Source organism: Arvicanthis niloticus, chromosome 15, assembly GCF_011762505.2.
Source record: "Arvicanthis niloticus isolate mArvNil1 chromosome 15, mArvNil1.pat.X, whole genome shotgun sequence".
NCBI lineage: Eukaryota > Metazoa > Chordata > Mammalia > Rodentia > Muridae > Arvicanthis > Arvicanthis niloticus.
This window is the reverse complement of record NC_047672.1, coordinates 8,847,943-8,991,468: the sequence shown is the minus strand read 5'-3', so window position 1 is coordinate 8,991,468 and position 143,526 is coordinate 8,847,943. Positions and strand designations below refer to the sequence as shown.

General features: G+C 46.4%; 1 protein-coding gene and 1 long non-coding RNA gene across 6 annotated transcripts; one reads left to right on the top strand and one right to left on the bottom strand.

Annotated features, from left to right (window-relative positions):
- Positions 1-48,641: 48,641 nt before the first annotated feature.
- Positions 48,642-51,009, bottom strand: LOC143434506 (uncharacterized). Its single transcript, XR_013104003.1, has 5 exons — positions 50,934-51,009; positions 50,032-50,199; positions 49,618-49,835; positions 49,195-49,275; positions 48,642-49,030 (listed from the first exon to the last, which is right to left on the bottom strand). It is a non-coding gene; the product is annotated as an uncharacterized LOC143434506 (long non-coding RNA).
- A 96-nt stretch (positions 51,010-51,105) lies between these two features.
- Positions 51,106-100,914, top strand: Adcyap1r1 (ADCYAP receptor type I). 5 transcript variants are annotated; one of them, XM_076913307.1, is made up of 18 exons: positions 51,151-51,461; positions 57,901-57,980; positions 59,250-59,379; positions 60,657-60,762; positions 72,130-72,237; positions 74,318-74,338; positions 75,242-75,283; positions 77,899-78,008; positions 78,491-78,588; positions 78,992-79,124; positions 79,783-79,936; positions 80,262-80,322; positions 80,928-80,997; positions 84,508-84,599; positions 90,907-90,990; positions 93,703-93,832; positions 95,141-95,182; positions 96,592-100,914. In XM_076913307.1, the coding sequence occupies exons 3-18, from the start codon at positions 59,329-59,331 to the stop codon at positions 96,778-96,780; spliced, it is 1,491 nt and encodes a 496-aa protein (XP_076769422.1). In that variant the 5' UTR covers positions 51,151-51,461; positions 57,901-57,980; positions 59,250-59,328; the 3' UTR covers positions 96,781-100,914. The 5 variants fall into 5 exon arrangements, with proteins under 5 accessions (XP_034375407.1, XP_034375406.1, XP_034375405.1 ...); XM_034519515.2 differs by lacking the exon at positions 57,901-57,980 and having other exon boundaries at positions 51,115-51,461; positions 90,910-90,990; XM_034519514.2 differs by lacking the exon at positions 57,901-57,980 and having other exon boundaries at positions 51,119-51,461.
- Positions 100,915-143,526: the final 42,612 nt, after the last annotated feature.

Genomic DNA, 143,526 nt, shown 5'->3' with positions numbered 1-143,526 from the left:
CAATGTAGAAACTCATTCTGTATAGCCCCTGAAGACGCTCAGCAGAAAGAAAGCTCCCTTTTCAGAGGTTCTGAAGCAACACCCTAAGTTGAGTTCTCATGCTGGACACATGCTACCTGGGTCTGCTTGCTTCGTCCCATAATGCCCCTTTGAAGACTTGGAAAAAAAACCAGTCGCAAGGCTATGCATGTATACTCCCAATAGTTGTGAGCTGCCATGTGGGTGTTGGGAACTAAACCTGCTCCCTTTCAAGGGTAGCAAGTGCTCTTAACCACCAAGCTATTTCTAGGACCCCTTGTTTCACTTTTTAAGCTTCATAAAGTTTGGAAATATTCAGCCCATTTCACTGATGAGAAGTTGAGATTCGGAGAACTTAATCTGCTGTTCTGTAGCTCTGAACTCTGGATACCCTGAGGACAAACAGGTATGGGCCTGTCTTTTACCACCTTACTTCATTGGTCATAGCCCTGTTTTTTCTGAACTCTCTATGGCTCCTGCCAAGTTCCCTTGGGATGCCCTCCTGGAAGCACTGAAGGATTCTGTTGGTCTGGATAGAAGCAATAGTTGCCTTTGGTGATCCGGAGGCTTGTTAGAAGTAGACCAGGCTAGGCGAGGCCTGCCTGTCTCCAGTGTGGTCTGCTGAGAAATCTATGGGTCCAGACTCACCCATCCCTAGGACTTTTCTAGTCTCCTCTTTTGCCCTCAATCCACAGTGAACAGCTGCAGGTGAATAGACACTGTACTTCTGGGAGCTGATGTAGTCTAGGACCCCATACTTCCTCAGAGTGGATCAGACCCCAGCAGTAACTGCTCCTTAGGCCTGACTCCTTTTCCCACTGGCTCAAGTCCCTGGCTCAGGGCTCACTTTTAGGGATAATGGGGTCTGAACTCTTGGCTTCTTCTTCCTCATTGGGGTCCAAGTGAGGGGTGGAGTCACTAAGTAATGGAACAGCTCGTCAACTCCCAACCTATGACCTGCCCCTCCTATTGCTTATAGCACTCACTCTATATTATTATATTATTTGCCAAGGTTTCCTGGGGTTCCTTACTTCACTCAGAGCAAAACACTGAGCACCCAGAAGGCCTGTGCGCCTTGCCTTTCAGGACCATCTTTTGCTTTTCATCGACTTCATTGACTTAAGTTCAAGCATACCATCTATTTACTGTTCCCGATCCAGTGTCCTTGCACCAGCCATTTTCTCAGATGTCTGCGTGGGTTATTCCTTCGCCTCAGTGGGCTCTCCTGAGCAGACGGCTCCTTCCATCCGGAATCACGCCACTTCCTCTCTCTGAAGTTTCCCGTGGTCCCCTCCTATTGAAATGCAACTTAGCCCCCTTACTTAGCTTTTTATTGTTTTGCTGCATTGGAATCTGTGTTCCACTAAGGTCTTTGTTTAGTGTGTCCAATAGCACCTGCGCCAGGGCAAGCATTAGAGAAACAAGACTGTAACCAGTCAGAGACACGGGCCAGTTATGTGTGCTCTACAGGCAACACTCCAGGTGAGATCTCACCTACTGGCTGTGGTGATATTAATTAATTTGCACCATATCTTACACATTATAAATGCCAACTAAATTATTAGGCAGAAATGGCATTTTGTGATATGAAAAAAAAAAGGAAAGAAAATGCTTAAAACTAAAATCAGATAAGACTAGGCCTAAAGAAGACTAGAACTCTGATTTTTCCCATAACTCCCTAAACCTTCTTTTCTGAACTCCTTGAGCCCAAGATCTCCTGTCCATCTGTTTCTGATGCTCTTTTTTGCCTGTGGCCTTTCCCTTTGTGGAATCCTGCTTTGGTACTGAAAGATAGAAAAATCATAAGTTGATCCCCTGAACCCTACTCTTAAAAGCAAAGACATAAAAACCTGTAAGTCAAACACTGTGTTGCCTCAGTCCCAGGAAATTAGCTGAGCATTTGAACAGATGGCCCTAACTAAACAAACCTTAAGATTCATGGTGTCAGGATGCTATGGGCCCGAGATTAGCCTGGCCACACTTTGAACTAACAGCCCTGAGACAATTGGTGCCAGGATGCTAAAAGTTCGAGATTAGCTTGACCCCCTTGAACTGGAGCTCATGATATATAGTGTGAAACTAGTTTGAAATAGCCAATTATAAAGTGACACACCATCCATCTTAAGAATTTGAGATCAAATGTATTGATGACCTAGTGACCTGTTCCCCCTCCTTCCCCATTCCCTAACTCCACTCTCAGCCTTCCCCCTTCCCTAACTCCACCCCCCCGCCTGGTTTGTAGATTCCCCCTTAAAAGCTGTAAACTTCTTTTGTTCTGGGCTGCTGAATTCCTCTGCCCCTGCGTGGGCTTTTGGGAAGACAGCCTTGGCTAGCCAGTAAACCTCATGCGATTGCATCAAGTTGTGTTTCTCGTGAGTGATTTGGGGTGCGTCTGCAGTTCTCCACGGATCGGTGAGGTCCTTTTCATTTGGGTTTTACAGTACAAGACCTGGCTCCATACTGCTTGCTGCAAACCTACATGAAGCACCCTGGGCCAGACTTTGTAAGGAAGACTGCTCACACAGATGTGCCAGGCAGAGGGTGTCTGCCCAGGGAGGCCTAGGGCATAGGTTGCAGTGATATGTGCCTGACTGGGATGCCCTTCCTCTGGACACCACAGAGACAGCTTTGGTTCTTCAGGACTCAGAAACTGTGCCAGTGACTAGGCAGAGAGAACAGTTTGATTGTGGCCACACAGGGAATCTGCATCCAGGCAGGGGCTGAGAGCAGATCTCTTGCCTCCCAGCCTGAGGTCCTCCAACTGCTTTACATGTGATCTTTAGAGCTCCTGCAGGCAGCCTGGGTCCCCCTAGAGAATGCCATGGCCTTGACCCTGTGAAGCCTACAGGGCTGCTTCAGCACCCCTGGGGCCACAGAACTCAGGGTTGCTGAGGCCTGCAGGGCTGGCTGGAGGCGTGGGAGTCAGGGCAAAGCTAGTTCTCACTGCAGCTCTGACTAGATCTGAACTCCCTTCTCTCTTGCAACCTTTCCAGTATCTGAACTCCCATGCTCCCCCTTGCCCTTTGAGATGGTCAGTCCTTTCTGGATGTCTCTGGGGAGAACACTGCTTACCTTCTTGGGACAAAATTTCCCAAGGCTCAAGAGAAACCTGCTCATCAGAGCTAGAGGGGCTGTTGATACCTTCGTGCCATATTGAAGACTAGAAGCTAAGAGCATCACAGGCAAGGGCTCAGTTAAGATCCAGGGCAACCAGGGGCCCAGAGTCAAGACAGGCGTGCCTCAGACTCCAAGATTATTTGCTTTCTTTGGCTGGTGTCTGGGCATCTACCTCACGTGCTTGGTAATAGTACACTCACTGGGTCAGTTCACTATTTAGAACTTCCTGTCTGCCCTTGATCTCCTGACCCAGGTTCAAGGATCAAGCCCACAGCCATAGACCCCTTCCTGTTTCCTCAGTTGGTGCCTTGAGGGACCCCTACTAGCTGGGTTGGGGGGAGGGTGGGGAGGGCTCTCAATCTCCACAGCACACAAAAGGTCAGAGACAATGCTTGCTAATCCTTCTCTCTCATGTATTCAGATTTTTTCTGTTGAGCCTCTGTTATGCTGTGTGCCAGAAACTGCTCCAGTGACCAAAACACACTGTGAAAACAAATAATACTGGACCCCAAGGATTTCATTGGCCCTGCCTTTGACTCGTTCTCGCCCACAGCATAGTCTTTCACAGCTGTGAGGCCTGCAGCCAAAAGAGCAACCGGTCCAGGCAATAAGGAGACAGCAGGGATCGGAAGCACAAGTTGGTGTGAGGATGGGTTAAATTATAGCCATGTTTTCTCCACCCAGAAATTACAGGGGTTGCCTTTGAGCCTCTCAGGACTGGAGGCAGAGGAGTCCGTGGGGGACATCTAGAACATCTGGTACCCAGGCCAGGGCAGGGAGCAAGAAGGACAAATAGACCCAGGTATCTTCCTGCTCCCAAGTCCCTGCCTTCAGGTCCCGCTGGTCTGGTCTCCCCAAGCCCCCCAAACCCCACATTGGCCATTCTGCCCAGCAGAACACAAGACCTTGATCCCATCTCCCTCTTGTCAGGACCCTGCTCCTCCACATTGCAGGGCCCATTTGGGAGATTAGCTCTCCACAGAAACCCAGGCTAAGAGGCAAGGGTCTGAGATGAGATGTTCAGATGTGGGAGGCGGATGTGGCTGGGGTGGGGTGATGACTTTTTGCAGGAGAGGAGCTTAGCTTTGGAGAGATGCAGGAGGAGCTGGGCAGAGGTGAGACAACAGAACAGTGAGCTCACAGTACACGACAGGAAATGAAGTGGCTGTAACCTGAGGACCCAAGGTACCTCAGGCTCCTCAGTTCTCCCCCCAAATCCCCATCTTGAACTTTCAAACCCTACTGCTTAGAATATGCTAGTTTGGATATAGAAACTTTTCACTTGTATTTTCGGCAGTGCTCAGTGGGGGTGGAACCTGAGAGCTCACACACGCTAGGCACATGTTCTAGCTGAGGTATACCTGAAGCCTAACCAGGACTTTAAAGATGTCACTGAGGTAAAATGATATCCCCGGGGAGGCTCTAAGCCAATACGCTGGTGTAGTGATGAGAAGAGGTGATTGAGGCAGAGACAAAAAAGAAGAAAAGTCATATATAAAAGGAAATACACCCACAAGCCAAGGAGTGAGGTCTCAGTACACAGCCTGCCAAGGTAATGATTTTGGGCTCCTAGCCACCTAGATCTATGAGGAAACAAATCTCTGTTGTGAAAGTATCCTAAACACGGTGTTTGTTACAGTGGCCCCAGCTAAGTCATCTAGGAGTCAGACTATTTGATTATGATCGCATGCCTATGGACCACGTGGAGAGCCCATTGTTCAAGGACTCCGCTGGGAAAGACAAATACTAGGGCCGGAGGCCTGGTTTATTATTTCCATGTGCTTGAGTCAAATGGAGCCTCTTGTATCTATGAGGCACACCCAGAAGAAGAGAAGGTGACATTCTCTATATGAAAACCAGGTTGGCCTTTCAAGGGAATTGGCGAGTTATCTTTGCTTTCAATAATGCAGGGGAAAAGCAGATGTGCCAGTGGCAGTGCCAGTACAAGAAGATGGGTCAGCCATGGCCCAGCCACTGTCTTCGTCATGGACATTTCAAGGAGGGAGGTGCCTGTTTTACTCCTTGAGCCATCAGTGTATACAGTGTTCATATTTGGTATCTTTTTAAAAAGAATTTTTAAAATTATTCTACTTATTCACTTTACATCCTGCTCTCTGCCTCTTCCCAGTCATTCCCTCCCATAATTCTCTCCCCCATGACCCCTGTCTTTCTCATCTGAGTGGGTGGGGTACCCCTAGATATCCCTTTACCCTGAAACATCAAGTCTCTATGAGGCTAGGCACATTCTTTCCCACTGAGGCCAGACAAGACAGCCTCGCTAGAATATTTTCCATGTGCAGGCAACAGCATGTTTGGTTTCTTATTTTGGTTCCTTTATAGAGTACAGATAGTGGAAAGAACCATGGGCTATTGTTGGTTGTCTTTCTGTGCACAATGTGACTTGCTGTGTCACCCACGAAGCAAGGCAATTACTTCTAGGATACCATGAGGCAACATGAATGAATACAGTGGTCCCTGTGATGCCCACAAAGAGATTTTAGTATAGTGGTTTTGATAACACCCCGGAAGTCATTAGAGCATAGTGGGCCCATGTGGGTGGTGAGTATTCAGAAAAATGTTATTCTTTCTGGTCATGCACAGATTTGTTTTTCTGGTAAGTACAATAATTACTTGCTTGGCACTTATTTTATATTGGGTAATATAAGAATTCCAGAGATGTTTTAAATATATTAAACGTGCATGGGTTATACATGAACACCATGCTGTTTGTGTTAGGAACTTGACAGTCTCAGGATGTTGATACCCACTGGGTATCTCAGAAGTAAGCCCACATGGGTGCTGAGGGATGAATGACTTCATGGCTTTTCTGTAATCTCTCAGAAGTGTCTACATCTATTTCTCTAGTATTTTAGAATGCTTTCATCCAGATGTCTGTAAAAATTATTTTTGCTTCCTAGCTTTTGGTATTTAATACCCAGAAATATCCCTTTATTCACCATGTTGTTCTTGTGATAAAAAGTGCAACCCCAATGTGACACCCACTTCGTTTCTTTGGCTCTTTGCTAACTGATCTGGGAATCAGAGAGTATAGGTCAGTCTTAAATAATACTATTTCTTTTTCTTTCTTTCTTTCTTTCTTTCTTTCTTTCTTTCTTTCTTTCTTTCTTTCTTTCTTTCTTTCTTTTTTGAAGGCAATTTTACTTCCTAAACTTTTTCCTCCTTTACTTGGGATGGTAATTCAGGATCTCCAGTTGATTCTTGGGCATTCCAGATGTGGGGGTTGAGGGGTAATGACTAATGTTTTCTGATTCTCCAGATGACTCCTGTTAGCTTGAGCAAACTTGGACTATTTCTGGAAGACTTGGGTAAGAGGAGGACTTGGTGTCATTAAGTGAGTGAATGGATAAGACCCAGTTGTCTGTGGAGTTTTCCGTCTGGAGACTTGGAGAGATAGGGTGAGAATGAGTGTGTCTTCATAGGGTGAAGCAAGCTAGGATGCTTTCCAGAGCTGATGGGGGAGGTGGGGGGGCTGACACCTACGCTTCCACAGCTGTGGGAAGGATCTGCTCTAGTTTCTAGCCAAGGCCCTGCATTTGCAATAGGGCCTGGAACAGTGGCCATAGAAAAGGCAATCAGAAGCAGTGAGCTGTGTGCCTCCCTTTTTTTTTTTTTTTTCTGGATGAACACTCCGTTTAATAAGCTCAAGGAAAACAACCTGGAAATTGGAAAGATAAAGCCATGAGTTGTCTGTGCTCGCCACGAAATGTGATGTCTTTGCTGTGATCACAGGAACTGTCACTTGAGAACCTATGTTTCTGTCTCCTGATGCATCCTCCAGGGAGGAAGGCTGGTTCAAGGAGACATATCATGTAGTTACAGGGTGAGCACAAGAGAGATGAGACAGAGGATAGAGGGTGAGAGCAGCAGTGGTCCTGGGGGAAAGATGGCGACAGCCTAGGGAGGAGGGATGGATGTTAGGACCCTGTGGAGGTCTAGCTCTCAGCTGGGGATGTGCCAGCTGATGGTAAGAGGTATCAGAGTGACATCCATGATCACAATTATACCCCCTCATCTGTTCAACTACAGAGGATTTTGGGAATGGTTGCCTCTTCTGGCCTCTCATGCCTAGGGGTAGAAACTGGGCCAGCTTCAGGATTTCAGCCCAACTCCTCCCATCCCAGACCGTCCTTACCCCCCTTCCCCCGCCAAGGAAGAGGCTGCCACAGGAGAAGGATAACACTCGCATGTCCAAGTCTTCATTTCACTTGCAGCTTGGCACTAATCCAATTGCTGTCTCTAACCTAATTCTCCATTGTTGCTAGAGTCCTTTGCTTTGCTGATATTAAAACTCTTTTCATTTAATTGTGCAGAAGATAGATCCTCCTTGGCCATCAGGTGGTAAATATAGAATAGCTGATGTGTAGCTCTAATTTCTTCCCTGGCAGGCCTCCTGCAGCTCTGAGTAATTGGGGACCACAATATTCTGAAAGGAAGGAGACAGGAAGGGAGAACAGGGACAGGCTTTCTGTCTAACATTATCAGGAGGTCAAAGGTAAAAGGTGTCTGCCTACATTCATAGGGTCAGCAGCTTCTTCCTGACTTTTATATGTCACATGATGACTAGAACCCTGAGATACACACGAATCTAGCATTTCTGAACCATAGGTGATTAAGGGATGCTGTTCCATTGTAAAGAACGTGAGGAGCCATATTATCCCCAAGAGTTGGATAATAAGCCTCTCACTCTCATTTAAGGGTAGAAAGCTCAGGTCTCTGTGCAAGGTCACCAAAGGGCCACACAATATCATAGCTCTTTTTATTCTCCAAGGCCCCAAGTGATGATAAACTGTAATCTTGTTTGGTGACCACAAGGTTTCCCAGTAAGTCAGGGAAGGGGGAGATATCAGTGTAGGTGTCCTGATTTCCAGGTGGGGGAGAAATAGCATGTGGAAGGTGGGGCCACTGTGTTTTACCATAGGTGGGGAGGCACAGTGCAGTATAATAGGTTCCAGGTGCCCTTAGCATGCTCTGAGTTCTTTCCCATTCACTCAGAAGGGTGGGGTTTCAGTGTCAATCACTGATCTAGTCTACAATCACATTCAGCTATGGAAGAAGAGGGAAGCATCCTTGGATGAACCACTGGTCAACAGGCAGGGACCTACTTGGCTATGACTGCAGCTTCCTAGATAGTCATGCTTTCATGATTCCCCTAGCTCTGGAAAACACAGCAACCCCCTCCATTTCCCCAAGGAGAGTAGCAACTTCCTCTGGGCCATTTGCTAACTCCCTGAGCTTCTAGGGTCATCACACAAGACCATGGGTGAACCTGGGTTTCTAGACTGGTCCAGTTTCCCATCAGGGACTCCCCTGCACTACAGTTCTCTGGCTTCTCCTATCACCTCTGCTCTTTAAAAGCTGATAAGAACATTTCTCCCAGGCTGGGTCCTAGGCTACCTTTTTTCTCTCGAGTCTTACAGTGAGACATGGATCTAGCATGGATCTAGGTTTCTTTCTCCTGAACATGTAGGAATCCTTGAGGGTCCATTCCTTCCAGGCTGTTACCTTAAAATCCTCAAGCAGGTTGACACACCCAGACTCCAGCATAGCCTGTCTCCACAAGACCTGCCTCTCCACTTCACCTGTTGCTGACCCAGGATCCTCAGAGTAAAGTGTTCAGGTAGCCAAGGAACCCTCTCAACGATGGTCCTGAAGACACAAGGGTGCTTTCCAAAACTGTATCCTGGATTTGTCCCCACTGACACATAGCTCAGATTCTAGGACCAAGTTTCTTAGCCTGCAGGTGAATCATCCTCCTTGACTTTACATTTTCAGAACTAGGAACAGCAGGGCATGTGATGGCTGGAAATACTGGCCCAGATGGTCTCTTCATGGGTGTATCGGTGCCAGAATCATCCTAGCTCTTGGATCCTTTTGGTTCAGACAAGGAAACTGAGGCCCAGAGACCGAGTCTAGAAAGCATACTCACTTAGGTTCCTGCATGACATCCTAAGGACCTTAAAATTTCAGATTCTGATCTAAGATCAACATTTCTGTTACTGCCATAGAACACTGACAGACAGCTCACAAGAACAATGGTCAGAACCACAGGAATCTAACTCCATCTCCACCCTCTACCAGCTGGGCGACCTCTCACAAGTTGCCTGACCTCTCTGGTTATCAGCTTCCTATATCTATGAGATGAGGATTACAGTGGTATCTGTCTCCTGAGGTGGCCTGAGATGATAGAGATAGCCTTTCCAAAGCCCAGCATAGCATCTGGCAAGAGGCACATGATAATTAATTACCTCATCCTTCCCCTCAAACCAGTGCAAACCATAATGAGCACAGGCGATTCCAGCAACCACCAAGCAAGCACTTAATTTACTGCCTTGGAAAACGGAAGGGTTCTGTATCAAGGGACCATTTGGATGGCGTTTTCAGAAAGAAGGCATGCACAGATGTTCTTTTCTCCTCCTTAGAAATTTCCTAGCACTAGGAAAGGGGTGCAGACTTACTCTGTCCCCCTTCAAACTGCCTACAGGAAGCGGGGAAGGGGGGAGGGGGTGAGCACAAAGTCAGACCACTGCTGGCTTCTCCCTGAGGGCTTCCACGAGTTAGGGATGCCTTGACTTCTGCATGCTTTTCTTGGTTTTTTTTTTTCCCTACTGACTTCTGCTGCATGGAGGGAGCTTCTCGGGAAGCCTCGGCAGAGTGCTAAGCAAAGATGTGAGTTCTCCCTAGAGATGTGATGGGAATAGAGGAACCTCACTTGCCCAGCACAAAACACTAAAGGAACACCACAAGGTCAGGACAGTAGTTCCCCTTGTTCGTGGATCATCGTACAGTTCAAAATAAACTTAGGATTGGGCATAGCATAGTAAGAGAGAGACGAACAACTATTAATGAAGGAAGAGTGGCCATAGCATACTGCAATAAAAGTTGCAAGGCCACAGTCACTTTCTCTCTCAGAATAGCTTAATGTACTGAACCCACATATTATGTGATGCTGCGGGTGACTTGATGTCCAGGTGCCAAGATGAAAAAAAAGGGAATGGTACTGGAGAGCCCATTAGTCTATGAGGAGAGAGGGTTCTGGAAGACAACCCATGTGGTGCTGTGAGAGTGGATCTGTTAGCCAGTACGGCTGTGCAGTGGCTAGTGAGCCAGTGGGAATACACACACAGTGGACACAACAGACCAAGGGATAATTCCCGGTCCCTCCTGGTGGGAGTGTATGTCATCACATTCCCCAGAATAAGTTGTTTAGTTCTGGAATTTTCCACTTAATATTTTAGGCTGTGGTTGAATAGAAGTAACTGAAATCAAAGAAGGCTCAAGGGAGGGCTATTGTAATGTTTTATCAACATCGTGTATTTAAAAATTAAAAAATTAGTTTTAAAAATCCACGAAAACCAAAATCTCAAACTTTTAAGCAGAAAGACATCGATCGTTCACCTGTGGCCCCCGAAAGCAGCTGCCTCCCGCCTAACATGCCTGATCTGGAGGACTGACTCTTCTGGAGCCAGTGCTGTCTGTGGCTCTTAGAATCCAGACTTCTGAATGCTCCACAGTAGCTCAGCTGTGAGAGGCTGGGATGCACCTATGCCCTCTGCTTTGAAGGATGAAAGGAAGGAAGGGCATTCAGCTGCAGAGAAGGCTGGGATGCAATCTGGAACAAAATTACCTGCAAGTGGACAAGTGAGACTCTTCCAAGAAGCTCCAACATTCTGCTATCCTGCATCTATCTATATGAGGCTCTTACTGTGGCTAACTTTTGTATAGAACTATGGATTGATGCCATAAATGAACCCATGCTGTCGTTGAGGACACTGTGAGCTAGTGTTTCCCACTCCAGATATCGGGAGTCCTCTCTGCTGGGTTACCCCCTCTGCAACTTCCAGGCCCAGCCCAGTCTTCCCAGTCATCTTCGCAACCATCCAGTTCCAGGGGTTTTTCCCTCAAGCACACATTTGAGACCTGACTGTGTCCTGAGCTGTGATGTAGCCACACAGTCTTGAATTGTAAACTAGCATCAGCACACAGTCAAAGTTAAATTGTACTGAAAGGCACAGAATGAAGTGGAAGACGTTGCAAACAGGTCCACTCTCTCCATGTCCAGTCTCACCTCTTTGCTGCAGTCACCCTTAATTCTTTTGGCCATTTACTCTCTTACTTAGCTCTGCTTTCTTTAGTAGGTGTAAGAATGGTTTTATTCATTCATTCATTCGTTCATTCATTAGTTCTTTCATTCATTTACCTTTTTATGACAAATACGACTTAACTTCCTCATGTCCTTTCTGCCCCCTTTTTCTCCCTCTTCTCAACCAGCTCTTTTGTTGTTGAATAAAAGCAATTATTGAGTTCAATTGTACCTCGGAGTTCATTCTCCTTTATCCAATGCTCACTTTGCCTCAAATTAAACGTCCCCTTTCTTGTTGCCTGATGTCTTTTGTCTAGGACTCTTTCTTCCAAACCTGGCTGGTTAGTGCCTGTCTCCTTTTATTCACACGTGCTTGCCTCATTCACTTCCTTTATTCTGGTTTGAAGCTGCAGTTTGTTGGGGTTGGCATCCAGGTGTGTCTTAGGGCACTGAGCCTTCTCATGCCACAGTCCCCTTTCTGCTTCCCTCCATTAAGTTCCTCACACCCTGGACCTCTTTTCTCCCCATTTCCTTGTTTTGGGCCCTTGTTTCAGTGGCACACTGCCTTCCAGAGCAACTGAGGACAAGCCCCCTGTCAGCAGCACTTGTAGATCCTGTCTTACACTTGATGCTCCAGAGCAGAGACATGTGGGGTAGAAACATTCATCTCCAAATCTTCTTTTGTTGGAACTTTAGACACAGGGTATCCCATGAGGGTCTTATCTTCTTCCTGATCCTCCTGCTGAGTGCTGGGAGTGCAGGGGCCATCATGGCTGGCTTCAAAGTACTAGCATAGCTCTCTGTTAAGCCCAGAGCCATCTTGCTTTTGTGATTCCTGGGCCTGGACAGCTGTAAGGAGTCAGAAGATCCTAAAATCTGATTATGCAGATTTGTGTTTGCAGTCTTTTCCACTGACTGTTCTGGATGCTGGGTGAGTTCTGTGCATCCAGAAACTGTGTCCTAGTGTAATGTTCTCGGTGAAGCTATACATTGTGTTGTATTTATTTTTTTCTTTATGCCCTACGTTGGATTTAAAACACCTTTTTCCCCCTCATAACTTCCATTTGCTTTGTCTTTTACTCTTCCATTTGATGCTATTCTTTCCTATTTGTTTGGATTTCTAATGGTTCATTTCTATTGTATTTACCTTTTTCAAATTTCCTTGTGTCTAGATGCAACACATACAAACACTCCTGCGTGCATGCACATGCATGTGCACACACACACACACACACACACACACACACACACACACACACAAGGGAGGGAAAGAGTGATAGGGAGAGAAGGAGTTAGAAGTGGGAAGTTAGTTACATTCCCACCATCAGTGGGAATGTAAACTGGCTCAGATAGTATGGAAATCAATGTGGAGAGTCCTCAAAAAGCTTGAAATATTTAATAAATATATCTTATATGTGGTGGTTTGACTAGATATGGCCCCCATAGACTCATGAGTTTGAGTGCTTGGCCCATGGGGAGTGTCGTTATTAGGAGGTGTGGTATTGTTGGAGGAAGTGTCTCACTGTGGGGTTAGGCTTTGAGGTCTCCTATGCTCAAGCTCTGCCCAGTGTGAAACACAGGTAACTTCTGCTGCCTGGAGATCAAGATGTAGAACTCTCGGCCCCTCCAACACCTTGTTGTGCTTCCTGTCATGATGATAATGGACTGAACCTCTGAAATTGTAAGTCAGCCCCAATGAAATGTTTTCCTTTATAAGTGTTGTCTTGATCATGGTGTCAGTTCATAGCAATAAAACCCTAACTAAGACAATAACCATACCTGGACATATATCCCAAAGGACTCTAACCTATCACAGAGATATGCGCTCATCCATGCTCTACTCTATTCACAATACCTAGGAAATGCAACAGTCCATCGAATGTTGAGCAGATAATGAAATATGACACCTATGCATAATGGAATTTTATTCAATTGTAAAGAAAATTGAAGTTTGCAGGCAAATGGGTAGAACAACAACAACAACAACAACAACAACAACAACAACAACAACAACGTGGATGGGCAATCCCAGACCCAGAAAGACAAAACCCAAATATTCTATCTCATATGTGGATCGTAGTGTTGAATTTCTAGATTTCTGTGTTTGGCTTGGAGTACCTATAGAATCCAGGAAACCAGAAAGGGGCTCTTGGTAATGGTAGGACATCTTGATGGAGTGGGGTAGTAGGACATAGGTGGTATGAAGGGTAGAGGATGATAATGTGGAGGGTGGTTTAAGAGGGGAGGAGGAGGTCAGCAGGGGAAGGATAATTAAGACTAAGGATGTTTGGAAAAGGTATATGGAAACCCACTGTTTTATAAGATTTCCAAATATACATGCACACAGACATATACAGGTTGAGTTTAATTGGTGTTATCCTGTATGCAGAATAACGCTCCTTTCAGAAGGCAAATGTTTTCAAATAAAAATTCTAGTGCCAGGTTTGGGATACCTCCTTTCAAGTTGTTAGGGAGGTCCTGGGGAAATCCCAAAATAATATAAGCTACTGCCATTTGTGATGGCTATTCTGGGAACATCTGTGAGGAATTTTTAATTAAATCATTTGAGGTTGGAAGACCCATCTTTAAACTGGTTCACACTTTCTGTTGCAGCCTATATAAAGCATGGTGTGATGGGGTATGCCTCTAAGTTTGTGAGTTTGAGGCTAGCCTTGTCTACAGAGCAAGTTCCAGGACAGTGAGGGTCATTACACAGATAAACCCTGTCTTGGGAAAAAAAACCAAAAAAAGGAGTTTTGGCTCTTACTCTGCTTGCTCTCATTCTTTCTGGCAACTTCATTCATTCATTGGTACTAGAGCTTACTTCTTCAGGATTCTGAAGTATACTAAAGACTACTTGAGACATAGAATCATGGAGTGAACAACTATTGGATTCTTGGGCTTTCCATTGGTAGACAATCATTACTGAGCTAACTGGACCATAGCCTATAAGCTGTTTTAATAAACTCCCCTTATACCACTCCCCCCCAAGTCATTCATTCTATCAGTTCTGTTTGTAGAGAACCCTCTCTGATGCTCCATTGATCTTGGTTACCGTCTAGAAATTGATGGTAAGACTCTATTGCTGAAGATATCACATAGTTTGGTCACTGGACATGGAGGATTCAACTGACACTGATGGGAAAGCTTCCTCCCTACTGGCTAGGTATCATAGCACTGGAAAACGCTTCCAAGAGAGAGAAGCCATCAACAATGTTATCCAGTTATGAACACTACAGGCTACAACAATGACCAGCCTGGCAAGATCTGCCCAAGGGCACAGTAGTGGCACTCATGATGTAGGAGTAGCCAACGGCCTTTTGATTGGATTTAAGGTTTGCTCCACAAGAGAAAGTACCTTTCTGGTCATAAATATGGCCAAGAACACATGTCTGGAGGAGTTTATAGACCTTATGTGTGCACCTACTACTATTAGTTTGATAAATGGACATGATATCAAAGTGTCCTCTAAATCTCTACTAGTGCTGTTCTCACTCCTCGTCAGAGAAGGTTCTTTGTGCACTAACTGGTGGTTAACACAGAAATTTACAGATGTTCAACACAGCACGTGTGTCTGTGTTGTGTTCTCATCCATAAATGGGACATCAGTATCCTTTACCCCTTAAGCTCAGGGAACAGCACAGAAGAAAAGATGTGATGCTTGTAAGAGCCAGTGGCTGGGGAGAACCAGGGCAAAGCAGTATCTTCTAAAAATGACTAAACCACTGTAATGAACCCATTAAAACTATGGTTACCTGCATAACACTTGTTCTAGATCAAACCAATGAACATTCCAACCTGGATGGGCCAGGAGGCCATGAGCCCCCACACCTACGTAAGGAGATATTGATACTTCCTGGATACTAGGGGAGAAGTGTCGGTTTTCTTTAATGATGTGGTCCCTGGTAGGCTGGCCACATTCCAGTGGGTGTCCCTACATCAGTGTATATAGTACAACACAAATTAGACTCTGAAGGTTATTACTATTTTAAGAGGGCCTAAAATTGGGAGATGAGCTCTGATGGGATGAGATAGAGTAGATCCAGTAGGAGTTAAGGGAGGTGTGTGTGTGTGTGTGTGTGTGTGTGTGTGTGTGTAGGATATGATAAGAATGCTTTGTATTCATGTATTCATAAAATTTTAAAAGAATTAATAAAACTATTGTACTAAAAATGGGAGGCAAGCTAGAACAGGTCTTGCGACACAAATCTGTAACACAGCCACTTGAAAGAACAGGGCGGGAAGGTCAAATGTCAAAGGCCAGCTTTCTCTAGAGAGTTCAAGACCAGCTTAGATGAGGGAAGGCTTACTTTGGTTCATGGTTTCAGAGGGGCTAGTACATGTTCGCTTGGCTCCATTGCTTCTGGACTGTGGGGAGGGCCTGGAGCAGAGCAAAACTTCTTACCTCTCGATGGCCATGAAGGAGAGAGTGTGCAAAAGAGGAAGAAGATGATGGCAATGTACAGTCCCCAAGGGCATGCGCCTAAAACCCCATTGCCTTCCACTAGGTAGGCACTGCCTTATTGTCAGCACTTCCTCACCATGCCATTTAATTATGAATCTATCTTGGGATCTATTGATGGGAGCAGAGCCCTTGTGTTCTAATCACTTCTGTAGAGCCCCTCTTCTGACTGCTGCTGCATTAGTTCACATCTACACCTGAGCTTACGGAGGGACATTCACACTCAACCACCGAGAATCAGTTTCTACTACTGTACTTGCATGTGTGCGTGTGTGTTCATGTGTGTGTGTGTGCATGTGTGTGTGTGTGCGTGCATGTGTGTGTGTGTGTGCGTGTGTGTGTGTGTGCGCGTGTGTGTGTGCATGCATGCGTGTGCATGTGCTCCCAGCATTATTTTAATCTCCTGTTTGTTTAGTTTGCTCTTCTTTTGTTTATTTCACAGTGTGTCTGGGCCTCAGTCAGATGTTGCAGGATCTCCTCAGATGTCTGATGGCCCTTGGTTTTAGAATCTTTCATCATCTTCTTGAGAATTTTGCTTCCTCTCTTTTCAGCTGACTCCTCTATGTCCTGAATCACAGACTTCCTAGTTCTTGGTTAATTTCTTTCTTTGGAATAGCATTTGCCAGGAAATTTCTAAGAAACACAGAGGAGGCGATTTTGTGAGCTCTTAATGTCTGACTACATATATTTTCCCTCTTTTATTCATTGTTTTACTTATAGGATGAGTGGCTTGATTACAGACGGAATTCTAGGTTGCAAATGAGCTTCTCTGGAGCCTGCGAATGTTTCACTTAATCACGCTCAGGTTTCCAGTGTTGCTGTGGAAACATCTGATGCCATTTTAAGCCTTGTCCTGTGTACACGATCAATCAGTTCTCCTCTTGTTTAAAATTTTTTCTGTCCCTGATGTTCTGAATTTCATGCCTTCCCATGTCTTCAGTGATTTGTTCCATAATTCATGGGTGCTTTCAAAGCAGAAACTCACACCCATGAATTCTAGAAAATCTTCTCTCTTCTCTTTGAAGGTATTGCTCCTTCTGTCTTCTCGCTGCTGTCCCAGTCTGAAACTCCTGCTAATGAGATATTATACTTTAAGCTCTGAAGCCCCCATTTTATATCACTTCTTACTTGTCATCATGTACTACTTTCCAAAAATATATTTCACATAACCTTTTTGCTTTTTAACTGAAGGTTTACTTCGAGATGTGATAATTCTCTATTTATTTTCTAAGAATTTTGCTTATTCTCTGGATATTCAGTTAAAAATAACATCCTGTTTTTAAAGAATGTTTCTCCAATATTTTTTATTAACTTTTTCAAGACATTAGCTTCATCTTCAGCTTTTGTACCTGTTTCTGTGTCTTCTAACTTGAGTCCTCTATCTGGATCCTTCTTTGCTTCTCTCCTTGTCTCAGACCTTTCATATTGGAGCCATCTCTAAGGTGTGAAGGATTCCATAAAGGTCTGTATCCCAGACAGAGGTACTGATCATCTGAGAGAGTCTGTGCAGAGGCACAGCCTGCCACAATCTGGCTTCTCTGAACCCATTAAGGTGTTGTGGTGGTTTGAGTAAGAATGGATCTCACAGGCTCATGTATTTGAATGCTTGCTCTCCAGTTGATGGAACTATTTGGGAAGGATCAGGGGGTGTGGCCTTGTTGGAGGAGGTGTGCTACTGGAGTTTGAGGTCTCAAAAGCCCACACAATTCCTCTGTCTGTCTGTCTGTCTGTTGTCTGTCTCTCTGTCTCTCCCTCCCACCCCTAACCTCCTGACTTGTGCTTTTGTATCAAATGGAAGCTCTCAGCTACTGTTCTAGTGCCATGTATTCCTGCGGTCACTCTTCCCTCCATCACATAATGAACACTGATCCTCTGGAGCTTTGACCAACTCCAAAAACTAAATACTTTCTCTCATAAGTTATCTTGGTTGTGGTGTTTTATCTGGTAACAGAAAGAAGATAAGACAGGTAGCAAGCCTGAGTATCTCTTTCTTGAGGTCTTTCCTTTTGAACTGGCAAACCTTTCCTGAGGGAACTTTCCTCATACCCCATGAGGGTGTTGGGTAGAAGCTGGAGGCTCAAGTCCTACTTCTTGTTTGTAATCCTCTGTAACCTCTGGTGCCTTATGTCCAGTGCCTTCTTACCATCCCAGAGGCACAACACACAACATCCCTGGGCTGAGTTATCCTGAGAGTCACCCATGAAGTAACTCAGGTAGATCTAATGGGATCTAGGGGTTGGTGTGGGGCAGGTCTAATGCCTTTCTAAAGGATATGTGCACTACTGACTCTATGTTCAGCTCCACTCCTGCTTCAGGAAGCATCCAGAAGCTCTGCACCTTAAGCCTTCGAGCCATCTGAGCAGACTCTGGCTTGCTGCCTATGCCATCCTCTCTCCCCAGACATTTAGCTTACTTTTTGGGTTTCCCCTTCCAGTTGTCTTTGTCCTTTGTTGGCCTCTTAGTGGAGGTTTTGCAGGGCTGGGGAAAGGAATATTTAATCAGATGTGTTTATTCCATAGAAATCTTTTGAAGGCCATGTTGACATGACTATAGACTCCATGCTGACATCAGACACCTCTGAAGTCTGGTTCTTTGCCCAGTTTCACTCTGACCTTGGGGTTAGGTCTATCTCTTTGCCCAGCTCCTCCCCTGTCTTGTTTCCCTACCTTTTGCTATTCCTCTCATCCTCCATGTCTGGTCTCTCCTTTTTTACACTCTCCAGCTCTGTTCTTCCTTCTAGGAAGTCTTCCTTAACCCTGCCCTGACCCTGACTGGCCAAGATTGGGGAAAAAGACCTTGTTCTGTTGTCTTCAACTTGGTGCCAAAGCTTCCTTGACTACCAGTCTTTCTTGCAATGGAATTGTCAGCTTTGTGAAGGAGGGCTTTCTGCAGACCTGCAGAAGGTATGTGCTCCCATTCACCCTGTCTCCCCAGTGCTAGGGTAAAGTAGGTTATGATTTGTTGAATTCATAAATGAATGCATTAATTAAAGTATGATTACATATAAATTATATTCTTAATATATAATTATATAAGTTATAGATTGATGTTATAACTCATTTATTGAAACAATAGATACTTTATAACTTACGAGCCTGTAGTCATGAATGAAGGAAGTCCATATTGGTCTGGGCAGAGGGCAGAAAGGGGGGAACCACCCAGTAGTTATCAAAGAGGTCCCGATAAGTCACCCAGACCTGGCCTCCCTGAGATCCTAAAGAGAAAGCAGATGGGGATTGTGTTACAACAATTCATCTTCTTTAGCTGATTTGCTGCTGGAGAGGTGGAGCAGAAGATCCAGGGTTGGGGCACTGTGTGTGCCTCCTGCACCAGTTCCATCTGGTCTTCTGAATGAAGCCCAAGAGTCAGAGAGTCTCCATGGGGAACCAGAGAGTCTGGACAGTGCTTCCAGCGCTCTCCCTTGGCATTCTGATATTGCCTGCACTGCTACTTCATGACATCACAAAATTCTCTGACCATCTCAAATCCCCAACCCCTCTTTCCACTGTCCCCACTGCAGGGGCTAGTTGTAAGCCTGGCTAGCTCGGTCTTCTAGTGATCATGTTTTTGTTTCTACTATCTGACACATTGCCCATCTTGGGTGGACCTTGGCAGGAACACAGACAGGCACAGGGCCACGACTGGGGAGTGAATATCTGGGTGTGGTAGGAGAATCCATTACCACCCCTGCCCTGGTTTTCTTGTCTATAAAACGTGTGTGAAGACAAGAGGACTGTTGTGTGGGTTAGGCACAAATCACTGAGAACTCTGCCTTGTTCACACCAACTTTACAAAAGTGTTGCCCGTGATCACCAAGTGCGTGCTTAGGAAAGATTTGCTGAGTTGATTGAGTCAGGTGTTGACAGTGGGATTATCACTCTGCTCTGACAACCATGGCCTCCCTGTTGGACTCTCTGTCTTCCTCTGACCTTTTGTAGTCTACCCTCTGTTCTGGCTGCTCACAGCTTTGGGGAGGTCAAGTCCATTATGCTCAACACTGCCCCATTTCTCTGCCTTCCCCCAATCACACATGCACATGTGCACACAGATTGCTGAATGTGTTCACATACATGAGGGCATTCATTCTTCCCATGGTCTCTTAATGTTCTAGTCTGGTCCCATCCTTCCATATTTTTCTCTTCTGGATCTTACTGTCTGCAAGCTGCTGTCCAGTTTTTTTTGGTCCTAGAAGCCCTCATGATGGGGCTCTGTTTGGCTCCCTTTGGCTCTGTTATCTTCTTCCCTGGAAGGTAATCACGCTCAGCTATCTCTGGTGCTAGAGAGGTTCCCTGTTACACTCTCCCATTTTGTTACTCTCCTGAACTTCTTGAGGAGGCTCTCATCCCAACTCTTTAGCCCATAGGAGCCCCCACCCCTATTTGTCAATGAGCAATTTGAGCCCCACATGGACCTTAGGAAGACTGTTGACCACCCAGGGCACAGTGACTTGCTTCTGCTCACCTGGGGAACAGGATTCTGAGGGCTGAGGGCTAAGGCAGTTCTTTTGTTTGTCTTGGCTGGGTCTCAGAGTTCCACTGGGCTCAGGACTGGGTTTGCCTTTTCTGCTCACCACTTCTCCACTCTCCCATTCATCTCTCCCCTGTCTCTAGGCCATTCCTTCATTGCCTAACTTAGATTTAAAGGCCTAGGGCAGAGTTGAGGGCGAGCAGCCCTGTCCCATCAGCAGCCTCTCCTCCCCAACACACCATGCCTTCCATCTGCCTAGCTCCTGAGTTGTCGAGGAGACAATGGAGGCAAAGCAAGGGAAAGGACTTGCACAGAGGTAGAGAGTGCAAGTCCTTTCTGGATTGAGTTCTGTTTCCGTTGTGGGTATGAAGAGGCTTCCCTGGCCTCTCACCCTCCTGCAGAACCTCTCTTCTCCCATTGTTCATTGACATTTTAACTCTTCAGTATGCCACATGCTACTGGACCACTCGTGCCATCCTGAAGGCATGCGCCAAAAGGATAATGTGTTGAGGAGCTGTCCTGAGGCTGAAGTGCTGAGGAGTCAGGCACCAGTGCTTACTCAGGGCACCGTTCAGGGTGGGTCAGGGAGCCAGTGCTTACTCAAGTCTTCCTTTCAAGATGATCACCAGTTTGCTGCCTGGCTCTGTGGGACTTCAAGTCTCACCTCAAAGGCCTTTTCCTTGGCCACCTACAGCTTATCAGCCACGTTTACTTTAGTGTGAGATCATGCCTTTTTTAGGAGTGCAGTCTCTCATTATTGAGGGCCCGACGGTGGGAGATGGAAACGTATTTTCTGCATTCACGGCCTGCATCAGGTGATCTAGAAAGACTCCCCGAGCCTACATCTCACAGCCAAGGCTCCTCAGGGTCCCTGAGACACGCTTCTTGCCATTCTCTGCTTGTGATTCCTGAAAGGAGACACTGAGTGGACATAGAAAGCTGCAGGGTGGCTATTGGTATGAGGAAAAAGAAAGCAGCCCCAGGAAATATGAAGTCCCTTGAACATTAGCAAACCTCTACTTTCTGCCTTGGCCTAACAAGAATCCCCAAATTCCCAGGGTTGCCTTTCTTTGGGGAGGACTGTGGGAGGAAGGGATAGTCTTTGTTTTGGGCCCCAGCCTGGACTTGTGCCCTTTCCCTCTGAACTGAGGGTGATGTCTTCATTGTTGTTTTTGCAGTGTTTTTGGCATCTAGAGTGAACTCTGGTTGCCATGGCAACTCCAGCAAGGGAAGAAGGGAGAGGGATGAGGGTATTGAATATATTCCACTCTCAGCTCCTTTCCTATGTGGGGGTCTATGGAAGGCTGAGGCTAAAACTTTCCCCAGGAAGACGCCCCTCAGCACCACATATTTCTCCTGACTGGCTTGACTTCATGCTGGCTGCAATCTTGTTAGCAAGATTCCTCTTAGAGTGAAACATGGGCTTCCCTGCAACAAAAGGATGTGTTGGAATGGGGGAGGGGAGACCTTAAACAAACCATCCCCAGTTGGGGAACCACGCAGACCTCTAGTTCTTCTGGGTACAAGGGAACAGTAGGCAGGGCAGGACGCCATCTAAGTGCCTAGAGAGTCAAGAAGTCTTGCTTTTCCTTTAGGCCTCAGAGACAAAGGTATGGGAGTCATTCTAGGTTTCTCAGGATATCCAGAGAGTTCTCCGACACCTCAGGCTTCAGAGGCCTCTGCTGAAGCTCTTGTCTACCTTTTCTGTACTGAAAGGAAAGACCCAATGTACCAGGCTCTCCCTTTGCTGACTAGGGCTTGCCCATATCCTTTCTACTCTGTATCTCTAGCATGGGATCTGGCCCCAAACAGGTCTTTGTAAGGATGCCTGCTCGGTGAAGAAAGAGGTTCTTACAGGAAGAAGTGAGCAAGTCTGGGAGAGACTCAGGAGAGGGGAGCATTCGAGGAGAGTATGTCTCTGTGGAAGATGGTGCACTTTTGAAGATGCTCCAGGTAACAGAGACTGGCCTGCCACTTCAGAGCACCTTTGGCACCATTTTCTATAACTCTGCCACCAGTTGGTAGTGAGTGGTCTGCCCACACATTTCACCTCTTAACTGGATGATCCAATGGGGGAGGGACAGAGGCTTGGGGAAGCAAATGAAGAAGATAGCAGAGAAAACCAGAAGCAGAGCTAGTAAGAGGAAGGGGTGGAGGGAAGGAGGAGGAGAGGAGAGGGAAAAGGAATGATACAAAGAAGAGGAGTTGCAAGAGGGAGTACCCAGAAACATGATGAAGAGGCTCCACATCTCAATCTGCCCCGCCTTCTGCCTGACAAAGCAGAATCTGTATATTTGTTGTGAATATGTCCTTGGGGTGTCTTTATCTGCAGCTGGTGAGTTCAGATCCTTAGGCTGCAGATCACCCTGGGGCTCTAACCTAGTTCCTTGAGCAAGCTGACCAGACACTGGCTTCTTTCCTGGTTCTTAAATATACCATCCTTGGAATCAGAAGGCTTGTGATATCTAAAAGAATGTGGTACAGGGATTGTGTGGGATAAGTCTAGCCAGGCTCAGATGCCTCCCAGATGATCTCTAAGTGATTCAATGACAAATACTTTAAGTGCTTTCAGCTTCCATGTGATAATATCTAAATGGGACAATACCAACACTTTCCCTTGGAGGTGGTGTAAGGTTTAAATGAGCCAATCAGGTAGCGCATCAAGCCTGGGCCGTCATAAGAACTGTAGAAGTCTGTGCTGTTGTTCCTTGGGACCTTCTGTGCGGATGCGGAGGAAGCACACATTGAACTTCTGCACATGGTTTCTTGCTCACAGAGAGGGGTCAGTGATCCTGGCTCAGACAGCAGCCAAGGAGAGTAAAGAACTCATGCTGAGCTGGAGCAAGCAGCAAGTTTCCAATGTCTGACCACCCTCTGTGGCTTTTAAAACCATATATTTTCCCCCCCTTCTATCTTTGAGGAAGTATAAATGTCTACTGTACAGATGAAGAAACTGAGGCTGGAGGAAGCCAGGGGCTTGTTTGGGCCACATGGAAGATCCAAACAACTAAAGAAGTGGGGACTCACTGCCCAGGAGATTCCTTTCAATGTGAGCTCTGGCAAGGAGCAAGGAGCTTGGGGACTGTAGGAGGACAAGGGACAGGCTCAGTTCTTGCCAACAGCACTCATTACCTCCCACTTACTGTTCTTTGCTGATTCTGAACAGCAGGTACCAGGTCTTAATGCCACCATTGCCTCTCCACATCAGGAAGAGAAAATTGGACTGAAATGGCTTGGTGCTTTTACCTCACCATTTGGAAGGGGACAAAATGACAGCATAAGGGTAAGTAGGCAGGAAAAGGATGATTTCTGGATGGAATCAAGGCATGCCAGCCTGCAAGGGGCTCAAAAGTGGCTGTCTGTGATAAGCAGGTGCCTGAGAAGAGGCAAAGATAAGGGCTTAGCAGGACTCAGACCTCTCACTTATAAGATTTAGGTGTCTGAACCTCCTCCAGTGAGTTAATGGTCTTTTAACATACTGGAGGTCACATCCATGTAGAGCCTGGCAGAAGGACAAGGCTCACCAATGAATATAAGGTGCTTAAAACCACTGAAGAGAAGGCAAACTGGTACTCAACTGGATAAGTGCAGGGCACCAAGCAAAGATGTCAACTTTCCCTGGGGCTGGGAAAAGAAGGACCTCGGTTGCCTAGCATACTGTGTGCAAAGGACGCCATAAACTCAGGGCATTAGATTCTCTTATTCATGCATCATCCTGAGACCTGCAGCCTATGGCTTAGGATAAACTAACTATACAGTTCACTTCCTACAGAGACTGGGGTTTTTCCTCAGTGCAGGAGCAGCCTAAGTGCTACTAATAAGTTGATGCCTCATGGACCACTGTCATTGAGAGGCAATGAGGGGAGTACTCAGAGGCAGATGAGTAGTGACAAAAGGGCTGAGGGTCTTGTCATCATCATCCAGGGCTTCAGAGTCAAGTGTAGCAAAGTACAGGCCTGGTAGGAGCTTGTGGAACCCTTCATGTCACAGCATAAAGTCTGTAGATAGAAGAGTCCAGATCTCAGAAGCCATGACAGGACTACCATTTCTGCCCCTGAGAAGCTGTTTGGGGGCATCTAAAACATCCTGAAATGTCTTTGTTCCTTCTCCTACTACTGTGAACAAATACCTGAGTAAAAGAAACCTAAAGAGGGAAAGATTTTTTTTTTTTTTGGCTTGTGGTTTGGAGAATCACAGTCATGGCAGAGAAGATTACAGGGCAGCTGTGAGGCATTTTTTAAAATTAGAGATTGAGGGGGGAGGGTCTAGCCCACTGTCCATGCCATCCTTGCTCTGGTGGTCCTGGGTTTTATTAAAAAAGCAGGTTGAGTAGGCTATAATGAGCAAGCCAGCAAGCAGCATCCCTCCACAGCTTCTGGATCAGTTCCTGCCTCTAGGTTCCTGCCCTGATTGAGTTCCTGTCTCAACTTCCTTTGGATGAAGTGTAAGGCAGATAAACCCTTTCATCTCCAAGTTGCTTTGGTCATGGTGTTTCATCATATCAATAGTAAGCTTAACTAAGACAACCAAAGAATGTTAAATCTATTTGGAATGGGACTACTAAGAAGCATGTCTAGAAAAGAGAGAGAAAGGATAATGAGTCTTCAATGGGCTCCTTCCTCCTTTTCTGTGTGGGTATGGTGTATTCCTGTATGTGTACAGTGTGTGCAGGAATGTACATGCCTGTGAGTGTGGGGGTGGGGCGGCTAGATAGTGATGCCACTGTCTCTATTGCTCTCTACCTTATTTTTTGAGCTAAATAACTGGGATATCTCTTACAAATCGCTGATTTGGCTAGACTGATGGCCAGCAACCTTCCAGATCCACACCTCCGCCTCTCAGTAGTGGGATTACAGGTACACACCACCATTCTCAGCCTCTTATGGATGTTGGACCTCCAAATGCAGGTATTGGTGTTTATGAGACAGGCACTCACTTTTACACCACCATCTTCCTGGTACCCCTTCTGCTTTGGATTCAGTATGGAACTCCAACATTTTTGATGGTGTATCACTTACTTTTCTGTTGCTGTGACATAACACCATGATCAAAGCAACTTACGGAAGGGAGAATTTATTTGGGCTTACCGTTTTTAGAGGGGGAGTCTATAATGATGAGAGAGGCATGGAGCAGGAAGCTGAGAAACAACACCTTCAACCCCAAACATGAATCAGAGAGTCAACTGAAAGTAGGATGACGTTATGAACTCTCAAGGTCCATTCCCAATGATGTATCTCTCCAGCAAAGCTGTACTTTCTGAAGGTTCTATAACATCAACTATATAGAGCTATCAACTAGGCATCAGGTGTTCCACTACCTGAGCCTATAGGGACTTTTCTCATTCAAATCACTACAAATGGTGCCACCCACTTTCAGGTAAGCCTTCCCTCCTCGGTTAAGCCGCCCTGGAAACATCTCACAGATATGCCAAAGACCGCATCATTAATGTCCAAGGTGTTTATGAATCCTATCTAGTCCACACCTGAAATTCATGAGCCTTTTCCTTTTCAACTTGTTACTCAACCATCATAAACCATAATATTTAACCCATAACAGTCCAGCCAACATCCTTCTTAGGCTCATAGAAATGCAAAATCATTAAAGCATCAAAATTCATTAAAATTCATTAAAGCATCAAAAGTTCAGTTGTCATAGTCTTAAATACTAACACTCGTTCAAAAGCCCAAAGGTTCTTTGCAGACTCAAGACAATCTCTATACAAAAACAAGTTGATACATCTAAACCACAGTAGCACACAGTAAGTATCCCCTTACCCAAATGGAGCAAGGAAAGATTTGGCTAAAGCAAGGCCAAAACACAGGAGGGGAAACATTAAGTCTTTCAGCTTAATGTTCAGCTTCTGGGGATCTTAATGACATCATCTGGGCTTCAATAGCTATACCTCTATTGATGCTACATGAAGCATATATTGGTTCTCTTTCTCTTGGTCCAGATCCACTCCATACAGCAGCTTCTTTATACAGATTTCCCACAGTCTTGCATCTCCAGCAGCCATAGGTCTTTATTGGACCTTAGGCTTCACCTTTACATTTTTGCATAACTCAGAGCCACACATGGACTGGCCTTGGTTGCTTTCTGAAAACTTGGTACAACCTCCATGCCCTTAAGCTTGTATTGTGCAAACCTGCAAAGCAGTACTGTATGGATGAGACTACCAACCAGATTCTGCTCCCAGTTTGAGATGTAGCATGATACCCTTCTGCCACAGCTGTACTGGTCTCTGCCAGTTGGGGTTGCATCTCTTCCAGGCTGCTTAGCTGATCGCTGCTTCTTGCTCTGCTGTTCTACAGGGGTCTCTCAGCAGTCCTTATCTCTTATCAAAGTAGGGGAAGTAGGAACCTGGTGCATCTGATCAGTTTCAGGGATCAGAAAGATAACAAACAAACATGAATGAACCTGTAAAAACACCTTCCTTGATTTTTGTTTAGCAAAGGGACTTCTACACTCCCTTTAGTGAACAGGAAAGTCCTGAAGAATTTTCAGCTCACTCTCTATTGAAAAGAATTTTCATTCTTAAAATATTTTATTTTTCCTAATTTTAATTATGTGCAGGTGGTATGTGTATATGCATTTGGGTGTATGCAGGTGATAGTCAGTGCCCATGGTGTATTTAGATGTATTTAGTGACATCAGATTCCTCGGAATTGGAGTAACAGACAGTTGTGATCTGTTTGACTTGGTGCCAAGAACTGCACAAGGGTTCTCTAGAAGAGAAGTATGCATTCTTAGCCTTCGAGCCTTCTCTCCAGTCTTGAATATGCATTTTTATAAGGGGGAGCCTTCAACGGGTGGGGTCTTACCATTAAGGAGGGTGAATGTTCGGTTTCTCTGTAACTGTTCTAATTTCATTAACGGTTACGGTAGGTACAGCTTCACACCCCTTACTTACAACGTTTAAATTGCCTCATGCTATTTCCTTGTCAGACTGCACAATGGTTTTTCATTTGTTTGTGTGTTTATCATTCTGATCCCTGAGACTGATCAGATGCACCTGCTTTCAAACTTTTATGTGAGGTAAGGACTGCTGAGAGACCCCTGTAGAACAGCACGGCAAGAGGCAGAGACCAGCTAAGCTGCCCGGAAAAGACACTCCCCGATATTCTGAGCTGTTTGTAAGTTTTGAGTTTTCAGATTTTGTGAGCTGTCATCCCCGCTGGAATGGGATTTGGGTAATGCAACCACCTTCGAGTCATTCCTGCCCCTGTATGTAATCCATCATCTGTACTCCTGCCAGTAACCCAATAAAGCTCATTGGTTCATGAATTTGGACTCTGGTGGCATCACTACTTTGATCTGTTATCAAGTCCCTATCTCAGGTTAGTGGGATTTTATTCACATTTCCCCCAGAGATACTGTCACACAACAAGTTGACAATCAAAATTAGCCATTATATGGAAGTGATGTGGAGGCCAAGACTGTAAGGAGTCTATTCTTGTGTGTGTTCAAAATCCATTATTGATCTATATCTATATCTATATCTATATCTATATCTATATCTATATCTATATCTATATCTATATCTACCTATGTGTGTATGTATCTGTGTATGTATGTGTGTGTATGTATGTGTGTATGTGTGTATGTATGTATGTATATGTGTATGTATGTGTGTATGTGTTATGTGTGTATGTATGTGTGTATGTATGTATGTATGTGTGTATGTGTGTGTGATGCTCTTAGATATTTTGATCACATTCTTTCTTTTACCCAAGCTCCTCTCATAGACTTACCATCTCCCTACCTGTCCAATCTAATTTTTTTTCTCTTTTTCTCTTTTAAAAAATACCCACCTGGAAAAGTCAAAACAGAAACAGAAACTGAAAAATGAAAATCAAAACAGACAAACCTAAAACTGAGAAAATAAATAAAAACAAAACAATACCAAAACAGAACAAAACTAAAAAGTACAGGGAAAGAAGAAACCTGGGGCACATGGAGATCGTTTATGGTGGCCGACTCTTCCTCTGCATAGGGCCTGCCCTGGGTGTTTTTGATATGCCTAGTGATGCTCCATTGGGAAAAAATGAATTAATTACAAATAGTTTTATTGTTAGGAGCAGGACTTTGCGTCCACTTCCTCTTTTCGGGGCTGGTCGTTTGTCTGGTTTGAACCTGTTCAGGTCCTGTGCATGCTGTCACGGTCTGTGAGTTCATGTACGTTTCAGCGCTGTTGTTTCTAGAAGGTGCTTTGTTTTGGACTTGTTCACTGTCTCTGGCCCTTACAATCTGTCTGGCCTCTCTCCTGTAAAGATTCCTGAGCCTTGATGGAATGGATTTGATAAAATATCTCATAGGGCTGAGCGCTCCACAGTCTCTCACCCTCTGCGTGCTGCAGTCATGGCTCTGTTTGCTAGTTACTGTCTACTACGAGAAGGTGATTCTCTAACAGGTTCTGGGTGATGCTCTGATCTATAAGTAGAGCACTTAGGAGTCATTTTATCGCTGTGTTCTTTTAGAAAAATAATAGTAAGTTTTTTTTTTTTCATAGGCCCATGACCTATGTAAAAATCAGATTTTTGGCCTCTTTATTAATATCATGTATGGCCACAATCCAAGTTTTAAAAAACAGTCGCTTACTTCTGTAACATTTCTGCCTATATTCCAGCAGTGTATGTTACAGGTTGGGCTCTTGTAGGTTTCAGAATTTATAGCTTGGTGAAACTAATGATTACTTTTCTCCTTCTCTAGAGCACGAAGAACCTTCCAGCACCATAAATGCTGGTCAGTAGGTGTGAATCTTCTGGCACCAGCTTAAATTCTCCATGTTCAATGATATAAGTTGTTTCCTCAAAAATAAGGCCTAATCATGAGGCTTAGACAGCGATCAATAGCCTTGGTAATCGCACGCCATGTTTGGGGGGAATCTATAGTCAATGACTCAAGACTGTAACTCATTTCTGGCACTGAAGGCTTTACTTGGTAGAATAAGATGTCTAGTTTGGGCAGCGTCTACCCCATTACATGGTGGCTCTGTTTAAATTCCTTGTATATGTGATGCCTTTGCAATAGTAAGCTTCTATATAACTTTGCAGAAAGGCCTTTAGCGTTAGTTGTTCTTCCCCATATTTCCTCATTTACCCTGATCTCCTGTCTCCCTCCCAGTTTAATCCTAATTTGGTTTCCCCTTTATGTCTTTATAAAATGCTAATCTATTTCCCCTCCCTTGGAAGAACCCTGTCTACTCTCTAATTCCTTACTAGGTAACTAACCTATGGGGTTATATGGATTGAAACACATACATAAAAAAGCTTGAAAGAGAACATCCATATGTAAGAGACAATATACAACTTTTTTTTTAGGTTTTAGTTAAGGAGGTTATTCCTGTACTTGTGAGGTAAGACATGACAGTGCAACTGTGCAACTGCTCTGTCCTTTCAGAGATCATCTACTCTGCATCTTTCCTCTGCCCTCTTTCTTTCTTTTTTCTCCCCCTCACACTTTTAGAACAGACCTCACACTAGGAAGAATAGACCACATATGTCTGAGTATGTCAGCATCTGGTGGCCTGGACTTTCACCTCTCAGGGGTATAAGTATACACAAAGATGGTGTCTGCATTTTACACTTGCACACTGACAGCCTATAACTTGGCGTCCCTGGTAGGTATTCAGAAGAACTCTTAGGCTGGAACCAGATTTTGAAATGGCAAAGCCCTCCTGCATGTAGAACATTAAGGTAATGGCCTGGAATATTCAGATGCCCTGTGTAGTCCAGTGCAGTAGTCAAAGCCCTGTACTTGACATACCATGAATGATAGAGACTATTATCATCCTGCAGTGGGTGCTGATAGCACAGGCCCTTAGGTTTATACTTGGAGATCCTGGTGGTCTCTGTAGTAGCTGTATTATTCTCTTAGCTGATATGCCTGAACATTCAGTCCATACTAGTGAGTAGGGGGTTATTTAGACTGAAAACCTGAAGAAGGAGGACCAAGAGAGGTCCTCATGTCCTGAACTCTAGTGCTCTCTCCAGAGACTCCCTGGATTCTACTCTAGAACTCAAGCATTTTTCAATTATGGAGAATGCCAGGATTTGTCCAAACTGTGGCTTGCTTGAAAGTGGCTGACTAGCAACATAAAGGATCCCAGAGGGCTGTAAAATCATGGAAGGGCTTCAGGGAATGCTGTCCGGTATGGTTTCTCAGCATGTTGAACATCAGGGCTACAAGTCTAACCAGGGAGCTCAGTGACTAAGACAGATGACAGCAGAGTGAATCTGACTGCAGTATATGCTGGGCCAAGGCCTGCTGACTGATCTCATACTTCCTGCCCAGCCAGGCCAACCCTTGGAATGTCCTTGGTAATCCCCTTGGGATAACCCTTGGGAGTCCTAAACTGGATGTATTTAGTACTGTTTGAGATGCTGCCTTATATAGAATTCCTGTTGCTATAATGAAACATCACGACCAAAGGCAAGTTGTGGAGGAAAGAGTTTATTGGGTTTATACTTCCATATTATAGTCTATCATTGAAGAAAGCCAAGGAAGGAACCATGCAGAGGCTATGGAGGGGTGCTACTTACTGGCCTGCTCCTCCTAGCTTGCTCAGTCTGTTATAGAGCCTAGAGGTGATTCCACTCACAGTGGGCTGGGCCCTCCCACATTTCAATCACTAATTAAGAAACCGCCCCACAGACTCGCCTACAGCCTGATCTTATGGGGGCATTTTCTTAATTGAGGTTCCCTACTCTCAAATGACTTTAGCTTGTGTCAAGTGACATAAAACTAGCCAACACAGATACTGTCCATAGATTTCTACTTCTCACATTCTATATTAGCCTAAATGTTTTTCAGATAGGCTCACTGAGGTCAAGACAAAGGAGTAACTTACAAAAATGGCTTTGACATAGCCAGGGACACCAACGTAGGTTCCTACATCTTAGTCCGGCTTCTCCCAGCTGCCCCAGAGAACTCCATTTTCCTGCCCGATGATTGAATTCCAACAGCTCTGTTTTAGAAAATAATTTTATTGTCCTCATTATGCATTTCAATATTCTAAGCCACCTTCCATCTGCTTTGGAGGCAGGCAGAGGAAACATTATAAACCCATATATACAATCATTATGCTTCCTTTGGTCATTCAACTCTGGTATCTGTTACCTTGTGCAAAGGAACAAAGGAAGATGAATCTGATCCTGGGTCTCAATAAGGTCATATTCAGTGTGAGATTAGCAGCAGAGGTGCTAGACCCTGGGCTCACCCTCCAGGGAAGATAGGGTGCCATACCCTATATGCCCTGCAGGTGTTGTGATTGACTGCAGGCCAGTGGTGGTGGCTTACCATCCATGCTTTTAGTATGACTCCTGTAGGATCCACTGGCTGTAATCTTTGCCAAGTCTGCTAATTTTATGTGCCTCAGTTTCATCATTGACATTGTAATAATAAAATCAACCCTCTTGTCTGAGGCTTTGACCTTGGAGCCTTGGCTTGGACTGTGGCAGGCAGAGGCCTGTCCAAGAAAACAAGAGCCTATGGAGGAACCCAATTCTTCAGTCTGTTGTGGGATCTTGTAGGCCCATGTGTCATCTGAGACACTGTTTTGTCGAATCTGTGAGCGCTCGTTTGGGTAAATGTGTAACAGCTCTTTGCTTGCCACATTGGAAGAATTCAGGGAGTGTTAGTTTCCCTCTGCAATAAGACAGGCAGGCTACTCTGAGCATCATGAAGTGGTTAAAAAAATATTAGAGGTGATGGGAGCAGCTAGGGAGGCCAGGCTACACCAGAGGAAAATTCCATTTTTAACAATTCACCCATTTTCTGGATATGATCTGTTTCTGATCCCTGGTTGGTATCCTGGGGTAAGTAAGTATGTCTTTATAGTTCTTGTCCACAATAGCTATGCCAGGGAAAATGGTAGATATACAAAGGCTTGCCTGGTGTCTGGAGACACCAGAAGCTGGAGATTGAAGTACAGCTCTAATAACATGTAAATGCCAAATTGATTGAAAGGCATCCTGAGTGGAAGGAACACATGGACAAACAGGGGCAGGAGACCATCAGCTTGTAGCAAGTTGCCTCCTCACTGCTTCCCTTGGCCACCCCATTCAAAGAGCTCAGCACTCTTTCTGGGGGAGTTCTCCCTTCCTGGAGCAAAATCCAGAGCTGTAGTAAACTAGCAACTGATTGGTCTAGTTCTGAACCGGGGAGAGCGAACCCTAGCGCTGCACAGGTGAATAGTATATGCAAACTCAAACTCTCTCACCAGGACCTTGGAAGTTCAAAGAGGCCAGCGGGAAGACCGAGTGTGGCTAACAGAGACCCAAAGGCTTCTGGAAGCTGGGGATGCCAGAAGAGGAGAAAACCTCACTAAGAGAGCTGAGGTCGCTCATCCCTATCCTGTGGCAGATGCAAGCTGGGAGCATCTTCCTATTATGCCTCACTAAGGAGACAGGCCTCTTCTCAGGCACAAGGCTGACATGTTTTGTTTTCCCCAGATGGGGATAATCAGCCTGTTTGGGAGCAGGGATGACAGCTCCAGCAGCAGGCGGGGTCTGGGGGCGGGAGGCCCCAGGCTGCAGGCAGCTTCCAGCTCTCAAGGGAGCCCAGGCTGCCTGTGTGACAACCTCCAGCAGGTGGGGTTTCTGTTTGCACCACAGAGAGAACTGTGGAGCCATTTAGCTCAGTTACATGAACCCTGAGAATCAACCCAGATCTTCTTTTCCTTTAATTTACGCCCGAGTGTCAGATTGAAGAGCAGCAAGCCAGCCTTCCCCAGCCAGCCTTCCCCAGCTCCTCTGGAAAGGCTGATCAGCTGCCCTGCCTCAGGCTGAGCTGGGCATTTCCAGATCTTTGTGCAGAAATGTTGAGTCTTGTTGCCCTCTTCACTTCTTTGGGAAGATTGTCACACCTCCCTGTCCCTTACTGAGGTTCTACCCCTACCGGCTCTCCAGTCCTCAGCCTCTAGTCCCACATCCCACCCCTTCACTAGGGTCTGGGTAAGGTTCTTTCTTGGTTTGGGTTCTGATGGGGGTGGGAGCAGTGGTTCCTGCCACTGATGATGCCCAGGCAAGCCTGTTCTGAAGCTGGGCCAAGGAGGTCCTTGGCTCGCTGATAAGCGTTTCTGAGCACTAGGCTATGAGGACATTTGTATCTTATCCTGAGACACGGCAGAACCAATGTGATTTCAGCCATATTCACTCTGAGGATAATGGATTCCCTCCACGAGGGTCTCTAGAGGTCTCAGGAGACCCAGCATCTGCAGACAGCAATGGAATCCTTTTCTATTTTTTTTTCCTCACCCATCTGTCAGCTTCCATTATAGGAGATCAAGGGAAGGTTGACCTTTCTGAGGGGCTTCATCCCTGGCTGTGTCAATAAATCCTCCCAGTTCTAGGGCTGAGCCAGCTCAAGGTTTCCTAATCATAGCCCTTGGCCTCTCTCCCCAATCTTACCTCAGCACCCCTTTTCTGGGTCCCACCTAGGACGTAGTTTCCATCTCTGTGTTTACTCATTGGCTCTCTGCATATCAGAGTTGGAGTCACCCTCCATCTCCAGCTGTTCCCTTCTACCTGTTCCTGGGAGCAATTTTAATAAGGACCTTTAATAAAGTCTGGGGTCTTTGGGGGGAAAACCTGCACGTTTATACACAGGCCCATGTGTTCCCCTGTCTGTGTACCTGGCCGTCAGAGCCCAGGGTGAGCTCTTCAGCACTCACCTTCACTGAGCTGGTTATCCAGGATCTGCACCTCAGTTTCCTCATGTACTCAGTGGTTGCATCCCTGTGAGACCCTAGCAGTATGCATTTAAGGTTGTTGTCCCCAAGAAAAGCACCTCTGGGACCCCGGGCCATCTGGCCTTCTGCAGCCTCGTGGAACAGCTTTCCTCCTCTGTGGTCTCCCTGGCAACACAGAGCCACCTGCCAAGCCTGCTGCCGGGGCCTGGTGCCCGAGTCGATCTTTAGTGCCACATAGAGATGGCTGATGGCAGGAGCCAGGGTGAGGCTTAGCCGTCCCAGCTGTCGCAGTCAGCAAATCAGACAAAGGCTGATTGGTGGGGGTGGGGCGCTAGGGCCATGGGGCCTGGGAAAGTAGCTTTGAGGTCCTGGCTGTACTTCTCCCACCTGATTCTCCTGATAATGCCCTCACAGCAACCTTTGCTCTCCACAGCACTCTATGGAATTTCACGATTTGGACCTTGGCTTCCCTACCTACCAAAGGAAGAGGCAAATTATTTATCCCTCCAGTTTAATGACTCTAGACAAGAATGGAGCTTAGATACAGAATAGGCTTCAGGTAGCTAGTAGCCTTTAGACAGCTGCCCGAACTGCCCTACAGGTCTTTGTAGGCTGCATGTCTAGTGGGCACTTATTAGCAAACATCTCCAAGACCCACAAACTATTGTGATCCTGGCTTCACGCTGCTGGAACGCATTCTTTCTCAGTCTCTCCCAAGACCACCAGGTTCTGGTGACTGAGCATCTATCTTAGCGTCAGATCATAGGCACTCCATTGAGGATGGCACTGCTTCCTGTTTTGAGAGACTGGGATGCTAGAGCTGCCTCTGGGAAAGGAGTCTGAAGGAAGAGTAGGTGTCCAGGAGAGCCCTGGGGACTGCTACTTCTGACCATGGATAAGTAAGCTGATCAAGGACAGGACAGGAGATGCCGTTATCCTTCAGCAGACTTCCAGGTTCAGAGCAATGATTCAGGTAGCTTCATCTAGCTTGCGGCCCATGAGTTCCTAACCAGGCCTTGAATAGCAGTGGGAATGGCTAATTGTGGAGGGTTTCCTTTAGAATTAGGCAACTATTACCAAATAGCAAGTCCATAAGGGGTTGCCCTCAGCTGCCTTAGCCCCTTTATGTGAAAGAAAAAGATTCTCTCTTTCCCCAGACTTGGCTCTATGGTGAGTGGACTTCATTCACTTACACCTCCACAGGCTATAATTGAACCGGAATTGCTATCCATTGAAGGAAGACTGCCAAGCAGAAACTGAAGAGTAGCAACTCCTTGACCAAATACTGAAAAAAATCCAGGGGCAATTCCTGGCCAGTCTCACGGGAGGTTTTGTTGACATTGAACCTGAGACACGGAGGCCAGAACAAGGGTTTCAGTTCCTTCAACAAACACTAATTGAGATCACCTGCCTTTTCAAAGGAAGTGCTTGAATCAAGAGGGACAAGGTCCCTGTGGTTTTGGTGCTTGTGCTACATAGAGAAGAATCTAGAATAATACCATGGGAGGTGTTATCTCACCACGGAGAGATCTATACATTGGGATGATCTGGTATGAAGAAACAGACCTGGCAAGATATTTAGAACTCGAATCTGCAAAGAAGATGGATAAACAAAGTAAAGGTCAAAGAGAGAAGCAAAGCAAGTTGAGAGAACAGGTGGGGAGAATGAACGGGGCCTGTCCCATATCCAGTGAGGAGGCTGCAGGGACTGCAGCTAATGGCTGAGGAGGATGGAGGTGATGCCCTCTGTAAGCCAGGGCCGGATGTGGTGACACTGTCAGCTCCAGGGAAGGTCTGGGACTTTATCTTCTGCACGGCGGGAAGCCATGGCAGCAATTTACAGTGGCTGAGTGAGTCTGTGGAGGAACCATGAAGCAAGAGGACTATTTGCACACCCGCTGGCCAGTGCCTTCACCAGTAGGCACACATGGTACATGAATATTCTACACGTGGCTGGTTCAAATGCAGATGTGGTGGGAATGTAAAATAAATGCTGGCTTTCAGACTTGGCACATGAAAAAGAAGGCAAAATAGGGCATTCATATTTTATGCTGGTAGAATTTTGAAATAATATTTTGAATTTAGTGGGCTTAATAAAATATACCATTAAAGTAATTCCCCATGTTTCATTTTAAATACAGCTAGTAGATGTTTTGAAATTTTATATATGACTCCACTGTGGCTCCCATATTTTTCAGTGGGGCAGTGGCAAGTGGCCAGAGATAATCTTGATTAACCAGCTCCTATTTCTAAGCACCAGCCTGGATTCCATACACCACTTGATTTTCACAACTGCATAAGGGACATATCATTCTTATCTTTGATTTATACATGAGGAAGCTGTGTCCCGGAGAGGCTAATTAACTCACCCAAAGCTGCACAGACACTAAGCACATAGCTGGCTGCAGAGTCTGGGTGCTGAATCACTTCCTCTGGGGATGAGGCCTGCCTATGGTGGCAGTGGTGGGGAGGGGGAAGGAGGGGTGAGTCAGAACCTGCAGGAGCTCAGCAGGCATCAGTGGGGGATCAGCAGGTACAGGGAAGCCTAAGGAAGTTGAGGGATCCAAAAGACACAGGGGATCTAGGTGTGGACAGCAAGAAAGAGCGCTGCCATTCACAGAGATGGAGCGTGGGAAGAGAGGCTCAGGAGATCTGTGTGGGTCCTGTTGAGAGGTGGATAGATTGTCAGTGAGGTGTGGAGTGTAGCTAAGCATTGTGGGCAGAGAGCCTTAGAGGGCAACAGAATGACCTGGAGAGTTCAGATGTTGAGTGAAGTGTCTGAGCACAGCAAGAAGGAAAGGCAGGGGGCTAGGAGAGGATCTCAGAGGCAAGGAAAGGCAAGGGGTGAATGCATCAGGGTGGTGGTAGTGATGGGCACAGTTCACTTCCAGGCTCATTGGAGACCTATGGGAGTAAGACATCTTGAGAGATGCCCAAGGCAGAGCATCTGGGATACAGGGAATCCTCAAGCTAAGCCCTACAAGTACCAGGCTCATCCTTGATTCCTAAACGCTAGGTAGCCAGCCCTTCCCACAAAGGGCCATGTCAAGTAGTCTGAGATATGTAAGGGCTCTTCAGAATAGACAGTGACCACAGAAACTCATTCATTTGGGAGCTGAACACACGCTTTTTCTTGGAACACTACTTATACAACAAGACTGGATTCTGCTTTGACAAAGGATTTCTGCTCACTTGGTTCCTGGTGCAACCCCGTCTGACTTCTGCTCCTAGCTGGCCCATTCCTGTCTGTCTGGAGCTGGACTGGGCTCTCCCACCCCTTCATTAGAGCTACCACCCAGGCTCTCCAGGTCCTCTCTGTCCCCATTGCTAATCTCTCCATCCCTGGCTTCTCTTCAACCGAACTGCCTGTAGAAACAAGTGCTTTGTCGATGGAAAAGCCCTTTGGGGACAAACACAGGAAATTAAGGAGTATGCACAGTAAGAAAATCCATTCTTCATGGATTTCTGAAATCTGTATTATGGCTTCTGCTGAGTGAGTAGGATCTATGAGACATTGCTTATGCCCATGAGGTTGAGCATGAGGACACTAATAGGAGTGCCTCTGTTGAGATTCTGCCACATTTTGTGCTTCTGGGCCTGAAAGGCCAATGGCTGCAAAGATGTCCTCGGTAAAATGAGCCTTAAGGTTGTTGGCTAACACCCAGGGTGGATTTGCTGATGGCCAGCCGAGAAGGGGGTATTGTCACAGAGGAGACATAACGCACATGCAGCCAAGATGTATGACTCTGAGTGTGTTGTGCTAAGGGATAGCTTTCCACAGGGACGAGATGGAGCCAACCACTCTAGATTTCAGTTCATCAGGTTACTGTTAGGACTCTGGTTCTGACTACAAAATGAAGGTGTTGGATAGGTTTGGTTTACGGTCATTTCGTATTACCACCCACTCAGCAGCCTTAGCCGATCATATCTATGCTAAGACTTACAGGACCTCCAGTGAATAGTGTCCAGAGCCCTGAATATAAAGGCAGAAACTGCTTCCCTCTCACTTCCTAGGCCACTTGCTACTATGAAACCAGGCTGAGATGGCAGCTCGAAACTAGTGCATTGAAAGCCTCTGCCCAGCAAAGGGGGATCAGCTGTGTGAGTTCCAAGACCTCATGGAGGGCAGGGAAACATTATGGCTAAGCTATGAATGAAGAAATGGAAACATGGCTGCCACAATGGCAGGTGGCCCAGCAAGGGAGGTGATGGATCAGAGGAGGACAAGGTAGCCTTACCTGAAGGAGGAAAGGCAGAGCTTGGTGGTTGATGTAGAGACATCTTTAAGTTACTTGAGTTGTTTTAATATGTCCCAGTGGGGTAGTATTGTCACCTGTTAGGACTTCCGTGAGGATAGGGGACGCAGCCACCGCCCTGGCCTTGGTTTCTTTTTGCTGTCTCAGCAGGAGCCATCTCATTAGATCTAATGCCACATATGGCAGATCAGGACTCTTCCAGGAGTCACAGGAGCCTCATCAGGCAGGGCTTTCATTGGGACACGGTGACAACATCATGAGATACAATTGACCAAGGATTTATGGGTTTGAGATTGGCTCAAACACTCTATATAAGTGTATGTGCTGTACAATAAACTCAGATCTACACCCTGATTCCTGGGATTTGTCATGTGACTCTGTTGCCTCTCACCTCCCACATCCTTGGTCCTGTTCCCACATCTACCCTGGGGAACAATAACGCAGAGGATGGGGACAGAAGAACCATCAGGATGGGGTCTGTGAGGCTAGTTTCACTCTCAGTCTCTGTCTTGGTAGTGCTAACCACAGTTCTCTCCCATTGTGGATGGGATCAACAGAACCACATAGTTGGTTATAAGGGGGAGAACTGATAGATAGCTCAAATGCTTGTGAGCTTGTAGTATATGCCTGTGCTTGCAGACAGGACAGCAGCTGCAGTGTCAGAATTCACACACTAGTCCTTCAAGGGGCTCCTTCCTACGGAGTCTTGTGGAGCACACTCCCTGGTCGTCTCTGCCTAGGTCAGCTGCAATGCCTAGAGAAGTTCCTGATGTGCTGTGTGTGGGAGGGAAGTAGGCAAAGAAAAGAGGGTGATGGCACTCCAGAGCCCTTTATTGCTGAGAGGACAATGTGTCCAATCTCATTTCCCTGTCACATTGTCTATGGCCATTGCCATAGGCTGACTGGGCAGCAGCTAAGGGTGATCACTTTTTCTCATCACCAGGCAGGAACACGAGGTATGAGGGGCCCTGTAGGGGACAGGTGTTGAGTTCAGGTCTTCTCACTCTGTACCTCTTCCCTGAGTCATCTGTCTCTCCTGAGAGTCCAATGGAGGAGCTTTAAGAAATCCTAATGCCAGATCTTGTCTCAAATCCCTTCCATCAGAATTTGTACATTGTGTCTGGTTAGCAGAACTCTGGAATAGCCTTGTGCTGTCAGGGTGAAGAAGCCTTGAATTGTTCCTAACCTCATGCTTGCTCTTCCAACTCCAGTTCTTTCTGAGATCCCCATTTGCTCCATTCATATCCCTCCCCGAGCTTCCCTTAGGATGCCTCAAACTCACTTGGCCCAAATCCAGTTCCTAATCCATGGGAAGTCTGTCTCTCTCCCGAGGCTCCTGATCCTGTGAGTGTGTCCACCAGGTAGACAGTCATACAGCCTGGTGACAGCTTCCACCTCCAAACGCCTTGTGGCTAGTCCATCATTCTGAAGATTTGCAGTAGCAACAGTGAACAGCAGTGTCAGAATGAAAGAGAAGCAGCCTCCTTCCTTGCATACTAATCCAAAAGGGCAATTCACACACGAGCCAGATCCTTCTTGTGAAGAAGCAGCGTTCTCCTCTTCACGAGGTTACTCTGGTTTACACTACCACACTTCTGTTCCAGTCAACGGGAAGAAGAAAGCGAATGGTGCATCCACGATTCTCCCTTCAATAGAACATTCTGGATGTTTACATCCCAGTGTGCTGAATGCTCTCACATGCTCACACAACCTGCTCCTGAGTCCCACTATCTGTGCTTCTTAGATGGCCGCCTGTTTCTCCGTCTCTCTCGCTCCTTTCCACAGTCTTCTAGTCAGACTAAATCTTGGAGCTTGCCTGCTGCAGGCAGCCTTTAAGCTCTGTCCTCTGCACCCTCCAGCCTCCTTTCTTTTTTTGCATCTTGGGAAATAATTTCGAAATGCAGGTGAGGACTGATCCTCTCTTTAACCGCTTCCCATTGATCTGAAGGTTAAGACCCCTGACCATGTGATCTGGTTCTATGGTTCAAATTCAGTACATGCCTTTTGCTGACTTTCTCTAACCACATGATCTGGGTGCAGTGGGTCCCATGCATGCTGTCCCTTTTCTCTGTGGTCTGTGTTTTATGGTTTTTTTCTACTATAGTTCCCCTGATCCATGCTATTTCCTTAACTTGGCTTTCAAATCTAAGATTAGGCAACTTCTTTGGTACACCTCCTTGAAATCTGGCTGAGACTCAAATGACCTGCTTCCCAATGTCAACATTCTAGTTGTGTTCCACTACGAGCTTAGTCATTGCTTAAATTCTGTGCATCCTGTTTGATGCTCAGAGGACAGATCCCAGCAATTTCAGTGTGGCACTGTGGCCAGCCCTTGAAGATTCTCACTAACTCTGTTTGCCGCATGAATTATGAGCAGCACATGTGGGAGTAAAACTCGGGGTCCCTACTCCCCCAAGAACTCGAAGGAGATACATTTGTAGAGGAGAAGCAATTGGGAAGCATGGAGGTAGCAGGCTCTCGTGTTCAACATGGAAATGTAGGCCTAGAGGTGTCCCAGACATTGCTTGGCTCACATGGACTGCTACACATGTGGGTCTGGATCTCTGGAGGGATAGCCTGCTTGGATCAATGAACACTGGATTCTCTCTCTGGATTAAGGAACTGGAGAAGGTAGATGCTACCAATAAGTGTAGTGTGTTGGTTAGTCTTTATTGGCAATTTGATTAGACAGAGAGACAAGACCTAGAGAATTAGTCAAAAATGCCTACGGGTGTGTCCGTGAGGAAGGGTGCGTCCATAGGTACTTGACACACGGGATAGGAAGAGATGTGGGAGACTTGCCTTAACTGTGAGTGACATCATCTATTAGCCCGGGGACCTGGATAAAACGCAAGAAGGAAGAAGCCAGCTAGTGCAGTGTGCATAGTGCAGCCATGTTTCCCTCCCTTCTCCCTCCTCCTTATTCCCCTCTCCCCACTCCTGGCCAGCAGGAGGTCAGTGACTTCACTCCTCACACTCTGGCGTTCAGCCTTACCACAGCTTAGAAACAACGAAGCCAGCAGACATGAATGGGTACTCCTGAAACCATGAAAATATCTCTCTCTCTCTCTCTCTCTCTCTCTCTCTCTCTCTCTCTCTCTCAGATCAATGCATTTGACTAACATAGGCAGTCATTTGAAGGTTCCTTCCTTACCTCCAACTTTGAAGGGGAAAATTCCCACCTACCTACCTTCCTGTGGTGACCTCAAGGCTGTTCTGAGGTTTCCACTTTCTGAATCCTTACTTTTCCTAAGTTGCTTGGAGGTAGGTGGTAGGATTGTGCTGTGTAGATATGGCTGAGAACTTCCCCTTTGAAAGTCCTGCAGAGAGGCAGGCTACATTAAGCAGTGAATCTCGGGGGATGAGGCTGAGGTACAGTGGTTGACAGCATGAACTTAGTTTAGAAGGAAAGTCTCTATGTCACCATCCATGAAGCTTCTTCTGTGCACATCTCACTTGCCACCAGAGAAAGGGCTTTTTGCTCTGGAGAGGTTTAAGAAAGCTGCTGGGGTGATAAAAACTTTCCTTATGACCTGCATGTGGCCACATGTGCCAAGTGAGGCTGGCCAGGCTATTCCTTTGTGGTATAACTGGAACAGCCTACTCTTAGTTCTCTGCCTGGACAGTTGGAGCCCTGAGAGTCTTTGGGTCCTCTTCTCCTTTCTAGATAGGACCCCTTGAGCTTGTGGGATTGAGCACGTTAGTTAGCCAAGGGCCCAAGGAGGAGGTCTTGAGCCCTACACTGTAGGCATATCAAGAAGAGGACATATTGAAGAGACCACCCTCCACCCTGATGTTGGTAGAAGACTCAGAGTTTCTCCTAGACATTCTCTGGGCTCAAGAAAGAAGAGAAGGAAAGCTGAGGAACGTGCATGGGGCGTGTGAAGTGCATTCTCCGTTTAGGACGTTCATCCATGTGGACTCCATTTGCCAGAATTATTAAGGTTGGTATCCCCACTTCCAACACCAGGTGGTGCTGAGTTGAGTCAGCACATGGCTTCTAGGAATGGCCTTGGCTGGGGTGCTGAGGGAATGAAGAAAACACAAACACCCAGATACACAGAGAAGCTGGAATTGGGCGGACTCTCAAATGGAGAAACCTCGGTACCCCAGAAGCTCAGCATGCTTAGTACACAGAATTGACACAGAGAAGCAGAGTCATTGCAATCAGCTGAACAAGAGACAAGATCGTTAGATACGGATAAATAAGGAGGTAGGGTCTGTGGCAAAGAGCTGGGTCAACAAGGCGGGTTTAGCTAATCTCAGTATGAGCAGTCTCTGGAGGGGAGCGGTCTTCAGCAGGCTGTAAATGTCTATGGGAGAAAGCTATGGTGGAAATTTTCCGCACACTCTATCAACATCTCCTAATGAGCCAGAAGGGAAGGCTTTGCCATTTCTTCTCTTGCCCGGAGTCTGGCTGCCGGTGGGGAAAGAGGAATTTGCCATTTTCCAAAGAGTCTGAGACTAGGGTCCTGGATGTGGCTGTGCTCCCGTCAACAGCACACTTTCACTAAGGACTTTGGTCCCTACAGGGTGGTTACCTCCACGGTCACTCACCAATTCTGCATCTCCATCTCCAACAAGGTGACTCTGTCCCCATCATCTGTGTCTTGACTCTGGGTGGGATTAACATCTGCTCACTGACCTTTTAGACTCTTTCTCGACAGAGTCTGAAAGGACATTTGGCACAATGGTACTTCTGAAATTAAAGACCCCACACCAGGGCAGGATGCGTTCAGGGCACAGGCAGGGAGTATGGGCTGCTGTGAGTTGCTAGAAGCCAGTAGGTCTCAGGGAACAGGCAGTTCTGTAAGAAGAACCCTGTCTTCTGAGAGAGCCCTATGGAGCTGGAAGAAGTTCAGAGATGCCCACTGCTTGGAGACACTGAGTAGGGTCAGGACTCTGTCCTGAATGAAGATTACTGGTCATTTTGTGACCTGAACCAAGGAAGCTGGGATTAGAGGCCAGTCTGAGGAAGGGTAGGGGGCCAGGCCTTGCTCGGACGCCATAATGGCTGGCTTGATTCTATTGTGGAGTGTTAGCTCGGTGCTTCTTAGGTACTCCTGCCATCTATTCTGGGCTCAGTCTGTCTACTCTCCAGGCTCTGGGTGTCACCGCCCTTGCTTTACCTCCCTGCCATTCACCATTCATGGCACAGACACAGGGCTTGAGAATTCAGTGAGAGAGAAAACCTTCAGTATCTAAGGTTCTCTGCAGACTGAATCTGAGGACTGAACTGATCAGGGAGGGGAGGGAAGTGCTGGGGTCTGGGGTCCTGCCAGCATTGGCAGCTGGATGAGCAGCTGTAATGGGATTAGGACCCATCTCCCTCCCCCAGTAGCCTGATTAGGATGCAGTGTCAGCTCTGCTGACTGGGCCAGGCAGTTCTGTCCCCACCCCCAGCTCTGCCAGTGCCTAGCAACCCTCACAGGGGAGCCCTTTCCCACCGATCTGTCCACCAGCCCAGCCCCTAGGCTTAGAGCACACACAAGCACCACTTGGGGGGAAAAAAAACTGAAAGTGAGCCAGCTGGTCTCTCCAGATCTTCCCATGATCCAGTTCTGAGTTTCTTCGGAAAGTCTAGGCTTCCTTTCCAAGTGTCCTGCCTCCTGTCAGCGATGCTTGGATAGTTTTATTGTGGAATGTCTGAGTCATGTGGTCTATTCTAGAAAGCCAAAATCTTCAGGGTTTTGGGTCAGGGGTCTCAGACTTGGTGGGCTGGACTCTGGTACTTGGTGACTGTGTTGCAGAGCAGTGTGTGATCTAGAAATGGGGTCTACGGCTGTGGATCAGGGTGACACAGCCAGGAGATGCTGAGAAAACAGAAGCTTCCTTTTATTCTCTGGAAATTCAGTTTCTGAGGGTGCATAGGGAAGCTGGGATTCAGTCTCACGTTAACAACGGTGTCCAGCTACCCTAAGCTGAGGCTAGAGCAACAAGTGAAGAAAGACTTGGTCCTCATGCAGTTTGTGTTGGCTTAGGGGAGACAAGTCTTGAAGGAAGAGACAGTGGTGCATAGGGTGAGCACAGAGAAGGCTGTGGAAGAGAAGAGCAACACTGGGTGGCTGAGCATTAACCCTATCACTGCCAGGAAGGAAGGGGAATCTCTGGTCTAGCATGGGCTAAGTAGGAAGAGCCTGTCAAAAGCAAGTAAGCAAGCAAGCGAACAAAAGTAAAGCAAACAAATTGACAAAAACAATATGAAAACATGTAAATTAGCAAGCAAGGAAAACCTGACCTTTTTAGAAATGTGTTTACCCCATGCTAAGCATCATACATTTCTCTAACACACACACACACACACACACACACACACACACACACACACACACACACAGTTTCCCAACAACCTTATGTACTAATGCTATTATTTAGCTCTACTCTCTGAGTGAGGAAATCGAGGCACAGAAAGTTAAACAACTGTGTCAAAATGTCAGTTTGAACCCTGAAGGCTCGTTCTGAAGTCTCGGCCTTGCCAGCACTGTTTACTTGAGTAAACAGGAGTACAGGAGGAGATGATAGGGTTCATGGTGTCAGTGACTTGTGAATAAGACTGAGGAAGGTGATGCATGTGGAGATCTGAAAAAAGGGTTTTGATCAGATGGGTCCCTTAGGGAGTGGACTGGTGGCTCCTTCCAGCAATAAAGATGATGGAGGTCGTACCTATGCCTGGAGATGGAGAGAGGCTTCCCACTGGGAACCTAGTAGAAGCAGCAGGACTCTAAGAGGTACTGTGACTGGGTTCATATAAAGATACCTCGGCTCACCCCTGGCCAGCATCCTTCTGTGACCTTTCTCTCCAGGACACTGCAGATGGGTTTCCTTATTCTGTAGAAGTGTCCTCGAAACACAAAGAAGCAGCTAAAGAGACATCCTGGTGACAGAGATGGTCAGTCAGGCTAATTAAGAATAATTGCAAACACCCCTCTCTCTCTGTGAAACAGATCCAGGGCTGATTTCCCCAGGAACCTGAACATAAGGGCAGGGGTGGGGAGGTATCTGAGCATCTGTCCTCTGATACACAGAAGTAGCATCAGTGACATTAGGATTGAACTGAGAGGGCTGGCGGCATCTTTGGACAAACAACTTCATCTCTCCAAGACTCGGGTTCTTCACCTGCATTCATTTGATTACCATGGCCCTAACCAATAAAGCTTGACGAGGTCCTAAGATGACAGCCCAGAGCCTGTCATATTGTAAGGTCCTTGTGAATAGTGCTGCAGATGTTGTGTCAGCCTTACCATCTGTGGCATTGGACAGGATGATGTAGCTATCTCTGTCCTGGGCTTTGGACTTCTCACTGACGTATCATACACACAGGGGTTGGCTACTCAATTGTAACCAGCACAGAATGGATGCCAAATCCTGAGGGTGCAACCAGATAGGCACAGGCTCTAACTTCAGGGAGCTGCTGTAGTGTGGAGGCCCAGTCCAGTCCTCACACTCCAGACCCCAGAAGATGGGGACTGTGGTAGGTTAAAACTTAAGTACCTACAGTTCCTGCCTCTGGTGTGCAGTCCCACACTATCCCACCCTCTTGAGCATGGACAGGACCTATAATACAGTGTGATTTTGATTTCCTGATTGGAGCTCTTATGAGGCAAAGGGCAATAAATCTTGCTGATGTGACTGAGTATGTTCCCCAAGTTTAAGAACTGGGAACTTACTATGGAAGATCTTAAGCCAATCAGATGAGCCCTTTGAAAGAGATATCAAGGACAGAGAGGCAGCTCAATGCTGAGGGTTGCAGTGGCAAGATTGGGATCTCAGCAGCACCTCTAAAAGCTAAGGCCCAAGTTCTACAACCACAAGCAACTGAATACAGCCAACGCCTTGGGATATTACCCTGTGCCTGCGTGGAAACCCTGGGCTTGGTCTCTTTTTGATTGCTTCCTTTTAACATCCCGAGCACAACTCCCTGTCCAATCCCTGAAACCCTGGAACTTGTGACACACACGGTGTATATTACCTTAAGCCATTAAGTGTGCAATAACATTTCGCACAGCACTAGAGCATCCTAACCATACAGACTCTGCCTGGAGTATTTGCAAAGCCTTAAGTCAGTCCCTTCCCACCAGCTCAGGGTCTAGAGTCCAAGGTTCCTATGAATTTCTTGCAGATAGTTCTCTTATCAGCCACAGGAGAAAAAATTATTTTATCAGCTGCCAACATGTTCCCAAAGTTGGTCATCAAATAGCATTCTATTTGCTCTACTTTTAATATAATTATCAACATCATTTGTATGACACCAACTCAGGTCTCAGCCTATAATAGGCCCTACATTATTCTGAACTGCTTTTTCTGGGAATGGCTGCATTCATGCCTCACACAGGCTGCCTCCTCCCACACAAATTATCTGCAATTTCTACACCCCTGTGCCTGCAGAGGCCCTTTGTTAGAGCCAGGAATGGCGTGGAGCTGGGGCAGACTGTCATTTTTAGAGCAGTTAAAGCAGACTCCAGTAAACTGCAGGGGCAGCAAGTGGGAACTGGCTTTGACTGTGGTATCTACAAGGTGGGAGCAGAGAGAGGTGATGTAGGAATCTGTTGTGACAGGAGCTAGGGCAAGCTAGGGGTAGCAGACCTGCTCCTAGCTGAGGGTAGGTATGTGAAAAATGGCATTTGAATTCATGTGTCTGATTTGTGATATAGGTTGGAATGGTACTTTCTGCAACTGAAGAGGCGCTGAACAAATTCCAGGTGTGAAGAAGACAGAGCAAGGGATGTAGGGATATGAAAAGAATCCTCTGTGGGGTGGGGGGGGAAGAGAGAGAGAGAGGGAGAGAGGAAGAGAAAGGGAGAGAGAGAGAGAGAGAAAGAGAGAGAGAGAGAGAGAGAGAGAGAGAGAGAGAGAGAGAGAGAGCAAGGGGGGGAGGATGGTGTGAGAAAAGAAATATTTCATTCTCCATCAACTATGGGTTCTCAGAATGTCTGGCTCCCATGAGTAACCAGTTGAGTCCCTGGGGAAGGCACTACAGAAGGTGAATGGGAAATGTCACTCATTCTCTGACAAGAACTGCCTAAGAATGATGAAGCTATGCCTCTGCAGACAGGCCCTGCTGTCTGCTTGAGATCCCTCAGGACGGAAGATCTCTATCCCAGAGGAGAAGATGCATATTCAGAGCATGAATCTGTGTGTGGTCTCACCCACTGGCTCATCTGTGACCACACCTCTGGGGTGCAGGCTGCAAGGGAAGGTGCAGCGAGCATGCATATTTGCCTGTGCACTCATCTGGGCTGGACAGAGTATTTGCATATCTGTGTCAAAGAGATGTAGGTCTGCACACAGGTCTCTTGATTTTTCCTCTGGAATCCAAGGAATTATTTATCTCATCCAGTCTACCCTGACATCCATACGTTCCAAGTTCCCAGACACATAAGTTCTTATATAAGAGTTAGGGAGGCACAGGGCTGGTTGATCGAAGACATGCTCTTCAGGTAGCCGTAATGCCTTGTAAGTGGAACATCATTTCTGATCCTGAGCCTTATGAGTGATCGCCCTAACTCTTGCCTCTGTTACCCCCCTAGCCTCTCATTCCAAGTAGTCTTTGCCTCACTCATCTCTACCCACTGCTGGGCTGTGGAATGGCTAGAGAGAACTTAAGCCTAGTCTCTGAGGAATGCCTAGTCCTTCTGAAGATGCCGTTCTGTTCTCCTCAACTCCGTTATCATCATTTGTGTGCATCACTCTTGGACGACTTCAGGCACGCCTGGCTCCATGTGTCATGGTTTCCCATCCCCACTCTGGCTTGACAGCTCCCTTTAGGTTGGGTACAAGTAGCTTCCAGGGCATCTCAGGGGATTTCAAGTACACCAAGGCCACCGTCTGCACAGCATGGCTCTAGACAGAGAACTAACATGCATTTCCTTTTATCTCAGGGTGTCCCAAGGTCTGGGGACCAGATCCACCTGGTCCCTGTTCTGGTTGTATGAGCAGACCACCTTGGGAGGCTTGCACTGGAGGTACGGGGAGGGCTTCTCACAGTGTTCCGGAGCACTCCAGCTGTATGTTAAAACACCCTAGGGAGCTTTCAAAAAAACACTCCTACCCAAGCCTCTCCACAGACCAATTATCTAATTATCGGTGAGGCCTGGGCAGGGGTGGTTATTTTTTTTTTTTTTTCAAAGCTTGTGAAGAGATTCTGTGGAGAATAGTTAAGAAGGGTCCTTTCTCCAGCAGACAGTGTCCTGAATCCTGAGCAGCCTTGGCTCTACAGAGTAGGAGCCCGCCAGAAATGCTAGCTCTCCACCCCGAGGTACCTGGGTTCTGGAAGGTACTGCTTATGTCTGAGTGGCGCCAGGGCTGGGCTTGTGTCACGGAAGGAAGGGCTGTGTAGGAGAGATGAATGCTGGGTAGGGTGGCCTGGCATTCATCTCCCTCAATCCCTCATCTCAGGAAATTGAATTAAAACCCATATTTTTCAGCTGCTGCCTGCCCAGCTCGCTGGTTTGTGGAGAGGGATGAGGCAGTGAGCACCTCAGGGTAGGAACAGTGGTTTCTCTCATTCTTCTATTCTGGGAGGGAAGGTACCTCAAGAGGACACCATGTCCAGGGGGTTGTCCTTTAGCTCCCACCCCAATACTTTCCAGAGCTTAGCAGTGAAGGTGGGGATGATGAACTGCCCAGCACAGAGTCAAGGTTAGAATTTGACCTAAAGTTGGCTTTTTGGGTAAGTGACCATAGAGATACTGGGGAATCTTGGCTGTGTTCTTGGGGATGTTTGGTTTGGGGGACCAGAATTGATGTAGTTTTTATTCATGGGACCACATTTGTTAGGAAGGCCGGAGACAAATGCCTACTTCAGGCACAAGACACAGAAACCCATGCTGGGCCTACAGAATGATGGAGGGTGTAGCTCACAGCATCTTCTTCTGCTGGGGTCTGGTAAGTCACCTTTGTGCCCCTGTGAGGTGAATCAGCTAGAAAAAAAAAAAAAAGCATCACTCTTGGACGACATCAGGCACACCTGGCTCTGTGTGTCATTGTTTCCCATCCTCCTCTGCCTTGACAGCTCCTTTTTGGTTGGGTACAAGTGGGAGTGTAAGTCTGACTGCCCTCTATCTGGGGTCTGCTAGGGACTCACCTTCAGGCCATAGTCTGTGAGGCAAAGAGAAGACAAGTGGATTTGTATGAGTGTCTCACTTCTTTCTGCACAGCTGGCTGCCTGGATAGAGGAAGACACACATCATGACTACCTTTCTCATATACCACGATGTGCACCTGCTAACACAGAACAGAGCAGGGTTCTGGTTCCCAGACACAGACATGAAGAACCAACAGTATCTAATAAACCAGGAACTGGATGCGCAAGCTCAGAGTGTGAGGATTTCCGTAGTGGAGTCTGACTATCAACATTTCTGGAGTGATCTGGTCTACTGCATGTGATTCCACCTCCCCTTTCCTTGCACCCCTTAGTGCCAATGTCCTATGTTTCATGCCCCACTTCGTATGTGGAGGCTCTCAACAGACCTGCCTCCCCTTGAATGTCTCACAGTTTGCAGAGTACCTTCACAGGTGACATCTCATTTGATCTGTCCTACATCAGGGCTGGAGGCTGAGTAGAGAAGCTGACTTCCAGTTTGGGAAAAACAGACTAGAGAGAAATGCAGTATGTTCCAGAGCTGTTATTGACTGCTGACTTCTGGCTGTGCTCTCTCTAGAGGGGTCCCGACCACTCTTAGTAGAGAAGACATATTCTCCACTGCTCTTCCGTTGGAACATGGCCTGAAAGAACACAAGCAAGTGCCAGCTATCGGTGAGGTGACGAAGTAGGACCAGTGCTTCCTGGACTAAGGGGGGAATCATGGACTTGTTCTGTATATAGGGCACTCCATACATCTTTCTGGAGTGTTGGATCGCTCCCTATTCTTTTCCTTGCTGTTTTCATTGTGAAAGGAGATGTAAAATGGGCAGGTCTTACCAGTTAGGGTTCTGTATGGTTCCCATTCATGGTTCTTCTCCACCTCCTGGTCCTTTTGTCTTCAGCTAGACTGACCTTGTTAACAAAAGGCTCAAGTCCTTTCTCCTTCCCTCTTCCTCCTTGAGGATTCCTCAGAAGCATGCACGCCGCGGGTGGCTCAGAACTTGCCTGAATGAGCAATGACAGGAGCCAGTTGAGAGCTAAGTGATGGGGATGCCAAGAACTCAGGATGATGTGACTGGGGACAGTTGTGACAAACTGGAGGTGGCAGGACGTTGGCTATGTAACCTTAACTGACTGAGTTCTAGTCATTAAGCACGCACTTATAGAATTGTACCAGGAGAAGGGTGAGCACACCACATCACGAACAACAATAGTAATTTGTTTAGCATCAGTGAATATATGAGCCTAGTACAAGCTTACTACTGGCACACAGACTGTTCCTCTTCAATGTTGTTCTCATGACCCCAGAAATAGGAACGACGGACGACTACGGTGCAGGTGAAGAAGTGGAGGCTCAGAAGCATCAGGCCACACACCCAAACTCACGGAGCTGGCAGGACAGTCTCATTTATTTTTAACAGCCTTCCCGTAAGCACAACCACTCCTTTTCTGGCTATCGAGGTGTTCTCTGGGTGTCACATTTGAGGACATCTAGATAGGCACCTGCAATCCAACCCTTGCGGACCCCTGACTGTGAGCAGAGAAGGGCCCAAAGAGGGCCTGGGATTTGCTCAGGTGGCAGGTTGCCAGAGGAGATTTGGAACACAGAGAGGAAAGGAAGAGGGAGAGGGCTTTCTCTCGTGGATGTTTTGCGGTTGAACAGAAAGGTGGTGAGTCCTGAGGAAGGCACAACTCAGCCCGGAAGCTCTGCGACAGAACTGGGAAAGGGGGGCTGTTACCTCCGCCTCCGCGCCCTGGGTCTCTGCAGCAGCTCTGGCTTGTGTCAGCGTGGTGGTCCTCATCCAGCTCCCCATCTCTGCCCCGGACCTAACCCCGCCCCCGGGCGCTCATTGGTCTGCACCCCACCCCCCGCCTGCGAGGTCCGCCAGGGAGGCGGTGGTCTGTCGCCTTCCTCGCCCGGGCCTGGCTGCGCAGCAGAGGCGGCGCCTCTCCCGCAGGACAGAGCGGGCCGAGCGGCACTGGGTGGGCGACAGTAGACGAGGGGTGCCTCGCTCTGATTCCCGGCTGCGACTGGCGGTGGCTTTGGAGCAGCGCGGTCCCCGTGTGCAACACGCACACACCGCGGCGCAGGGACACACAGACCCAGCTGCCCGCGGCCACACTCACCGAGAGACCAGGCTCGGCGCGCGCTCCGCGGCGCACACACTCCAGCCAGTGCGGCTCTGTGCGCGGATTCTCGGGTTGCGCGTTCTCCTGAACCTTCAGTCCCGGCGCCCAGCAGCTCGGACCAGCCCCTAGGCCAGCAGGTAAGGACCACTCCTGGTCTGTCTCTCCGCCCCGCACTCGCCCAGGGCCAGACCCTTCTCCAGAGGGGCCATCGGACCCCTCCTTCAGCCCAGAGGTCTCCAGGAACCGCGTGCTCTGCCAAACCCCTAACCGGCGAGGGCCAACGCGGGGCACAGAGTCGGAGCCCATCCTCTCCTGCCGCCGCGGGCTGCCTACGCTTCTCTCTGCCCCATCCAAGTGTCGGACCCGTGGCTTGGGGCGCATTATTGTAGATCATTCAGTGAGTATCGGCCTAGCTGTCTCAGCCTTTTCTGGTGACAGAAAGAGGCATTCAGGGGCACGGATGACACTGCGGCCAGGGGGACCCCAAGAGATTGATCTCTCTGTCTCCAGGACAGACCAAAGCACCTACGTGAATTTGGAAGGAAATGCTGGAGGGTCTCTTGGGGACTCGGTTCTACAGTCTGCAGGGCCTTTGAGGGGTGGACAAGCTATGTGCTGCGGAGGTAGGATAGGGATCAGTTTAGTTTGTCCCACCCCCCAGTGGAGATAACCTTTAGCATTGTTTTATAAAGGATAGTCCTACGTTTCTTACACCCCCCACCCCACCCCCGTGGCGCGGGAGAGGTTGAGTAAGAGATGCTTGGGGTTTGGTGGTCTAACAAGGAAACGCCCTGCAGGGCCTGTGGGGAAAATCGCTGTGGGAGTGTGGTTGCTGAAGTGGGCCCACCCGAGACCCCTGATGATTGTTTTAAAGGCCCAGGCTCTGCAGTAGCTAGCTGGCTGCTGGGAGTAGGACCATATCTTCAGCAAAAGCATGGCTGGTTTGGGGGTCGGAGGGACCAGGCACTAGTGCGTAGAACTAGATCTTCAGGAGCAAGCACACAGGAAGGGGAAGGTGATGGCATTTCACTCGCTGCTAGGGAGCGGAGCCTCAGTCCTAGGAGCTCAGAGCCTTCTGGACCATCTCATTGAGCATGAGAATGGGTCTTGCTAATTCCTCTGTCCATTTGAGGGCCACTGTGGCTACTTTTCTTTACTTCAGACCATGTGTCTCACTCAGAATTCCCTTAGAAGAGAAGCAGGCATCTGTTTGGATTTTTTTCTATGGCAGCTCAGGTGCATTCCTGTGAGGGTATGTGGGAATTTAGAGCCCATACAGAGGATGTGGAAGTCAGTCTGCCCCGAGACTGCAGTTGGACTGAGGCAGGCCATTCTGAAGGTCAAGCTGGAGGCTGGAGGGTGGCTGTGGGTTTGGGACAAGGGTTAGGTACTGTGATTGACCCTTTTGGAGCCCAGGGATAGCAGGTAGCTCTAGGTTTGTTCAGAAGACCTTGAGATGCATCTGATGTGGTAGGCTGGTAAGGCTGGAGGAGCCCCCATTCCCAGGTGCAGGCCTAGGACTTCTGCTCCTCCCTGACCTTGGAAAGAACAGGCAAAAGCCCCAGTCTGGACACAAGCCAAAATCTGAACACACAAATTAAAGACAGGACACGCTGGAGCCAGCCTTGAGCCAGCTCTTCTGACCAATCCATCAACAAGTGTGTGTGGTGTGACTGGGAGTCAGATGCGGTCCCTCCTATTTTCTGCCATCAGAAGTGGTTCATGAGTGGCAGGGCATCTGTGCTGAGATCCCAATGGTCTGTCTGTCTCTGTGTAGTGAGGGAACATGTCTGTGGTGAGCCTAGAGGAGGATCTTTTCCTGTACTCCCAAGACTGAGCCAGGCTACAGCTCGCATTCACATCCTGTTTTGTGCGTGTTTCAGGCTCGCAGGGGGGCTGATTGGGAAAGCACGTCGGAGCTCTTGTTTTCTCACGTGGTTGCCTCTCTGTTCTGCTCCTACTTTCCATCTGTATTGAATGGTGACATGGACTCAGTGGATATTTATAGATCAGCACACAGGTGAGAGTCTAGAAAGGACAGTGGCCAGGGCCACTAGGTGGTTTTCTCACTGAGGAGCTCTGTCAGGGCTCCGTTTCATTCATTGCTCAGGTTGCACTGACCAGATGTTAGGACCCAGGGTACCCAGTGCAGAGGTTTGTTTAGGACCAGGAGCACATGCTCACCTGAGAGCCACTCACTCTGGAGCTGACCTTGAGGTGACTGAAAAGCCTGAGGATGTGTGTGAGTAGAGATGTGATGCCCCAGGCAGGACAGGTGGGGGCTTTTTACCCCCAAAGGCTGAGAGGTCTCAGAAGTCTCCGGCCAGTTCTCAATAGAAGGGGCTGGGAACGGATTGGACTTCATGGTCCAGCTGCCTGGCAACATGGAGGCAGGAAAACCCTTAGCTGTGATGTGTTTTTACTGAGCTCTGGATGCCGTCAGAAGCACACAATGATAACCACCCCCACGCTGACACACAGAGGAGTGACACACAGCTGGGAAGGCATGTAAGCTTCCCATGACACCTGCCTGAGCGCTGGGATGAGAGAGAGGTAGACAGCAACAGAAAGACATTCTCACACAAGATCTGGGAACACTTGGTCATAAAGCCAACCTTAATGAAGGTTCAGGTGTGTGTGTGTGTGTGTGTGTGTGTGTGTATACACTGTATTGCAGGAGCCTAGAACATGGGATGTGACTCTCCCCTCCCCACCCCCCGTGAATCTAGTTAATATTTTAGACTCTGTGGGCATTGCTCTTGGCTGTAATGACTTTGTCCTGCACAGAGGACATATAAAGAGAAACTAAACCTGACTGTGTTTTGACAAACATAGCAGATACCCAATATTATAATTTCATGCAATTTTGTTTTTCAGGCAATTCAATTCTTTTAATTCCCTGGCCATTTAAAAATGTACCATTTAGAAACTGTACTTGACTTTCTGGCTGTTCAAAAATTGGGAATAAAGTGAATCTGACCAGTCAGAAGGATTTACTAGCTCCTGGGATGAACGGTTAGAGAAAGAAGATTTCTGGTCCGGGAACTCAAGATTCCTGAGCACGAGTTGTTCTGCTTGGTCTTCCAGAGGCATCTGTTTGTCAATCCTGGGGGAAGTCCCCACTGTGCTCAGGGGACACCCCACCCGTGCAGTATAACCAGAGACAGCACCCATTAAATACTTCCACATCAATAACATGCTAACGAGTTCTTGGGCCCCTCCTCCTGTTCCTCTTATGAGGGAGAAAACAACCCAAAAGATCACCTTGGATCTCACAGTAAACTTGGAGGAGCTCCTTTTTCAGGCTTGGGACCAGAGAGTAGAATAAGTAAGTACACTGGTGGGCTTCCAGGAGGTGGTGTTTCAAGGCTGGAGCGGCCTCTCTCCTCCCAGCTCTCCTTGGATTGAGTAGTACCTGGCTTCCTCCACCTTCTCCCTGGCAGATGGGCATGTGGCGTACTGGCTGAGAGTACTGGCAGCCACTGTGCACCTTGGACTCTCCTCACTGGGAACCTATGGCTCTGGTAGCAAGCTCACCCTCCCCTCTGCTTCTCTCTTGCCCTGCTGTCCTCCTGGGACCTTTCTTTCCTGCCACATCTTCCAGGGATATTTTGCTGTCAATATTGACCCATACCTCAGAAATCTGCCCACTTTCCACCAACCTAGACCTTATCCCAAATGGTTCTGTGGTGGCTCTGCTCAGCGGCCATGAAAATCTCTTCCCTTGGTGGGGGTATAACAATATTTTCTCACTTAGTGCTGCCTCCTTTCCTGGCACAGTTCTTCAGTGTTCCTAGCTGCTAGACTGGCTCCAGCCTGCCTTACCTCCTCCCCACCTCCTGATGATTTGCTCTAGGTGGCTTTGGTGCAGGCCATGTATGGATCCTAGGTCTGTATGGAGAGGGGAAGGATGGAACCGTGATGTGCTCAGTCCTCTCTAGGTGCCCCACAGGGCACAGGAAGGATGCAGAGACACCAGACTTCAACTGAGGGTCTGGAGCAACTGTGGGAGGAGTTGTAAGTGGCCTGCAGCAGAAACCACGGCCCCGCTGAGAGTGGCAGATGGCCTTTGCTGGGCTTGGTGCAGTGAGGGTGCTGAAGGGTCTGCAGATCCCCCCTTTCTCTGACTAGGAATGTCTCGAGGTCTGTGAGTCACCAGTTCTCCAGTGCTGATTGGTGATGCAGCCCTAGCTGTCAGTTCCTGCTCAGCTCAGCTTCAGGACTGCTGGGGCCCAGGGAGGGCAGATTTTCTCTGGGTGGAAGGGTGGGCATGTTCTGGGGTCTCCTACATTCCCTGCAGTCCGGTCCACATCCTATTCCTGCTAGGCATATCGCTAGGTTCTGTACTACGTACCCTTGGGAAGCACCTTCCTACTCTGGTCTTAGTTTCCCCATAATGAGATGGCTTTTCAAGTTGATCTCAGGCAAGACAGAAATGTTCCGTTCACAGCTGCTCTTCCTGAAGACGGGGCAGGTACAGGTAGGCCTGCATCTGCATACCTCTGATGGTGTGAGAGGTCACGTAGGGGTTCAGCAGGCTCCTTTACAAGTGACAGAGCAGCAGAAGTCAAGGGGGCACATATGGTTTGGAGCCACCTTTTGGTTCTATGGGATGCTTTCTGTGAGACCTTGGAGAAGTTACATAGAATTTCTGTGCCTCTGTCGCCTCTCCTATAAAATGAGGAGAGGGCCAGTCAAGTTACAGGAGTTGATGGGTATTCAACTTGGAGACGTGCCCAGCATATACTGTGTACTGAGTAAGTACTGGCCATTAGGAGATAAAGTGTAGCTGGCTGGCTGGCTGTTCCCAGTGAATGTGATACAGGGAGGAGGTGACAGTGCAGTGGCACAAGAGTCATGAACACAGAGAAGTTGACACCTCACAGATGCCAGGCTGTGGCACAACCTCGAAGCGCTGCCCGTGGATCAGGCATGGCTGTCATTCCCGCTTTGCAGACCAAGTGTGGAAGCTGAGCAGGAAGCATAAGCGGGTTGCCTGGGGTCAAGGCTAAAACCTCCAGGGGGTTAAATGTTCCATTTCAGTTCTGCTAAGCTCAGAGGCAGAGCTTCCCTGTTCTCTGAGCCACCTGCCTGGCACAGTGTGACCCCCAGGGAGAGAGTGAGGGCATGCAGGGTAGTCAAGTAGAAGGTCCTGATGTCCCTCCTTAGGGTGGGGTGTTTGACAGATCTGTGGTGGCCTGACGTATTCCATGACAGGGACACCTGCATCTCTAAGGAGTTGTGAGGCTGAGGTAGCCTGGGCAGAGAGGAGCATCAGGCTGGTGTGTCACATCTTGTAAGTCTACCCACGGAGCACCGTGCCTGTGCCCCACAATATACTGGACAGTAAGCACTAGGCGCTACTGGGCAAGAGTGAGAACAGGAGAGAACCACCCGGAAGAGCAGAGAGTAGTGTTCTGTGAGGGCTCCAGAGACAGGAAGAAAAGCCAGGGCTTGGTACCTCTGTGGTAGGGACCAGGTGGGGCAGCAATGGTATCCAGGATCCTGGCTCTTGCTCAATGGTTGCCCCACCTGAGATATTCATCTGTGTGTATTCATGGCTCCTGTGTCAGCACCATGGATATCTCTCTGGATTATGATCCATCTAGGAGACTGTACACAGAACTGAGGGTCCCTGCACATATCTAAAGAGGCAGAGGGTGATGTGTCTCAGCCAGTATCCTCACAGGAACATTTACTGTACATGGTTCTGGGTCTCCATGAAGGGCCATGTGAGGAGAGGAGGGGAGTTGCCATCACAGATGGTCATCATATTGATGCTTTCAAGTAGAAGCCCCGGGGATAGAGGTGCTTTAGTGTTTGTGGACATGACATGTTTTTATGCTCCTTTGCTTCAGAGAGAGAGAGACAGACAGACAGAGAGAGAGAGAGAGAGAGAGAGAGAGAGAGAGAGAGAGAGAGAGAGAAAGAGAGAGAGAGAACGAACCACATACCATCCTCCTGCAGCCAGGCTCCCCCTCCCCACTATCATGTTCCCTCCACCAGAGGGAACCTTGGAGCTGCAGCTCTTTGCCCCGTGTACATCCCAAGGTTCTCACTAAGGTTAAAGCAGACCCACTGTAATCCATATGGTGTCAGCTGGAGGGGCAGCCTGGCAGGTGGCCCCAGGCTGCACTAAGCTGAGAGGTTCTGGGATGCAGAGGAATCAGAAGATGTGTTTGGGGACAGTCTGGTCCTGTCGGGCTTCCCTTGGGGCTACAGCTCTGTTTTGTAGTCTTGAGATTACTCAAGGTGAAAGAGAGTAACCCCTGAGCTCAGAGGACATACCATTCTTACTGGTTTTTCTGTCCTGGACTAGCTGGGAAAGATGGCCTCTCACTGAAGTGAAGTGAAGCTTGCTGAGGTCCCCAGAACTAGATATTCTCCCATCCTAACCAAGCCTGAGGTCATTTCTACAGACAGGGTGTGGGATCTCAGACAGGTAGAGGCGACTGTATACTTCCTAGGAACCACCAGTTTTACAACCAAGATGCCTGTATGCACCAAGTGTGTATGAGGCTTTGTGGGAGGTGTAGGCACTGGAGCTGGTGTGCCTGACCTTTTTTTCATTCTTAGGCTTCTCCCAGTCGACTCAGCCCTACCTGCCCCCTTCCTCGGTACTTGTCAGCTATCCGAGATCTTCTTACCATCTCTGAGTGAGTGAGCTGTAGACTGGAGAGGGGCATTCTTCTCTCTTTATCTTCCTGTCACTGTTTTTTTTTTCCTTATTTTGAATACCTGTTTATTGGATATCTGTTTATTACCGGATTGAGCCAAAAAAAAGGTTGAAAGGGGGTGTTAAGACCAAGTTCTTAAGGCACAGAGATATAGGCGACAGAAGCTGGGCCCACACGGTGCATGGGGCACAGGGGCAGGCTTGTTTCAGCTCCTCGTGGCCTCCTTAGAGAAGCACGTTTTTGTGTTAGCTGATAGGGCTTCTTAATAATCCTTCCCACAGCAATGGAGTAATAACCGCCATCGCTCTGAAGGGGTGACAGCACTCTGCTTAGCAGGGGCAGCGTGTTTCTGCTGCAGTGAGTAACCTCATATATGTTGCTCTCCGTCCAAGGACAAACCTTTCCCAGCACAGAGCTCCTGAGTGGCAAGGCGTTTGTGTCAATGGTCAACTTTAGAAGCAGAACAGGCTCGGGAGGAGTGAGAGCCCAGTTCCCCCAGCTTACTCAATTTTCTGTAGCTTCTCTGGTCCCTTCTGGGGTCCTGATCCTCACACACCTGTCCTTGAGGTCCAGCAGCAGTATGATGTGACCACACCCTTTAAAAGTCAAAGTGAGGTGAGACAGAGTAAAGGGAGAATGTACTTGCCTCAACTATGCACCGAGAGCAAAGAGGCCCTTTCAGAGTGAACAGATGGTACAGAAGCTTGCTTCTCCATCCCAGAGCTGTGTGGAGTTAGCTAGGTCACACAGGCTAGAGAGGTATCTTGCTGTCACAGTCGCTCAGGGATGCTGGCTTCTCTCCCATTGTCATTCTCCAACCCCTGGGATATTATTCTGTCTGCCTTAGAAGAGGTGGGCCCTGTACTTAAGTGAGGGAGCTGAGAGCATGTGTGCCCTGCACAAGAGGCTCACGCTTGTGCCTGGGAACAAGGGAGCCTGGTAAATGTCATTGCTAGGTGGGCATGCATATGCCAGCCAAAATGCTGTTTCTGTGTGAAAGCAGAGAATGTCGAGATGTGGAGACAGCTGGTCTATGCAGAGAAATAAGCTGCTCTAGTAGCTGGGTGGCTGAGCTGGCACATACCCACATTCGGTGCCCCACGGTGGGCACAAGGCAGATGGCGCTCAACTTGTGTTGTTGGGATGGAAGAGTGAAGGAGTGCAAGGTTCAAGGGTAACCAGGGCTGGAAGCCTAGACTGAGAACTCCGCTGCGGGTGACATGGTGTACTATCTTTCCTTCCCTTCAGCTCTGTGTGGATAGTGGCGGGCGGCAACTGACTCTCCAAGGCTGGGAGCAACAGCCAGAGATAGTGGTTGGGAAGCACCATGGCCAGAGTCCTGCAGCTCTCCCTGACTGCTCTCCTGCTGCTGCCTGCGGTAAGAGCCCAGTCTTCCTCGGCAACTGTACTGAGCCTCCACCTGGAGAACCAGTGACTTCTGTGTGCTCTCAGCCAAGCTGCCCCAAGGCTGGCATTTCTGCCAACAGCACTCCCCTGCCCCTGGACCCTTTCCACACACACCCTACCCCATGCTTCTGTGGTGTGAATTAGATAAATGACTTTCCTCCAGACTGGTGCTGATTGAACTGAGAGTTGTTATAGAATTGGCAAATCTATTATGATGGTGACATGTGCTATGATAATTAGACTTGTATGGTATCTGGCTTGCTCAACTGGGCACAGGGTCCCTGGTTAGGGCCACGGAATGGTCTTCTGGTCCCCATACCACGAGGCCCTTTGACACCTAAACTCAGGATTCCGTTCATATCTTTCTTGAGCAAGGGTGAAGATCAGGAGAGAGAGGAGGCTGGTTCCATTTGGTTCCATTTGGTTCCATTTGGGCCAGGACTAGGCAGTCCTTAGAGCCTGAGGTATCCCTCCTACTCCTGATCTGTAACTCCTTGCTTGACATGACATGCACATCTCACTCTCAGTAAGGAGGTGGGATCGGATGTGTCTTGGAACATGGCCCTTGATAGCTCAGATTTCTTGCCAAGAGAATCACTTCATTCGATGGAAATGAACTTAGACATCTATCATGATAGAAGGGTGTGGCTGTGAAGTCCCTGGACCTGCTGTGAGACCTGAGCTGAGCTTTGTACCTCTCTTTCCTCCTCTGAAATAGAGTGGAGGAGACCCCCCGAATCCTACCCCGTGGTCTGCTGTGGTAGGGCGTTTGTTCTCCTAGTTCTCAGTTTACCAGCTTTCACCTCCCCATAAAGTGCAGCAGGAGCCAGAACAGCAGATTCAAATCCCGTTACACTGCCTACCAAGTCATGTGACTTGGAACAAGTTAAATAACACCTCGACTTGGTTACGCGTTTGCAACAGTAAATGATGTAAACAAAAAATAGTTCCTCCTTCCCAGTGTTTATGAGCTTCTAGCATGGATGCACACACATGCCCAGCTGCTAGAGGGCAGCACACGCAGTTGTTAATGTCATATAGATGGGGACTGAGGCTTAAAGGCCTGTGGGACTCACATGTTGAGTTGAGTTGGGGTCTGGGGATAGCCCTCAAGGCATCTGTAATGGGGCAGATGTTGGTTGGTCACCCTCTTGCACTTCTGTCCCTAACGCTCTTCTCCTGAGTTGAAGCAGAGGGGCTGTCAGTGGGCTCCGTGCCCTCTCATCATCTGTTCCCCATATCCTACAGGCTATTGCTATGCACTCTGACTGCATCTTCAAGAAGGAGCAAGCCATGTGCCTGGAGAGGATCCAGAGGGCCAACGACCTGATGGGCCTAAACGAGTCTTCCCCAGGTGAGTGAGGCAGCGGACAATCTTGGTGTCTTAAGCACACATAGGCTAGCCTTGCAAGAATGGTGGCAGGCTGTGAAACTCTGTGGAAAGCCCGTGAGACCACAGTGTTCTATATCTGCCATTCTTGGTGACATTCGGTGGCTCTCCTTGTGCCAGTCTGAGCTGGGATGTTCTCCATAGATTAAAGTGGCCACTCTTCTCCTGGGTCTGGTCTGGATAGCAGCTGTCAACGAGCTTGCTTGGGACCAGCGGCAGCAGGAGTGCAGCTGTTATGGTGGCTGGGCTATAGAATATCTGGCCAGCTGGAGGAAAGGCTGTGGGGCCATTTTCTACTTGCTGAGTAGCAGCAGTTAACCCCAGGGCTTTCCCTAATGTGGGGTTCATATGGGGGCTGCTGTATCAGATGCTGGATGTGTGGTCATATACATCTTTAGTCTGTTTCCCCCAAATGTTTCTGAGGATTTCAAAAAGTGCCTCCTAACAAGTTCATGTCCTGAGGGAGAGGCACAGCTGGTGGTAAGATCCCAGGGGTCTTCTTCCAACTTCCTCTGAAGGAGCAGGGGTAAGTTGGGTGGGCATCTTGGAGATGCTATGCTTTTCTCCTGCTCTGGACTGCAGAACAGGCTGAATCTACCTAGTGGTGGGGCTCCATTACAGCCTTACTGGTATAGCTTTCCCTCTGGACTCACTTTCTGATAACCATCTGCCTGAAGACTTGATTAATCTGTAGCCCAGTTAAACAGAATTCCTGCTGGGTCAGCTTCACGCCAGCAGCTTCTTCACAAAGATTGGCCAGGGGAAGATGCTTCCAACATGGCTCACCTGCTTTGCTGACAGACCAGAAAGTGAACTTTAGCCCATATCAACCAGGGAGACTGAGGAATGGGGGCAGATGGGTACATAGTGGGAGGAAACCCAAAAACTGTGTGGAGAATCTATGATCTAAGTGTCTTGTTTGTGTGGGTGGGAAAGTAGGTCTGGAAGGCAATAACTATCCAGTGCCTGTCTACTGTGTGGGTAGACCCCATGCAGCCTGCCTCCTGACCTGGAGTCATTGGTCCCAAATGGTAGCTCTCGGAGGGGGAGGGGAGCGAGATGAGGGCTTACTGTGTGAGATTGTGTACAGTTTAATTACATTCCTCAGTTGAACACTGGGCCAAAGGAGCTGATAAGACAGGTTTGCCCATAGGGTGTTCTTGTCGGAAGGCAAAAGCTAAAGAAGACAAATATAAGTATAGCCCTAATGAAAGGTGGTGGGAGGGGGGGTCCTCTGGTAGCTTCAGAGAAGAAGATGTGAGGACCGGGAGGAGCAGGTAGGGCTTGAGTAGCCCAGAATACCCAGAGGAACTTTGAGGAGAATATCCACAAGCCACAGTTCAGATTAAACCAGAATCTTGACATAGTTACCTGACATTCAACAGCTCCCAGGAGGTTCTGGTGAGAAGCTAGAGCTATGAAAACCAATCCAAGGGAGGAGTGGGCATCGGACTTCAGGTGAGCCAGAAGCAGCAAGAGGCTCAGGGCAGCATCCGTGAGGCTTCCTCACGGTGAGGAAAGCTCCAGGCTTCCCACCTTCTTGCTAGGTCAGAGGTAGATGCTATTTGGAACTGCCTGGAAAGGCTTTCTGAAAGAGAAGGGAGAGTTGAGAACTAGCTCTGGCTTCAGAGAATTGAGGAGAGGAGGGAGGGTGAGAGATTGAAGCTAGGTAGGGGTAGCCTGACTGATACAGTTGAGAACTGTGGGCTAGCACTTACAGAGCAGGCCCTAGCAGAGCAGATGTGCGTCTCAGTGTTCATGCAGATACACAGCTTGTCAGCCTAAGTGAGCAGTGATGTTTCCTTCCACCTGAGGCTGCCCAATCAGAGAGTCCCTTTCTTGCTTCTTTGCCCATCATCTAGAAGCTCATGCCAGGGTGGTAGAGCCTGTGTGCACTTTGGGATAGGTCCTGCGGTACCAGGTCCAAGGTACCCAAGTCCACTCAAATGCTGCAGTTGGAGAGCACAGTCTTTCTGCTAACAGATTTCTTCCTTGCTGGACACAGAAGCAGGAGAGAAGTTTGTGGAGGAGAAGAAGGTCTTAGGTCTGTGTTCAAGAGGGGCCCGCATTGCTCAGAACCAAGCCTCATCAAGGCAAAGGGTGCTTGCATAAGGGTTTCAGTGGTGGAAGGTCCTACTGAGGCAGGGCAAGGGGAGAGGAAGGGAGGCCCCTGGGGAAGGCCGTGCTGAGTGTAGCATCCATCAAGTCTGTGTCTGAAAGTCCTGTGGTGTGATCTGCAAAAACAGGCATCTGGACAGGCAGACGCTGGGCACCTTGCCAGGGTTCAGGGTTTGGGACAGCTAAACCCTGTTGTCAGCCCCCGAGGGAAGGCCTTTGTGTCTTCTGAGCCTCATATGAGCCTCATGCCTGCCTCTAGGGGTGTCTTCACCTGGGTCTTTGAATTAAACAATCTTGTGTCCCTAAAGCAGGGCCCATCTCACTGTACTGTGCAGTGCCATTGAAGTCCCTAGGAACATTTAAAGTATCAATGAGCAGTCCTTCACCACACACAGCCAAGGTCAGCAGCATCTGGACTCAGACTCCAAGGAGGTATGTCCTCAGAACCTGCCTCTGGCCGACTGTAAAGTGTATTCTGGTTTAATTACCCTAGGGAAGCAGCCCTACAACTGGGCCCATGTGGTGTCAGGTGTGAGAGAAAAGGCCACAGAGCCGGTGAATTGGGCTAAGATCTCATTGTGTTTGGAAGTGACACGGGATTAAGAGCTGTGCTGTGTTGTTATCCTTGGCTGGAGAGAGTAGGGGATCAGTCAACCGTACTCTCCTCCTGCCTCTCCAACTGTGCTGTCCCTGAGCAGTTACCAGCACAGACACCACCAGAAATCAGTGATAATTCTGAGACACATTGGAAACTGAAGAGGAAGGCCTGCCAGTTTGCTTCAGTGCCTGGGACTGTGTATGCAGCACGGCGTTCATACATATGTACACACACCCACTTTCCAGTGTCAGGGCCAGCTGAGAGTGGTGTGTCTCGGCAGGCTCTGAAGTCACCACCCAGTGCAGGAATACACACCTCGGTGGTCTGGTCAGCCACTCTGTGCAGTCAAAAGACTGTGAAACAGGAGACATGAGTATATGTAACATGGAACAATGCTTTACAGTGTGAAATAATAATAAAAGTACAGTTTAATAGATTTGTGGACCAAGAGTTTAGTCAGTTACTTTGCATCATATGTAAATGTGCTTTTTTCACATGACTGGCAATGAGGTGGCGTTCCCACCGGCATCCTTACAAACACACGTGCTACTTGAACATGGTGATGGCAGGCTGGTGGCAGGGATTTCTCAGCCCTGGTATAGGTTAGGAGACAGCCATGGCATATCTAACATAAGCTGGGTCTGTTGTAGTAAAAGCCTGGTTTGTTGGAAGCAAGGACCATGTGTGACACTGTGTGTTGGTACCCATACTCTCATCTTCCTGCTGTTCGGGGTTGGAAATGCCACCCCATCACCTTGGGCATGCGTTGCAGGGGTTTCCTGGGAGGAGGATCAGGGATAGAGGTATATTTTACTATTTCATTTCTCATTCCAAATCCCTGGATCCTGCATGGGACCTGAGCCATCCCTGAGCCTGGCTCTGCCACATGACATATGAAGCGGCTAGAGCCAGAGGTGCTGTCACTGGCAAGTCACATGGAGAGTCTCAGCCAGCTCTGGGTGGGTGCCCAGAACTCCTGACTGGGGAGTTCCCTTTCTGCCTCACTGCCAGTGCCCTTGGAGGAGGAAGAGGAGAAGGAGTTGAGGCTGGTCTATGCACAAAAGGCCATGTAGGCCCGTTCTTTGATCCCTCCATCTGGATCAGGGCTTGTTTGTCTAGATTGTAGCCACCAGTACCTCCTCTTTTGCAGGGCCTTAGGCTGCGAGCATGGGAACATTCCTGTGTCCAGGAAGAGCTGGTCTGGCTGGTCTTCAGTAAATGCCACATGCTCAAATAGATGAGCAAGGCCTGCAGAATTGTGGCAGGTCGGGGGAGAGGGCTTCATGTTGTCTTTTTAGACTTGTCCCAGATAGCATTCAGGTGCCTTGACCAGCTCCCCACCCCCACTGCCCTTGTAGCTGCTCCAACACTGAGCAGGCGCAACCACAAGAGACCCTTGCTCTGAGAAACTTATCCTAAGTAGGGTTCATGGGAACCTGACTGAGGGGTTTTCTCAGACTCGTACTTTCAGAAGCTGGTCCTCTCAGAACTCTTGCATGTATCAGACTACCCTGATGGTTTGTTAAGCAAGTCGGGTGGTCCCAGGGTATCTCATACCAGGTTTGAGTGAGGCCTGAGGATCTGCAATCCGGGAGGCTACCAGAGGTGTCTCTGGCTTCCAGGTCACACTTGGAGACCTGCTGCCTTTGGGTCTGATTCTTCCCTCACATCATCAGAGGGGGAGGGGGAGGGCTGCTCATTCAATGATACAAGAAACCTTGACTGTCAAGTGAATTTCAGGAAATTGAGTTGTTTTTCACTTTCAAATTGTGTGCTCAAATGAAGGCCTTTCTTTAAGAAAGCCTGAATATCTCTGGATGGGTTCTGAAAGGAAGGGAGGATCTTGGCTTTGTCTGTCACTCTGGTGTCTCTGGGCTCACAAGTTTTGAACTCTATGTGGAACTGGACAGAATCATCACCATGACAACCTCTGATTAGCTCCTCATTCTGTTCCCTTCAAAGACTAATGGCTCATGTATTCTCTCTCAGCTCTATGCCTGAGTAGATTCTGTCCCCTCCAGTCCCCTCTTCCCCCACCCCCTGCTGTCACAGGAGTCACTGCTGCTTGGCAAGGAGTGTCAGAGCAAATGTGGGCACAGTCCTCAAAGTGTGCAGTAGCACTCTCTGGCCCTTGGTGCGCTCATTCTTCAGGGGAGGTTGTGTAGATTGGGCTGGGAGGGTTAGGGGTGGGGCTGGTGCAGAACTGGGGAGTAGGGAAGAGGGATTTGGGTGAGGGAGGCATCAAGTGAAGCTAGCTCTAAAGAAACAAGGCCTGATTTAGAGGAGGGCAGGGGGAGGGGTTTGAGCATCTTCTCTCTGGAACCTGCGTTCCTGGATGCTGTGTCACTGTCTTGTCCTGCTTTTCCTCTGCAGCCTTCTTTGTCGGCTCCACTTCTAAACCTTGGAATTCTTGTGTATTCTTCTGTGAACTCAATCAATCTTTCATTGAATATTTATCTACCTGCCCTGGCCACCTCACCCATTCTTTTCTGGTTTAATTTTGGCTCTTACTACTATCTCAAACCAGCATATGTGAGACCAAACATGATTTTCAACTTATCTAAATTCTCACCATTTGACTGCTAACTGGTCCTTTTATTGCGATGGTCTATCCATCCATCTACCCTTCTACTTACAATCTACCCACCCATTCCCCATATATCCATCTACCTATCTATACATTCAAACATCCATCCATCCATCCATCCATCCATCCATCCATCCATCCATCATCCATCCATCCATCATCCATCCATCATCCATCCATCCATCCATCCATCCATCCATCCATCCATCCATCATCCAGTCTATCCATCTATCTTCCCACCCATTTATATCTTCATTAGTCCATACAAGTAGCCAAGTCAGAAGCCAGAATGACATCCACTTTCTTACTGGCTTTGTATGTAAGTCAATGAAGCACAGGACATGCTGCAGTTACAAGACAACTTTCAAATCCAGAGATTAGCACAGTGACTTTTTTTTTCTTATGTAAGTCATAGGTTGGTATAGTTAGCTGTAGTGAGGAGATGGAATTTAGCTTTGTCTGGACATTAAGAGACCCAGGTTCCCTGTTGGAACACTGATACCCTTTGTATGTGGTCTCAAGAGTGCTACTGAGGGGTGCTACAGAGAAGGAAGAGACAGAAAGGTAGAGGAGGCCCTGGGGTAGCATCAGAGACTAGTTCACCCCTTTGATCTCCTTTCCAAGGGCTTAGAGTTCAGGGTAGTAGCCACATGAATGACATGGGTGAGCAGCAGCCATCTGTGGCACACTGTAGCCCTATCCTTCACCATGCCCGGGTGTTCCTGTCTCTAAACTGTCCAACACAGGCCTATCTATCTTCGCTGTCATTACTCTAAGTCAAGCTTTTTCATCCTCCCTGGGATACTACCATATCCTGGCATGGCCTTCGGCCCCACTCTTGGTTATCTCTCTGAATCCCTTGGACATTCTTTCTGTCCGGACACATCTCTGTCCTCTATGGCAGCTCCTCTGTCACCATTTAGAGAGAAATGTTAACTCTCAGCCCTCCAAACCTGCAAATCTGTCACCACCTTCTTGGGTTGCTTGGATGAATGTGGTATGAAATCCTGAGAGTCCTTAAAAGTGAGAGGAAGTAGGAGAACGGAGGAGGCTTGGGATGCCAGGCTGCTAATTTTGAAGCCAGAGGAAGGGGCCATAAGCCAAAGAACACTGGTGAGCACTTGAATTTGGGATCTTTGAGGAAAGGCTCCTTCTCTCAAGCCTCCAGCAGTCTTGCTGATGCCCAGTTTTAACTAGGTGAGACTCATTTTAGGCCCCTGACCTCTAACATGGTATAACAGTAACTTGTGCTACTCAAGGGCACTGAGTTGCTTTATAACCACCACCCCTATCCCCACCCCACCCCAGTAGGAAATGAGCCTACACCTCACCTAGCATAGCATTGCTAACCACTGTAAGCTCCATGAGGCCCAGACTGGTTGCTTTTGCTTCACTGGGAACTGCAGGACTCATATGTCTTCATTTAATCTCTTGAATTAATGAGAAAATGAGAAGGCAAAGTAGAAAGGAGAGAGAAAAAGAGGAGAGGAGAAGAGAGGAGAGGAGAGGAGAGGAGAGGAGAGGAGAGGAGAGGAGAGGAGAGGAGAGGAGAGGAGAGGAGAGGAGAGGAGAGCTCAGGAGCAAAGGCCTGTGAAGGCTTCTGTTGCTACTAAAATGAACTGTGCTGAGCTGTGGAAAACGGCATGAGTTCTGTGTTCTGCGGACATATGTTTCTGTCCTCCGCTAGAAAACCTCAAGGCCCTTTTGTGAGCCTGCCTCCTGTCCTGAGTCTAAAGGTGGTCAGTCGTTGTGAGAGGGGTCTTTATAGGTTCTAGGGCCCTAGGGATCTTGTTCTGGGTTTTCTTCCCATCCTGGTCTTGTGAGAAGACAAAACTGGGGACAGAGGGAAGGACTGGGAGAGTTTCCAGGCTTGTGACAGGTAGATCATTGGGAATTCCAGGCAAGGAACTTGGCAGATGTGCCCGAAAAGTAGTCCCTGTGGCACTTGTCATTCAACAGGCACCAGCAAGTCCTGTTCACCCTCTGTTCCAGATTTCAGCTCTGGCAAATTCAAGTTGGGGTACCGACAGACACTCAGTCTTTGCTCTGACACTAACCTGTGAGTCACAGCAGAGAAGACCACAACATAAATTTGGTGTCTTCTAGGTAGATTCAGAAGGGAGGCCCTACCTTTCCTCCAACTTTGTCCTCTCCTAGCTTCGTGCCTACCTAACTCAGGAAAGGCACTCCGAAAACTCTTATTAAGGACTACATTATTTACCCTGCCTCTACCTCTGATCCACTGCTCTGGATCCTGGCTGCTGCCACTCCCTGCCCCCCCCCCCCCAACCCTCACATTCATGCCCTCTCTCCCAGCGTGGTCAGCTGGAATAGCACCTGGTTGAGCCAGGGCCTAATGTTTCACATTACGGGAACATCTGCTGGCCAGGGCTTCTGGGGTATGGGCCAGACATAGTCATACTCCATAGGCATTTCATAGTCAGCTTGGGCCAAAGATGTACTTGTTGGGTCTCTTTCAAGGACATGATGTCACAGCCAACTGCTCTGTGCTGGCGAGACATCCTGGGTAGACAGGAATTGTTGATAGCTGCTTGTTGAGATAGGTGGCTTTCCTCATCTGGTCCTTTGAGTCCTTGTCTACTTGGACTCAGCATACAGAGCTTTAGCGTTCTTCCTAACTCCGAGAGGGTGTCATTGTATGAGCAGGATGCCACAGGCCAGTGTCAATAGTGTGAATACCAAAGTGGCAAGAGCTAAATTCTGAGAGACCTAGCTGCTGGGGATGGCTTCTGCTTCCAGAAGTCAGGACTCTGACAGAAGAACCATGTTGACAGGAAGCCTGCCCTGGGCCACTCCTCTGCATGCTGACATTTCCTTTGAGCTTCTCAGTGGCCACTGAGCTTCTATCTCCCCAGTGGGGTCACCCCTCTCCTAAGGAATGATTCACAGAAGCATCTAGTAGAAATAATGAAATTAAGGTCAGAGACAACTCCAATATATATGGCGCGTGGTGCTGTTCATAGAACTTTTTATGTGGGAACTCACTAGTCCCCCTAATGGTACTGGGAGGCAGTAAGTGGATGCTCACTCACTTATCTATGGGACACAGAGGTTCTCCTATTTGTAGACTCCCTATATATTATAGGTCAATATATTATATTATATTTATTATATATGTTATATTATATATTATAGCTTTCCTGAAGCTCTCTGTTACTCTCTGTCCTCCTGTGTTTCTGTATCCCTCTCCAACCCACTGTACTTTTGTCATGCACTCTCCATTGTCTCATAACATGTGCTTCCTTTGTTAACCCCTAAGTGTGGTGTCCTGGGGCTCCCCCACCTCCTTGTTCTTCACATCCTTTCCTTGGGAGACATGACTCATGGACTGGAGAGATGGCTCATCCATTATAGGCTAAGTTCACAACCAAAAGACATGTTGTCTCACCACTCAAATGCTCAAGGGGAAGTCAGCCTGGCAAGGCCAGGTAGTGAATGGGACAACAGGTGTCATACTTAGGAACTGGGGTGTGAGGCACACAGATTTTCAAGGTTGATGATACGGAGTCACCAAGCTAGATGTGTATTTGGAAAGGATTTGCTCCTAGCTGAGGGAGATCTAGGAAGAGGCTGCAGCTGTGGTGTCAGTAAAGGCTTCTAGGTCCCATTGATGTCTGGAGGGAGCCAAGCAGGACTTGATGCCACCCAGGATGTACATGGAGTAAGTGACACTCGGGTATCTAGCTGGGCTGAAACAGTGTGGGTTTAGTAGGAGGGTCTCAGTGGATTCTAGGACTCCCGAGTTTGACTTGGCTTTGACTCCTCAAAGTGGGAACACGCAGCAAGTAACTTACTCTGGGGTCAACCAAGAGAATGGCTGGAGACCAAAGCCCAGGAATGTCTACATGTAATTCTGCTAAGTCCCTGAGCCGGGTGAGCTCACCCAAGGTGAGTGGGCAGGTAGCCCAAGACAGGATGACTTCCAGAATTGTAGCCAGTCAGGTGGGCGGAGTCCAGCTCAGCTAGAGTTGAAGTTGCTCTTCAGATTTGGCAGAAAAAAGGTTGTTGTTGACCTTGGTGAGTGTTACTGCAGTGTAGAGGAGGGGCAGAGAGATGGTGACCAGAGGAGAGCAGATATCCACAAGGCAGAGGGCTCGCAGGAGCCACCGAACCTAATCAGAACGAGTCAAGCCTGATACTCTCTCCTCCTCACTGTTTACCCCAGAAAGACTTGGTGATTCCCGGGTACCTCACTGTGAACCTGTCTCTTCCCCTCTGCCAGCTGATTCCCACAATAAGGCTTTGACCTTGGCTTCCTCAAGGACTCTGCCTCAATCACCTCTTTCTGTTCCAAGTCTTTCCACAGTCATTTTTGAGTGTCTCTCAGCTGGGTAAGCTGTGACCTCACTCCAGGTGGCAGCTTCATGGGTGCCAGCTCCTTGCTCTAGGCCTGTGCTGGGAGGGAGGTGAGCTGTGGGGTGCAGCCTCAGAGCTGGTCTGGCCTTGACCCCACCTTCATGGAGAAGTGAGCCTCACTGAGGTGGCTGTGAGGCCGCAGACCCCACAATGGAAGCGAGGCTGAGAGAATGCAGGCATCTGTGACAAGAAGAGGAGGGCCTTCCACAGAGCCCCTTGCCCTGAAGTTCCTGCAGTGGCTTTGTGGACTACTCATGGGGTGTTTTTTTCAGGTGCAGGAGTAAGCCCTCCTCACACAGGAAGACTCACCTTCTCTCTTTGTAAACTCTTTGCTCCCTGCAAAGGCCAGCTTCTCAGCAGTCCATGCTAAGTGTGTGTGTGTGTGTGTGTTGTGTATACATGGTATGTGTGACCTGTGTATGGTGTGTGTGTGTGTGTGAGTGTGTGTGTGTATGGGGTGTGTATATGTGATGTGTGTATATGTGGTGTGTGTCCTGTGTATGGTGTGTGTGTGTGTGTGTGTGTGTGTGTGAGAGAGAGAGAGAGAGAGAGAGAGAGAGAGAGAGAGAGAGAGAGAGAGATATCTGTGTATGGTGTGTGTGTGTGTGTGTGTGAGAGAGAGAGAGAGAGAGAGAGAGAGAGAGAGAGAGAGAGAGAGATCTGTGTATGGTATGTGTGTGTATGGGGTGTGTGTGTGTGTGTATGTGGTGTGTTTGTGACCTATGTATGGTGTGTGTGTGTATGGGGTGTGTATATGTGATGTGTGTATATGTGGTGTGTGTCCTGTGTATGGTGTGTGTGTATGTGGTGTGTGTGTGACCTGTGTATGGTGTGTGTGTGTGTATGGGGTGTGTGTGTGTGTGTGTATGGGGTGTGTATATGTGATGTGTGTATATGTGGTGTGTGTCCTGTGTATGGTGTGTGTGTGTATGTGGTGTGTGTGTGTGACCTGTGTATGGTGTGTGTGTGTGTGTGTGACCTGTGTATGGTGTGTGTGTGTGTATGGGGTGTGTGTGTGTGTGTGTGTATGGGGTGTGTATATGTGATGTGTGTATATGTGGTGTGTGTCCTGTGTATGGTGTGTGTGTGTGGTGTGTGTGTGACCTGTGTATGGTGTGTGGCTGTGAGTTACCATATTATCACCTGATCTCGGTATCTAATAGAAATAACTTAAGGGAAGAAGATTTATTTCATCTCAGTTTCAGGGGCTGTTCCTGGTCGGGCAGGCACAGTAGAACAGGTCAGCTCACATTATGGCCCCCCCAGAAGCATGGAAACGGGGGGTGCCAGCACTCCATTAGCTTTCTCCGTTCTTCCTGCCCACCCACAGATAGTACAGCCCACGTTCATGGTGGCACTTTCCTCCTCTGTTAATCCTCTCTGATGATGCTCCCACCATCACCAGAGGAGGGAGTCACCATCTCCTCCTAAGTGATGCTAGAGCAAGTCACATTGACACTTAAAATCAACCACGACAGAGGGGCATATGTGTGTACACATCTATAGTATGTATTTCGTGTGTTGTGCCTGTGTGTCCCTGCATATGTGGGATGTGTGTGGTGCATCTGTGTCTGGTTATAGTTTATGTGCACTTGTGTGCATGTGGGGTATATATGTCCAGGCACTCTCTCAACATGGCTTTCTCCTCCAGGTTGCCCTGGCATGTGGGACAATATCACATGTTGGAAACCTGCTCAAATAGGTGAGATGGTCCTTGTGAGCTGCCCTGAGGTCTTCCGGATCTTCAACCCGGACCAAGGTAAGTAGAACTCAGAATCTCTCCCAACTATATTGCTTTAACCTGTAATCCATACATCTACGCTCCTGCCTGGAGCTAAGCTTTAAAAACTCAGCTGCCCCCAGATGGCAGATGGCAGATAACAAGCAGGACGGGATGCTGCCCTTTGTGCTGGCATAGGGCATGGAAGCACTTCTCCAGCACTGCACCTAGTGCCAGGTCTGCATGGCCAGGTGACTGTCATGGCAGGTGAGAGCAATCTGGGCTTAGAAAACAGAGTCCATGGCAACTCTACCGTCTACTTCATTGGGGGACCTTCAGCAAGACAGATTATCACTCAAGTTTTTGGCCTGCCAGATGGTAATGTGACACGGTGGCTGGTTCCCCAGGTGCTCTGTGATAAAGCCAGGTCACCTATAGAGATGTATGTAGCACAGCACCTGGTGCATTTTGCATATTTAATAGTAAAGTTAGCTGACAGCATCATAGTTACCATGATGATGACATAGACAAAGATGTCTCAGAGGCCCGGAGGAAGATATGGATGGGACTGTATGACCAAATACCCTGATTTAGTTAGGGTTTCTATTGCTGTAAAGAGACACCATGACCACATTCTTTAACCACTTGATGTGGGCAGATGCCCAACCCTCCAGCCTGCCACCAGTCTGCCAGTCCACCAGCACACGCACATGCTAAGAAAAGCATGTCCCTGGTCCTTGCTGCCCTCAGATGGCCATAAAGACTTAGAGGAGGAAGAAATAGGGTCCTGTTCCCCTAACCCAGGCTGTCCAGGAGAGGGCCTCGGACACCAAGGAAAGTAGTCTGTGACGTGTAGACATAGGCTTCAGGGACATATATGTGATTGCCTGTGACAGGAAACCAAAGCTGGCTGGAGGCTTCTGTGGATCTCATGTCATGTCTGCTCATGGTCTCTGGTGCCATTGAAATGTTGTGTAGAGTTCCTGGGGCCAAATTGGGATCCCATGAATGGGTGCAGTGACAGAGCCATAGCTCTGGATACAGAAATGTGAATTGGTTGGAAGACAAACCTCCAAGGCAGGCCCCAGTGGGCCCCACAAATATCATGGAGGGAATGTCTGGCCCTGTCTGTGAGGTCACCGCTGGTGACTTGTCTCTACCTGGCTTTCAGGAGAGGGGGAAAAAATAGTATGCATTAGAGACCCAAGCCTTCATCCTTGACTTTCTATTCAGAGCCCAGAGAAGGTGGGGTTCATCTCCATACCCCACCTCTCCTTATCTATCCCACATCTTACCCACCTCCTGCTAGTCTGGAAGAAGCTGGTTTCTGAATGTTCCCATCCTGAGGGCTTTGTGACTGAGAGCAGGCCAGGGGGAAGTTCTGGAGGAGGCTGTAAGCAGTGTGAATAGGGGGAAGACAGAGGCTGTCAGAGAGACAGGGCTTGTGATTCAGCGAGCTCCTAAGATTGATTCCTCTGGAAGGCAGCTTAATCATTTCCTCCGTGTGCCCATTGCTTTACTTCAGTTAGTTATTGGAAGCTTGTGGCACATCCTCTCTAGGCAGGATTCCAGTCACAAGCCCTTTTTTTTCCCTACAGCCGCAGTCACAGAGGTGACAGGAAGGAGGGTAAAATGATTTCCCTCAGCTGCACCCGCCTCAGGGAGCAGGGATGTTATTTACACCTGGCTCTTAATGGTTCATTAAAGCAGGGCCTTTAGCGCCTCTGTTCACAAGCTTGGTAGTGAGACTTGCCCTCCCCACAGAAGCGACTGAACTGCTGTCTCACTTGCTTTCACATTCTCAGGAAACTCAGTCACAGTGGTGTTGGATAGGCCTCTCTGAGGTGCTGGCTTTCTGGGAGCCCTGGTCAGTGCCTCTCCTTCCTCTTCCTGTGCTGACCTGGAGGTGGAGTTAGATCCATCCCTGACACTGTGAACTTGCTAGGTTCTACCATGGGTTCCTCAGGCCTTCAGAACCCTACTAGGGCTTTCTCAGAGTTGGGGGTGGGGTGGGGGGGGTGTTTGGGAATGGCCTGTGAGAAACAGATCTGACTTAAGCCCTGGTCATCTCTGCATTTCTACTCACATTTTCTCTCTTTCTCTCTCTATCTACATACAGTCTGGATGACAGAAACCATAGGTAAGGGGACCCCTGGGAGGACAGACTGAGTTTCATTAGCCCAGCAGGAGCCCAGCCTGAGGAGATCCAATGCTGGCAGAATGATGGGGTAGCAATCATGGCAAGATCATCAGGGATCATCTCTTCCCCTCCTCCCTAGAGTTTACCCATCCTGGAAGTTAGGAGGGATGAAAGATATATGTCTGGCTTCAAGGCCCTTTCAAGCTGGGTCAGGTGTTTGAATCACCAACGGAGAGATTGAAAAACAAGTCTGTGTGCATAGTACATGCATGTTCCTACATGCAAAATGGCCCTGTTCTTGAGTTCACACAGACTCAGTCATCCCAGCACTTGCAAGGTGGGAATGTACCTACCAAACAAAAGAGCAGAAGAGAATGAAAGGTAGATTATGCAGGCAGGACAGGAAGGAGGTCAGGGCAGACTTCCTGAGGGAGGTGGCACTTCATCTTAGAAATGAGATTTTGCAAACTCGAGCGGAAATGGGATTAATGTCCAGGCATCTTTAGATAAATATGAGAGTAAAGGTTGGGGGGGGGAGAGAAACCTGTCTACACATAAACTTTTTGGGCTTTGGGGGGGTCCCTTTGATAAAAAACAGACTTGAAGTAGAGGTTGAACATCAAAGAAAAATTCCAAGCCCCAGGCTTATTCACTGTGCTTCCTCCCTCCATGAAGACTCCTGGTGGGGACCATGCCACACTCCACTGTGAGCATTGCAGCCATGTAGCTGCTGCTCTGGTGAGACAGGAGCTGCCAGAGACAGTGTGTGAGGGGGGAGTGTGGCTCCTGGGTACAGACTCTTGATCCCCTGTCCACTCTCCACAGACAGGGCAGCCCTAGCCTTAGCTGATGGAGCAGCTGACAAGCACAGCATTCTGACTGACCCATGTTTGTGTTTCACAGGGGATTCTGGTTTTGCCGATAGTAATTCCTTGGAGATCACAGGTACGGGGTGCACGGGAGTCACCTTGGGCTGGTGTGATGGAGGGCAGCTTCTTTGTAGCAGGACTTTCTCTTTCATGTGCCTTCTCTGATAGAGCTGTGTGTTGTCTTCTTGGAAGATGGTACCCAAGTACCCAGAGAGAAGACGGTACATCCATCATGCCTGTAACCATGTGGTGTGGGGGAGTCCTGGGTGTCTTGCGACCCATCATGGGCTGTAAGGGGGAGCCTTTGTACTACAGGGTGCTTGGTGGTTTTCAACTTCCCATAGAGGCTCTCAGGGTTCAGTTTTGCACTCCCGTCAACTGGATGGGGCCGAGCCATGAACCACTCTGAGCATTACAGCCAATCAGCAGCAACCCTGGTGAGCCTGGAGCTGCAAGAGGCAGTGAGCCGGGAGGATAGACAGCCTCCTAATCCCAATCCCACTCTCTGCAGACTCAGTGAAGTGCAGATTCCAGGGTATCACCCGAGTCTCTGATTTAGCCAGCTGGATCAAGGCCAGATGCTTGGCCACCATATGTAGGTGACATGGTGGGATACTATCATCGAGCGTGCTGTGCAGCTATGATGATGCTGGAGGAACACAGTCTAGTGAAACAGATGCTGTCATGCAAGGCCTGACAATCTGGAGAGCGCTTCATCTCCTGGAGACTGCTATCAGAACAATATTCATAGAGCAATTTTGGGAACAAAAACGTTTATGTTTTTCCAAGCCTACTTCGTGTTATTAAAATAAAGAGGGAAAATAAAAGAAAGGAAATGGTTCTTCCCTCTAGGAAGGGTTTTTTTTTTTAATTGATTTTCAAATTTCTGCACCCTTTTGTCTCTTTCTTCCTCTTACCTCTGTGAGGTGGGCAAGGCAGAGTTAACTGAAGCCCAGGGAGGACAGTGGCTCAGCCACTCTGGCTCCCAGTTGGGATGGGGGGAGGCATTCAGATGTTCTGAACGGTTGGAAGGCCTTGCAGGGGGGTTGCTAGCAGCAGCGAGAGACACACTTTTCTGAAGAAGAGACAGTCTGGTAAAACTGCTAACGGTGACCCTGGCTGCTGGAGTCCCTTCTTGGCTTGTGTCACAGGTGTCAGAGAGGCTGTGGAGATTCTCCCATTCTGGGCAGACTGTTCTTCTGGGCGGGCTCCCTGCTCTATATCATTCCTCCCAGGGAGGGTATGTTCAACTCTCTTACACCTTCCAAGTCCACCAGCAGGAGTAGGATGCTGGTTAGAAAAGAGAGGGGATAGCCAGGTGGTGGTGGCTCACACCTTTAATCCCAGCACTCAGGAGGCAGAGGCAGGCAGATCTCTGAGTTCCAGGCCAATATGATTTACAGAATGAGTTTCTAGGAGAGCAAAGATGACACAGAGAAACTGTGTCGAAAACTGAGGCATCTTTCAGTCTCTCTTCTGTTCTGGACTGACCCATTGCCTCCTTGTTGAGCTTCCCAGAGACTACCTTCATCACAGAGGACAGAATCCTGCTCAGCAGTGTGTGCTCCAAACTCTCTGTCCACAGAGGTCTCTTACCACACACTCCCCCCTGAAACCCATAGACAGACTGTATCACAGACTCCAGGATGAGGCCCCAGAATCTGCACTCTGCCAATCTCACAAGGTGGCTAGAAGTGTACAACTGAAGTTTGAAAGAAAAAAAAAAACCTCGATTCTATCTTTGGAGATTTAAAATTACCCTGAATCCTATTCCTTTTCATGTGTCTTAAGAGATTGGCAGCTCTTGGGCTGCCAGGTAGGGACAAATATCTGGGGCCATACACAGGTGCTACCTAGAAGAAAAGGGTTACTTGCCTTGTGCTCCCCTGGGCCTTAGTGGCTCTTACCAGCTCAGGAGAATGGCATGATGTCATTCAAGGCCGAAGCAATCCACTTATGTGACAAATAGCGTGCGCTCCGCTTTGCAGGTAGCAAGCTCCTCTTTCCAGTAGCTGTGACTGCTCCATCCCTCCGGCATCCCACACAATGAACTTTAAGTCAATCCAAAGAGGAAGAATGCGCATTGGTGATGGGAGGGAGACTACAAAAGTCTGAAAGGCAAAAATAAAACAAGAAAAAAAAAACCCACTGAGTTTGTTGATAGAGTATGTCTGGGCTTGCTAAAAAGCAATAGAGCTCGGAGCTCCAGTGGTGTGAGATGTTACAGCTGCTGGCAGACCCAGAGCTCTGAGATCAGATGTGCCAAATCCTCACCCTACAGTCACCCAAAGAGGCCTTGAACATACTGAATGCCTTGTTAGGGTCCTGGGAGTTGGGCTCGAGAGTAGCATTTGTGACAAATTTCTAGGTGGTTCTGCACATTGACATTTTGAGTAGTGCTGACCTAGAGTCCAGATCTTCTTCTGGTGAACATTCGGGAATATTACAGGAGAGACACAGGCATGTTGGAGTCTTGGTTAAGGGATCGGGTTGCTCATTCACTCTACTCCCCATTCCCCTTGTCATTAGTGAAGGATGAGGACCAGGTCTTCAGCAACCACCCTATCTTGTGTCTTCTAGTTTGAGCCACCCGGTTGAACACATGGTCTTTCAGGAAGTCCCACTATGAAATCATTTTCAGGGTCATGTTAAGCCATTCACGTGCCTTGCTTAGTTTTCTGTTCTCTGCAGACATGGGGGTCGTGGGCCGGAACTGCACAGAGGATGGCTGGTCGGAACCCTTCCCCCATTACTTCGATGCTTGTGGGTTTGATGACTATGGGCCTGAGCCTGAGGACCAGGTAAGTGAGGTGGTGGGTTAGTTCTGAGGAGGTCAGGGTTCTGGGCAGGACTCATGAGTGCCTTCCTGCTGTATACTGAGTCTGGAGCTTTGAGGGTAGGATGTCCATTTCACCCTGTTGGGTTCTGTCCCTACAAGTTGCACAAGTCCCCTCAACCATCTTTTTCAGGACCCTGTCCTCCAGATAGCCCAGTAACTGATGACTTAATTTTGGGTCTAGCTGGGAGCTTCTTCAATCCTTTCTCAGGCTAGGACTGGGTTCTCTGCTCCAATTGATCAGCACCCTTGCCTTCAGTACATCCTGAACCGGTTTAGAGTACTGACCCTGTGCAGAGAGGAGCAGGCATCCAGCCAGGAGTAAAGTGATGGCAGAGAGGGGGGAGATGTTGGGCCCCAGGGCCTGGTCTGGGACACTGGGTGTGGGTCCTAGGGGGCAGTGACTGGTCCCAAGCAGAGCCCTGCATGTCCTGTGCCCTGCTGCAGGATTATTACTACCTGTCGGTGAAGGCCCTCTACACAGTTGGCTACAGCACATCTCTCGTCACCCTCACCACTGCCATGGTCATCTTGTGCCGCTTCCGGTGAGAGCCCAGTACCGTTAGAGTCAGAACTGTCCATCTCAGCATCCCTGGAAAGTCCCTTGGAAGGCAGGCCCTGTCCATAGTACAGCAGATGGGAAGGTGGCCTGAGAGGGCAGCTCATATGTCCAGGACCACACAGTCGGGCATAATCTCTTCCAGAAATTTCCTTTGCTTGCTTTAATCTTCCCAGTCTAGGTAGAGAGGAGGTAGAGAGGCTACAGGAGGCAGGAGTCTGGCCAGAGGATGACCTGGGAGGGGAAGGCAGAGGGTTACTGAGGTGGGAGAAAAGGGTGGTCTGGGAGAGGGACCCCATTAAGACAAGCCATGAGTAGGCCCAGAGCAGCCCTACCCTGAGGGTGTGAAGTACTGTGAACTCATGGCCTCCCCATCCTGGTTCACGTAGGAAGCTGCACTGTACCCGTAACTTCATCCACATGAACCTGTTTGTGTCCTTCATGCTGAGAGCTATCTCTGTCTTCATCAAAGACTGGATCTTGTACGCCGAGCAGGACAGCAGCCACTGCTTCGTTTCCACCGTAAGTGAGCCAAGCAGCCCAGGACTCTGCCCTGCTAACACCCTGCAGGGAATGTGTTCCTGCAGGTGAAGGTCTTATCATAGGTCTTGTGAAAGTTCCTGAGTTATAGAGTGGTCACTGTAGCCAGTGTATAACCTCGCTCCAAGACAAAACACAGCCAGACCCTCAGCCTCATTCTTGGACCAGGAAGGTTAGGTGAGAATGAGGCTTAGACAGGGATTAGCTAGTCCCTTGGCATGCTACCAGTCATGAGGCATTCTGTGTCACATTCTGTGTCACTAGACCAGCTGGCCAGGGTCTTTGTCAGTGCCTTCCCAAGCACAGATGTGTGAAGGAGGTATATGCAGAAAACTGGCTTTTGATATGCTGGGATAAGAACAGACTAGACGTGGGGGCTTCACTAGGAGGACATGTTTGGAGGATCTGTTTAAGAAGAGATTTTTTTCCAGGGCCAAGGTATGTGCCTCCACCTTCCATGTGTTCAGATCCTCATTTTTGTAAGCAGTCTCCTATGGGGAATACCTACAGTTTTAGGCTTTGAGATACCTGAGACCGAGTATGCCAGTGTTGATAGGCCTCAGGATTTCCATCCTGGACTTCAGGATTTACCCGGGGACACGGGAGGGAGCTCAGATTTCCTCTCTGGCTGTCTCTGCAGGTGGAATGCAAAGCTGTCATGGTTTTCTTCCACTACTGCGTGGTGTCCAACTACTTCTGGCTGTTCATTGAAGGCCTGTACCTCTTTACACTGCTGGTAGAGACCTTCTTCCCTGAGAGGAGATACTTCTACTGGTACACCATCATTGGCTGGGGTAGGTCACTGGCTGGGTCTAGATGGGCTCAGGCCTCTTGGTCAGCTGTGTCCTTGGTCCCAGCTTTAGGAAGCATCAGATAATGGAGCCCTCATTAGGCTGTGGGCTTCTTGTTAATTCCTAGAACCCCCACTTTTTTTCTTTTTGTGGGACACCCATCTTCTGAGAGTTTTACTCAGGAATCATGTTAGGAGACCAAGTGGTCTGAAGCTGGGGGAGATGGAAAGTATGGGAAGAAACTGGAGTATGAAGGATAATAGGGTCCCCAGAAACCCCAAGGTTAAGAGTATCCTGAGCAATTGGGCTTCTTTTTCTTGCTCTCCAGGGACACCTACTGTGTGTGTAACTGTGTGGGCTGTGCTGAGGCTCTACTTTGATGATGCAGGGTAAGTATAACCAGAGAATCAGGTACAGAGTCTCTATTTCATGCATTGGCTTCAGTACCTGCCTGGCTTCACATGAACTCCCCAACATATTGCTCCAACCAAAGCACAACCTTGAGTACCACCTGAGTCCTCACACCATGGGATCAGTCCTGTCTCAACCCCAGACCAAAGCCTGGTTGCAGAACCTTCAGCCTTTACCCCTTGTGGTTAGCCTTGTCTTAATTGACAATTCAACAAGAGAATGGGTACATTTCTGAGCCCACATACTTTGGAACAGCTTTGGGGAAGCTCTGAACATTTGGTATTCTTTGGAGGACAGGAGGAAGAATGTTGAGGGTGAGGTCACTCTTAACCCCAAGAACCCTAGATCTGAATGGGAGACATGTCATTTCCCAGGATCCCACTATGACCCTGATTCTTGGGCTCTAGTCTCTGCCGTGACTGGAACAGAGAAAAACAAGCCACAGGTGAGGGGTCTTCTAGCCAGCCTACCTCTACTTCCAGATTTCCCTGGTCAGGGGTACACAGACAGTGAGAAAAGAGGCACCCAGCTACTCATGCTCTGCAGGGTCTGCTATGATTTCTCCTCTTTGCCCATCTTTCAGATGCTGGGATATGAACGACAGCACAGCTCTGTGGTGGGTGATCAAAGGCCCTGTGGTTGGCTCTATAATGGTGAGTGCCCTTGGGGGGCAAAGAGGGAGGCAGAGAGCATAGAGAGAAGGGAAAGAAAGAGACTTTGTCACAGCTGTATATTCTGTAGCAATGACACACAGATTGTTCAGTTACTCCCCTAGTGTTGGACAAGCCTGTTACTCCATTTTTAATCCTTATGGAAGGTGCTGCTACTAGGATTAATTTCATGCATACCGAGTGTTTGTAAGTCTGTGGGTCTGAGCACTTATGGCTAGACAGTGTTTTGGTGGCTTATGCTTATGACATTCCTGTGAACTTTTGTCTTTTTGATCAGCCGAGGAGCAGTGACTCCTCTTCCATACTTTGTCACATTCCCAGGCCACCATGACTTCCCTGCACTGGGGTCCTTGGGCTTCCCCTCTCTGACTGTCAGCTTTGTATCTTATTTATGGAGGATTTCCATCAGTGTGAGCTATACACATGTCCTCTTAATTGCCTCACGGCACTGTTGTGGTTTAGGTTATCAAGATGCATCTTTAAGAAAGGTTCTATTTAATCTTTTTCTTTACTAAAATGCTATTGTTCTACACTTCTATTTTTGATGGCTGCAAATTTCTCATTCTCAGTCTCTTTACAGAATTTTAAAGGCTGGAAAGTCATTTATCACAAACATGTGCACACTGTGGGTTGGAGACTTTCACTTTCGTGCTCCGAATATGTCTGCCCAGGGGGCTGTGCCAGCTACTGTGACCCTGTATGTTTTACCATGTTATATACAAATTTCCCATTTGTTCTGGTGAAATTTGTTTGCACGTCCACTTAGGTAGACTTTCGAACAGGAAGTGGCTTAACTTTTACCTTGTAAGAAAAGGTCTGGTGGAGATCTGTTTGGAATTATTATACCAATTTGGAGGAAAATTATTTTTCTCCCAGAATACAGTAAAATGCCCTTTCTGTCCAGTCTTTCTTGCTGCCATTTTGCTTCCTCTGAGATGTTCTCCAGCCTAGGCCCTGGTTGAGTCTGGGAATCTTTCCTTCCCTGTATTATCTGGCGGGTTATTGGGGCCATACAGGGAAGCGATCAGTTTTTGTGACTCCTTGGCTTAGTTACATTTGTGAATTCTCTTAAGAGTTTAATCCCTTTTAAAATTTGGTTCACATGGGGTTTCTACATAGAAAGTTATGCAACCTGTAAGTGAAAACAGCCTTTTGCCCATCTTTCCCAATGTTTGTTCCCTTTATTCCTTGTTTTTATGGAAGACAATGTTTGCTCTGGTTTTTGGCAGTTGTCTTGCATGCAATTGGGCAAGTTTCTCTTCCTGGTTGGCTTTCGTGCGTGTTGTTATAAAACCAAGCACGGGTATCTCTTATCAGATGTGCTGAAGAGATCATGCTCTTATGACAGAATAGTATGAATTTACTATTTCAGCTTTTCTCTAGTGCTGTGGATATATTTACCTGGATTTGAACATGTGTGGTTGTGTCTTTGGGATAAATCGCTAGCTAGGAGTAGGACTCTGAGGCACAGCGTGTGTGCACTTACTGTTCACATGGTCATGAACAGAGAGCAAGAGGCTCACTTCCTGGCCTCCCATGTCTGTGCTCATGTTTTTTATTCCTAATTATTTGCCAGTCTCTCAGGGATGGCGGAACCTGTTGTTTTCCTGTCATTATAAGGAATAGCAGTCTATTTATTTGTATTCTCAGGGTGGGATCTTTGTGGGCATGATCTGCCTGCTCTTTTCATGTGCCACCGACTGCTGTTTGTTAACGTTTTGCTTAAAGGTTTTTCACTGTTTACCATGTATATTAAATGTCTCTGTGGGCTTATTTTATATTCCTGCATGGCTTTTGTTTTGCCTTTTGAAACAGGGTCACACTACATAGCCAAGGCTAGCCTCAGACTCATCATCTTCCTTTTCCCGCCCTCCTTCTTTGTCTGTTTTTCCTGTGTGTGTGTGTGTGTGTGTGTGTGTGTGTGTGTGTGTGTGTGTGTCAGAGACCAAACTCTAGTGTTATTCTTCAGAATTCTGCCCATTTGGATTTTTTTTAAATTTTATTTTGGAAGGGTTTCTCACTGGCTTGGAATCCAGTCCAGGATCTGCCGGTCACTGCTTCTTCAGCCCTGGGATTACAAGTACATGCTGCCACACCTACCTTTTTCCCACGTCTTAACCTGGGTCACCGGGAATCCCACTCAGTCGACACCCTTGTAAGGCTTTACTGGCTAAACCCCCTCTTTGTTTGGTTCTTGAAGTAGGATCTTTGAGATCTTGTATTTGTCTGCCCTGAAACAATTCCATGTCAGGAAAGCTGTCTTTTCTTTACAAGTTCATAAGGTTGCCTGGGCCTGGTGCTTTGCCTGCACAGACTTTTGACGACTGTTAAATGTCCCGCTCTTCTTCCTTTCCACCTAGCTGGTTGTTTAGAGGCTGGCTTTCCTTTAGGGAAGCTGATTCTAGTCTTGTGCAGTTTAGTTCTGGTTTTGGTCAACAGTCTCTCACGATTCGAAATAGCCTGTTTATCTCCTGTCTTGTCCCCTTCCTCACCCCTGCATATTTAATTGTACTTTCTCCTTGGCAATATCTGCTGAGCTAATTTCAGCATTAATTAGACAACGGCAGAAGCAGAAACGAGCATGGCAGGGCAGGGGTGTGTTTCGTTGTTCTAACTGATCCAGGAAACAAAAGAGCAACCAGGAGCTTTTCTGATCAAGCCTGCTATGGCTTCCAGTTTCTTTCTTGTGACTTTTTTTTTTTTTTTTTTAACCTTCATCAGCTTCCCTCTTGCACACAACCTAAAGACGATCAGTCTGATCATTCCTCAGCTTTCAGTTGCTTAGTTGTCCTCAGTAGCTGTTATTGTTTTTAAAGAATTGTGTTGTTCTTTCCTTGAGGGCGACTTTGGCTCTTGCCCAGAGATGTCGCTGTGCAGCGCAGTCTTCTTGTTACGGCTCCTCTGCATTTATTTGCAGCCCTCCCTCCTCCTCTCTCAGTGCACAAGCAGCTTCCCACTTTGTTTGGGAAAGCATCTGTCCCTGATGGCACACGCTGCTGTCGCTGTTCCCAGGCAGCCCTCTAACTAAGACTGCTGTGGCAGCTTCCCTGTAGTCCACGGCTCTGAACGTGAACTTTCTCTCCCCACCCCAACCCACCTCTTTATCTCTGAGACAGGGTCTTGCTGTATTTCCGAGGCTTCCCTGGAATGCCCGATCCTCATGCTTTGGCTTTTTGAGCACTGGGATTACAGACCTGCATCAGCACCACCTGGCTGAGTTTGGGGGTCACCTGTGTGTAACCTCTTTCCCATCACCTTCTTTTTTCTTCCTGCTTCAGACAGTGCTTGCCCCCTGGCTTTCTCTCCATGCTTTCTATTTGCAGGTTTTTCTGTAGAATCCTTTTTTTTTTTTAATTGGATGTTTTCCTTTTATTTGAATGACTCAGTGAGGGGTAGAGAAGTCTGCAAGGGAACTTGCCTGGCTGGAGAGGGTCCTGTTAGGAAGTACCAGGATGGGCGGAGATTTGACTCTACCTTTCTTTCACTCCTCAGGTTAACTTTGTGCTTTTTATCGGCATCATCATCATCCTTGTACAGAAGCTGCAGTCCCCAGACATGGGAGGGAACGAGTCCAGCATCTACTTGTAAGTATGTCATGTGGATATGGGGATGCCACAGCCGTTTCCGACCACATGGCCTGCACTCAGGTCACAGGCAGGACAGAGCTTGAACTTTGCTGGCAGGTTGACCTAGCATGGGCTATTGCAAGACTTCTTCCTGATTAAAGTGCCTGTGAACTACAACTGCCCTTCCAGGCCTGAGCCAACACAGAGCACCTCAGATACATGGGCATTGCATGGAAAGGGAAAGAGAAAGATTAACAGAACCTCTATAAGGCAGGAAAATCAGTGGAGAGCCCCAGATTCCCTGGGGTAGCTAAGGCCTTGGTTGTTTAGAAGCTGGCTTTCCTTTGGGGATGCTGATTCTGTGGGAATATGCAGATTAGAGGCATGGCTGTGACAGGCCACACCCCCTCACCCACTGGGCAGAAGCTTCTAAGTGCCTGGCAGTCAGCAGGGGGACCTTCTCCTTGGTCATACACTGCATGGGGATTCTCTTTCCTGTACCTTGCCTCAGGACAGCTCTGTCTACCTCTGCATCTGTCTGGTTTTCTGCCTCAACCCCATTTTGTCCCTATCAGAGGAGCATCGACTCTGTGATTGCTACTGAGTGCAAGGCTTCCGCTGTGCCTACAGAAATTTGTGTTCTAAGAACTAGCTTTTCAGTTGCTACCCTGAAAACACCTCAACCCCAGCCCTGTCCTGCTCTGAAATCAGACAGAGCTCCTGCTGCCTTACTGTTCGGGGCTCAGGAATGGGCTATGGGGTGTGGAGATACTTCCGATGCCAAAGAAAAGGGTCATGAGCTCTGTGAGGTGGATCTGAAGGGTGTAGTAGTGGCCAAGGTTAGCTGAGAGGAGCTATGAGACTCTCACAGCATCACAGGGGTCTTCCTTAGAGACCCAGCCGGAGGCTTGCAACCTTCATGGCTTCCCTGAGGAAACTGAGGGCGACCATCGAGCCAGTGAAGCAGAAGGCTCTACTGGCCATTCTCTTAGGGAGAGAATGAGTTCTGCACAGAGACTGAGTGCCAGGTCCTCCTCAAGGCTCCTTTGAGGGGGAATGGAACTGCCTTAGGTCCATCAGTTGGTCTAGACTGCTGGGTACCACTCCTTCTCATCTGCCGGTGGTTAGCACAGGGATTTTATTGTATAGCATATGTCCTCTGCCTCTGCAATAATGGCATAACATTGGAAAAGGACAATGATGTGGTTATTTTGCTGCCCACCCCAGCCCTGTTTCATGTTTGTGCCTTATTTATTTATTTATTTGCCAACCCTTTGCCCATTTTTTCATGTTTCTCCCAGGTATTTATTTATTATTTCAATCAACCCTTACTTGTATGTATCTGTGATGAAACAGATTCTTTGATAGAAGCCATGACTTCTTGGTAGGGTGATGATTCTATTGTTCCTTGACCTGCACTCGGGAGATAATCTTATCCCGGACAGAGAGTCACAAAACTGCCCTCCTGCTCACCTTCCCATCTCCCTGTCCCATGTAGGAAGCTGAAGTTATGCTTTTATGTCCAGCCTCAGTTTCTCTTGCTTGCCTGTGAACTGTCTCCCCTACTAAAGTCACCTCTTGCATTTGGGACTGACAAGAAGCTAAGTTATCCCCATTCTCTCCCGTGCACTGCTGACCTTCCTCAGTCTCCTCCCCTTCCGGGTAAAACTTGGGTCTTCTAAGGCCTCTGAACCATCTTCTTTGGGCTGAATGGGAAGATTCCTCCTGCTTCTTCCTCCTTTGCCTATGTAGAGCCATACACAGAGGCTCAGCCTTAGAATCTAAGGAGGCTCTGGGAAGTCTGATCACACATTTACCATCTCAAATGTCCTGTCCTGGACATCAACAATTACTCCTGGCCTGATGGGGAAGAACAGTGGGCCTTCCTAATGCATAGATAAGAGCCTCTTGTGATTAGCACGTGGTTTATATTTACATTTATGTTTATGTTGGTTTACTTCTTTAATGTAAAACCGTACAGGCTTAGCCAGGGCTATTTAATAGCGAAAACCAAACCTACGATAGTCCCCAGCCCCCAAACTTAGGTGGATGATATTTGTAAGCTAAGGAAAGGCTAAGGCTGGACCAGGGAATCACCTGTAAGCTAGGGAAAGGCTAATACTGGACCAGGGATCAACTTGCTTGTGTTGGATTCAGCTATATGTCTGCTGTCACCAGGGTCAAGGAGACCATGTCGATCCTGGTGACAAAGCCTCCGAGAGCTGCAGAGCATGTAGAAACACTTGCACACAGTTGATGCTCACAGACAATACAGTGCCATCGCAGGCTGGGCAAGCCATCACCAAGTGAAAGCCTATGTTACAGCAGAGGGAACTAGTGTCCTGTGAAGCTTGGTGAAGCCTGCAGGAAGGAGCTAGGCTGTGGCAACAGTTCAGGCAGTGGGTACCAGAGGTGGCTTGTGTTGTCCTTCCCTCATAGACTCTAGATGTCCCCCCATATAGAAGTACTCCACTTCAAGGGCTTTAGAGAGGCTGGCTCTAAAGGGAGGCTCCTGCACTGGGGAAGAGAAAGAACCTGGGGTGGGCAGGGCATATTGGGAGATTCCAGGGCTGTGCCTGGGGCCCCAGATGTGTGTATTTTGCTGTAAAGTCCCTCCTGGTCTGCCCACAATAGCTCTCTGGTTTTTTCCTCTGTTTCCAGAACAAATTTAAGACTGAGAGTCCCCAAGAAAGTCCGAGAGGAACCCCTGCCTGTGCCCTCAGACCAGCATTCACCCCCTTTCCTGTAGGTTGGTTCCAGCCATTCAGATGCCAAGGGTTTGTTCACTGTCAACCAATGTGCTCCTGGCTCAGCCTCAAAGGACCTGCTGGATGTGGGGCCTTGCGAAGGGGGTGGGGGGAGACTGGGCCTGCATTAGGATCAGCAGGGGCTCAGATTAGGGCTGTGCAAGCATTCAGTTCTGGGCTGGGCAAGGTTAGCTTGTTTTGGCATGAAACTAGCCACAGCTCCCTGTCTCTGGAGATGTGGAAGAGAATGAGGTTTTCTGAAGACTCGGAGAGCAAGGAGTGGCTCAGGCCAGTCATGGAGCAGCTTGGCTTCATTCTTATTGCCCATGATCTGCTCTACTTTTGGAGGTGGGCATTGGAATCTACCTCTTAGGTCTGGCATGGGGAGAGGAAACCTATGTGTAACCGTCTTAGAAATTCCCCCATCACCTCCCTGGACAGGCTCTGTGTTGCAAGGTAGCCTTTCAGTCAGGATGTCCAGCAAGGGACTTTGCCTACAGGTCTAGTCCCAGCACCTCATAGTGCCCACCCTGTTAAAGAATATTTGCCCCTGCCCTCCAGAGGTCTTCCAGGGGTGCTTTAGGGAATTTGTTATAAAAAAAAAAAAAAAAAAAAAAAAAAAAAAAAAAAAAAAAACCCTGGAAAAGAAAACTACCCACTAAGTCAGTAGCCACAAAACCTTGAGCCTGGTGTGGACCCCCTCTGGGAACCCAGGCTCATTCTGCCTCCCTGTTGGAGGAGGAAGTGGTGTTGAGCCACATTCCAGCAGGGATGCTATTTCTGAGAAATGCTTTCTGCAGACCAGACAGAATTCTGAAGGTGCAGGTGAGTGTAGTTAACATCAGGAAACCACCATATTCTATAGACTGCCAAGGAAGCAACATTACATGAATTCCTAGGGTCCAAGGTGGAGAAGAAGGGAATGCTCTCTGCACAGGGCATGGGCAGGTGTCTGTCCACTATCCTATTAGATGTTTCCTGGGGCTGCAGTCCAGCCAGCCCTTCACATAAAAGGCTCTGTAGAAACCATGTGCCAAATTACCAGGGATAAGCATGATAGCTGAGACCCTGGAATAGCCTTGATCTTCCTACCCTCCATGGAGCCTATCTTCCATGATGAAGAGAAGCCATGTCAGAGCTGGGCCTGGAAGCCAAGGACCTCTGACCTGCAGAAGGGGCTCTGCACCAGCCACTAGCCAAATTCCCACAGGCCAACACCTCCCACTGACCACCAGAGGTCTCTGTCTTCCGTTTCAGAGGAGCCCACCTAGTACACTATTCTGAGTCTCCTGTGCTTCCCTGGACTCAAGGTGGCCTTCCTGGTTGACCTAGGTGTATCTATAGATGAGACCTTGCTCTATTCTTGCTTACTTGTCCTGGGAGTTCCATGGCCTCCTTTCTCACGCTCCAGGTCAGCTCTTTGGCCGTAGCACATCCTGCTGCTTTTCAGCAAGTCTGTTTGTAAGTCACTGCAGGCCAGGGGCAGGGGCTTGGGAGAGGGCCTCTTCTCCTCTTTCTCTGGAGATAGTCTCCCCCGAGATCCTTCTGGATGTTACCCTTGCTTTTGTTTCTCCTTTATGTGACCTTCCTGTCCCATCCCAGTGAACTTGACATTAAACTGTCCTTTTGCTATTTTCAAGACAATTTAAAGAAAAATCAGAGGAGCCCATGTTTACTGTAAGATGTCATGGATTCCACAAAAGGGAGGGAGATGGGAAGGGTTGGGGGGAAAGCAGAGGTCTTGAGGGAGAAAGGCTAAAGCTTGGAATTCAAGGTGGCACCAGTTGAGCGACAGATGTGTGGATATGCAGTGACTTGGACTGGCCCTGGCTCTGGTGTCTGCCTCAGCCAGGATTGAAGGGCTGTTGGCCATTTGGTCTGGGCAAGGAAGATGAGAGGGAAAGGATAGCTGGTGTTCTGCTGTGCCCAAAGACCCCACCTCTACACACACACTCACACGCACATGCACACACACACACATCAATCCCCTGTCATTCACCGAGGACCTACAAGAAACTTCTGACATCCATGAATACCTTGCAGTAGGGCTGCCCCGGTACATTCCCAGCCTGTGGTTGAAATGCAGCTCCTGAGCTGGCAGGTCAGCAGGCCAAGGAGGCACTATAGTCTGTTTCTGAGAGATGTGGTTAAGTACTGTTCCTGCTGCTGGTCTAGAGACCAATTGAGTAGCAAGGGATCGAATAACACCTACAAAATGGGCCTCCGGCATCCACCAGCTTGTAGGTAATATGAAATGAAAGATGCCACTTATTGAGTGGCACCACAACCCTGGAGGGGAGCAGCCTGCTAGGCAGGCTGGAGTGTTTGCCTCATCTGGAAATTAGCAATACATGTTCTTGCCTCAGCAGAATGACAGGTCCCCAGACTCTAGTTGCCTTTAGATCCACTCTCAGCTGGAGTCAGAGAGCAGGTCATTAGATGCTGAGGACCTAACTGTGTCTGTGTACTTGTCTCCATTGGCGTCTAATCCAGCCACACCTGATTATGCATTCACTAGCCAGTATGAGGTGCCTCCGTTGTCTCCAAGCAGAGATCGCTTGTTATCTAAGGTGACATGACTCTTGATCTCTGGTAGGGAAACTAGTGTCCCTGAGTTATGCCAACTCAACCTCGAGCAGGACCAGAAAGATTCAGAGGAAGCAGGAGTGTGTCTAGATGCCTGTGTGACGGAGGGCAGCAGGATGCGCAGCCAGCCTGGCCCCTGTGCTGCCTTCTCAAGGCAATGTGTGTCCTCAGGCTTTTGCTCATCGGCCCTGTCCATATACCTGGATGGAGCAGTCTAGCTTAGCACTGTCCTGTGGCGCTCCGCAGATGGCTGTGTTTCTGTGTCCAGCATTATCGCCACTAGCCATATGTGACTAGTAAGCCCTGATACCATGACTAGAATGATGGAGGAAGTGGGGTTTTCTTTCCATCGGATTTTGAGTAATTTCCATTTGAAGAGCCACCTAGGTTAGTGGCTACCGTGATAGGCAAACAGAGGTCTAGAGTAGTGATCGGTCCAGTAAGCCTGGCCTGCCCTTGCTCTTCTGTGTGTGTTTACACCGAGAAGAGGTGGGGTGAGGTGAGGGGAGACAGTCAGAGCTTTGCCTCCAAGCCCAGAACTCTGTCTCCTCAGGCTAGCCATGCATGAGGTCTACGGCATGAGTGTCCAGTTATTCATCTTACTGGGTGACCTTGGCAAAGCCATGTGCCATGCTCTAAGTCTGGGGCTGATACCAGAGATGGCCTCTGGCTCCCTGTCTGAATCCTATCTCAGGCCTCATCTCCTGAACATATCTATTTTCGAATACTACTCGCCTATTAGTGGTCCCTGTGTGTGTGTGTGTGTGACTACAATGCACACTATTTATGAACATACATTCCCTTGTCCAAACCTGACTGTTTTACTCTTCGGCTTCCCCATCCTCCTCTGGGTGACTTCCTTAGCTTGTCTTCATTTCCTCACGTCTCTGCCCTCCCTGTGCCCTGTGAATTAAGTCTTCCCGAGTCCTACTGCGGTTTCTTCATTGCCCAATGTCCCCAGCTGACAGAAGTGCTAATCTTGTCACACCCAGCAGCTGCGTGCAGAAATGCTACTGCAAGCCACAGCGCACTCAGCAGCACTCTTGCAAGATGTCAGAACTATCCACCATCACTCTGTAAGTGTGTGTGGCCGTGGCTGTGGCCGGGTGTCCTGGAGGGGTGGGGGATTTGCATGTTGCTGTTGCTGCCACTGCCTTGTGCTTGTGTTCTGCTGGGCTGGAGGAGTGTGGCGAGCCGCCCTGAGCCTCCCAGCCTACCCTGTTCCTGGATGCTGCATGTGCCAGGATATGTGTCTTGCGAGTTCTCTGCAGTCTTGTGGGTGGGGCTGGAGGGCATGTGGGCATTGGAGCTGTGGCATTGCGGGGACATCTTGACTTGGCGTCTACTGATGCCTACCTCACTCCACAGTCAACAGTTAGTGGCTGCTGACAGAAATGCGTCCTTCCTCAGTCCCCTACCATTCTGGGCTTTAGTCTTGGTGGCTGCAGAACTGTAGGAGCTCAGAGCTGGGATGAGCTCACCATGCGCTGTGCACGCTGTGTGCAGCTTGGCTCAAGCTCGGTCTCCACGGGGCTCCTATAAGGTGGCTCTTTACACTGTCTCCATTCTGTAGATAAGAAACCGGAGCTTGATGAGGTAGAGTAAGTCACGTGACTGGGAAGGCAAAGACAGGAACCTAGAGCATCCTAAGAATCACACCTTAGCTCACCTATGACACCCACTGAGTAGGAGGTGTGGCTTTCCTGGAAACTCACTGATAGTTTGGGTGGCTCGGATCTTGGGATTATAGGACTTCTTCCTGATGGCTCTTTGGGATAGGAGGGCAGAAGTAGAGGCTGTGTCATGGTCTCTCTGGGTTAGTCACAGTTGGAGGCTTATCAGCTCAGAGATCCACAGGTCTCACACTGGGTTCATGAAGCCTCCTCATGTGTCACTACTCCCTGTCTGCCACGGCCCCTGAGGTACCCCTAGCTGTCATCTCTGCCTATTCCAGAGCAGTATCAGAGCTATGAGGGGCAGATACTGCTCTTGGCTGCATCCCGGGAGACCCTCTACTAAGATCCACGTCTTTCCCATGGCTGGAAAGGGTCTGGCGCTGTACCTGAACCCAAGAAATCTAATGCCACTATGAACACTGGAGAGGTTTGGCATTTGGTACCCAGGTTCTATTTTTCTCTGCTGGAGTAAGAACCTAGAATCGGTCCACTGTAGAAGGGAAGCATAAGGAGGAAAGCAGGGCCTTCCCCTGCTCCAAGACCCAACAGGACCCCCACGCATATACTTTTCTAGGCACTCCTTTCAGCTCTTCTAACTTCTATTCTATCTCCAGACACACCCTCCTGTTTTCTGGCACCAGCCCCTGCCTGGGGACTGAGATGCCGGCAGGACCCGATGCCAGGGAAATGTTGACTTTTAAGGACTCTAGCTTATGTACCTGGGTAGTCCTATTGCTCTTCTGTAGAACGGGCATTTCCAGTGTGGACTATGTGCCTGAAGATATTTGCTGTGAGACCTAACAGATGGCTAGAAATCCATGTAGACTCATCGCAGGGACTCACTCAGATCCCACTGGCCCTGTTCTGGTCTAGGGACCCTCAGTGACTATAGAATGTGCTGCCTTTGAGCAAGGCGGGAACTGCGAGACCCACGATTGTAGGCTCCCTCCTTTCTGGGCTGAACCTTCTCCTGAAGGTCATCCCAAGCTCACATTCCTCCTCCTCCTCCTCCCTAACCCCTGCTCTCCGTTTCTCTCCCTCCTCCTCCTTCTTGTCTTCCCTCCAATAGAAGCCAGACATCAAGGGCCTTATACAGAAGCTAGGGATTTGGCTTTTCTAGAAATCTGGACTCCAGCATTCAAACCCAGAAGGGCATGGAGTGGCAAATGAGGGGCACACAGTAGACTTGCTCCCAGTCAAATGGTTACCCTTACATATACCGTCCACTTCTGAAGGCTCAATTGTAACAAGCCAATGGTCCCAGGGGGCTGGCTACAGCTGAGGGAAAAACATCTAGAGAGGAGAGCTTGGTTCTTTCAGGGAGACTACAGGGGATCCGGGTCCTGGGAAGGGCAGAAGTGGGGCTCCACTCTGGGAAGCCCCTGTAATAATTTACTCCATCTGTAGCAGCATTTCCAGCCCACCTGTACCTGACGTCCTCACCGTGGACTTCTGCCCCTGTACTGTTATACAGGGTCCTGCCCTGCTCTTGGCTCTATCCCAAGAGCCAAGAGGAGAGGATCCCTTGCTGCTCCTTTCCTTCCCATCATTGGCTCAGTTTCTGGGGCAGCAGCTCTCTCCCGTGCAGGCAGAATTTCTGTTCAGTCATCAAGTCTTTCCTTGAAACCCTCCCAAATTCTTCTATGGCCTACCTAGAACCTCCCCCAACCCCCAGGTCATCAGCAATACATCAAATGTCTCCAGACACAAAAGAGCCTTATTCCCATGGGTTTTAGGAGAGCTATTTTTGAGTTTATGTTACTTCCTTCTGAGAGGATAGCTTTGCTTTGGCTCAAGACTCTGGAATCCTTTCCTGAGTTTTCCTCTGACTTTACGTATTATTCAAGGGATCTCTATAAGTGGAATATTTTCAGTGGTCCTGCAGGATACCAACTAGGTGCACTGCAGGCTGGGGAAGCCCTCATATGGCTTCCTAGGAACCCTGGGCACTAGTTGGCTCCCTTGTTCCCAGGCCCCCTGCACCAGTAAAGGATACCAAGCAGTCTGTGAACAGGGACACTGAAGGGCAGCTAGGACTGGTGACAGGCCCTCTGCCCTCCATGTTCCCAAGCCCTGCAGTCTCCAGAACAGATGTTTGCTTTTTCCTGACAGACGGCTGGCCCGCTCCACCCTGCTGCTCATCCCACTCTTTGGAATCCACTACACAGTATTCGCCTTCTCTCCAGAGAACGTCAGCAAGAGGGAAAGACTTGTGTTTGAGCTTGGGCTGGGCTCCTTCCAGGTAGGCGTGGTGTATGCAGAAGCTAAGCCTTGACCTTTGACCTGCTGCTACCTCTGTGACCTTGTGAACCCTGACTTCTAACCTCAGGGTTTGTCTCTGGCATGAGTACTAGAGCAGATGTCCTCTATAGTCTTGTCTGCTACTGTAAGAAGATGCAATAAAGTCTTCCCGTCACTGTGCCTGGGGATCCTGGTCCAGGACCCCTGAGTGATTTGAGATAAAATCTCTCCATAAATCCCAGGCGTTAGGATCCTGTGCTGTGTTCACATCCTAACTTCAGCCACATACTCTAGCAACATGAGGACTGGAGTTCTGTCTTATCCACCCTGGCACAGGGGATCCAGATATAGGGCCTGACATAGAGAAATGAATGGACTGGAGGTGCCTGGCAGATCCTTAAGTGAATGGGTACATGGGTGAGGGACAAGAGGAGGACCAGAACAATGAGTGTATAAGCAGGAAGGAATAGGTGCGTGCCTCACAGCTAGGGAGTGGATGGAGTAGCTGTAGTGGGCTGCAAAGGGGGAGTGTCCTACGCTTGTTTAAATTAGCACTTGAGCTTGATGGTCAGGGAATACTCTGTGCAACTGACTTAGATTTTAACTCAGAGCTGTTTTCCCGGATTCACATTCTTACTCTGATGAGACTGCGAGTCTCAGAGATGAAGTTCTGACCTAGACATTGCAGTTCAAGGCCCCCATCTTTATGTTGACTGGCAAATTCCAACCATCATCCCTCTGGCATTTTTAAATGACAACCCGAGGCACTGAGGTGCTCCAGACCTGGTGGTTTTCAGCATTCAGGAAAAGGTTGCTTTGTTTGTAGACAGCTAAATTCATATGTTGTCAAGTATGTACCACACATGCTTTGCTTTCCTGTGCAGTGTATGGAAGCCAAGGGAGAGCAAAGGAGGAGTAATTACAGATAAAGATGATATGAGTCTGTTCTGTTCTGAAGGAGTCCTGCACACTAGTGGCTTCCTCTAGAAAGGGCGAGTAGCTTCCATAGGCAGTGGGATGAAGATAGTCGTTGGCCATAAGAAGTGTTTGTCTAAGTGAGTGTGAGATCCAAGGTAAGGTGTTTATCAGTGGGAACTGGTCTATCATCCATTTGGCTTCATAGAAGTGCCTGTCTTAGTGGCATCCTCCGCCTTACCTTAGAGCCTTGGGCAGGTGTATCCTGTCTAGACTGCAGTGTTTTCTTCTTTCTGGTATCTTTCCCAGTGCCATTCCTCCCACATGCCCAGTGTATGGGGGGGGGGGGCGTCTCTTGCTGGTCAGCTTACAGTTGTTTGTGTTCTCTCCCCAGGGCTTCGTGGTGGCTGTACTCTACTGCTTCTTGAATGGGGAGGTAAGACACAGTTTGGTCACCTTTCTCAGCAGTACAGGTGGGGTTCGTTGGGGACGTTGGGGAGAGACTGGGGGCAGATTCGTTGGCTGGAACCTTCCAGGTTGCCAGTACTGAGGATAGAGAGTGAGTGACATAGCTGTCACTGCTATATGCTATCAATATCCCCTGGCATCTCCCACCTCTTCCAGAATCATTTCACCTCTGCCGATTAAGGCTACAACTGCAGACAGAGTAGGGTACAGATATGCTGAAGGCACCCTATCTGCTGAGAACACAACTCCAGGGCACATCTTCTCCAAGAAGCATGCCCTAGTGGGTAGGAGTGAGTACCTATAGGTCATCAGGCTGTGGGGGGCCATGCTGCTGAGCCACAGTAAGCAAGCCTGTCTAGCTATCCCTGCTAGAACAGAGCCTATAAGAATTTGGAAGAGAGCCTAAGGAGAAACCTGGAATCTTCCAGAGGTGTTTCATTTCCAGAGCTAGCTCTCGGGGTTCCCTCTTTAGCCTGTTGGGGTAATGTTCTGGAGCAGAGCCCAGGATAGAGGTGCCTGGGATGTAGTAGGGACTGGCTCAATGGGGAAGAGCATTTTACCCAAGGCTCTGGTCTCCATGCTCCCAGATCTTGGCCTCAGAAGCCTCTTCCTCTTATTTGCAGCTAAGACTCAAGACAGCTAGCCTCCATGATCGAAAGGCCAACCTATAGCGAAAATCAGGATATAACAGATCAGATCAAGAGAGCCTTGAGAGAGCCTTGCTTAAAGATTCTGGGGGAGCCAAGATGTGGGAGTATGGGCAGCTGGGTAGGAGTTTGCCAAGGGAGTGGAAGCACGAAGTGGGGAAAATGGGTGGGTACAGGTGCCGCTTCTAGTCATGCGGCTTGTGTACTGCATAAAGGTTTTGGCTGAAGTGGTATGTGGAGTCTGAGGCTTTCTTGGCGTGGCCACCATTTACTATATGGAGAGCTACATGGGGTGGGGGAGGTGTTTGCCAAGAGGCATGGACTGTTTTATAACTCTTAGTCTCAGAAGTCTTCTCATCTTGGAAGCGTCCAAAGCTATGGCTTTTTAGGTCTTATCCAGAGATGCTGACATCACCATCCATGGGCTTTGGGCATCTGGGATAGTTCAAGCTATTTGAGTAAATCTTATATGCATCCCACAATGGTAAAAAAAAAGGGGGTGAGGGTCTTTATTTGATCCATATGCTTTGAGAAGTTGCTAGGAAAGATTTCTTGACAATTCTCTCTGAGAGGCCCAATCAGCAGGAGCTTTGCCAAGACAGACTGGGACAAAGCTGCAGGATACAGCTGGGGAGTGGGAGGTGGGTGGGCAGTCACGATGGCGGCTGGTAAAGTGCCAAGCCAGGTCATAGAAGATACTGGGAAGCCATGTGCGTGTTGCTCATTGCAGGTGCAGGCAGAGATTAAGAGGAAATGGAGGAGCTGGAAGGTGAACCGTTACTTCACTATGGACTTCAAGCACCGGCACCCATCCCTGGCCAGCAGTGGAGTGAATGGGGGGACCCAGCTGTCGATCCTGAGCAAGAGCAGCTCCCAGCTCCGCATGTCCAGCCTCCCGGCCGACAACTTGGCCACCTGAGCCCTGTGTCCCTTCTCCTTCTGCACAGGCCGGGGCTGCGGGCCGGTGCCTGCGCATGTTTGTGCCTCTCCCCTCTCCTTGGGCAGGCCCTGGGTAGGAAGCTGGGCTCCTCCCCAAAGGGGAAGAGAGAGAGATAGGGTATAGGCTGATACTGCTCCTCCTGTTTGGGTCCCACCTACTGTGGTCCATCGAGCCCAATTTGACATGTAAATACACCTCAAATCTGGAAAGTTGTCCCATCTCTCCCCTCCACCCCCAACCCATGCCCCTGTTCACCTCTGCCAGGCCCCAGCTCGACCTACTGTGTCAAGGCCAGCCTCGGTGATGGCCTGATCCCAGGTACAAGGCCTTGTGAACTGAGGTTAAAACATGCCTGCTTTGGAGAGGCCGGGGCAGTGACCACCCCAGCAGCCTTTCAGCAAATTGACTTTGGATGTGGACCCCTTTCAGCCTGTACCAAGTACTGCAGTTGGTCAGGGATGCAGCTCCTGTCTGAGCATCCTTTGGAGCAGATCAGCCTGAGGCTTCTTTTGCTTACCTGATATCTAAGTTGTCCAGGTGCTCAGCTCCTGTGGGCCTGGGTGATGGGAGGGCTCCAGGGTCCTTTCAGTCAAAGACTTACATTGAGGTGGGGTGAAGGTAGGAGAAAGTTCTGGTGCTTTTCATTTGCTCTAAGAGCTGAGAGCCAGAAATGCAGATTCAATTGGGAAGGAGATGGGATAGCTGAAGTGCTGACCACGTCCATGCCTGTGCCCCTGACTCAAGACTGTATCGTGTGGTGGGTTTATGTCTACACTTCTTGCCCACAATGGATGGTCTGAAGAAGCACTTCTCCAGCCACAACAACCACAGAAAGCCCCCACTTCCCCCGCCGTTCTCTCCTCTCCGTTTCCCCATAAATCAAAGCCATGTCTAGAATGGACCAGCCTCCTTGCAGTAAAATCAATGAGTTCTGAAGCAACCTTTGAGTTTCCATGAGCCAAGTCCTGAATCCAGGGCTCCCCACAGCCCCACCTCTACTGATTACAAGGAACCTTACCTGCCAACCCCAGTCTGGACTCAATTACTAAACTCAGATTTGTCTGCAAGACTTCCTCCGTGTGCCCTTGACATTCAGATCTACGAGTGTTTGTAGGTGATACTGTGTCTATCAGGTGTATGTGCAGAAGCACCTGGTGGAGGGAGTGGTGGCTCTCTAGTGCCCATCTTGGCTCTCCAGCTGCAAGTTGCACAGCCATAACCTAAGACTTTAAAATAAGGCCACACCCAGATTTGGGAAGGTAGAGGGAGAAAAAAGGAAGGGCCACGGGGGCCATGTGGCCCACCTCATTCCATGTAAATGTAGTGCTTGTTCTTGTCCCTGCCTCTGTGGACTTGTTCACGATTGTGCTCTGGACTGCATGGGGAGTGTGGGATGCTGCCTTGCTTGCTGTTGTATTAAGTAGGAGTTCTAGGAGACTTGACCCAGTGCTTCTGGGGAAGCCACTGGAAAGGCTGGAGAAGGTTCTAGCTGATATGACTTAGAGATGTGTTCTGTGTTCTTGACCAGTGAAATAAGTTCTTGGGTCTTTGGCAAAGCCGGGAAGAGAAAGGGCCTCACCTCCTTGTTCTTTCCTAGAAACATTTAGTGGCTTGGACCAGCCACTGAGTATACATTGGTTCTTTTCTCCTGCCCCTTTATCTCTCCCGGCCATCCCCTCCCTTGTTCTGAGAACCATGTTTTCAGACAAACAAGAATCAGTTGATCCGATTGCACTTTGGACACTTCTAGGGAGCCTGAGCTGTTCAGAAGAGGCCTTGGTTCAGGATTCCAGCTGGGTTCATGACTGTGACAATGTGCCCTGTGCTGGGCCATGACTTCCTTGTTTATGGAATGAGGTGGTTTCTAGTGCTTTTCTAGGTTCTTCATTAGTTAAAAACCTAAGGCAGGTAAACAGAGATGTATCCTTGTGAAAGTCATCTAAAGGGTGTGTGTGTGTGTGTGTGTGTGTGTGTGTGTGTGTGTGTGTGTGTGTGTGTGCGTGTGTATATGGGTGTATTGAGGGGAGTGACGTTCCGTTTATTTTCCCATTTGGATGCCACATGGTACCCAACACTCATAGAGAAGGAAGCTCAGGCCATGGACATTTGAAAGGGGCCTCAGGCATGATGTGCAGAACTAGCCTTCCGTGCCAGGCAGGGACAGGTTGCCTGTGGCACCCTCTATCTGAGATGCAGCCCTTATGCTGTGAACCCCATTCACTTGTCATCACCACCAGTGGGTCCGCTTCACTGTGGAAGGAGAAACTGTGACTTTCTGGTTGCATTACTGCAAAACAGCAAAAAACCGGATAACCTGAGCCCCCGCTGCTTCTGAGCCCTGGGTCTGTGTCCTCCTGGAACTTCCAGGTTCCTGTTGCTTGGTTTTTCTGTCTGAAGGAATCTTTTTGTTAGTACCTGAAGGATTCTGCATGGTTCATGAGGGTCTGGCTCTCAGGCCGCAGGCAGTGAAGGGACAGCACAAGGTTGGGTAAAACCCTTCCCCTTTGACCCTCTTACATAGTGTAAGCAATAAGACTAATTGATTTGTGTGTATCCCAGTGTATCTCTGGGGTTCTGTCTGAACACCAACCATCTTTTCTTTGGAATGGGCCTCAGTCAAGGCTTGCAGTAATGAAGCCTGGACCCAGAAAAGGGAAAATGATAAGGAAATCCTGTCTGGTAGTTGAAAGGCTGCATGGATTTGGAAACCTGGAGGCAGGAACATAGATTTACGGGGCACCCAGCCAGTGGACAGTCATTCCTGGGAAGTGAGGTCTTGTTCCAGTATGCACCATGCTTAAGATCTGACTACACTCTCAGTGTACAGAGAGGAGGCCTTCCCTGGCATGCTCAGCCTCCCTTAGTGATTCCTCTCCTAACCCTCATCTTCCCCCAACTGACTTCTCTGGGGAGTTGGGATGGGGCTTGGTCAGGGCCCCGTGGTGGAAATAACCCTGCATCTGTTGCCCAGTATCAGGGCCTCTGCTGTTTGGTCTGTACCTTCTCTTCCTTGGAGGGAAAGATGCATGAGACTCTCTTTTTAATCCTTGAGTACCTTTTGCCCCCTACCAAGAGAAGACAGCAAGTCCTCTGACACTGCAAATTTCACTTGAACCTAGGAAGCTGGGAAACCAGGTGGGACTACCCTGTTTTTGAATTGCATTGCATTGAATTGTACCAGTATTGCACAGCCCTGCCTGTGAGCCAGATGTACTACTCAGAGCAGCTGTGGAACACAGTGTGTCCTTTGCAGGAGCGGCTGTACCTGCAGAAAGCCCAGGAGCCTACAGTACAGTGCAGGGGAAGCAGCAGAGTTGGTCTGGTGTAAGAATACTTACTAGTAAATTTGGCACTTTCCATCTGTTCTGGGACTCCATACTTCTCTGCCCTCAACCCCTGCTCCGCAATGAGGTGGCTGTGGTTGCATCATCGTCTACCCTCTGGCTAGGGATGGGGTGGAGGTGAAATGCTCCCTGTGAGTTTACAAGCTCTGAAAACAAAACAGCCACGGTGGCGTGCTCATTCTTAGAGTGACGTCCCTGAAAGGTATCTCCCTTGGCAGCCTGTCTACTGTTGTGAGCCCTTTTGCTTTAACCCATTTGTAAAACCACCAGCATGAGCGTGAGGATGAGGCCATGGGGCTCTGTTGGACAGCAAATCCCAGCTCTGCCGTCATCACTGTTCAGTTTGCTTTGAAGGTCAGGATGAGGAACCTTCTGCTGTGATCAGCTCCGTGCTGTCTGCCTAGGAGTCCTTCAGTGGTATGGGACACTCCTCAAGTGAGCCAAATGCCCATTCTTTCTCCCTTCCCCGAACTCCGGGTCCTGTGCTGTGTCTGTACTCAGCCATGTGTGTTTTGTCTGCTGTCTGTCTTCTGAGGCTTAGCGTCTGTCAGGGCTGGGGTGTGTTCAGCCCTTGGTACTCCAGATGTGGTTTCAGGCTCACTCGTGGGAACTGGACCAGTCTGGGTTTAATCTCCCACAATAAAGATAAACCCCACGGACCTCACCGCTACTGCTGCCTCCATTAACGCTGTGCTCACACCTTGTCTGGGATTTTAATGATGTCATACTGCTGTAGATGACTCAATAAATGTCTTATCGTTTTTCTTGGTGCCTGTAAATTGCTGAAAGTGGAGGGCAGGGGAAAGAGATAGGAGGGTAGAGGACTCCTCCTCCCCTTCCAGATCTGATTATCCCGCAGTGACGTAGTCTGCCTGTCTCCTGGCCTTTTGGATTCTCGAAGAGGGTCATGAGGATGGGCTTGGAAGAGCTGAAGACGGAGGAGGGAAAGAAAGGAAGCCTTGGCCCTGAAAAGGCCATTCACATGATGTGTGCAGCTCAGTTCACTTGGGTGTCTGAAAATGGAAGTGGCTTATCCCAAAGTCTTTGATACCTCATGGACTTCCTGTCGTTGATTGGTGGGAGCAGCCCACAAATTCTGAAAGCTTGCCTGAAGGGAGTGTTTCAGTTCACCCCAGGTGTGTCCTTGGGAGTCAGTGTTCCTGGAGAGTCAGAGCCACACCTCTCCCTGCCACACAAGGTAATGGATTCTCAGTAGCTCTCCTTTCCTTGAGGGCCCAGTGATTGTTATATCTCTCTAGCTCATTATGTTAGTAATATTTTAATTGCCAAGAGAAGGATGTCAGGAAAAGTCACAGAATCCACGTCAGGGTGAAGAAACAAAGCTACATGCCATGCCAGAAGACTGATGACCAAGTTGTTGTCACAATGGCTGCCATCAGCGTAAGTGATGAGTCTGTTAAGCTGGGGTCTTGACATTGTCACTGCCTCTGAAGTCCAGTGCTTGACCATCAAAGTATTCTACCTTCCTACCTCCAACTGTGCAGGAACAGTTTCTTGTCAAGGCCGCATCTGATAGCTTCGCAAGGGGCTGTTCTACCTGTGGGCATGGCGTTTTACCGGCTTCACCTGAAAGCAGGTCATGGTTACAAATCTGGAGATTTTAAAATCATTCCCCAAGTATTAAGAAGGCCTGAGAATAGAAAGTACTCGCCACAGTGGGCTGGAAGTCTACAGTCGCTGCAGACAGAGCTAACGCCACAGCTATCGGACCACTCTGAAGTGATGCCAATGAGATAAGTTGAAAGACAACAGATGTCAGCCTTCCACTTGGATCTGCCCTAGAGGCCTCTTTCCCCGGTGTCTAGGAGGCTAGCTTGTTCTGCCTTTTGAGGCTGCATCTGTCCTTTTCTTCTTTCGGGAGATTGATAGGCCATGTTCCTTAATCCAGTCTGAAAGATAATCTCTCAGTGAGTCAGTCTGCTGGTTGGTCTCTCAGAAGACTTTCCTAGTGCTGTGGTCATTTGACCAGGACAAACAGAGGCTCAGTATTTCATTCTTAGAAGTCATATTCCAGAAGTGGAGTTGAAGAGCCCAGCACAGGTTGGAAATCTTGAGTTCCATATTAATGTGGAATTTCTTGGCAAATGTGAACCTCAAACTAGGTAGTTCATGGGAATTAAGCATCTTTGTCCCTAACACCAAGGACTATTTCAGTCTCTTCCTATGTCCTGCAGAAGTCCTGAACTCCAGTTTTTCCTAGGTAACTCCTGGTTATTCTTTGGTAACAAGTGAAATTTCTTTCAGGCATCCAGGGTTTTCAATCTTTGGCCAAACCAGATCCACCCTATGTTGCTGGGCTCACCTGCACAGTTTCTGATGCAGCATGGCTCCCTTAGTTTGGTTTTTATTGCTGTGAAGAGACACTATGACCATGACAACTCTTACAGAGACAAACATTTAATTGGGGCTGGCTTACAGATTCAGAGGATCAGTCCATTATTTTCACGGTGGAGGACACGACAGCAAGCACACATGGCTCTGGATAAGTGGAGAGTTCTACATTTTGATCCACCCGCAGCAGAAGGAGACTGTGTGCCATCCTAGGTATAACTGTAGCATGTAAGACCTCAAAGCATGCCTCCACAGTGACACACATAGTTCCTTCGACAAGGCCACACTTCCTAGTACTGCCATTCCCTATGGCCAGACATTCACAAACATGGGTCTATAAGGGCCATTCCCACTGAAACCACCACAATGGCTGAGTTTGAAGCTAGCGCTGCAAGAACTACTGTTCCACCCATCCTACCCAAGGAGACATGGCTGGATACCCCAGCCTGTTTGTGAGCCTTGGACTTGAGCAGGGGTAGACAGTAAATAGAGACCAGCAGCATGAGGTCATTGTCTCTCTTAAAAGGCTCAAAAAGCCACAAGAAAACTGACCTTTAGATGGCTTTTTAGGCTGAGTCCTGTAGACTCCCAGAGATAATGTGAGAATTTAGATCCAAGAATACAAATCAGCTTGAGCCTTTGAGCCATATTAGAGGTAATCAGAGACAAATTCAGAGATTATAAGTGAAAACCCCCAATAAAAAATGGCCTACAGGAGGCAGAATTTTATTTTCCTCACATTAAATCTGAAATAGAGAGTATAGAACTAGTACTGTGGCCTCACTGTCCCTCAGGGGTGTACTCCTTAGCACGTGAGTCCAGGTCCCCAAGTCAAGGTGGCACCCGAAACTCTGGATGACACTTTACTCAAAAGGAGAGAAAGTAAGTATCTCCCCACTTCCCATTGGCTATTGTCTTGTCACATGACCACACCTCACTCCAAGGCAATTTGTCTTAGTCAGTATTCTATTACTGGGAAGAGAGTCCTTGACCACAGCAACTCTCACAAGAGAAAGCATTTAATTGGGGCTGGCTTATGGTTTCAGAGGTTTAATCCATTATCTTCATGGTGGGAGCCTGGCATTTGGGCAGACATGGCGCTGGAGGTGTAGCTAAGAGTTCTACATCCAGATCAGCAGGAAGAGAGAGCCACCGGACCTAGCTCAGAGTTTTGAAACCTCAAAGTCCACCCCCAGTGACATGCTTCTTCCAACAAGGCCACACCTAATCCTGCTCAAGTAGTGCCACTCCCTGGTGCCTAAACATTCAAATGTGTGAACCTATGGGGGTCATTTTTTACTCAAACCATTACAACTGGCAAACTAACACACCTTCTATTGCTCTAGAAGAGAAAAGTGTTCACTGACTATAAAATGGTAGTTTATGTTATACTTTCTAGCGGCCAATTCTCTGGCAAGTCTGATGGTAGTCACCTGGCTCCTCCCACACTTGTGTGTGTGTGTTGGGGGGGGGGAAGACGCTGTCTATCTGTAGATCCCTCTCTATTTGAAACAAACAAGGGGCATGCATTGTCCTATGTGGACCACAGAATGACCCCGAAGTCCCTCAGTTAGCACTGACTGCTCCTACCTTCTGTAACCTGGCTCACACCAAGGGATGCACACATGCTTCAGCGTTCTGGGTTTCCTTCATTCTTCGAGCTCCTTCGTGTATCTGTATTTGTGAGTGTTCTGTGCTGTATGTTTTCCTGTACTCACTACATCTTTTAAACTTCCAGCTTTAAACTTTTTAATCAATCAATGAACTCATCAGTTAATTAACTTTTCAATTAGGGTGATCTTAAGAGATAGTTCTTTTGGTGATACGAACGAACCTCATAATTGACATGAATTCATAGTTGTCACCTCAAATAGACTCAAGCTAAATGCTTCTCAGCCTCTGCCTTTGTTAGGTTGCCCTCTAGTGGACAGCACAGTACAGTGCACGGATGAGAACTCAGCCCCTATTCAGCTAAGGATGCAAGATTAGAAATTCCCTGTGGGGACCTGGGTACCAGTCACACTTCCTTACTCCCATTCTAGGTTAGAGAAGCAGTTATTAGCAGAGGACTTTGCCCAGAAGCAAACTTTGTCTTTTAGACATCATCTTAAAGGTCATTTTTCTTCATTTGTGCATTTATTCCCAGGTTTCCATTAGGAGGAAGACTAGGTACAGCAGTGACCAGACCTGTGGCTTTCATCTGTTTATCCAGAAGCTACTTGTTGAGCATTCATTCCTCACTGGACTACTCTGAATGGCCTATGGGCTGGGCTACCGAGTCATGTTCTGCTGAGTCAGCAATCAGGAAAGAAACAGAATAGGAGTTTTGGTGGAAGTTGGTGTCATGAAGAAAATGAAGCAGTTAAAAGAGACAACAGCCCTGGGGCTGGGTAGCTATTTTAGAGTGGGTAGCCAGAGAGCTGGAGATGGAGGAATTTGAGAATTATAATTCCCTGAGCCTTGCAAACATTATCAGGATCTCCCAATTGCAAGAGCATCCCAGGTGAAAGACCACCACACTTGAGTGCTCTGGTGTTTAGAATAAGGCTCACTCATTATGTGCAGAGCCTTCCCACAGATAGCATGATAAATTACTACAGGCCTGGGGGAGGGGATGTTATACATCTGACATCTGACATCTGTTCTTTCACAATTCTTGAGTCTAGACATTAAGCCAAAGTGCTGTTGGGGCTGTGCTGTTGGGGCTGTGCTCTGCCTGAAGGCTCTGGGGAGAATGTTTGTCCTCATTCCCTGAGTCCCATCTCTTGCTGGTGATTTTCTTTTAGCATTTCTTGGCTTGTAGATACAACACTCGGACCTTCCTCCATCATCAACATGGCTTTCTCTGCATCTGTGTCTCTGTCCTTGCTGTACTTTATTGTAAAGACACAAGTCTGATTTGATTCAGGGTTCACCACAATCCCCTATGACTTCAACTCATTTCATCCTGAGAGGCTTATTTCCAATCTGGTTCCATCAATAGACACTCAGAGTCAAGACTTCAGTATAGTGGGGCAGTGATGGCGCACACCTTTAATCCCAGCACTTGGGAGGCAGAAGCAGGCAGATTTCTGAGTTCGAGGCCAGCCTGGTCTACAGAGTGAGTTCCAGGGCAGCCAGGAGACAGTGTTCCTTCGTGGTGTCTGCTTCAGTTCCTGCCTTCAAGGTTCCTGGCTTGAGTTCCTGCCTCTCCTCCCCTTCAGCCATAACTTGTCTTTATGAGTAGCCCAAGTACCAGGTCAGCCAACGAAACCACAAACCATCGTTAATTCCTACAGATAAGTTATGCCTCTCAAGATAGTATACTGAAGTCTCTCTCTCTCTCTCTCTTCTTTCTTTCTTTCTTTCTTTCTTTCTTTCTTTCTTTCTTTCTTTCTTTGCTCCTCGTGGCTTGTTCAGTTTACCTTCTTCTACAACTTAGGACCACACAACTGGAGTGGTACTGTTCCAGTGGGCGGGGCCCTCCAGTATATCAATAATTATCAATCAAGAAAATGTCCTATGGAAAGGCTTACAGGCCAATTTTGATGGAGACAACCATGACCTTGGTTGCTAACCTGTTCCTAACCTCTAGGCATAACATGGGCGCTTGTCTGTGCAGGAGTTCCATGAGCTTTTTGTCCAGCACCACAGACAGCTCCATGATGCTGTGCTTTCTGGAGAATTCCTGCATGTTGTCTGTTGTGAATGTGGCAGATAGAGGTTCTATGGGGTCTGAAACTCTTATTATTCAGGGCTTCCTATTTGACACAAAATAGGAAAAATGATGTTTTTTTCCTTTTGTATGACAACAATCAAAAGTACACTGATAACATTTCTGTGTATTCTTTATTGAACAGTTTTCATGACATTGTTATAGTTAATTGAAGTATAATTTAGTCCTAAAGTTAGTTAAAATGGAGTTTTTGTTTGTTTGTTTTTGATTGGCCTCTATACTGATGAAAACAGGACCCTCCAATTAACCATCCCACACAGCTTTGGGTCTCAGGGTTTTCTTATCTTCAGACGCTCTAGTATCCCCATGTGCGACTCTTGATGAATGTCTCATCATCAAGAGGCGCAATGTCCCATCCTCACTGTGGAGAGGATCCCGAGACAGCAGGCTGGGGACCTTTCTGGGACATAGGGGAAATCACCAAGGATCTGACCAGAGACAGATGATGAGACTCAAGCACATCAACAGAGGAGGGAGGTGCAGTGACAGCGGAGCCAAGGAGGACCCCAAGACTGAAGTTTGGCTGCGTGGGTCAAGTGCTGTTAAAGGCTCATGATGACTGGGATACAGGGTATTCATTGTTTAGGAGTTGAGTGACTTTGCTATAAGCCACTCCTTGCCCAGGCTGGATAAGCAAGCCATTTTGCATGTAGGAACAAGAGTAGGCTCCCCAGAAAAAGCTTATGTGGCTGCCCCAGGGCTGCCATCTGGAAATCTCCTGTAAGTGGCTATGTAAGGTGCTGGCTGGGAAGTGGCTCTTTGGGTTGGGTTGGTAGAGACGGACCACACATGCTCAGGACCACAGGGCTTCTTTCATTGAAGTGGTCAATGGAGAAGAATGTACTGGTTTGAGGGATGGAGGCCCTTGCCTCCAGATTGGATGGACTCAGCCCAGGGAAGGTAGAAACTGGGAAATTTCTTTGGGAAGACCCTGGATTCTGCAATCCTCTGGGAAGGAGTGGGCAGATCCAGGCTTCCCCTTTTCGACTTTGAGTGGGTGCCCAAGGACCAGATGGGGCCCATCCCTGCTGGGAACCTCTCACTCAAATCTAGGGAGATGTCTGCATGAGACCCAAGTCTCACAGAGTGGCCCAGGGACATGAACCCTCAGACCGCTTGCTCCATGGCCATCAGGCAGCGCTCATGGGCGGCTGGGGTTAGAGGTCAGCCTTGTGGGCTTTGCAGGTGTCAAGGTGGAGGGAAGAGCCTGTTCTGTCATTTGATTATACCTTTGCATCAGGAGCAGAGGGAGGCCTAAAACAATGACGTGAGCACAGGTTTTAACTCAAGGGGCTAGCAAGAGAGGCAGAAGCCTTGAGAATACAAGCAAGGACTGGGAATCGTTTCCTCTTTCAGCAGTTTCCCTTATCTAGAGTTCTTCCTGGCAGAAGGGGGTGTGGATTCGGGGCGGTGGAGGGGGTGTGGGGGTGTGGGAATCAACTCATAGGTCTGCACTGCCCTCTGGTGGCCATTTTGTTTGATGACCGGTGTAACGCTGTGCTTCCGGTCCCAGGGAACTGGTTCATTTCCACACAGTGACTGGTAATGAGATAATGAGAGAAAGAATAAGCTTAAATATTTACTATCATTAACACTGGGAGGAGACACTTACATCCAGAATATCCCGTAGGAAGAATGTGACCCACAGTGCATCCTGCAGTGCTTTTCTCTCTGGACTTCCGCCCGTACACACATTTGTATTTCTGTATGATCACACAGAAAAGTTATTTCTGGACACTACACACAAAGAGCATACAAACGTGTCTTTGGTGTCCTTTAGGACGTGGATTTGTGTCTAAGGACTTTCACACTTAATTGTAAGCGTGAACATCCGCATCCATCTGGTCATGCCTCAGATTTTCATGGAGGGTTTTGCTTTTTGTCTTCATATTGAGGCTTTGGAGAAGAGAGAAGTGAGAGAAGGGAGCTTACTGTCTGTAGGGAGGTTAATGAGTTCGGCTGTCCCTGTGGGCTCCTTATCTGTGAACACAGAAAACCTCGAATGGAAAACATTCTGGGAAAAGCGAAACTCAGCGGTCATTTGCATAACACCCACGTTGGGCTGAGTATTGTAATGGTCTAGACATGATTTGAGCCATCTGGGAGGAGACACGTAGACTATGTACACCATTTTGTACAACAAACTTGTGCAACCATGATACTTGGCAAGGCAGGAATTAGTTCCCTGTGGACATGAGAATACTGGGAGTGGGTCAGGGAGGGCAGCAGCCTGAGAAAATTAGGTATGCAGAGAAGCACACTCAGCAGATGCTACTGGGAATGCCAGATTCTCAACTTTTCTCTCTCTCTCATTAGAAAACAAATAGACATCTAAGGAGTAATAAGAAAATAAAATAAGATAAATAAGAAAACAAACAAATCAAAGTGTGACTAAGCAGCCAAGCAAGAACAAGAACCAAAGAAAAAGCACAAGACACGGAGACACACACATGTTCGCACACTAAGCAGTCCCATAAAAACACAAGACCAGAAGCCGGAACATACACGCAAAGGACTGGCAAAGTAGAAAACAAACATTACCTGACTTAACATAACGAGACAAAGAGCCTCCAAGTCATAATGTACACACAAAGGACATGTAGGATTAAAAAGAGAGAAAATAAAAATAAAAACTAAAAATAAAAGATTAAGAAGTCTCGACACAGACTGTGAGCCAAGGATCCTCCAATGATACCTTGGCCTTCGTTGGCCTTCTCTGTTGGCATCTACTGCTGGGCTGGCAGCCTACCCTTAAGAGTAGTTTGTTTTCCAGTCATAAACTTAATTTGCCAGTGGTTGTTAATTATATTGATTGGAGACAGCTTCTGGGTTAGGGATAGGGACGCATGTCTGCTTCTTTCAGCTCTAGGACCCCATCTGGTGCAGACCCGTGCAGGCCCTGTGCCTGCTGCTTTAGACTCTGCGAATTCATGTCTACATCGGTCCCGCTGTGTCAGGAAAGTCTTGATTCTTTGGTATCTTCCATCTCCTCTGGCTCTTACACTCTTTCTGCGTTTTCTCTTTCAGAGTTCCCTGAGCCCCAAAGGAAAGGATTTGTTGGATACAGACATTCCTTTTAGGGCTGAATGTTCCCAGGTCTCTCACTCTCTGCATTTTTGTCTGGCGGTGGGTTTCTGTATTTGTTCCTAGCTGATGCAGTAGGAAGCTTCTCAGATGATGGCTGAGCAAAACCTGAGTATAACAGAATGTCACAAGGAAGTCATTCTATTGTTGTTTTCTCAGTAGAACAGTATTTGTCTTTCCCCTAGGTCAATGGGCTATCTAGTCTCAGGATCTTGGTCACTCAAGTAGTTTTGGGTGTGGACTCTTATCTCATGGAGTGGGTCTTATCTCAAATCATATATTAGTTGGTTACGCCCACGAGCTTTGTGCCACTGTTGCACCTGTACCAGCACATCTTGCAAGCAGATCACATTTGTAGACTGAAAGTTTTGTAGCTGGGCTGGTGTTTACCTTTCTCCTTTGGCAGCATGCAGAAGAACCTTCGAGTACCATGAATACTACTAGTCTGTAGGGGTGAAGGCCAGGTCGGCACCAGCTCGACTTCTTGATGTCCAATGAGTTGTGTAGACATTGTCTTCAGTAATAGGGCCTTATCATCGGTTTGTGAAGAATAACCAATAGCCTTGGCGATAGTCTGGGTTGTTTGGGGGTTTCCATGGGACCCCTTTGTCCAACAATTGGATTGGATATAATGCATTCCTGATATTGGAAGCTTCATTTGGTGAGGAGGGATGTCCAGTTGGGGCTTTGTCTCTCCTGGTATTTGCTGATTTTATTTAGATCACCTTTGTATACGTATATACTATAGGAAAGTTCTACTGTATTAGGTTTCCGTTAGACTCCCCAATGGCACCAGCTTTAATCTGTCCCTCCCTGCTCCCCTTCACTTCTCTCTGTTTAATACTTCTATTTCAGTTCCCCCACCATGTTCATCTATAAATCTGTCTATTTTATTTCTTGGAGAAATTCATTCTATCACACCAGTCCCTTACTCTATACCTAATGTCTGTGGTTCTACGGATTGTAGCTTGCTTATCGATGATCATTGACTTAACAGCTAACATCCGCAGTCCATATTTGTCTTTCTGTGTCTGAGTTACCTCACTCACTGAGATTTTTCTAGTTGTATCAAGTTACCTGTGAGCTTCATGATTTTACTTTTTTAACCTGAGTCGTATTTCATTGTGTTGTACCACATTTTCCTTATCTATGTGTCTATCGATGGACATCTAGGTTGTTCTCAATCTCTGGTGATGATGGACAGAGCAGCAATGAACATGGTTGAGCAAGCGTCTCTGTGGTAGCATGGCACCTCCTTTGGGTATACACTCAAGATTAGATAGCTGGATCTTGAGGACAACTGATTTCCATTGTTTTGATGAACTGCCATGCTGAATTCCATAGTGTCTGAATGCTTTTAAACCTGGGGCCACGTACAAAATTCTCAAGCAAGAAGGTGTTCCAAGTCTGGTCTGCAAGACCAAAGAAGCATCAATCCCTCCCCTAGTCAGTATAATCCTTGTCCCCGTGGGCAGGTGATTCAAGTCTGTAGGAGAGCCCCAGGGTAAATTTGTTCTTCAGGTCAGCTCCATTGTCTAGGCTGATGTTCTAGAACAACAGATCAGCCTGATCCTGTGTGTCTTTCTATGTCTACAGTCTTGAGCAAAGGATCCTCTTTCCGGTCCCCATGCTTTCCAAGTTGGGTGTGTTTCATTTCTCTCATGCCTACAGGCACAAGAAGATCCTCCACACAGGATTTCATGGCATCAAGAGACTCTTTTACTTGTACTTTGGTCCCTGTGACCTTCAATGGCTAAACTCAGGTCAGTTCCCCATCCAAAGCCTCCTATTTTTTTTTTTTCAGCTGTGGTCCACTGCCCAACATGTTCCTCAGGTCAGAGTGTAGGTCTGGGTCAGAGTACTGTGGGGTTTTGAAAGAGATGAAACCAATAGGTTTATATATTCAAATACTTGGTCCTTGGTTGGTGGGATTTTTTGAGAATAATTGTGAGGTGTGGCATTGCTGGCATTGTGTCATTAAGAGTGGGCTTTCAATGTGTGTGTGTGTCTATATATGTCTATCTATCTATCTATCTATCTATCTATCTATCTATCTATCTATCCATCCATCCATGCATCTATCTATCTATCTATCTATCTATCTATCTATCTATCTATCTATCTATCTATCTATCTATCTATCTATCTAGAGAGAGTTTATTAGAGTTGCTTGCAGGCTGTGGCCCAGCTATTCCAAGAATGGCTATCTACCAATGGGAAGTCCTAGAATCTAATAGTTGTTCATTCCATAAGGCTGGATATCTTAGCTAGTTTTCAGTATACACCAGAATCTCAAAGACATAGGCTCTAATACCAGGAAGGACTTGCCAGTGAGAGTAAGGGCAAGTACGGAAAGAGCAAAGGCTTTCTTCTTCCATGTCCTTTATGTAGGCTGCCAGCAAAAGATATGGCCCACATTAAAGGTGAGTTTTCCTACCTTGAAAGATCTATATTAAAGGTGGGTCTTCCCACTTCAAATGATTTAATTAAGAAAAATTCCTCCCAAGTGTTTTAGTGAATTACAGATGTAGTCAAGTTGACAATAACATTCCTATGACTTTCTGTTATTCTTCCTCATCTTATATTCATCTCCATCCCTCCTCCCCAGTTAGTCTCCCCTTTCCTATTTCCCTGATCAGATCACCTGTACCCCACTATTCCTCTTTCTATTGGTCACCTTCATACCCCTATTTTTTTTATTTCCCTGGATTCTGCAGTTACTCCAGGATATATGTTCAAATCTGAAGATCTGGAGCAAGGAGCCTCCGGTGGGAGAGAATGTATGACATTTGTCTCTCTGGATCTAGGTTATCTCATGATTATTTCTAGTTCCATCCATCTACCCTTAAAGTCCATCATTTCATTTTCTTTACCGTATTCTACAGTGTATCTACACCATGTTTTCATTGTTCATTCGGCAGTGAAGTACATGTAGGCTAACATCTCCTAGCTACTGTGAATAGAGCAGCAATGAACATAGGTGCACGAGTGTCTGTGGAGGAGGATGTTGGGTCCTTCAGGCATATGCTAAGGGATGGTATAGATGGGTCCTATGATGGAATGACTCTTAGCTTTTAGATAATTCTCTACAGTGGTTTTCATAGTGGCTGCATCAGTTTGCAATTCTACTAACAGTGAATGCAGACTCCCTTCCCCAACGGGCTCGATAGCATTTGTTGTCAGTTGTCTTGTTGATCTTTTCCAAAGTTGTTTTAACTTCATTTTTTTCTTCTAATTGCTAGGAGTGATGAAATTTTTTTGAGAGATTTCTTAGCCATTTCTTCTTCTTTTGAAAATTCTCTTTATCAAGTATTAAGTGACTGAAGTTACACACGCTCATGTTTAGGTCTTCAATTTTGTTCTGTTGGGCTACACATCTGTTTTTGTGCTGGTTCTATGGTTTTTTTTTTTTTTTTTTTTTTTTTTTTTTTTTTTTTTTTTTTTTTTTTTTTTTTTTGAGACAGGGTTTCTCTGTGTAGCCCTGCCTGTCCTGGAACTCATTCTGTAGACCAGGCTGGCCACGAACTCAGAAATCCACCTGCCTCTGCCTCCCAAGTGCCGGGATTAAAGGCGTGTGCCACCACTGCCCAACTCTATGTTGTTTTTATTATCCTGGTTCTGTCATGTATCTGAAGATCTGTAGTGGTAATCCCTCCAACCATGGACATTTTTGTTCGAGATTGTCTTGGCTAAGTGAGATCTTCTGTTGGTTCCATGTGAATTTTAGGATATTTTTTTTCTATTTCTGTGATGAATGGGATGGTGATTTTGATTGGTGTTACATTGAATCTGTAAATAGACTTCTGTAGAATGGTCATCTCCATAATGTTAATCCTATCAAGCCACGAGCATGGACTGGGTTTCCATTTTCTAGTGTCTTTCTCTTCTTTCAAAGGTTTAAAGTTTTCATTACAGAGGTCCTTCACTCCCTTGGTTACATTCATTCCTAGACATTTTATGTTCTTTGACACTATTGCGGGTGGGAGAGGGCTCAAGAGCTCTTTTTCTGTAGGCTTGTTAGCATGTAGAAAAACTGTTAATGTATGCTAATTGATTTTGTATTCTGTTATATGGTTGAATTTGTTCATTATTTCCAGAAATTTCCTAGTGGAATTTATGGTATCTTGTTCCTCTTATTTCCTCTCCTTCTCTTGCCTTATTGCTCCAGCTAGTATCCGGAGCACAATACTGAAAAGAATTGCAGATAGGAGACATCACTGATTCCTGTCTTCAGAGGTATTGCTTCCAGCTTTTCTCCATGTAGACTGTGCATTTCTCATGTATAGCTTTTGTTATGTTAAGGTATGCTCTCTCTAGTTCTATGTTTTTTTTTTTTTTTTTTTTTTTGGTCTTTTCCATGAAGACATTTTGGATTTTGTCGAAGACTTTTTCTGCATCGATTGAGATGGTAATGTGATTTTTTTTGTCTTTAAGTTTGTATTGAGAAATTTTGAGTCTATGTTTATCAGTGACCCTGGCCTGTAGGCTTTTGTTGTTGTTACTATTATGGTTTTGATATTAGAATGATGTTGGCTTCATGGAGGGAGTTCAGGAGTGCTGTCTCTGTTTTTAATTTTATTTATGAATAGTTTAGGACAAATGGTTGTAGAATACTCTTTGAAAGTCCGGCAGAATTCTGCTGTGAATCCAACCAGCCCTGGGATTTTCTTAGTTGGACATTTATATTTAATTATTATTTTTAATCTCCTCATTTCTCATGCATTTGCTTAGGTTTTTTACTTCTTGATTTAAGTTTGGTGGTTTTTCTGGACTTAGAAATTCATCCACTTCTTTTGGGTTTTCCAGATTAATGGAGTAGAGATTTTTAAAGTATCCCCTTATAATATTCTGAATTTCTTTAATGTCTTATGGTGTTTTTCTGTTCATTTCTGACTTTTTTTTTTTCGAGACAGGGTTTCTCTGTGTAGTCCTGGCTGTCCTGGAACTCACTCTGTAGACCAGGCTGGCCTCGAACTCAGAAATCTGCCTGCCTCTGCCTCCCAAGTGCTGGGATTAAAGGCATGCGCCACCACCATCTGCATTTCTGACTTTCTTAGTTTGGATCATTGCTCTCTTTCTTTTGGGTAGCTAGGCCAAAGTCTGTAAATTTTATCTCTTCAAAGAACCAATTTTTCAATGCATTAATTCTTTGTAATTTTTCTTTTACTTTATTGATTTTTACTCCTTCTTGCTGTTGGATAGATTTGGATACAGTTTGATATTGGCTTTCCAGGCTTTTGAGTTCCATCACTGAGTCATTTATCTGTGCTATTTCACTTAGAGTGTGCATTTCCCTCACAGGAAGGCTCTCAATACATCCAGAGACTTTGTTGCACTGTGCCATTTTCATTTAGTTTCAGGAAAACTTTCATTTTTTTCTTGATTTCTTTGATGTACCCATCATTCAGTCATGAGCTGTCTAATTCCCAGGAGCTTGTGTATTTATAGAAATTTGTCTGCTATCAATTTTAAGGTTTACTACATTTTGGTCAAATAGGATACAAGAAATTCTTCCAGTCTTAATGATTGTGTAAATATTTGTTTTATGTTTCATAATGTGGTCCATATTAAAAAAAAGCTTGTGTGTACTGCTGAGTAGAATGTGTGGTTTTTGGTGTTTGGATAGAATATTCTGTAGGTACCTATTAAGTCTGTTTGATATATGATGGTAATTTTAATGGTTCTCTCTTTATTTTTTGTCTGATTAGTTGTCTATAAGACAGATTTACACTCACTTATCCTCTTGTTGGTTCCACTCTCAAGTTCTGGATTGTCTTCATCTCCATCAGCCTGACCCTTGGGGTTTCTTGGATACCACTCTGGCATTTATTCTCCCTAAGTTCTTTCTCAATTTCATTCATCTGTTTCTTATGGATTCTTTAATTGCCATGAATTCTTTGCTGAATCCTACGATTTCAAAACATATTTTTTTCTTGTCCCTTTAAAAGACAGTGTTCTGGGATTCACCTAGAAGATTCTCATCAGCAAACATTTCTACGAGACTGGTTGGATTTGGAAAGAAGACACTGGCTCCATCTTTTACTATTGTTTGCATTTTTGAGATGCAATCTAGGCATGTGGACTTCTTTTGTTGGTTTTAAGTCTGATACAGGTAGAGAATATTAGTGCAGAAGAGTTATATACACGGAAGTTGGTTGCAAATGGCTTGGTCAAGTAAATTCAGGTGAACAGAGGGGACTGGACTTGTGTCTAGGATGTGCCTCCTGTTCCAAGCCTGTATTGTGAGGGTAAATCTGACTGAGTGGAAGGTTTGGTGTCGATTAGAAGGTGGCCAATGTGTTGTAGCATAGACAGGGTGGGTCCTGGCAGAAGCCTAGATTAGTTGTGGTACAGTCAGGGATGACTAGACTAGTTTGGGGTCCTGGATGTAGGACATGGGCTAGATATGGTGGGTTGAAGAGGTGCATGGATGGAGAGGATCAGAGAGATTCACCAGGCTAGACCCTGGAGAAGAATGTGAGGGAGATGGCTGGGTGGAGAGTTTTGATGCTCTGCAGAAGGGGGTCTGTGCATTGTAGTAGGTAGGGAAGGTCCTGGTAGAAGCCTAGAGGCTTGTTTCAGTGTAGGCAGTAGTGACCAGGCTAGACTAGGGGGTAGAGGAACTGCATGTGGGACCTGGGCTAGACCTAGTGGGCTGGGGAGGGTGTGTGGTTGGGGAGAGTCAGAGACACAGTGGGGTGGACCCTGGATAGGCTTCAGGAGCTCTGTAGTTGTTCATAATTACAGTGACGAGCACAGCGCTGATAATTCCTGCAGCGCACTGCACAGCAGTTCCTTCCTCCGCACTGAAAACAAAATCAGACAAAGGAAATTTGGTTCCCACTGTGGAGTGTGGGAGGTGGAAGAAACTTTAGGAAATAGAGTTTAGTGGGTAACCCGTTCCTATCGTTGTCCTTTTTGTTAGTCTAGTAGAAACATTGTTACCATTACAGGGTAAATCCACTGAAGCCTTAAAAAATTCATGTGCTCACCTGTATTTTAGGAAGTTTCCACAGTAATAGGTTTTCATATACTGTTTTGAAATGTCTTCTGTGTTGTTTACCCTTCCCAGTGCTGTCTCATGGTCCCTGCCCTTTCATCCTATTTAATTCTTCCTGTTAACATTATTCTTTAATCCTTTTACCTCTGTATTCCATCTCCCTTTCCTTGAAGCCACCTCACCACAGCCTCTTGTGAATTCCCTGACCCCTTGGGTATTCCACATGGAACACACATGTCTGAAGATTGAGAGCTAACATACACAAATGAGAGAAGACACACAATGCCTGTCTTTCTGGATCTGGGTTCCCTCACTCAGAGTAACTGATTCCAGCTTCATCCTTCCACCTGAGAATTTCGTAATTCCGCTTCTTAGCAGAGAATAATGTTCCACTGTGTGAGTGTTCCACATTTTCATTATTTGATGTTGGACATCTAGGCCATTTGCATTTCATTGCTATTATGAACAGAGCAGTAATGACCATGAGGATAGGAAGAGATGGAATTATTTGGGATATGTCCTAGAGTGTGTAGCTGGATCATCTGGTAGATCTTTTCTAGGGTTTTGAGGAACTTCTCCACAGATTTCTGTTATGACTGCACCAGTTTTTATTCTCACCAACAGTGAGTAAGCGTTCCTGGAATTACCCCACATCCATTTTAGCATTTGACATTTTTGTTTTTAAGTTTTAGTTATTCTGAATGGAATAAGATAAAATCTCAAAGCAGTTTTGATTTGAATTTCCCTGATGGCCAAGGATGCTATGCATTAAAAAACGTTTCCTTTTTTTTTAAATGTTCTCAGTCACTTGAGTTTCATCTTTTAGGAACTTTCCATTTGGTACCATGCCTCAATTTAAAATTACGTCAGTTTTTTTGATGTTTAGCTTTTTGAGTTCTTTACATAGTCTAGATACCCTCTGTCAGATATACATTTAGTAAAGACTTTCCCCCATTTTGTATGCTGCTTCTACACTGATACAATGGTGTCCTTTGCACTACAGAAGCTTCACAGTATGGCATCCCATTTATTAATTGTTATTCTAAATACTTGTGATAACAAAGTTCTGTTCAGAAAGTTATTTCTTGTGTTTTTATACCCAGCTGTGATACATGAGCGCTTCAGCTGTGCTATGTCCTTGCCAGCATTTCATGCCACTAGGTTTATAAATAGCTGTTTGTCCTTATCTTTAGGAGATGTGACTGGACAATTTATTGAAGTCTGGTGGGAGTCTTAGAAGATGAACTGGAAAGGAAATGGATACATGCAAAGAATGTCTGAGGTGAGGACCAGGCCTGCTTTCTAATATCCTTCTCTCTGGTGCTAACATACTTTAATGGACTTGCATTAATCCCCCAATGAGCATGAAGCTGTTATGACCTAAGGCCTCTAAAGTCCCTGACCACTTCTATTAATACTGTGATGTTGGCTTCTGAGTGGAGGACAAACCATCTCACAGATACAGCACTTTCTTTTTTAAATTTAATACAATACTTTAATTCTGTGAGAATATCACACAGTGTATGTTAATTGTATTTATACATTACTCCTCACCCCGACTCTTCCCAGATCCACACCTGACTCCAAATCTTCTCCAAATTTGGTGTCCTCTTTTTCTTTTTGTAACCTATGAACTCCAATCTCTGCTGCCTATAAGTTCCCGAGGTGGGCCCATGCACTGGAGCTTGCTTGATATATAGGGGATCTTAAAGGAAATGACACTCCTTCTCCCAGTAGCCATCGCATGTACCTGTGGGGACTCATGAGCCCCTCTCCTTGTCTTGCTGGAATGTTTATTGATTTGACCTTCTACAGTTTCTCTGCAGGCAACTATAGCTGTTGGGAATGCATGAGTAGTGCCGTCATGTCCAAAAGTCATTATTCTATTCTTGTCAGCCCCCAAACTCTGGTTCTTCCTACTCCCTCTTCTGTGGTGATCCCTGAGCACCTGTTCATGTGAGTGTGCCTGTGCAGATGTGATCTAGCTGTTCTATTTGAGGCTGAGAACTCACTCACTCTCGTATTCTTTATACTTTGCTCAGTTGTGAGTTTCTAAATTAATCAGTGTCCACTGCACAGAGAAACTTCTCTGATAGTATCTGAGAGCTGCAGTCATTCTCTGGGTAGAGAGATATGAATTTAGAGGGGAGTTTGATGTGCTCATTTAGTAGAATAGCAGTAGTAGGTGCATCCCTGAGGTTGCTGAACTCCCCAACCATAGGTTCTCAGTCAGGTTTACACTATTCAACATCTCCTCTTATAAAGCAGGCCTTCAATCCAGTCAGAAAGTTTTTGGTTACCCCTATAGAAACATACCACTATTGCAACCCAGGTATTATTTGCTGCACTGGTGATTATTGTAGTTCACAGGGCTTACAGGTGAGTAAGACTCTTGATTGCTTACTACTTCCAGACAGCCTACATAGCACCTTCTAGTACTTTGATAGCTGGCCAGCAGGGCGAAGCTTCCTGGTCAATACCAACTTGATTTCTCTAGTGATCAAATTGTGTGGCATCTTCAACAATAGGATCTTAAAGTCAAAGTCTGGCAGGAAACTAAGAGCAATGGTGATAACCTGTGGGAAGAACATAGATGTCCAACAACTCATGGTAACAACTACATGGTACCTAGACACCCTATACACAAAGGAGTTTTATTCAGCTATAAAGAAAAATAAAATTAAGAAACTTATAGGTAAATAGGTGGAAGTAGAAATAGGTAAATAGGTAAATAGGTGGAGTTAACCCAGACCTGGAAAGACAAATGATGCAAAGTCTTACTCACATGCGAATCCTACCTTTGAATCCTTAGATTTTCGTATTTAACCTGGAGCACCTGTAGAAGCCACAAAACTAGAAAGAGGACATTGGTGGGCAACAAAGGAGATCTTAAGGTATGGAAAAGAGTAGAGCATAGGTGGTGTGAAGGGAGGATGCTGAGGGGAAAGGCTTAGGTGGGAAGAGGGTAGAAGGGTGTGACATTCATTTATTCATTCATAAAGTTCCATTCTTCATCAGATCTGATTTACAAATATTCTTCCCAGACTGTCTTCATTCCTCTAACAGTATGTTTAGAATCAAGGTTTTACAAAGCTGAGTGTACTATTTTTTCAGTTTTTTTTCTAATTTTGTTTTCAGAGGAACCTTTTGTACTGTAGGGAATAGGAAGACTTTGAAGAATTTTAAGCAGCATGTTGAAAAAAAATTAAAACAAAAATTGATTCAATTGTAGGTAATAAAAAAATCGGAGTAGAAATAAATTTTGAGTAAGAAAATTCAGCTGTTAAAGTGAATTGGATGTGAAATGAGGGTTTAGGGAGATCTGAAAAGCATTGCTTTATGCATTAAAATGTCACCTCTCTGCTCAGTTGTGGGATGCCATGGTAGAGCTCTTTATTTCCAAGGCAAGAAGACTCCAAATGGAGTTGTAGAGACCTCGAACCCAACCAATGGCATTCCGTTTGCTCAGTTCCATTTAGCTCCCTTTCAAATGTCAGGAAATATATTTTTCTACAATGTATTCCTCCAGAAATGATTATACTGGCTCAACAACCTTAAAGCAGAAATTCCAAATCAGAAATGCCTCCCACCCAAATCTGAAAAAAATTTAAACGCCAAACTCATGCCAAATGGTTAAAAAATACTGCATAAAATTATCTTCTCCCAAATAAGTTTAAAGGGCATTAGTGAGACAGATCAGTGGGGAAAGGTTCCTGCCATCAAGACTGAGGATCTGAGTTCAATTCCCAGCATCCACATGGTGGAAGGAGAGAACCATCTCCAGCAAATTGTCTCCTTATGCCAGCATTCCTGTCATCAAATCAATCAATCAATAGAATTAAGAAAAAGGGTGAAGATTTGCCTTCAGGTTTTATGTACAAGGCACGTAAGAAATGACACATAGCTTCTGAGGTTAGAATTGGGTCTTATGACCTAGATATCTTGTTATTTGTATCTAAGAACTCCAAATACTAAAATATTAGCTAAGATACGAGCTATTCAACACGTATCCACTAGCGCTTGCTTTATCACGAACCACTTGGGACTTGGGTCAGCAGGGACCTTTCCTGGGTTTTGCCAGATCCTCTTACTAGCTGTGTGTGGCTTTGATGATCTTGACTGAGCATGTCTGTCTGCTTTAACAGGGTAGCCCAAGCCATTTCCTCAGGAGCTGGTGGGAATCCAGGAGGTTAGAAATCTTCAAGCCAAATCAGCTCAAGGCCCAGGCTCAATCAGAAATTAACAAAATTATGTCAAAAAAAAAAATGTCAAAAGACAGTGAAAGGGAGGGAGGGATTATCCTCAGTCTGGCAACAAATGTATCTGAGGCACGGGCAAGTTTGTGAAATTCCTTGGAAAGAAAAGTATCCCAGAGACCCTTCTTTTTAAGTTTGTAGTGATGTGATTACTTGAGAGTCTAACTTTTATTAAATTTGTCCTTACATGATTAGGGTCTTTAAAAATGAGGTTGATTTAGGATCTGACGTGTAACTCCCAGTTTTTGTTATTCACACACAATTTAGCAGCAGCGCTATTTTCAGAGGCTTCGCTTTGCCACAAGTGTTAAGTAACGATTGACCCTCCCTGGAGTTCTCCATTTGGGTACTTGCTGGAAGCCGCTCCCGTAATTTTCAACAGTGCTTTATCTATGAGATGATCTTCCTTTTAGCTGTGCTGGGCTTTCAGATGCATTAATATAGCTTAATATCTCTTCCTGTTGCGTATCTAATTAAAAGCTTGTTGGATTTTCAAAGAAGAAATCATATACCCAAGCACTGGTAATAAAGTCTGCTAATAACCGGGAGGAAAACATCACCATGGGACAACAACAACTAGACACAAGGGATGAGGCAAAGGCAGCCAGCCTCCTGAGAAGGCCACCGCTGCCTAGGTGAGCAGTGTCAGGGTAAGGGTGTCAGCCCTCCTCCGCCCTGGACCCAAGGGTCCAGATTCTGGGAAAAGGAGCTCATAAAATTGCCCATTTGCCTTTTAGCTTCCAAATCCTTCATTCTTTTTCGGGTTGCCCTTGGCCTCGCAGGTCCTCCCAGCGGGTATGCTGCACTTGTAACAATCGGCCACCAGATGGCACCAACTCTGCACTAAAGCACTCTCGGACCTGCATAGATTTTTGCAGAGCTATTTTTTTTCCAGAAGCACTTTCACATGATTTTATAATTAGAGGAAATGTGTCTGTGTGTGAGCGTGTCTGTCTGTCTGTCTGTCTGTCTGTCTGTCTGTCTGTCTGTCACTCTGTGTGTGCGTGTGTCTGTGTGTCTGTGTGTCTGTGTGTGTGTCTCTGTGTGTGTGAGAGAGAGAGAGAGAGAGAGAGAGAGAGAGAGAGAGAGAGAGAGAGAGAGAGAGAAAGAGAGAGAGAGACAGACAGACGGAGACAGAGAGAGAGACAGAGAGAGAGGTTTGTTGTGAGGCTTTCACGGTAGGGATAGAAGAGAAGGAGTTTGTGGGGTCACAAGGATTTGAGGGAGCCTCTTTAAGGGCTTTGGCTTCACTGGGCAATCCCTAGGGGCAGCCTCTCCTGAACATTCATAGCAGGCTGCTATCACTCTTCATTTCAAACACTGAATCCTTTTCTCCTCCCCAACGCCAGATTACATGTTTTCTTTATTATACCTTCTTCAACATTGGGTAGTGACATCCTCCCCCCTCCCTCCCTCACTTCCTCCCTTTCCTCCCTCCCTTCCTCTTTCCCCTTTCTTTCCCTCTTTCTTTCTTTCTTTCTTTCTTTCTTTCTCTCTCTCTCTCTCTCTCTCTCTCTCTCTCTCTCTCTCTCTCTCCTTCCTTCTCTCTCTCTTTCTTTCTCTCTTTCTTTCTTTCTTTCTTTCTTTCTTTCTTTCTTTCTTTCTTTCTTTCTTTCTCTGTCTCTCTCTGTCTCTCACTCTTTCTACTCAGTTCTCACTCCAAGCATACCTGTTGCCACTGATGACATCTCCCTCAGCTCTGCCCCTCAGCCTTCCTCTCCTCCCCACAGTTGCTGAGTGACACTGCCTTTGTTTGACCGTGGTTTGATTACACACTCCTTGGTATTGACACCAAGGATCCAGTCATGACAACTCCAGCTGAACCCTTACAGATGGCTCAAAGTTGCTGAGACAAATGGAAAGTGTGGTGTTCAAACGGTGATTTTGCCCCATGGGACATTTGGGTTGTTAGGAAGGGACTTTTCTCCTGCTACCTTCTGAGGAGAGGACAAGGATCCTGCTACATATCTTATAGGATACACAGCCTGCAACAACAGATTGTCTAGCCCTCCAATACCAGGGGTGCTGAGGCTTACTGGGGGGCTGGTAGTCATATCATTGCAGAGAGAATGCCAGGAGACTTGGCATATGGAGTGTACTCAAGACTCTCTGGGCTAACATGAAATACAGAAAGCTGTGGGGTCACTCTCTTAGAACAATAGACATTGTTCTAAGGGTCATCGAGTGTCATTGGTGGGAGATTTGGAGCCTTATAATCAAGGGATGAGATGGCTTCATTTTGTCCCTGGCTTGAATCAGTTCTTGACTGGACCACTATGGAAAATACATGATGATACTTCTAAAATAAACTGGAATTAACCATATTCACTTATTTTATTAAACAAATAGGCTAGATATACATCTTAAGACTATTCTGAAATGTTATCATTCCTTTGTTCATGGTCAGTACTGTGCTTTGGGTAGTATCCCCCAAAGGCATCCATCTATTAAGAGCTATTTCTAGCCTGCCATGCTGGACATGGGTAGGATCACTAGGAACTAAGACTCAATGGAAGAATGTTGATTCCCAGGGTGGGGGGTGCTGTTGATCTCTGGTTTCCTGGCTGCCATGTGGTGGGCAGGGCTCCAGTCCCCCCTTTCTTGTTCTCTCCAAATCCATTCATTATCTATTCTATTCCCTTTCCTAGGGAAATGCATCTGTACTCCTAACTCTGCAACTAACTTCTGTGGCTCTGTGGATTGTAGCTTGGTTATCATTGACTTTACAGCTACTGAAATCTTTTAACAATAGGGTTTTCAATTAATTAGCCTGGCAGGATTCACCCACTGATTTTACATTTAATATTTCTTTACCATGTCTCATAGCCTTCCAAGAGGTGACCATCTTCTATTAGATTTAATATTGATATTATATCCTTAATAGTTTGGAAATGTTATTATATTTCATAATTTCCTATTCCAGTTGTTACTGCTCTAAAGAGATAAAATTAAGTTTTCTAGAAAATGGTCATCCTAAATCTACAAATTGCTTGTACTTTTAGATGTTTTTCTCGACACAATCCTGCCACCTGCAAATAATCATTTATCAAAATGGGAAATCATAGTCAGAACAATACAAGGACTCTAGAATTGTTCTCGTGCAGTTTAACACTAAGAGTCTGCTAGTTCCAGCACTCAGTGAGTCTATGTTTTCAAAGCGTACTTAGATTAGACACTTGTAAGTTTCTTTGACTCTTAAACCATCTGCATTTCTCTAACTACTCTGGATTTATTTCCTGCCATCTTTGTTAATTCATGGAGGATCTGCTCTTGTGGAATTCCCTCCGGTTTCATTGTCTGAAGTGTCTTTTTATAATTCTCAAGAACATTTGCCAGGACAGAGCTCTAGAACATTCTTGCTAATGTATGGCAATCATGATTCCATCACTTCCAACAGAAATGAACAGAAATGACATGATTTTCCTAGGTTTCGTTGAAGAAACTGTCCACGTCTCCTCTTGATACTTGAAACACATTTAAACACATTGTTTATGTCTTATTCAAAAACATAAAACTTTTGCCATGAAAGTTTTAGTATTTTTTCTTAAGATTTTTTTCTTAGGGTACATGTGTGGCTTAATGTTGCTGAAATAATATAAGATGAGACCAGACCCATAGAATCTCTGAAAAGTCAAAGAAAGACAGAACCACAGCTTCCCCAACTGAGTGGCCAACAAACTCACAGAGCCACAGACTTTCTGACAGGATAGGGAAAATGGGGCAATTTTATTACTTTAAACATTTTTTCATAAAGTCTAGAAACAGCTTGTAGGTGCACATACGCGTGTGTGTGAATATGTGTGTGTGTGTGTGTGTGTGTGTGTGATTGCATGTGCATTTGTGCACACTTGTTTTGTTTCTTACATTGAAGTCCTTGACTCACTTGCAGTTGAGTTTTGTGTAAAGCAAGAAACTGAGATCTAGTTTCATCCTATGTGTTATTGACACCACTTGCTGAAGATACTATCTTTATGTGTATTTTTGCCTCTTTGTCAAAAATAAGGTATTTGTAGATACATGGACACATATGTGGGGACTCAGTTCTGTTGTGTTGATCAGTGTGATCAATTATGCCAGTACCATGTTGTTTTCATCATTATTACTGCAAAGTGTAATATAACTTATATCACAAATGGTGATACCCCCCCCCCCAAGCGGTTCGTTTATTGTTCAGGATTGGTTTGATTATCTTGCATTTATTTGTGGTTCCATATAAAATTTTTTCTTATTTTTTCTTTTCTTTTAGATTTTATTTATTTTATATATATGATGAGTACACTGTAGCTGTCTTCAGACACAGCAGAAGAGGGCATCAGATCCCATTACAGATGGTTGTGAGTCACTATGTGTTGTTGGGAATTGAACTCAGGACCTCTGGAAGAGCAGTCAGTGCTCATAACCGCTGAGCCATCTCTCCAACCCCCTCCATATAAAATTTAAAATTATTTTTCAACTTCCAGAAAGAACTATGTAGAAATGTTGATGAGGACTTTATTGAATCTGTAATTCCTTTCTGTAGAATTGTCATTTTTCACAATATTAACCCACCAGTTCATGAGCATGGGAGGGTTTTCCATCTCTGGTATTTTCTTCATTTTGTTTCTTAAGTGTAAAGCTTTTTAATATATCAGTCTCTCATTTCTTTAGTTAATTTTTTTCCAATATATATTTAAGACACTGTTCTCTGCTTCCTTTTTGGACATGTTTGTTATTGGTGTTAATTCTGACAAGTCAGCCTTCATATGTGACTTATTTTTTTTTTCAGATTTCAATATGTTAGGTTTGTTCTATATATTAAAAAAATCTTCTCTCATATATTACATCCAGGCCATAGTTTCCCCTCCCTCCCCTCCTCCCTGCCTTCCCCCCAAGCCCCTCTCCCGAGACTCCCCTACCTTCCCTCAGAAAAGAGAAAGCCTCTTAGGGCCATCAACCAAACATAGCGTGACAAACTACAATCAGAGCAGGCACATGCCATCACATCAAGGGTGAACAAGCACCCAGTAGGGGGAAAGGACTCCACATGGAAGCAAGAGTCAGAGACAGCGCTCACTCGCACTGTTAGGATTTCTACAAGAACACCAGGTTACTTACCCATACATGTATGTAGAGGACCTAGTTCAGACCCTTACAGGTCCCCTGATCTCTCAAGTTCCCATGAGCCCCTGTCAGCGGACCGTGGGCTATGCTCTCCTGGTACGTCCCTGACCCCAGTGGTTACTCCACTCCTTCCTCCATGTCCCCGACAGGACTCCCAGAGCTCTGCTTAACGTTCAGCTGTGGGACTCTGCATCTGCTCCATCAGTTGCTGAATGAAGTCTCTTAAGCCCCTTTGATGTCGATCCTGCAAAGCCCCAGCCCAGCACACACTGCAGGTTGGACAAACTGTAAGTTGAAGGTTTTGTGGCTGGGTTGGTGTCCAGATCCCTCCACTTGAGGTTTTGCCTGGTTACAGAAGATGGCTGGTTCAGGCCCTGTGTTTCCCATTACTAGGAGTCTTTTCTAGGGTTACTCTCATAAATTCTATGGGGTTCCCATTCCCATTGCACTAGATTTCAACCTGCCCCCGAAATGACCCCCCAATTTCAGTTATTTCTCTCAGTATACCCCCTGACTTGATTCCTCCTGTTCCCAATGCCATCTGCTCCCAGTACGCCTGTGAAATCTATTCTATTTCCCATTATGGGGAGATCCTTGTGTCCCACTTAAGCCTTGTTACTTAGGGTCTCTAGGTCTACAGGTTGTAGCATGATTGTCTTTTACTTAAACTCTGGATCAGCCATGACCTCTCAAGACTCGTCAGAATTATTCCACCGAAGTGGAAGCTGCCGTGAACCGCCTGGTCAACTTGCACCTGAGGGCCTCATACACCTACTTCTCTCTGGGCTTCTTTTTTGACCGGGATGACGTGGCTTTGGAGGCGTAGGCCACTTCTTCCTCGAACTGGCTGAGGAGAAGCGCGAGGGCTCCGAGTGTCTCCTCAAGTTGCAGAATGATCGTGGGGGCCGTGAACTCTTCCAGGATGTGCAGAAGCCATCTCAAGATGAATGGGGTAAAACCCAGGAGGCCATGGAAGCTGCCTTGGCCCTGGAGAAGAACCTGAACCAGGCCCTCTTGGATCTGCATGCCCTGGGATCTGCCCGTACAGACCCTCATTCTGTGACTTCTTGGAAAGCCACTTCCTGAATAAGGAGGTGAAGCTCATCAAAAAGATGGGCAACCACTTGACCAACCTCCGTAGGCTGGCAGGGCCACAACCAGAGCAGACTGGCGTGCTCCAGGCATTTCTGGGAGAATATCTCTTTGAGCACCTCACTCTCAAGCACGGCCAGGAGGCCTCTGCACCTTCCAGGGGTTCCCTCCTCTGCTCTGCACCAGCCCACCTCTGAACCTCCACCTGAATGAACCTCTTAAGACACTAGGCAACTTTATAATCGCCCTGGAGCCTCTACCAAGTCTTGGACCAAGTGAAAATAAAGCTTTTTGAAACAGGAAAAAAATCCACTTATAACTGAGTACATACCATGTTTGTCTTTCTGTGTCCGGGTTACCTCACTCAGGATGATTTTCTTTTTTTCTAGTTCATCCATTTATCTATACGTTTCATGATATCATTGTTTTTAACTTCATTGTGTAATACTTCATTGTGTAAATGTGCCACGTTTTTGTCTGTTCTTTGGTTGAGAGACATCTGGGTTATTTCTATTTTCTGGCTATTATGAATAAAGTTGCTATGAACATAGTGGAGCAGGTGTCCTTGAAGTAAGATGGAACATTCTTTGGGTATATGTCCAAGAGTGATATAGCAGGGTCTTGAGGTAGATTAATTTCCAATTTTCTGAGAAACTACCATTTTGAATTCCAAAGTGGCTGGCTGTAAAAGTTTCCACTCCCACCATCAGTGGAGGACTGCTTTTCTTGCTCCACATTCTTGCCAGTGTGAGCTGTTACTTGTGTCTTTGATCTTAGCCATTCTGACAGTGTAAAATGGAATCTCAGAGTCGTTTTGGTTTGCATTTCCCTGATGGCCAAGGATGTTGAACATTTTTCTAAGTGTGTTTCAGTCACTTAGAATCCTCTGTTGAGAGTTTTGCTTTTTATGAGATGGGAGCTTCTCTTTGTGGTTCTGTTTATTTGACTGTCTGTATGTTCTTGACACTTAGTAAGCACCACATTACCTAGATTTGGAAAGTTTTCTTCCATGATTTCTATGTTAGTTAAGTTTTTATTTACTTCAATAAACACCACGATCAAAAGCAACTTGGGGAGGAAAGAGTTTCTTTTAGCTTATGTGTTACAGATCACTGTTCATTAAGGAAAGCTAAGGCAGGAACCTGGAGGCAACAACTTAATCAGAGGCCATTGAAGAGTGATGTTTATGAGATTGGTTTCAATAGCTCCCTCTGCCTGATTTAATTTAATTTTTAAGATCTATCTACTATCTACTATCTATCTATCTATCTATCTATCTATCTATCTATCCATCTAACTTATGTGTATGAATGTTTTGCCTAGATGTATGTGTTTGTAACACATGCATGCCTGATGCCTGCTGAGGTCAAAAATGGACATCAGATCTACTGAACAAGAAGCAGAGATGGTTGTGAACCACCATGAGGGTGCTGGCAGTCAAAGCCAGATCTTCTGAAAGAGCAAGTGCTCTTAACCACAGAGCCATGTCTCCATTCCCCCAGCCCGCAATCTTATACACTCAAGACCACCTGATGGGGTGGCACTGCCCCCATGGTCTGGACACTTCCATATAAATTATTAATCAAGAAAATGCCTTACAACCTTATCTAATAGATTTTACTTCATCCTGGTTTTTTCCTTAGAGATTCTATCCCTTTATTAAACTATATTCTCACATCTCAACTTGTTATCATTTAACTGCATTTTGTGTTTGTGGCATTCCTAACCTTTTTGAGTTCCTTGAACAAACATATTTATAATTGGTATTTTGAAAATTGTTTTGTATCTCAGCTAAGTTGTTTTTCTCAGGGGACATTACTATGGAGGCACTAACTTCTGCAGGAGATATCATTTTGGTTTTTTATGGTGTTTGTCTTTTTGTGATAGGTCTTGGACATCTGGAGTTAGGTGGACTGGATGTCCGGATCTTTGCTGTTACCTTAATTTGTAAGGCTGTACACTAGATGAATGGTGCTTGGGACTTAGTTTTGGATGGCTCTCTGTTGATGCGCAGAGGGAATGTTGAAAGGGGCTACTTCTGAGCCCAGGAGCAAACCTTCTGTAGGCTTAAAAGATTCTCACTGCTGATCTTCATCAGTCTATAGAGTTCTCTAAGTATCATTGGATTGTTGGGCATGGAGTCACAGTAGAGTGGTGGTCTGTATGGGTAGGCACCAGATGCTATATAGTCTTCACATTGAAGAGGCCAGGCTTGGGGGGGGGTCTATATCTGGAGCCAAGAGAATAAGATACTACAAGATTCAGGGGTTCCTGACATCTGGGGTCAAGGTCACAGGATTCTGGATGGTCATATATGTGGAGTGATTGACAGGTGAATAGCTCTGGGGTTGCTACCTGGGGCTTTTGGTTACAGGATCACTCTATGCTTCATTTTTGATATTTTTTCTGACTTATTGTTAAATTACTAATAAATGATATTCATGGAACTTTATGTTTACATTTCTATCTGTACCTATGGTTCGCTGTTAGACACATCTGATTCTGTTTCTATTTAACTGCTGTATATGTGTGTATGTTTATGTGAGTGTGTGCATGTGTTTATGGATATGCAGATTTACTTGCATATATGTGCAAATACATATGGATGCCAGAGGCCAGCCTCAGGAGATTTTTTTTTGAAAAAAGATCTTTTACTTGGCCTGGAATTCACTGATAAATCTAATTCTGCCTCACAGTAAGCCCCAGGGATCTACTCATCACCCATCTCTGCTGGGGATTATAAGAGCCTGCCACAATAGCTACATCTATATCATCTATCTATATCTGTATCATTATCTATATCTGTATAATTATCTATATCATTATCTATATCTATATCATTATCTACATCTGTATCTATATCTATATCTATAATCTAAATTATCTATATCATTATTTATATCTATATCATTATCTATATCATTATCTATATCTGTATCTACATCTATATCTATATCATCTATATCTATATCATTATCTATATCTGTATCTACATCTATATCTATATCATCTATATCTATATCTATATCATTATCTCTATCTCTATATCTTATCTATCTATCTATCTCATTATCTATATCATTATCTGTGTTTATATCATTATCTATATCATTATCTATGTTTATATCATTATCTATATCATTATCTATATCTATATCTAAATTATCTATATCTATATCTTATATCTATATCATTATCTATATCTATATCATTATCTATATCTCTATCATTATCTCTATCTCTATATCATCTATCTCTATCTCTGTCTCTATCTACCTATATCTGTATATCTACATCAACATCATATCTATCTATCTACCTATCTATCTGTCTCTCTCTATACATACACATACATATATCACAATATTATAAAGATATTCTAAATATTTACTTTACTTCTGGTGGGAAGTTAAAAGAGTACACTGTAGTTTCAATGTAACAATCTAGTTGTATGCTGAGTTGATCTGAAGTAGTTTTCCAGTTTTTGTAAAGTATTGTCTATTTCTGCCATCCTCAGCTCCAAATACAGGTCCTTTAGGGACATCAACTAAAATTCTGTGGGGTTTAGCAGGAAGACACCTCCAGTTGTTTCTTTTGATGATGAATTTAGGGACCTATTACTCATCTCCACTTGTAGCTGCCACCGAGGAACCATAGACTTTGTCATTAGCAAAGCAGTGTAAAGTTAGGGTCAAACTCATCTCAGCAAAGTCATTTTGTCCAAAATCTTGGACTAAGTTTTTGTCTTTTAAGCTCTTTATAATTTCTAAACACATAAATTAAATACACATTTGCAAGCACTTAGTTGGTTTTTAGTAGGTGAGTTGGTTTGAAACCAGGTATTCCATTGTTTGCAGAAACATCTCTCTCTCTCTGTCTCTCTGTCTCTCTGTCTCTCTCTGTCTCTGCCTCTCCCTCTCTCAGACAAGTTTGTAGGATATTTTAAGAGTCTTGTGTAGAATCTAATCAGAAATTTGTATGTAATTAGAGAATTTGAAAAAGTAAATGCTAAAAAATCATGTATGTGTGCACATATGATGTGTGTAGGCATGTGTGCCACAGTGTGTACATGTAGGTCAAAGGACAACTTGGTGGATTTGGTTCTCTCTTTCCATCTTTATGTGGCTTCTGAGGTTGAACTTGGGAACTCAGGCCTGCACAGGAAGCACCTTTACCTGCTGAGCTATCTTGCTGGTCCAGGTAAATTTATTTGACCCAGGGTTTGATATATACATTTATCTAAATTTTGTTTTATATGAACTAGATGGACACTTGTGTGATTTCCCTTTTTTTCTCATTGGTACAAAGTACTTATGATTCCTGTGTTTATTTTGACCTTCTCGTCTCGGCCTTACAGAGAGATACAAGAGGATGAGTCTAAGAATCTTGACCTTGCAGGACTGTCTTCATACCAGAAGTGTGATCTTATTTGCATTTTAAAGGGATCATTCTGGCTAACATGCGAGGCATTATTTGAAGTAGCAAAAGATTGGAATGAATCTAAATGTACCTGAATACAGAGTGGTTAAATGAGTTATGGTACATGTATTTAATAAAACATCATAGCAATTAAAAATAATTAGGTAGCCTTCTGTGTGGTAACATAGAACTATTCCAACAGTCAGTGAGCAAAGCAAGGTGTCGAATTGAATAGCACTGCTGCTGATGTCATTTGTGTGAAGAAAGTAAGTGAGCATGTTTTTATAAGCACTGAAAGTGTTTTTAGAATATATGTAAGAATAAGTAAATGTTCCAAATGTCTAAAATAGACCCCGTATTCTTTAAAGAATATAGTGAGGTCTCTGAGGACCAAGATCAAGTAACTCTCAGCATATACTTTGCAAATCCTTTGCACATCCTGTTCTGGGTGGCATGTTACTCATTTGAAAGTGTAAGGAAGATATACTTGAAGTGGAAACTTGAGGGTTCATTGGGAAGTCATTTGGAAGGTATTTTGGTGGGGCAAACACATAAAGGAATGTTAAACTGAAGTGGACACAGGTGAAAGACTAAGGCAAACTCATGAAGGAATGTTTAGCTGAAGCAGACACAGGTGAAAGGATGTTCTGTTATAGCAAACATGTGAGAGGACACACGATGAAGGATTCTTCACTAACAACACACATGTATTGATCTGCCTTACACTGTATAGTTGAGCTACATTTGTCAGAACTCCATAGAGAAAAACCCACCAAAAAAACTTCTGGTGGTGTGCTGCAATGTTTTGCTGCTTCTGTGGACCCCGGCTAACTGACAGAGTGACGTCAGCTGAGTCAGACACATGTGCTGAGACAAGACCCATGGAAGTCACGTGATGTTTGGAGGGTATAAAATAGGACTCTAAGGACAGTGACAGAGGCTGAGCTTGTCTTGCTTATAGAGCTAGCTGTATAACGCTTGTGGGTCTCTGCTGATCTTCGCTTCCCTGAGAGAGGCACAGCTGAGAGGACTACTGATATTCCTTCTGCTGATTTGAGCTGAGGCTGAGGACTGGCTGTTTCTGTTAGGTTGCTCCACTGTGGATTCCTGTTTGCTATACCAACTCTACTGGAACTAGACTACTGGTTATCTGTGAAGTATTTATGAGTAGATCGAGCTGCTGACCTGTAAACTGAACTGCCAGTTTCCAGACAACACAGATGGGAGTTGCTCCAAAGAACCTTTTAAAACAGGACCACTTCCCTAGTTTCCTTTCTTTCCCACTGCCTCTGGTGGGTAGTGGGCTAAAACAGAGATTAAAACATTTATGAACCATTATTAAAAATAGGTTTTTAAAAATTAAAGTTACATATACTTTAGAAGAGGTTATGAGGCTAAAGACACAGCTCCGAGGTAGAGTGCTTATGTAACATGCACAAAGCCCTGTGTTCAACTGCAAGATCAACCAGTTAATCAATAATCAAACAGGAATTTTACCATCCTCTAGGGAAATGACTTTTACTTGGAGCCTTGCTTGGGGTCTGTTTCTTTGTTTTATTAAAAAATTATGATATATATTTATATATAATATTTTACATAATTATAAGTGCAACCTTTTAATTTTTATGATAAGTGTTAATTTTTTTGTTGCTCTACTAAAATGCCTGACATAATCAGCTTATAAAGAGAGAAGGTTCATTCAGGCCCACATTTTGGGAAGTTCTAGCTGTTGATTTGATGGCTTTGGACCTGTGTTGAGGTAGCAGTCACGGTGGGAGCATGTGCTGGAGCAGAACCTCACACTCAGAGCCAATGAGCAGATGAGAAGGGAGGGGAAGGTGGATAGGGTTCCATACTGCACTGGAAGAGTGCCAGCCTACTAACCCGGAAACCCTGTCCATGCCCCACTTCTCACCGTTTCCACAGTTCCCAATATCATCACACTGGGGACCAAATCACTCTGGGGACCAGGTACATGGAGCTTTGTATAACACTCAAGATCCAAAAGCATCGTGGTATAAAAACCATTGCTCATATTTTTCATAAGGTCTTTGAAATTGTTTCTTAAAATTTTCGTTTAGCATTTTGCTTTGTCTAGGTGCTATAATTCACATAACTCTGCCTTCAAAGTTAGTTGTTTATGTTTTAAAGATGTATTTTACTACTTATTATTTTAATTTTTTATTCACTTTACATCCTGATCACAGCCCTATCCCTCCTCTCTTCCCAGTCCCACCCTTACGAATCTCTCCCCCATTGCCGCCTCTCCTGAGACTTCTAGTCCCAGCAGGTCTAGGCATATCCTTTCCCACTGGCCCAACCAGGCAGTCCAGGTAGGGGAAAGAGAGTCCAATGCCAGGGAACAGAGACTGAGACTACTCCCTGCTCCATTTGTTAGGGGACCCACACGAACATCAAGCTATACATTTGCTATGAATGTGTAGGGAGTTGAGGTCCAGTTCCTGTGTGCTTCCTGGTTGGTGTCTCAGACTCTGTTATCCCCCATTGTTCCAGGTTATTTGGCTTTCTGGGTCTTTTTATGGTTGTCCTTGGCCCCTCTAGATTGCTCAGTTCTATCCCTGATGTTTGACTGTGGGTCTCTGCATCTGCCTCCATCCACTGCTGGAAGAAGCCTCTCAGGAGACAGTTATGCTAGGTTCCTATCTGTAAGCATAGCAGAGTATCATTAATAGTGTCAGAGGCTGGCTCTCTCACACGGGGTGGGTCTTAGGTTGGGGCAGTCATTGGTTGGATATTTTATTTTATTGCTGTGGTTCTCAACCTTCCTAATGGTGCAACGTTTTAATACAGTTCCTTATGCTGTGGTGATCCCCCAACCATAGCATTATTGCTACTACACAACTGTCATCTTGCTACTGTTATGAATCACAGTGTAAAAATCTGTTCTTTTAGATGGTCTTAGATGACCCCTTGTGAAAGGGTGTTTGATCCTCCAGAGGGGTCGTGACCCGCAGGTTGAGAACCACTGTTTTGATGTCTGATGTAGTTGTAAACACTGTAGTAAATGTCCCTACATTTGTTCTCTACAATTATCTCTAAAACGCAATGATTATTTGGAAAGATTGAAAGAAAAGAAAACACTGTGAAGAGTTGAGGAATGGTCAGAAGTGGACTCAGACCATCCTCTGAGATTCCCAAATAAGCACAGAGATTTCCACTCACTCGAACCTTGTCTGTAGGGTAAAGCAAACAGAAGTGCCGCTCTTTAAGCGTGCATACAGTGGAAATTGAACTCACAGGAAATAGTGTACTTTAAGAATCATTAATTATTATCTAATTACTTGCACCACTGTGGCATGGACAGAAAAATACTCTGTGATGATGAAGTTGTCAATTATAGTTGATAATTAAGGGGCCAGGTGCATGTTTAACGTAACAAGATAAATATCTGCCCAGATGTTGTTTGTCTGCTGCTTCATTACCAGGTAGCTTAGAAGATTTTCACAAACTAGAAAGGCTGGCAAATGTGTAACCTCCTGCACCAAAAACCTTCAAGAAATTTATGACTATAGGTGAAGCTTGCTGAAGAGGGTGGGCCATCAGATTTCCTGGAGGGCTGAAGGAGCCAACACATCTGCACTGATGCTGCCTTTGCATTAGCTGGGTATGAAAAGGTCAAAGGTCAGGAAACCAGAACTAGAGAGTTGGTCTCCTTATGCCAGAGACAGGGAGCAACTTTATACAAGGTTTTAAATCCTAGTCTAAGAAGAGATAGCAAAGAACCAGTTCATGTCTGACCATCCCAAGGATCCCAAGAGCTTTGCAAAAGGTTTAGTCTGGCAGAACTGTCATAAGATAACCCAAGTTAAAGGGGACTCTCGGAAGAAATTTCAGTGGAGGGGGCAATGGAAGTCTGATCACGTAATTCCTTGGCTTCGTTTTCTAGGGTTGAAATGAAATGTTCCAGACTGGGTGGCTGAATCAGTGGACATTTGGAGGTCAGAAGACCAAGGAGAAGGAAGGTGCTGGCACTGCTGGTATTTTCTGAGACATCCCTCCATAGCTGGAGCATAGCTCCCACTCTGTCTTTTCATGTTCCTTTGTACATGTGTCTTCAGAGCACATTAGTTACACAATATTAGGGTTTCATTCTTATAATTTTGGTTGTGAGCCCAGCCTTTAATGGCTGAGTCATCTCTCCAGCCTTAGGGTCCCATTCTTCTGATCTCCTGTATCCATAAGTATATCATTCAGTTACTATCTCCAAATAGTAATATTTAGTACTTTAGCATGAGTTTGGCAGAGATATGATTTAATTCATAGCCCTCTTCCTTGAGTCTCCTATAGGACCTTTGTGGTAGTTCCAGGCATCTCCCATGTCTCCTAACAGTCTGTTTTTGCATAATTCCCTGCAGTCATGTTGATGTGTCTAACACCAAACCTATTCCCTAATGTCCTCTGTGATGGCTTTACTGTCTTTTAGGTTACTACAGAGCTAGCTTCCTCCCTGTAGTCCCTTACTCTAGTTCAAAGAGGTTTGATATCATTTCTCATTATCATTATAAAACACAATTTGTTGTTGCTCCCCTTGCCTCCTCACAAAGCTTTATCATCTTCCCTCACACACTCAAGTCTTGAATTAGTTATATAACTAAATATAGACTCGTTTTCTTATTTCCATCAGTTTAGAATAGTAACTTAAATGAAGTCAGGGGCATTGTGTTGGAAGATGTTTTCAAATAAATCAAAGCAGTAGTAATTTTCTATCAAGAGATATTCATGAAAAAGTTGCTGGAGAGAAGGGGGGTGCTCAGAGCTCAGCAGTTAAGAGCACTGCTGACTATTTTTATAGAAGACTGGGGTTCTTAGTCATAGTTCCCAGTACATAGATGTTGTGGTGGTTTGAATACACTTGGCCCAGGAAGTGGCATTATTAGGAGGTATGGCCTTGTTGGAGTAGGTGTGGCTATGTTGGAGGAAGTGTGTCACTGTGGGCATAGGAATAGAGGAGACTGGGCTGCCTGAAATAGCCACAGCATAATTGTCTGGCCAATTGGCTTTAATTGTGATAAAGTGCTCCCTCCAGAATGAAGAATATACCAGAACAAAACAAAAACAAAAACTAAAAACAAAACCAAACCAAAAATCAAAAACTAAACCAAACCAAACCAAAAAACACCCACATAAAACAGCAAGGGTAGCCAAAGCAACTGAGAACAAAATGACATCGTTGGAGATAGCACCACATCTGTTTTCAAGTCAGAACATAGCTCCATAATAATAAAAATGGCATGGTAATGGCACAAAATAGACACATAGACTAGTAGAACAGGACAGAAGGTCCAGGTAGATGTCAGTGTAGCCATAGCTACACAAGTTTTGACAAAGATGTCAAAAATAAATGTTGGAATAAAGACAGATCTTCTACAAATGGTACTGGGAAATATGGCTTTTAACATGCAGAAAAATGAAGCTATATCTGTACCTTAGGCCCTGTACAAAACTCAATTGCAAATGGCCCAAAGACCTCAATGTAAGACCTGAAGTGAAAATTTTTGGCTTCTTTGGAGACTTAGTTGTGTCATGTGATGATGTTCTGGAGAGTGTCTTATGAGAGGATGTTTTTGCTGAAATAGACATGTGGGAGGATATTTTGCTGAGAACAGACATATGGTGTTTTCTAGAAGTTGGCTGGAAAAGGAGCATGTGATGTTTTACTAGAGTGGATGCTTGAGAGAACACGTGATGTTTGGAGAGGAGATAAATATAACCCAATAGACAGTGATGCTGATGTATGGTATTGGTTTACCTTGCCACTCTTTGCTTGTCATTGTTTGTTGTAACTTCATAGAAAGAAATGCCACCAAAGAACTTCTGATGGTGTTCTGGTGGCTTCCTGATGCTTCCACAGACTCAAGCCGATTGGCTGAGTCTCACAGTTTTCTCTGGATAGAATTGCCATTGCTAATTCATGAATGGTGTTTGCGAGTAGATCGAGCTGCCACTGCTGATGACTGTGAACTGAACTGTTGATATCCTGACAACAACGACTGGCTTTGCTCCAAATACCTTTTTCCAAACAGATCTATGTTCTCCTTTACTTGATTAACCTTTCCTTTCCTCCAATGGGCTAGAAAGTTAAAGCATTTCAGAATGCTTATTAAAAGTGGGTTTTGAAAACTATAAGCCTACAAAGACCTGAGACCCTGAAACCAATAGAAGAAAAAGTAGAGAGTATGTTTCAGCTTATAGGTGCAAGAAAGGACTTTCTGAATAGTAAATAAGACCAAAAATGGACATATTGGATCTCACAACACTAGAAAGCTTATGTACAGGAAAGACAACTGTGGAGGTTTGGATGAATATGCTTCTGCCAGGAGTCCTTTCTAAGGCAAACGCTGGTAACATGTTTGAAAACGTGAAGAGTGCTGTGGACACACACACTTTCAACATCTTGCTTTTGTTTCAACTTATAAGTTGTGTACATGTATGTCTCCATTCATAAGTCATTCAAAAACCATGAATTCCATCCATTTTATCCTTGTAATTCTTACGATCCTGAGCAATACACAGTGAAGATAGTCTTCCTTTCCTGTGTATAGGCTCCCATCCACTCTTTAATTTATACTCATGGGAATCAGTTTTGCATATACAATGGACTCTGTTTAGAAGGGGATTTTCTGATAATGAGAAGTGGTAGCAGTCAAGGCATTTAAATTTCATCACTTACAATAAATTGGTCCCTGTTTAGAAAACGTTTGAGAGCTAAATCATTTATTTAATCACTTTCATTTGTGAGAGAAGAACTACACATAAAGACCATATAGAAATGAACTAGACATAAGGACCATATAGAAATGAACTAGACATAAGGACCATATAGAAATGAGTGCTTGAGAAATAGTCAGTTGTTACTGTTCAGAGTCGACTAAACACCCACATCCAATGTTATGTTCACATTTTCCTCTTTTGACTCAATTTACATAGTGAAGCTAAAGGAAAGACCAGGCAGGTTCTCAGTACACTTAGCTTCTCAAGTAGACAAGCTACAAAAGGCAACATTTAGTAATAATTTACTGTGTAAATGCAATTATATTAGGATATTAAAACATTTATTACTTTTTATTTTATATGTGCAGAGATTTGCCTGCACATATGCATATGGATTATGTGCCTAGCTCCCATGATGGTCAGAAGAGAATTCTAGAACCCCTGGAACTGGAGTCAAACATGGTTGTGAGCATCTGTGTAAATATTAGGAACAGAATCTGGGTCAAGAACAGAATCTATTCTTAATGGCTGAGCCACCTCTCCATCCCCAGTTTTGGAAATTTTATTATTTATTCTTAATCATTTTTATAAGACACTTGTAAGGCATCACTAATTTATTTATTTACTTTATTGATTGATGATTTTTGATAATTTTATGTAGCCAAGGCTATCCTTGAAATACTATGTAGATTAGGCTAACCTCAACGTTGGCAGTGACCCTGCTCCCTCAGCCTCCCCAATGCTAGGTTTACCATCCTGTGCCACCATGACCAGCTCAGTATCACCTCTGGTGAAGCTGATTATATAGAGGCAAAGGAGGTAAGCATGCTCTTAAGCAGCTGACCTCACATGAGCCAGGGATATAAAGAGGACTTGAGGTACATCTGTGGGACCCCCAAGTCCTCCTCTTTTCACTGCCAAATATAGTGTTTGGGAGAACTTGAATGTACCACAGGAGTGGACTGCTGCAGGAAGTGTTCTGCTCCAGTTGGCCCGAGGAGCTGGTTTCCACAGCCCTACTACTTGCTATGTGTCAGACATCCCCCCCAAGGCCCAGTTATGCACCTGCTGCAAGAGGGAACAGTTCTTGCTCAAGTTAATAAGTGTAAAAGGTGCCCTTCAGCCTGGCTTTCCAGAGGATCCACATCTGGCCTTCTGGGGTAGGCCTGGGAGTCACTTCTCAGTATCTAGCCTTGACAAACTGTGTGCAGAGGGTGCTAGTGTGCCAGGGTGCTATGTTCCAGCAGACCATTTGTATCAGTGGTGCTGACTGGGTGGGCATCTAGGTCCTGACTGTTCTGTAAAGTTGTCTAGGCAAAAGCAAAGTTGGATCTGAATCATTCTATGTTTCTGCCTACATGCTTGTTCTTAAAAAAAAAAAAAAACAACTTCATGGAGTTGGAAACTTACTTGTAATTTGGCAGCCATTTTTCCCTAATTGTTATCATACTATATATATTTATGAAAACACAGCATATATAAAGTAGACCCTAAACATTTATTTCATTCTTTTACCACAATTGCTTGTTGCATTTCTCTGTGCCTCTTATGATTCATGCACACATCAGAAATTGTTTCTTGAGGCAAGTGTATAAAATGGAATTGTAGTTTCTGTTTTTCCAGGTGATAAGAATGAGACGCAATATTCAGTCACCTACCTGGATGGTCAAAACCATTGTCTTTATTCTTGTACAGGCTGGACTGAATTGTTAAGTGCCCAGAAGGCTTTCTCTCTTGGCTGGAAACAGTAGCTTTGCTTACATGACTTCTCCCTTAGCCCAGAATCTGAATTGGAGTTGCAGTAAGTCTTCAGTGTAGACTTTTTGTATGTGCCCCAAGACTCCTTAATGCTTGTTATAAATCCACAGCCATGTGTGTGTGTGTGTGTGTGTTGATGTGTCTTCTCTTAGACTCTGTGGCTAACATTTCACAAACAGAAGTTTTTACTTGTACATTTAACCCCTCCCCCTTTCAGGTTTGTCTTGCCAAAAATGTCTTTCAGCTCTCACCAGATAAGCTTCGAATTTACTCGTGCAGAGTCATCACCAGCATCAACGTGCAGCTACATATCTGAACCAACTCACGAATTGTTCACATATCCAAATTTCCTTGTTCTTTCAATGTCTCCACTCTCCCTGGGAAGAAGGGTTTAAAAACAGCACCTGAACCTTCTTTGGAGTCTCTTTGACTTCTCAAGAAACAGAACTCACTTCAGAAAGAATTAGTGGCTTAGATGTTGTATAAGTACAACAACAACAACAACAACAGCAACAACAACAACAACAACAACAACAGCAACAAAATCAACAATGGAAAAGGGTTTCTACATCATTGGGTGTCAATCTCATCCTTCAGATAAAAGGCTCTGCCTTTGAAAACAGTCGCCATGTGAACGTCTGCCTAGGAACACTCCCCTCTTGCCCTGTTGCATCATGGGTTGAGAGGTACACAGGGTCCCCTGGGATCTTTTAAGGACTGTGTTAAATTAGATCTGTCAGTTCTATCTTGGGAGGAAAACAGTGTTCTAGACCCTGCTAGGACTGACTTGCCTGGAGAAGCACAGAATGCTAGAAAAGCCTTGCTTGAGGGAGCTTCCCCTTTTCTCTTTTTCTGCCTGGTGCTTCTTGTTGATTGCCATCTGAAGTCAGGGTTTCTCTGGCCATGTCTGGCATACTCTTCTACAATTATGTAGATGGTAAGTGGACAGAGAGCGACATTACCCACCTAGTGAAGGGAGAAGAGAAATTAGAACCTCTAAAAGTTGTACAGGAAGCAATATTAATTACATAAAACCCCTATTTTTTTAAAAATCATTTTTTTGAGAAAGATTAGGTCAATTGGAAATGAGAGCAGAAGCTTGGCATCCATCATGGGGAACGAAATAAAGATTCAGTGGTTGGTGTGGGCTAAAATTAGTAGCAGGACAGATTTAGACAGAACTAGCATGTTTTCTCCCTAAAGGGAAATGTGATCATTAGTCAACAGCTAAGTATGTTGGGATGTGTACTAACTAAATATAATCTATACTTTGGAACCTCCAAGAATTTTCTAGGAACAAGTGTAGCTGGTTCATTTTTCTCAATGAGCTGAATGAGGGACTAAAGAGGGAGAGAAGGAGAAGGTAGATGATCATTTTTTTAAAAAAATTTTTTGTTATGTCAAAATAATCCTGGGATCCTGTGCTAAAATTGAAGGACCACTTAAAAGTAATTTAATTTTATTTAATTTGATTTTATGTGTGTGGTGTTTTTAGAGGCATGTATGTCTGGACATGCGTGTGCCTGGTACCAGTGAAGGCTAAAAGAAGGCATTGGATCTCATGGAACTGGGCTTAGCGACTGCCTTATGGGTGCTTGGAATCAAACCCAGATCTGCAGGAAGAGAAGCAAGTGCTTTTAACCACTTAGTCATCTCTTTAGGTCCTGAAGGACCACTTAGATAAAAACAGTATGAGAAACATATGATGTAGTACCTATGATAAAATAGGAGCAAATTAACTTTAAGTCTATGGAGTTATTCATGACAGTTAACAAATATTTAAAGCCTGCACCAGGTAATGCGCACAGCGCCGGGGATACATGGAAAAGAATAGAACCATATCTTAGTCTTTGCCACACTTGCTATGCTAGAAATAAAATGAGACCCGTTCTATCTACTTCAAAAGAGCAAAGTAGGAGTAACAGTGCAGTTATGAAGGACAGAGGTACTCCTAACACAGGGCCAGCATTCTTACATAGAGACATGTCCCACACAAGAAAAGGCTACCTATGAAACTGCAAATCTTCATATGTTGTCAGCTCCCGAGAGTCTGGGGGACTTAGAGGCCATGTACATGACCCTCATTTGGGAAAGGATTGTTAGTTCTCTTCCTATCTCCTGAACTTGTGCTTCTGAGTCTCAACATTTAATATAAAAAGAAAGTTGAAATAGGCAAATAAGTTAAGGGCTAATGGTTTAAACTAATTAAAACACAGCAGATAATTGCTAACATTTATGGAGAGTATCCTGGGACATCAGGAGTGTTGTGCCGTTCTGAGCTTAGAAAATACTTATCTTCCTTTCCTGACTGAGAAAGATGAGCGTGTGCTTGTCATTCTGCTGTTGTCATGATCAAATATTTTAGAGAAACAACGTAAAGGTAGACAAATTTATTTTGATTCATGGTTTCAGAGGTGGCAGCCCATCATGGTGGGGCAGGAAGAGCAGAACAGCTCACTTCCTGGCAATCAGGAAACAGAGAGAGAGAGAGAGAAAGGAGGGGGAGGGAAGGATGGAGAGAAGAAAAAAAGAAAGAGCCACAGAGAGCCACAGAGAGCCACAGAGACACAGACACAGAGAGACAGAGACACACAGAGAAAGACACAAAGAGACAGGAACACACACACATACACACAGAGACAGACAGAAAGAGACACAGAGTGACACAGAGCGACAGAGATAGACCGTAAGACTGAGATAGATAGATAGATAGATAGATAGATAGATAGCCAGACAGACAGATGCCCACGTAGGCTGGCTTTCTGCTCCTCATTCTTTTATTCCAGCTAATCACAGTCTCCCCTCAGTGAGTCATCCTTGGAAATGTCCCCTTAAACAACTTAGGTATGCCTTACTCCTATCCTAGGTATTTCTCAACTCATCAAGTTCAAAACCAGGACCAACCAGCACAGAGCTAAATCAACTTCTCCAAGGCATACAACAGGCGAGAAAGCAAAGGAGCAGGCTCATGCTGTGTCTTCCTGAAGGTGCTGCTGCCTGTCTTCACTTCAGTTGCACTAGTGACTCTGGGACTGTACTTACATTTACTACCAAGTACATTAGCTCATGTGACAGGGTGTCAAAAATTATCAACCCGAGGGACAGGAAAATAGGAGGGTTTAGTGTGTGGTTTATACCTAGCTTTTGCTCCGTCTCTGCCTCCAACCTTAATTAGGTGTCTCACAAAAATGCAAAAAAGAGGAAGGGGACTCCCCAGATATAAAATTTTACCCATAAACAGAACTCAGCTAGTGGAACAATAGAAACAGAAAACTCCAGTAATTGAAGATATTAAAACAATTCGTTCTGATTGTGGGAAGCATCTAGATCTGCCCCGCTGGGAGTCACTTTGCTAGGTATTTCAGACTTTGGTGGAGGCACTGAAGGGATGGTTCTTTCCTCTTAGAGGAAGTTGGGAAAGGCAGGCAGAACACAGGAACCACCTTGAATGTGGACTGCAGCTTGCCCACTGGCTTTTCTCAGGTATTTCCCTCCCCCACCCCTTCCACAGGCTTTTGCAATATTAAACAGTAAAGTCTCGAAGTGATCATTTGCTTCCTACAACACTGCATTTTTCCTGCCTGCGGTCCTTGCTTACCATCACCCAACATCGCATGCCAGCAGAGAGACGGGCAGCAAAATGGGAAGCAGATAGATCAAAGCAGCCCGGTTTCCAGGCAGAAGAATTCTGTGTTTCTCAGCAACGGAGGACTCTCACTGCTCTTGGAGAATGTGTTTGATGCCAGATAACTGCAGGAGAGTACAAACCGTCCTGCATAATAACCACATGCTCATTTTTACTACAAGGAGACGGTCCTTTTGCAGAAAAACCTTTGCAGAAGCTGTTGGAAGACGGGCGAGTTGGGTGGTATT

Coding starts and splice junctions, on each gene's coding strand:
- Adcyap1r1 (XM_034519514.2), top strand. CDS start 59,329: ATGGCCAGAGTCCTGCAGCTCTCCCTGACTGCTCTCCTGCTGCTGCCT. Junction 59,380..60,656: donor CTCTCCTGCTGCTGCCTGCG/GTAAGAGCCCAG, acceptor CATATCCTACAG/GCTATTGCTATGCACTCTGA. Junction 78,589..78,991: donor GTCATCTTGTGCCGCTTCCG/GTGAGAGCCCAG, acceptor TGGTTCACGTAG/GAAGCTGCACTGTACCCGTA.